At 56.9% G+C, this 139,839-nt stretch overlaps 2 protein-coding genes across 7 annotated transcripts; one reads left to right on the plus strand and one right to left on the minus strand.

Moving 5' to 3' along the window:
• Positions 1–23,457: 23,457 nt before the first annotated feature.
• Positions 23,458–45,330, plus strand: Rap1gap (RAP1 GTPase activating protein). Its single transcript, XM_047549972.1, is given in 26 exon segments — positions 23,458–23,696; positions 25,920–25,955; positions 26,869–26,916; positions 27,640–27,678; positions 28,127–28,312; positions 30,655–30,758; positions 31,025–31,103; positions 31,520–31,573; positions 32,554–32,637; positions 32,786–32,886; positions 33,017–33,146; positions 34,100–34,255; positions 34,653–34,724; positions 35,288–35,374; positions 35,707–35,844; positions 37,448–37,579; positions 39,424–39,501; positions 40,383–40,409; positions 40,411–40,458; positions 40,460–40,494; positions 41,380–41,493; positions 42,704–42,827; positions 43,381–43,483; positions 43,776–43,879; positions 44,063–44,099; positions 44,351–45,330. Coding segments are annotated over 25 exon segments (2,163 nt in total). The 5' UTR covers positions 23,458–23,621; the 3' UTR covers positions 44,072–44,099; positions 44,351–45,330.
• An 11,632-nt stretch (positions 45,331–56,962) lies between these two features.
• Positions 56,963–112,800, minus strand: Alpl (alkaline phosphatase, biomineralization associated). Of its 6 annotated transcripts, none has more exons than XM_047518358.1 (14): positions 112,653–112,741; positions 96,560–96,588; positions 95,598–95,712; positions 73,596–73,761; positions 69,946–70,065; positions 69,606–69,721; positions 68,389–68,563; positions 67,635–67,810; positions 64,828–64,971; positions 63,058–63,127; positions 61,861–61,995; positions 59,904–60,095; positions 58,530–58,649; positions 56,964–57,918 (listed from the first exon to the last, which is right to left on the minus strand). In XM_047518358.1, the coding sequence occupies exons 4-14, from the start codon at positions 73,654–73,656 to the stop codon at positions 57,653–57,655; spliced, it is 1,575 nt and encodes a 524-aa protein (XP_047374314.1). In that variant the 5' UTR covers positions 73,657–73,761; positions 95,598–95,712; positions 96,560–96,588; positions 112,653–112,741; the 3' UTR covers positions 56,964–57,652. The 6 variants fall into 6 exon arrangements, with proteins under 6 accessions (XP_047374347.1, XP_047374314.1, XP_047374309.1 ...); XM_047518353.1 differs by lacking the exon at positions 112,653–112,741 and adding an exon at positions 103,369–103,651; XM_047518374.1 differs by lacking the exons at positions 95,598–95,712; positions 96,560–96,588 and having other exon boundaries at positions 112,653–112,800.
• Positions 112,801–139,839: the final 27,039 nt, after the last annotated feature.

A 139,839-nucleotide genomic window follows, 5' to 3' on the forward strand; every position in this document is an offset into this window, starting at 1 on the left:
CTGCGGCCCACGTCCAAGGGGGTGCAGCAGCCCCTTGGTGCTGGAGGCTGGGCCCCAGGCCCAGCTCTGGCTCGTCTTGCACCCCACCCTGCCCCTCTCTGGAAGCCCCCACAGCTGCCACTTGGGAAGGAGGGAAGGAAGGAAGGAAGGAAGGAAGGAAGGAAGGAAGGAAGGAGGGAAGGAAGGAGGGAAGGAAGGAGGGAGGAAGGAGGGAGGAAGGAAGGGCTTCCTTGTCCTCACGTGAACCTAGTGCTCCCAGAGGCTCTCAGGGTCCCCCTGAAGCCCTGTGCAGAGGGGGTGTCCCACTCTGCCCTGCAGTGTTCTTCCCCCGACAAACCCCAGCCTGCAGCCGCCCAGCCCTGGCTCCCAGCACCCTGACAAGGGGAAGCAGATGGTCCTCCGAAGGCTGAAAGCCAAGGCCGGTAGTTCTAGAGTGAGGAACCCCGGCGGGGCTCTCGAGGGCTCCTCAGCCCACCAGAGTGCACGGAGGGGAGAGGGTCACGGTGGGAGCCGAGGGGGGCTGGGGCACATCCCCAGGAGAGGAGCAATCGGGGCGAGCAGCGTCTGGGTTTCTTCTTATCTGAAAGGGGAACGGGCAGCGCTGCTTACCCCTGGCTGGGCCGGGAAGACCGTGGAGCCCAGCCCCCAGCTGCGTTTCCCAGGGGAAGATGGTCTCGCCAAGCCCAAGCCCTGTTCCTGAAAGTCTCTGGGAGAATCCCTGCCATCTGGGATCCTCCAGCTCTCCCTCCCTCACTGCACTGCCCTGTTCCCTGCAGGTCCTTTAGACAGAAAGCCCCACAGAAACCCTCCAGGACCTGGGGACCTCCCTGTGAGAGCTTTTGCTGACGGGGGTGGCAAGTCCTGAGGGCAGGGCTAGTGCCCCAGTCAGCTGGCATCTCCACTTGGAGGACAGCACCGGCCCCTGGATGCAGAAAGGCACTTGGAGGTTTGTTGAGTGAATGAATGCCCGGCCCCAGGGCTCTCCCAGTTCTACTTCAGAGGTCGGTGTGCAGGTGGGGGTCTCAGCCGCCCCCCTCTGCTCCTGCTCCTCACCAGGGCCTGGGTGGGGGGTTCTTGGGGAGGGGACGAGCGTGGGCAGTAGAAGGGCTAAAGGAGCCCTTTCCCTCCTTGGCTTATTCGCGAACCTGAAGAGCAGTGTCTGACCCGGGTGTGGCACTCGCAGCTGGCACTTATTGGGCACTGGCTGCCTGTCACTGTCCGCGCATTAACTCAGCACCTCATCGCAAGGACCCTAGGAGGTGGGCGGGTCGGGCCCATGTGGCTGATGAGAAACTCGCAGCGTCCTGCCCACGGCCAGACCACTTTCCACCCTGGGTACCAAGTTCTTGCTGGGCCCGCTGTGACTGTCCCTCGGGGTGAGAGGGTCCGGCCCGCCCCAAGAGCACGGTGGCTCTCACGGGGACGGAGGAGGAGGGCCCGCAGGCGGTGGCCCTCGCTCGGCTGGGCGCTGGTCCCGGGTGGGGAGGGTGGCGGCCGCCGCCTCGGAAAGCCCCGCGCTCCCCCGCCGGCGACCGAGGGCGGCGCAAACAAGCGGCCCTTTCTGCGCCCGCGGCCGGACAGCTGGACCGCGGCGGCGGGGGCGCGGACGGCCCGGGCTGCGCGGGGCGGGGCGCCGTTGCCAAGGTGACCGGCGCGGTGGGGCGGCGGCGGCGGCGGCGGCACCATGAACGGCCGCAAGCGCAGCTTCACCTTCGGCGCTTACGGCGGGTAGGTGCGCGGCGCCGCGCGAGGGGACCGCGTGCGCGCGCGCGTGGGTCGGTGCGCTGCGTGCTCGCTGTGCCGGCGGGTTGGGGAGGTTCGTGGCGGTGAATTTGTCCTCGGTGTGGGGTGGCGCTCAGTGCGCGCACGGCATGCTGTGCTGGTGAGTCCGGGCGCGTGTCGGCGCGCGCACGTGGGGACGTGAGCGCAGAGGTGGCACGACTGTGCCTCTGAGCGCAGGATGCTTAAGTGGGACGAGTGTGCGACGCAGGCTGTGTGTGTGCGTGTGCACTCGCACGTCTGGGCGCACCGACAGGTCTGTGGGGTGGCAGCCAGGCAGCGGGCGCCCGCTGGGGCTCCCACTTTGCCTCTGCAGCTGCCGAGCGCCCGCCCTGGGCTCCTGTGCGCCCCATCTCAGTCCCGTGACCCTGGGATCCCCCTTTCCCAGGGCTCCTTGCTGCCCGGGCCTGGAGGCCTGCGGACAGTCAGAGCGGCAGCTGCTCCATCTTGGGGTCCCTGCCCCTCCTAACTCCCGTGCTCTCCTCAGGGGTGCCGAGGTGGGATGGGGGCGTTCTCGCCTCAGGCAGAAATTGGGTAATTGGAAGGAAGATGGGCTATGCAGACTGGGCCCAGAGACCAAGGGGCTGTGGCCCTTCGCCAGGCCCTGCCTCCTGCCGGGAAGCACTTTGGGCTCCTCATGAATGCCACTGGGACACCGTTGGTCCTCGGGCGGTGAGACTGTGTCCCAGGTGCCTCCCCACTCCGTAGCTCAGCCTCCAGGGAGACCCCCACGGAGCCTGCTGTGCTGAAGAGGGGGCTGTCCCCCCTCTCGGGACCCTTGCTCGCTCTCAGGTGGAGAGAGGAGCCTGGGTTGGGCCTCCCACTTCCCAGGTCAGCAGACGCAGAGGGGCAGCCCAGGGGCTGTGAGTGCTGGAGGAGTCCTGGCCTTGGTGACCTCACTTCCCCCCTGCAGAGTCCACTTTCCACCTTAGTTGACCCCCGAGAGCCCCCAGCTGTGCCTCCCCAGGAGACACGCCCTGGCTGGCGGGGTCCAGTTTGGGGCTCCCTTTCCATTCCCTTCTTGCCTCAGGGCAGAAGGCAAGAGTTGTTTGTTGTCCCAACAGCTGCCCAACCCCTGGGCCCCCCCACCTCCCCTGCCCAAGGTGCCCTTAGAGGGAATGGGGACGAGGATCTGGAGGGGGCCCGGCCCACACACTCTCCTGGTGGCTGGACCTACAGGGCTTGAGGGAAACAGAGCCTTAGGGTGCCCTTGAGCTCTTGGGGGACAGGGGTGGGTATTGGAATGCGGGCAGGGGAAGTAGCGCCCCACGCATCTCCTCCCAGGTTCCCGGTGATGGTCCCCTGGGTAGACATGAGGAGTGAGTCACTGAAGGTCAATGTAAGAGCAGAAGGTCATAAAAATCAGTGCAGGGACTGAGGCGCCCGTGGGCCTCGGAGCGGGCACAGCGTCCTCCTGCCTGCTACAGGCCAGCTCGTGCCCAGGCCAGCTCCGGGCTCGCCACCCCTCCCCCACGTCCACCCTGACTCCAGCCTGTCCTTGTCAGGTGTCCTGTCCCAGGACTACCCTCGCTGCCCCCGCTCCACCGCCTCCAGTCCTGCCTCTTTTCCTCACTCCGTCGCCTCCACACCTGCCCACTTCCCCGGACATGAGCACAACCTCCTCCCGCCTGGGCCGCAGGGTGGCGTGGGCTGGGCCTGGTGGGCAGGGCGAGGGTGGGGAGAGGGGACGCCCCTCACAGCTGCCCCACTTGCTGTGTTTCAGGGTGGACAAGTCCTTCTCCTCTTGCCGGAGCGTGTGGTGAGTAGAGTACTGGGGACCTTCAGGAGGGTCTGAGCTGCCTTGACTGACTCCAGGGGAAACCCCAGTTCATTCCTGCCCCTGTAATGCCAGGCCTGATCCACCAGCCCTCCACACGTCCTCTCTGGACATGGGAGTGGGGGACTTTCTCTCCAGTACCCACACATTCTGCCCTGCAGTTCTTTCTGGAGCTCAACCTTGGAGTCAGATAAATCAGGCTCCCATCTCATTTCTGCCACTGCTGTGTGACCTTCAGTGATTCATGAACCTCTCTGAACCTCTGTTTTCTCATCTGTGAAATGGGGGCTAAGATGTTTATGAGAGCATAAGTTTGTGAAAATCAAGCAAACAAACCAGGCCTGGCATGTTGTAGGTCCTCACTACCGGGATCCTTCCTTTATCTCTTCTCTAATCCTTCCCACCTCAGGATGGCTCCTGGCTGGCCTGGAGGTGCCCTTAGCTTTTTTGGGTAACTCCCAAACCCTCTAGTGCCACCCGGTACCCAACCCTCAGACCCCATCCCATACCTGAGGATTCCCCTGTTCTGGAGGAGGGGGTAGGGAGGCAGCTGGGCCTCTAGCTCCTCCAACACCCAGAGGCTGTGGCCGAGGTGCAGCCTCCCTCAGGATTCACTGCAGCCTGGCCTGGTGCCCTGCAGGTGGGCACCTCCTGGGTCCTGGCACCAGTACCACATGGGCCCGGCCTGCTGCTCCTGCTGCCACTTCACCCCAGCAGGAGAGCCCCCCAGTAGCTCCTGCCCTGCTTCCTGCCCCTACTGAGAGTGTCCTGGAGTCTGCAGGCCTGGCTGAAGATTCCTGTTTGGCACCACCGTCCCCTGGGGGGCCACACACAGCAGGCATGTCCAGGCGGAGCTCCCGGGAGGACTTTTCATTTTCCTCTGATGTTCCCTGTGCAACTTGGGGCGGGTTTCTCTCCCTCTCTGGGCTGTATCTCCTGCTGCCATGCCCAGTCAGCGTGAGGCAGTCCTAGTGCGAGCCAGCGTGCTGTGCCCATGCAGGGCGGGGGGAGATCCAGGGGTGAGGAAGGCGCCCCTCCCATTGCAGGACTCCGGCTCCCCTTGTAGTGCTTCCCAGGTGCTGCTGGGAGCCTCCCGCGCCCTCTCACACCATCGCTCTGTGTGTCCGTGGTGCTGGGCACCAAGCCCAGGGCCTGGTACCTGCGGGGTCAGCAGTGTTCCACTGAGCCACACTCCCAGCCCCACACCTAGGAGTGAGGGACCACAGCCCCTGATTAAGGAGGACAACGCTACACGGGAAAAATACTTGCCCGAGGTACCGCGGCAGCAGACATGGGGTTTGAACCTGATCTTTCAAACTCTCTGCAGAGCCCTGAGTCCACTCAGTCTGTCCCAAAGCTTCCAGGCCACAGGAGGATCTGAGCAAGAGATGGACGCAAAGGAAGACTTGGAGATGGGACCAGAAGGTCCACGCTAGGGAGCCCTGAACCGAGTTAGCAGTGAGGGCCCAGGACTGACAGTAACTGACCAGCTGTGTGACTTTGGGCAAGTCCCTTCCCCTCTCTGGGCCTCATCTGTGAAGGAGTTCTGCAATTCCCAGGGCACGCCTGTTACCCACAATGCCATGCCCTGCACCCTCCTCGCCAGAGCTGCTGTCCAAGGTGCTAACCCATGGGCCCTCTTCCCAACCCTCGAGGTCAAGTGCTTCGCCCCACCCGTTTACCCGGCATCTCACTCAGGCTCAGTAAATGGTGGTCATTTTGACCACCAGAGATAGTCCCCTGCTATCCAAGGCCTGCCTCCTCCTTTCTGGTAGGGACTCACTTTTCCTGTCCCCAGAATTTCCCGTCAGTGGGAGCACCATGTTTGTGCTCACCTGCCTCCTCCCCTTGACAGGTGTGTTAGTCAGCTCCCCATCGCTGTGACAAAATACCTGAGAAAAACAAAGGAGGAAGGACTGACTTTGGCTCATGGTTCCAGAGGTTTCAGACCATGGTCATGTGGCTCCATTGCCCTGGGCCTGTGGGGAGGGAGCATGTGGTGCAAGAAGCATATGGCAGGGCCAGGCTGCTCACCTCACGGTAGCCTCCAGGTGGGGAGCAGGGAGGGCCAGGTAGAGGAGGAGCCAGGACACGCCCCCAGTGACCTACTTCCTCCCATTAGGCTCCGCCTCCTCCAGTTCCCAGCCCTCCCAATAGCCCATTCACATTATGAACCCACTGGTGGATTGATCCACCACTGCGGTTAGAGACCTCATGACCCAGTCACTTCCCAAAGCCCCACCTTTGAACACTGCTCCGCTGGGGACAGGCCTTCACCTTACGACCTTTGGAGGATGTTCCAGATTTGAGATAAAACGCACCCTCCACCTCCATCCCTCAGCCCCGGCCCTCCCACTGCCCAGTGCTTCCTCTCTTGGTCCCACATCCCATTTCTCTCCCCTAGCGTGCCTCCCCCGCTATGGGTCACGGTCACGCACATGTTAGCGCTCATCCCTAGAGTGGCGGAAAGAGCGTGGATCTGGGAGTCCGACAGATGTGGGTGGAGTCAGCCTCTGCCACATTCTAGATGTGTGACCTTGGGCAGGTCATTGCCCTCTCTGAGCCCCACCTGATGCTCAGGGAGGTGATTTCAGGGGAGTTGCATGTGTCCCCGTCACTCTGAAGCAGGAAGCAGACTCTGAGCCCCCTGGAGCAGAGATTGCTGAAGTTCCTTTGTGCTTGATCTGCCCCTGCTTCCTGGTGTGTCTCCTGACAGCTGCTCAGGCCGGTGTCCTCCACGTGGTCTCGCCGAGCGACCCCGGTCCAGTAAATGCTTCCTGGGTGTGCAGTGGAACCAGTGCATCCAGAGAACGAACCGTGCCGCTGGCGGGAGGAGGGGATTTCCCGCACCCTCCCCGCATTTTCTAAGGATTAAGGGATGGGGCTGGATCATAAGGCAGTGAGGGCTGGTGGAGGCCAGATGTGCCCGTGGCTCGATCCCCCCCACCCTTATCTGCAGGTCACCTGCGGTGGGGGAGTTCTGAGTAGGTGGGTGATGGAAGGAAGGAGGCCCGGGAGACGGGCGAGGAGCCAGGGAGTGACTCCGCAGTCCCCAGGGACCAGAAGGTAGATTCAGAAGCGGGCACAGGAGGCGGGAGGTGTGCAGGTGGTGGGGCGGCTTGCCTGGGGCAGGGGACTGTGGGAACACCTCTCGGAAGAGGAGCGCTGGCTGACCTGGAAACTGGGAACCTGGGGCCTTGGGAAGGGACTGGGGGAGGCAGAACTTGGCCGGGATTAAGCGTTGGCCGCGTGCTGGGCACTGCATTATGGTGGCCTCGTCAGCTCATGACGTCGGTCCTGCAGGTCGGTTAGTGACCCCGTTTTAGAGGCCATAATCAGGACTGAGGCTGGTGGAGGCTCTGGCCCCGAGTCACACAGCTGGCAAGGGCTGGGCTTGGATCCAGCTGGCCAGGGAAGGGACCTTGCTCAGAGGTGAGGAAGCTGCAGAAATGGAGGACGTCTTGGTTTGGGGACAAGGGAAGAGGGGGAAGTGAAATGGCCCTGAATCTGAATGTCCCCAAAACAGGAGTCGCTGCCCAGCCCAGCGTATCCCACTCAGAGGGCCCCTGAGGCTCTCCCTTGACAGTTTGGGTCCCAGCCGTTCCTGTGCGTGGTCAGCTTCCCGTGTCCCAGGCCCTGGGCCGGTGCTTCTTTCCTTCCTGACCCCAGCCTCACAGAGTCTGTGACTGTGCACCCCCATTTTACAGATGAGGAAACTGAGGCTCAGAGAGGGAAGTGGCTGGCCCCAGGACACGCAGCGGCGCGAGGCCAGCACCTCAGCCTGAGCCCCCGCCTTTGCCCTCGCTCTCCTGGACGCTGCCTGCTGCATGGTGGCCTTGGGTGACCGTCCTCAGGCGGCCCCTCCCTGCAGTGGCACAGCCAGGGCCCCGGGGCCTGTGTGCTGCAGCAGGAAAGCACGAGGCCGGCTCATCAGTGGCTCCGAAATGCCAGGCAGCACGGCCCGCTGGGCGGCCTCATCTATTATGCATCCGATGGGCAGGACCCCAGCGGGCACAGGCCAGGGAGCAGGCTGCTGCCTCCTGAGCCCACACCTGCCACCACCCCTGGGTGGCAGATGCCCGGGCACCTGGTTTGTCACCCTAGCCCAGCCAGAGGGAGGCACCGTCTGGGTACAGAGGCACGGATGCTGGCCCTGAGCTCACCCACCTGCCCCTCCTGGCAGCCCCTCTGAGCGGGGCTGGGGATTCCGTTGAGCTGGGGCTCATTGGGACCAAGGTGGGCCGAGGTGGACCGGGTCTGAGCGCAGTTCCTGACTGTGCGGACCTCTGGGTGGCGGGCCGTGGGCATTGACTGAGCTCCACGTAGCCACTGGGCACTTACCATATGCAGGGGCTGCAGAGCCAGCGGAAAAGGAGCCGGGCCCAGTCCCTCTCCTCCAAGTTTGTCCAGGACTTCTCTGAGCCTCATTTTGCTCACTTGTGAACTGGGGAGGTGGGAGAGAAACTGTCCATAAATAGACAAGAAAACAAATCTGACGCTCTCGCTGACTCCGGAGGCAGCTTTATGTGCCGACAGAGGTGCTCCTTCCTGAGAGTTGACCGCGGCCTGGACTGGGTGCCACGGCCCTTTGCACGTGTTGGTGAATTTAATCAGCGAGGATGTTGTTCCCCCGAGTTCAGGCTGAGGAAACAGAGGCAGAGGGCCCGGGCGCCCGTTCAGGGTCTTTGGCAAAGCCAAGATCTGAGCCCGAGCTGCCCACTTGGCCCATGTGGTTGGAGAAGGGGGGATTCGTGAAGGAACCCAAACTTGAAGAATGAGAGGAGCCAGCCATGAGAAGGACTGGCAGCATGGGGACAGGGGGCCAGACAGGAAGCAGCAGGTGTGAAGGCTGGTGGCGGGACAGTCACAGGACATCCCATGAATGGCGACACCAGAGTGGCTGGAGGGATAACAGAGAGAGGGTTCAGAGGTGGGCCTGGAGCATGGCGAAGGGATCACATTGAGCGGGTCTTGCAGGTAGGGTAGGAGTTTGCTTATGTCAATGACTGGCGTGTCGAACCTCTGAGTCTCAGTCTCCTGGCTTTGTAAAATCTTAGGATCAGAGAATGTGGACCTCCCAGACTCTTTGGAAATGGAAGAGGCTTTTGAGGTACACTTTTATGGCCCCTCACTTAGCACGGAATCCTCTTTGGTTCATACCCTTTTGACCATTAAAAGATGCCTTTAAACCAGATGCAGTGGCCCGCCCCTGTCATCCCAGTGACTCTGGAGGCTGAGGCAGGAGGATTGTGAGTTCAAAGCCAGCCTCAGGAACTTGGTGAGATCCTGTCTCAAAATAAAAAATAACAAGTGTCCCAGCAAAGCAACTTGGGTAAGTGTTTTAAAAGTCGAAGGGTCAGGCATGGCGGTGCAGGCCTATAATCCTAGCAGCGCGGGAGGCTGAGGTAGGAGGATTGTGGGTTCAAAGCCAGCCTCAGCAATTTAGCGAGGCCCTAAGCAACTCAGTGAGACCCTGTCTCTGAATAAAATATAAAAAGGGCTGGGATATGTCTCAGAGGTTAGCGCCCTGGGTTGGATGCCCAGTCTCTCTTCAAAAAAGTCGAAGGAATGGGATTTGTTTGTTTGCTTGTTTTTTAAAGATCTGATGACTGATTGTAAAAGTTAGATTTATTTATTGTGTAAATTTGAGTCCAAGATGATGTTTTTAACCAGCTTATCAACAATTGTTGGTAAGTTGGATAATATAGAAAATACTAATGAATCAACCAACATCACCCTATGTAAATTTATGATTACACAAATAGTACACCTTTACTCTATATACAAACAGAGAAACAACATGTATCCCATTTGTTTACAATAAAAAAAAATAATAAACAAAAAAAAAAAGAAAAGAAAATACTTTTTCCACCAGATAGTTAATTTAGGACAGCAAGTTGGTGATGCCTGTCCATTAACCATTTATGCATTATTAATAAAATTACAAGAATAAAGAAAATTAAAAGGGCTGGGGATGTAGCCCAGTGGTAAAGCGCCCCTGGGTTCAAAGTCCAGGACCACAAAGAAAGGAAGAACTCTAACTTTTACTTCCTTGCTGAGTGGCCTCACCCAATCTGCTTCCCCTCTCTGAGCATCAGAATCTGTAACCATGGAAACAGTGTTGCTCAGAATGAATGCATCCAGTGTGGGTCCTCAGGGAATGTTCTCCCCCTTCATAAGTATTTGCATTTTGAAAGAAAAGATTCATTAATCCAATGAGAGACTCGAGCGGCGAGTGGATGAGGGAGGGGACTTTCCTGACATCTCAGGCCCTTGAGGGACTCTTGGGGGTCTTCCCCAGGAGTGTGTTCATTCACTCAGCAAATCGATCCAAGAAGCATTGCTGTGGGGACCCCCTGGAGGGCCAAGCCCGTGCCAGCAGACAGCGCACGAGGCCACAGGCTCTCCTCTGTTTCGCTGTTTTATTTGGGACTTGTTGGGAATTGAACCTCTGCCACTGAGCCGCAGCCGCAGGTCTTTTTATGTTATTTCCAGACAGTTCTCACTAAGTTACTGAAGCTGGCCTCGAACTTGTGATCCTCCTGCCTCAGCCTCCTGAGTGGCCGGGACTGCAGCCTGGCCCTGGCCCTGGCCCTGGCTCTCGTAGATTCTCAGTCTAGAAAGGGAAATAAAGAATAAGGCTGTGGTGACTGGGGAGACGCGGTGACTGGGGAGACGTGGTGACTGGGGAGACGCGGTGACTGGGGAGACGCGGTGACTGGAGAGACGCGGTGCTGAGAGCTCAGAGACGGGGCGAGGGTCTTCCTGGAGGAGGCGACCATTGTAGAAGTGAGCCTGGTGCATCGCGGTGGAGCGGCAGGGAGGAACTGTGCCTGGTGGAAGGGACTCCAGTGCTAGAGAATGTTCCAGAAGAGGAGGCAGCAGGGCAGCACCCTGGGGGAGAGAGACCCCTGGGTCCCATCCCTGCAGACCCATTGGGACTTCCCGTGGTGTGCTCTGGAGGGCTGAGCCCCCAAGCCGCCGAGGGTCCCTGTCACCTCCTCCTCGCTTACGTCTGGACTTGCCCTGTGGCACGGATTTGCATGGGTCTGCGATTCTGGGGGCCCTGGCCCTGCTCTTGGTGGGGGCCTCTGAGCCCGGAGCCTGGACTCAGCCTGGCTGCGGGTGCTGCCGGGACCCCCGCCGGCCGGGCTCGGGGGTTGGGTGGCTTCCCTGGGCTTCAGCCTCCCTGTCTTTAGAAGGAGGACGGCGCTGGTGCCGCCCGCCCGGAGGGCCGTCACGGGTTGAGATGAGACAGCACGCGCGTGGCCTCAACCAGGACCTGGCTCAGAGCGAGCGCCTACAGGTCCCCGCTGTGTGGCCGTTGCCATTGTCATTGTCCTCGCATGCAGGCAGAGGACGCAGGGCTGCTCAGGGTCTGGACTCTGCCCTCTGGGAGCTCGGTGCCCATGGGTGGTGACTGTGGAGCTCTGTCTTGACACGGCCGGAAGGGGTGGCCGGACACCTGAGGTCTCTGGCACTGGGTCCCGGATGGTGCCGTTCTCGTGGCTCAGGCCGCTGGGCCTGCTCCGCCCGTTTGCTGTGCGCCCTTGGCCTCGAGACTTGACTTCGCTGAATCTCGGTCTCCGTGTCTGCAAATCGGGGTGATGTTCACCTCGTAGGGTTCCTTCAAGGCTTCCGCTGGCCACGTGTTCATTCAGCAAATACTGAGGGAGTCCCCACGTGTGCCAGGGACTCGTCTAAGAATTGGGGACACATGCTAAGGTCCCTCGCTTCACACAGGTTACCTTCCAGTGTGGGAGGCAGACATAAAATGAACCCAGAGGCAAACAAGGTGATTTCAGATGGGTGATGGGTGGTGGGCGACAGGGTGGGCGTCAAGTGGCTGCCTTCGCAGTGGCCCGCAGGGTGGTCCAGGGCCGAGCTGGTGTACAGGAACAGGGCTCCTCCCAGCCCAGCCTGCCAAGCTCCAGGTCACCTCCTGGCAGAAGCTGGAGGCCCACCTTCTCTCAGACCAGGGCTGCACCCACAGGCAGGCCTAAGACCAGACGGGCATTGGGCCTCAGGGAGCAGAGCAGGGCCGGCGGAAGGCAGGGCCCCTGAGGGGGAGCGGGAGGCTGGCCTCCCTGAAGGCAGAGCCCGCCCGCCCCTCCCACTGCCCACAGGGATGGGACGCTGGCACAGACCCCAGGCCTGTTTTAGGAAGGGCTCGGAGTGGGGAAGGGAACTTGCGCCCGCTGCTTCATGGCCCAGTCACCTGGGCACTGGCCCCATGGCGCCTCAGCCTTTCCTGGTTGCCACCTGCCCATCAGGCCAGGGGCCTCGGAGGTGACCTCTTACACGTGCGCCCAGGTTCATTCCCCACTCACTCCCAGGCCGATGCCTGCTGACAGCTTGGTGGTGCACACAGTCACTCGCACACACACGTCGCTCATGCCGCAGACGGCCATGGGCGTTGGCTGTAAACACAGCAGCCCCACCTGGGGAAGCCCGGGTCCTGGTGGGAGAGGCGGATGGTGTCTCCTGATCACACCAGGAAACGTGCCCACTGAACCAGCAGATCCGCCCAGGCCCAGGACAGGCTCCTGGGAAAGCGGGTGGGGGGGGCTTCCCCAGCCTGGGGAGGGGGTGTGGGAGGGAGGGGTGAGGAAGGGCCCGTGCCAGGCTGAGGACAGGAAGTGTGAAGGCCAGGCAGACAGGGGCTGAAAGGAGGCCCCGGAGGGAGGAGAGGCCAGAGAGGAGGTCGGAGCGACAGGGCTGGCGGGGCTGCAGGGCAGCCACGTGGCCGGGGAGGCGCTGGGGAGCCATTAGGCAGGTGGGCGACGAGATCGGATCAGTCGCTGGCGCACAGGCCCACGCACACCCAGACACGCGCTCGCGCCTCCCACACCCGCTTCCCGGTCACGTTCTCACCCACGGAGTCTCAGCAGCCCCGTGTCACACCAGCAGAGCTGCAGGAAACCCAGCGCGGGCTCCAGCAGGTGTCAGACCCCACCTGCCGCCTGCGGGACCCCGGCTCCCTCCCCCTGGGCACAGCCCGGGCACCCACGTGTGGCCTTCACCCTGGCCGCGGGGGGCCGGGAGGCTGCCCCAGGAGCACCTCCTTGCGAGTGCTCCAAAAACCCTCGTGGGTCCTGCAGGCCAGCTGCCGGCACCTCCTTACAGCCAAGGAAACTGAGGCTCAGAGGGCGAAGGGACTCGCGCCGGGCCGCGCAGCTGGAGCTCCACACAGCTGGGGTTTGAGCGCAGGGCTGTCTGTTGCCGGCCGGCCACCTGGGGCGGGCGCACACCCGTGCTCCTCCGCCTCCTTCCCCAGCTCTCTCTGGAAGACCGTGGGCTACCTTCAAGGCCGAGTCCCCCCAGCCATGGTTGATCAGCATAGAGAGCTATCCGGAGCTCCGGCACCACCTGCCCACCTGCCCTCTGCCCTGTGCCCTGCTGGGCGGGGCCGGGCACCTGCCAGCTGGGGCCCAGCCAGAGCTGGGGGCAGGGCCTGTATCTGCATTTACAGATGAGGTGGACAGGCTGTCCCCGGCCAGCCCGGCTGCTCTGGCTCCCCACTCAGGACAGCCCCGTGCCCACTGCCTGGGCCACCTGTCTCTGCCTCACTCCTCCCCAGCCCTCCCGGCAGGTGGCCTCCTGCCTCATGGAGGGAGCTTGGGCTCTGTCCCTCCTGGCTGGAGGACTTGGGTCACGGTGTCAGACCTCCCGGGGTCAGTTCCCCGCCGGGAATAAGAGGTGACCAGTGCAGCCGCCCAGAGGACTGAAACACGGAGTCAGGTGCTCCGTCAGCAGGGTCCCGGGAGGTGCTCCATCTTTGTATCGTTTTTTAAGTCTGCTCCATCCCCCAGGCGGCCCCCAGGGCCTGGCTCCTGCTCCTGCTCCCACACGCCGGGGTCTCCTGATCCCACGCGCAGGGCTCACCCTGCCTCGACTTGGCGGGCAGCACAGAACGAGCATGAACCGTTATTTCTCGTGGCGACCCCCACACAGTGATCATTGTTACCCCTGCTCGTTTGTTGGTTTCTACAGTGCTGGGGATCAAATCCCGGGCTCACGCCTGCTGGGCACACACACAACCGCCCTGCTCCACCCACTCGCCCACTTTATAGATGAGGCAACCGAGACTTGGAGAGATGAAGTAGCTTCCCAGGGCCACATGAAGCTGAATGGCAAAATTAGGAATCCAGCCCAGGCAGTCTGACCCTCCACTGCCTTTCTGGGCAGGGGTCTGTCATTTATTGAGCACATACTATTTGCTCAGTTCCAGGCAAGTCAGATTGTATGTATATCTAATTATTCCCCACGACAATCCCCCAAAGTAGGTATTTACTAGCCCATTTGACAGATGAAGAAATTGAGGTTCAGAGAAGAGAAGCTACTCAGAGGAGGCGAAGGACCCTGTGCATGGTAAAGCCCTTCTCCAGGGTTCTGCTCTCAACCACGCCTTGGTGGGTTCAGTTCCAAGCTCCTTGTCATCCTATTCACCCTCAGTGGGCTGTCAGAGCTGAACCTCAGGGTCATCTAGTCTGAAACCAGTTTGCTTTCCATGAGGGTTTTGCCTTGGTCTCAGTGGCCCCCTACCCAGGCAGTCATGAGAGGCAGCGACTTCTGCTCACCAGCCTTACCTGAAGCCCATGAGGATTCAAAACCCGGCTTTCAGCATCAACTAGGGTGGGTGTGGAACGGGAGGGATGGATTACACAAGGTCGCAGCACTGGAGGATTCAGCACCTGGTAAGGCCAGAGGAGCCCCTAAGAACAGCTGGAGAATAGTCTGGGCGGGTGTCAGTGGGGAGTGCTCTTTGAGGGTGGCAGGCCTGGCTTTCCCCGCTCTGATGCCAACACTGTCTGACCCAGAGCAGGCGCGGAGCCCTACCCTCTGAATGACTGAGCCCAGGAATGAAGGGCAGATGGGCGTGGGCGGCTGGAGGGTGGGTGAGCAGAGGAACGCATGGAGCTCAGAGGGACAGTGAGGTCAGCGGAGGCTGTGGGAGACCGTGGGGGTGGCTGAAATGCTGCGTGTGGGCCGGTGGGTGCCAGAAAGGGCCCCCCGCCAACCCCCTGTGCTGGGTGCTGGGGTGGGGTGGGCTGTGCCCTGCCCGTCGACACACCGGGGTGCCCTGTGCCGGGAGGGCTAGGGGCGGGACAGCTGGGCTGGAGCTTCAGGTGTGACCTCGGGCAAGCCGGCGTGTCTGTTGGGGTTCTGTCTTTGGCCTGGCGCCTGGGGAGGCTGTGAGAGCGGGTTGGTTCTCCCCAGCAGGAGGAGGCCCGTGGCCAGGTGAGGGGAGGAGCCTGTGATTGCAGTTTCCCGGGAGGCGGGAGGGTCAGGCCTCGGGCCCCAGCGCAGCTGGGCTCTGGCCACCTGGCAGGAGAGGCGAGCGCTGGGCAGGCAGCAGGTAGACGGCAGCCTGGTCTCCCACGAGCCTCCCACGACCTCCTCCCGGAGCGGCCAGCTTGTTTGGTCAGGAGGCGGCGGCCTGGCCCGCTCCGGGATCCGGGTGGGCCCCGCCTCCCTTCTTACCTGCTCTGCCCAGCACACAGCCCTAGGCGCCTTCCCCTGCCACAGGGGCCCCTGGCCCACGTCCGAGGCCTGCAGAGCCCCTGCCTGCTCACCTGACGCAGCGGCCGCCCAGGGGTCGCTGTCGTGAAGATTCACCCACATCACAGTGCGGGACTGCCCGACAGGCCTGCTCCTGTCCCCTCCCACCCACTTCCTCAGGCCCCTTCTCCAGACCTGGCAGAGGTCAAAGGTGCCTGAGCCACCTGGGCCCGTGTCCCACTGCTTAGGGCACAGGTGAGCCTGGGGCTGGCCTTCAGACCTGGCTGGGGACCTGCTCACTCAGGCTGCAGCAGCCCCCAGGCCCCAGGTAGGGAGGCGAGGGCGGGAGTGTCCCTTAGGACCAGTGTCCCTTCCTCATGGCCCTCTGCCCCCAGGTGACTCCAGCTAGGCAGTGAAGTGTCTGGGAGCCAGGAAAACCCAAGGGACATGGCCCTGGGCCTCCCAACCTGGCCTCTGCCGAGTGCTGACCGGAAGCCCTCATCCGTTCATTGGCTCCCTGGGCCCCTCCTCTGGGGTGCAGCCCCCCACTCCCAGTCACGGTCTTCCAGCTTGATGGTCACAGGTCACCTGTTTAAGTTAAATGTCAAAGCACGAATGTGTCACCGGGCAGAAGAGAAGGAAAGGGACCCAGCAGAGGGGACAGTGTTTTTGAAAGCTTAGCAGTGCAGACAGCATGGCTCCCTTGGGGCCACCTGCAGCCTAGTGAGGCTGGAACAAGGTGGGTAGCCATGCACAGGAGCAGGGAGGTTGACAGGACAGGCAGGGACGGGAGGGAGGGTCAGCAGGGGCCAGGCCCACCTGGGGACCTCTGCCCAAAGCTATGGCTCCACAGGCCGGCCTAGCATCTTGCAGGTGTCTGGTCTTGCAGGTGGGACGCACCTGGGGCTGCACCCTGTCTCCTGTCCTCGGTGTCCCCAGCTACCTCCCCTTCTGGGCCTGGGCAGGACATTGCTGCTTTGCGGAGTGTGGACCCCTCTGAGCTCCTGCAGATCCTCACGTGGCTTTGGAGCTGTGGGTGGGCGGAAGCCCTGGGCTCTCTTCCCCGATCTGCTCCCCACTTGCTGGGTCACCTTGGGGTGGTGGTTTCACCTCTTCCAGCCTCAGTTTGCCCTCCTGGGATTGGGGATCCTGGACACCGCCTTATCTCCCACTCCAGTTCCGGTGAGAGTCCCAGGAGCAGCAGATAAAGAGAGCTTTTGAAAGGTACAAAGAGCTGTTCTCACGAAGGTGCCATTATTATTGTTACCTTGATGCAGCGATAAGGGAGGGAGGAGGCGCGTGACAGTTGCCAAGATACCCGGGAGCTGTGAGCAGCCGCTTCCGGCCTGGCCCCTCCCCCCACGCCCTGCCTCTCCTGTTCCCAGGGAAGGCAGCCAGGCAGCTGCAGGGCTCAAGGTGACCCCAGAATGTGCCTGGCCTGGACGCAGGTTGGCTCTGGCTTCCCCACCAGCCTTGGTCCAATCATCTCTTCTCTGGCTGCTGCGTTTTCTTGGGTCAGAGGCGGCAGTGGGCAGGCATCCAGGCCAGACTCTGCGGGGTTGCCACTGGGCCTAGGCAAGATGCTTGGTGGTGGTGGCAAGACTCTGGGGCTGTGCTAGGGAGGCCACTGGGGAGCAGAAGGCCAGGTGACAGGGCCTGAGTTGCCAGCAGCTGGGATGGATTGTAGTAGAAGGAATCCTGGACTGGAGTCAAACTTATCTTCCCTCTTCCTCCTGTGTGACCTTGAGTTCATTACTTAACCTCTCTGAGCCGCAGCTTCCCCATCTGGAGAAAAGCTTGGTAAAGTCCAACCTCAAAAGCCTCTGAAGTGATGGAAGAAGACAATACCTGCATGAACTCCTGGGTGCCACTGGGGTCACGGCAGAGGGGAGGTGGAAGGGACAGCTACCATGTCCTGGCGTGCTCTGGGCTCCTCCCAGATGCTGTAGCTGGAAGAATCCAAAGCGTTTCAGGCTGAGCTGGCCATGGAGTCAGAAAGGTTTGGGGAGAAATGGGGAGGGAACTTGTGGGACCCCATGTGAATGGAATGGTGGAGACCAGAAGACAAGGGTGGGTTGGAAGAGAGAGGGGGAGACAGAGAGGTCAAGTTCTGGAAGGGAAGGCGGCGACCATGTTGGAGGTGGTCTGGGGGAGGGCAGAAAGGAGGGGGGCGGCTGGAGAGGAGGCTGCCCTGTGAGCCCTAAGAGGCCTGTAGTACAAAGGCCCAGAATCGATGCCCGGACGGCCAGCCTCCTGCCCTTGGACGTCCACTGCCTGTGTGACTATGACCTTGGGCAGGTTCCTCGACCTCTCTGTGTCTTCGTTCCTCCATTCTACCCGTGAGGAGGAAGAGTTAACAGAGTAAGGTCGTGGGGCGGAGCCTGCCCCAGCAGCAACCCAGGGCACTGTCCCCATGGCTGACGTCACGCTGCTATTGCTTGGCTTATGAGCGGGACCTTGATGGAGGTTGGTAAGCCAGGGTCCGCAGTTGGCCACCTGCATTATGAAGTTCAGCTCTTGACCCTGGAGTTGATAAACCTGGGTCCGGTCGCCTGTTCTGTCTCTCTCATTAGCTTGACCTTGGGCAAGTTGACGCTCCTTCTGAGCCTCAGTTTCCTCATGTGCAAGGCAGGTGGTGTCTGAGCACCTGCCTGGTTGGGGTTGGTGTTGGTTGCTGTCTGTCTGCCCCTTCAGGGCTGGGGGTGGTCCTTACTCCCCTGCCCTTTAGGGCTCAGTACTGGCCTTTTAGGTGGAGTTGCCTGGCAGGGCAGTGGGGGGAGGGGCTGGGTGCCGCCTGGGAGGGGCGGGACCCTGGCCAACAGGAACTAGGGCCGAGAGGCTGGGCACAAGGTCCCAGAAGGACGCTGTAGCCCCAGAGTCTCGAGAGTCTCCTCGGTCCTGTACCAACATGAGCAATCCTGAGGGAAGTGGCCACCTGGAAGCAGGTCGAGATGGTTCTGGAAGGGGAGTGTGTTAGTGGTGCCAGGCTGACCTGCAGCGGCCAGCGTCTGAGGCTGGGCCCACAAGAAGGCGGACTGAAGAGCACCACTTAACTCGGCTGACCTGGGGCAGCAGCCACCACAAGGGCCACGCAGGACAGCAGTCTGCATCATGAAGGGCACCTAGCTTCTCTTAGGCTCCAACCCCAGGACTTCCTGGCCCCTGGGCAGCCTCTGCTGTCCACCCCTGAGCACTGTCCCTCTTCACTCCAGGGCGCATGCTTTAAATTCCAGTCTGTCACCACTGGCTAGGAGAAGGAGCTTCAGTTCTCTGAGCCTCTGCTTATCTGTAAAAATGAGGATAAATAACACCAACCTTCCAGCACCAGAGCGAGGGTGGTATAGGGTTGGCACAGGTCCCGGCCCTTAGTAGGTCTCTTAGAGTCCCCGTGGGAGCCTCAAGGGAGTTTGCCTGGACATCTCTCTGGGCCTCTGTCTGGCCCCGCCCCCTGCCTCCAGCCTGGGCGCACGTGGGTGCGATCCAGGAAGCTGTGTTCCGCAGGCTCCCTTGCTCCCTTGCTCAGTGACAGTGCTCCGTGACACCCTGCTGCCAACTTCACTCATTCCGTCAGTGGTTGGACAAACATTTAATGGGCCCTCCCGGGGCGACCCATTCATTTACTGTGAGTGAGTAAGTCGGAAAGCGTCGAGGAGCGCGGACCGTGCGTTGCCAGGGTCCTGATGGATGGTGTTGGAAACCGAGGCTGAGATGGGTGTGTCTCGCTCAGGCGTCACATGGCCGGTGCCTGAGGCTCTCCCCACAATGATGCCCGCGACTTGAAATGCCACGGCCACAGGTCCATGCTTTGGGGTCAGGCACTGCCCAGCGCCCCTGGGAGGTGGAGCCCTGGCACCAAGCAGAGCTGGTGGTTCTGGGTGAGGGAAGTCGGAGGGGGCTCAGCTGCCTGGGCGTCTTCTTCCTGGCCTGGGTTCCCGTGGGCTGGTCCCTCTTGGGGCGTGGCAGTCCTAGCTCCACCTGACTCAAGTCTGCCACAGGCCACTGAGGAGCATTGGAAGGTGACTCACCCTTGTGGGACCAGCCTTGCTCCCTGGGACCTGGGTGGGGGTGCAGCCACGTCAGGGTGGCCCTAGGCAGTGGCGGAAGCCAGGCCTGCTCTCCTGGCCCCAGGCTCCCTGGATCCTGGGAATCCCTGGGCACTTCCTCCCCTTGACCCCAGAGGTGGCCTCAGCAGGCTTTCTAGGTGACAGGCACTGACCTCACCCTCTCCAGACCTGCTGTTTTCCTGGGTGGGGGGCAGGGGGCTGTGGGTGTGGCTGGAGTCACACAAGTCACAGAGACTCACACAGATGCCAGCTCTGTGCAGACCAGCTGTGTGAACTCTGGGCACATCCGGGTCGTCGTCTGCAAAGTGGGAAGACCAGTGTGGCAAGGAAGCCGTGTCCTCAGGCCTGGAGGGAGGGCCTGGCACAGGGACTGGCATGCACTGGGCCCAGTGAGTGGCGGCTGTTGTCACTGGTATAGCAGGAGCCCTGGGCCTCTTGGCCCTAAGGTGGCTGTCTCCCTGAAGAATGAGGGCAGGTGACTGGAGGCTGGGGTGCCCTTTTTTTCCCAGAAGCCTCAGCCTCTTCAGCAATCCTCACTGCCCCTGCCCCAGTCTGCCTCTTCAGAATGGGCCGTGGACAGCCTTGTGACTGCAGGCCTGGTGGAGAGACTGCCCACACTTCTGATCTCTGGGAAGGAGAGTCTCTTGACAGTCCTGCTCGGGAAGGCCCCCCTCCTTCCTCCTGGGAAGCCCAGGACACTTGCTCCATGACATCTATCCCCCTTCAGCTCCCCCAGCTCTGAGGGTGACTTCCTCCCAGAGTTCCAAACCGCCCATCTTGAGGCCCTCCCTGACCTCAGGTTCTTCTTCTCTTCTAGGAGGAGTGATGGGCAGAACCAGCGCTTCGCACTAGACTTGTCACAAGTGGACTTAGTTCCCTCCCACACTACTTCACTCTACCCGAAGGTAAATGCCCCCTCCGTCCTCCTGCCCCTGGTCTGTCCCCTGCTGACGGGGGCTGGGAAATGACAGAGAACGGCTGTTGGTCGGCTATAAAATGTTTGGGTAGACGCTGCTGGGGTTTAACCCAAAGGGTTACCATTCCTGACCCCCCGAGTGCCTGTACAGTCCCCGAGGTTGAACCCAGGTCTCGAGAAGTGTCCGAGGGAGTGGCTCAGGGTGGATCTAAGCCAAACGGCTGGGAGTGAGCTGGCCGGCCAGCGCTTCTTCTTACCTTTGTTGTGAACTACCCACCCCCATGTCCTCACCTGTGGTCAGGTGAGTGGTAGCACCTGCCTGGCAGTGCATCCTGTGGACCAAACAGCAGGACACAGTGCCCACAAAGCAGCCCAGGCACGCTCCCAGCCTGGAGCAAGAGCCCTATAAATGAGGCTGTTCCTCTTATTGTCATCACTAAGGTTTTCCAGTGTCAAACCTTGGACTCGGCCCCAAAGGGCTGGAAATCAACCTAGCGTGGGCCCTGCCCTCAAGGAACTGGGCTCTGGTAAAGAGATACATGGCCGAGTGCCTTGTGCAGGGTGTCAAGTGCCGGCCGAACCCACTAGCACTCACTGGGGGTTACCCCGCTGGCTGAGAGCCGAGCGTCTTGCCTCATTCCCCAGCCATTAGTGCTGTGCCGCAGCTAGCAGGTCCCTCTCACAGGTGAGAAGATCGAGGGTCAGAAAGGTTAAGTCACTGGCCGGAAGCCCTGCAGGCTGGGTGTGGTGGGGCCAGGACGAGGTGGGCTCCTGCTCTCCAGTGCGGGGCGGGGGCAGGCCCCAGCTCCGCATCCCGCAGCTTCCACAGCAGCCGGCGGACGTTAGGCCTCTTGGTCCCTTCCTCCACAGCTGGCTGGCAGACCGGCATCCTCCAGAGGAGGATCAGATGCTCAGGAAGGTGAAGGGGTGGGTCTTCCCAAGGTCACGTGGCCAGGACAGCAGAAGCAGGATTGACCGGGCTCCCTCCCAATAGCACCTGAAGGCCAGGCACCTCTCCTAGGATGGGAGGGCAGATGGCCAAGGAGCGGTGTCCCTGTGTGGAACCACCTGCATGGGGGTCCCAGGTGAAGGTGCGAGTAGCAGCAGATCGGGCTTCTTAAGACCCTCTCTTGCTTTCTCTGCCTGGGCAGCAGCCCAAGACCGGCCCATGTGGATTCTGGGACTTGGCAGGAAAGGAGGGACTCAATGGCAGCCACTCACAAGAGCAGCTGGTTCATGAATGAGTCTCCCGGCGCCTCTCCAGGAGGAGGCCTGGGTTCTCATCAATGGTCGCATGCCCTGGACCTCAGCTGCCCCCGCAGGGCCTCCGTCGCCCTGACTGAGAAGGCAGATTGGAGCAGCCCATTGCCCGGGTCCCTCCTCGCAGACAGCCTGGGGTTGGGCTTCTCACATTAGTGGGGCACAGCCTCCCCTCAGCAGGCCTCCTGGCCTCTGCCCAGTCAGGTTGGCAGCCTGTTTGTACCAGCACAGCCCAGACAGTGGGCTCCAAGTCACCCCATCCCTACCCCAGAATTAAGCCCAGTCTGGGGATCATCTTCCTTTGACAGGGGAGGGAACCAGTCTCCGAAAGGTGGAATGACTTATCAACAAAGCAGCAGCAGACTAGGGAACACAGGCCTGGGACACATTCTCCATTTCTCCCCTAGTGTCCCTGAATCAGGGCACATTTATAACATGAATGGAACCAGTCTGAGCCCCTCCCTGGGCTTCTTTCCTCATCTGCAGGGTAGACCTGACAGGTCCTTCTTGCTGTGGACAATCTGTGAAAATACTTTGGGAGAAATTAGGAAGCTGAACTGTTGGCAGCCTTCCCAGGGCTGGACAGACACCGAGAAGGGACATTGCCTTCTTTTTGGGAAGTCACACTTGAAGAGACAGTGAACTACCCAGGACCCTCCTGCCCTCCACAGGGTTTCTCCACTCAGGGATTTGGAAATCTGCCTACTTACACCCAGGTACAGGGGCAGAGGGACAGACGAAGCCCAGACAGACACAGGTGTGAATGTATTCAGGGACTGCACGTGTCCAAACACACACACACACACACACACAGGCATTCCTGCACACTCAACGTGCCGCACAGAGTAGCACACTCACATCGGGTAGCCCCTGTGTGCACGCACAGCTGCCCCCCCCCCCTCCCCGTCCACTGGGCACACAGACGTCTCTGGTGATGCCGCAGGCCTCGCCTCCCCCAGGGCCAGTCTGGGAATGGAAGCGCCTCTGGCTGCATTCCGAGGGTGCCCGGAAGTGTGCAGGCCTGGAAGTGGTTGTGTAAATCAATATTTGCTGCTGTTAATTATTAAAACCAAAGCTACTCTGTGCCTGGAACATGCATCTCAGAGTTCCTGCCGGCTTTTGGGCCCAAAGCTGACCCGGGGCCAGGTCTGGGGTGGGGGAAGAGAGAGCACTTTGCCTTCTTTCCAGGAGCTCTTGGCCTGGGGGGTGGAGGGGGTGGGCAGCTTCTGGCGGCTCTTCTGGGAAGCTGCAGAGAGGTCTGGCACTGGGCTGCTGGGTAGCTCTGCCCCTGCAGCACCCAAGCAGCTGGTTTTGACTTGGCCACAACACAGGAAGCATTTGCTACTTTCCCAACATCTGTCTGAGGAGGGGTTTGCAAGGCCAGGATGCTCTACAGTGGCTGTGCCAGGCCAGGACACACCACAGGGTCAGCTGGGAAGGCCTGGAGAGGTTTTATATTTATAGATGGTTGAACTGAGGCCCCGAGAGATGGCAGGGTCTCACACTGCGTAGCAAGTTGCAGCAAGGCCAGAGCTAGAACCCGTATATCCTGAAGTCCACTTGAACCCTTTTCTCCATACCACCCCAGGCACTGTGGCAGTCTCCCCCTGGGTAGGGGACAGCTAGGGCTTTGGGAAGAGTGCATACAGGCCAGTCAGTCACTGTCAGACTGGGGAGAGGTGTGGAGAAGAGGGAAGAGCCCTAAACAGCAGCTCCGGGCCCCTTCTGCGCTGTGTAGTCCTGGGCAAGCTATTTTACCTCTTGGAATCAGTTTCCTCATCTGTATAATGGGAATGGCATTTGAAACTGAGTTATGGCGAGACGCGGAGACAAGCAAAGGGCCCAGCATTAAGTAAGTGCTCACGAAAAGTCCTGTCTCCAAGGTAACCCTCTCCTCCAACTGTCCGGCTTCACAGCCTGTCCAAAGATGCTGGTCATGAGGCCCCGAAGAGGGGTACCCAGACCCTGGGAAGACAGAGAAGGCGGGTGCCCCAGGGAGCCCGACTCGCTGCAAGCTTCCAGCGCGCCACCCAGAGAGCGCAGGCGCAGTGAATGCGGCCCCCGGCCCGGCCGCACCGGGGGCGGGGCCTCTGTGTCCCCGCCCCGGGCCGCCGCAGCCCCGCCCCGGCCCGCGCTGCCGGTACCTGGCGCCCCGCCCCCTCCGGGCCCGGCCCGGGCGAGCCCAGCGCAGGCAGCTCCGCCGCCGCGGGAGCCCGGAGCGCGGAGCTTGGCGCGGCCGGGCCGGGGCGCGCGGGCCGGAGCCGGCCGGGCCAGCCAAAGCGGGGGCGGGCCGGGGGCCGGGCCGGGCCGGGCCGGGCTCGGGATGGCGCAGCCGCGGCCCCCAGCGCCCCAAGGCCGTCCGCGGAGGGGCTCGCTGCCGGTTGGGGCCGGCTGGCAGGTGAGGACCCGGCGGGGCGGCCCGGCCGAGGGGGATCCCGGCCGGTGTCAGCCCGACTTCTCTGGAGCGCGGCAGCTGTGCCCGAGGCGGGGCGGGTGTGTTACTTCTGGGCGGACAGCGGCCACGGCGGCCAAGGGCGCACCCCTGTCCTGGGGTCTGGAGCCCTGGGCTCTTGCTGCCCCCAGAACCAACGTGTGGCACTGTGACTCTGGGGTACAGGGGTGCTGCGTGTGAGTGCTACCATCGGGACAACTTTATGACTGCCCTGCCAGGTTTGGGGATCCTAATGTCACAGTGTAACTTTGTGGTGAGGTGGGGATGCCCGTCTGGGCCACCTCACCCCCAGCCCTCCCTTGCCATGTGTCAGGGCGTCTGCTGCTGCCTGTGCCAGGTAACTGTGGGTGTCACTTGTTGCTGTGTGTACACTCAGGGTGACAGTACCATGTGTCAGTGTTTATGTGAGTGATTCTCGCTCAGTACTGCAAGGCGCTGCATTTCATTGTTCCGGCCTGTTGGGTCACCCTGAGTGTGGCCCCTGGAGGTCATTAAAGTGCCCCCCACTGCTGGGATCGCAGGGGCGTGGGAGGTTGTCTGACTGCCTGGATGCCAGTGTCGCTGTCCCACAGTGTGTGGGGTCGACAGGCATGTCTGGTATCAGCCGTTACTGCCCATGGAATCTTCTCTTCTCCACTCAGAGGTCTTGGGTGTGGCTATCTGTGACCATGAGGTGGGTCTCCTGGGGACTCGTGAGATGGACTTCAGAAGATGTCTTGTTCTGTGGGCAGGCTTCAGAGGATGCACATGGGCTGTCTGTGTCACGACTTCACCAGGGCTGTGTGTGTGTGTGTGTGTGTGTGTGTGTACATGCATGGGGGGAGGGAGGTCGCTTGGGTGGGTGGGTGATGCAGGGCTGTGTCCCCACCATGGGGATTAATGACCCAAAGTTGCCCTGTGCAGCCTTCTTTGCCAGAATTCTCATGTCCATTGTGGGATGGGGTCTGTTGTGTCTGTCGCACAGTGTGTGTGTGTGACCTGATGGGAAATGGGGGCTCTGTGTCTCCAACCACCTGTCCCCCAGAGTGCATCTCAGGCTGTCTTGGTCTCAGACAGGAGGGTGCTTTTGTGGTGTTCGTGTTGTGTCATGTGCAGTTACTGGAGTGCAGACCTGCACACGTGCAGGTTTGCATTTGTCTGTGTATCTCTTGTGGTCCATGGACTTTGTTTGTGTGTGTGTGTAAATGAGTGTGCTGTTGTGTAACTCAGGATGCCATATGTGTATTTGTGTGTTCACATAGGGCTCTGGGTCTAAGCATCACTGTACATAGACACCATGAATATGTACGCGTGTGTATGTGTGCATGTGCGCGCACGCACGTTTCCTGTTCTACAACCCATAGCACATGTGCAAGAGCTCAGGCAGTGCCCCCACTGGGCAGCAGGAACTGTTGAGCCTTGGGAGGGCTGGGGGAGGGGCACCATCCCTGGCCTCTGGGGGCTTCCCAGCCCCGCCCCCGCCCCAGCCCCAGCCCCCACTCAGCATCCTTGCTGCCTTCCAGGAAGGTTCCTGGGAGTTGGCGCAGGGAGGCCCATGCTGCCAAGCAGTGGGCAGACGCTGGATTAACCCTGCGAGTGCCCTGATATCCTCAGGACAGGCTGGCTGAGTCTGCTGGCATGAGAGGGCGCCAGCAGGCTCAGGTGTCAGGCCATTGGGCACCTCAGCATCCTCTCTGGCACAGCCCCTACCCTGTTCTGTTGGGGGGACAGTGGGTTGTCTGAGCATGGCTGTGGCCTGGGTTAACTGGCCCTCTTCCTGGGAGATGGAAGCATGGACCTTCTTTCTCATTCCATCTGGGCTTGTCTCTGGTCTGGGACTAGGGGCTTTTTGCAGGGTTCCATCTGCCTGTCCTGGCACTGCCAACCTTACAGTGGCATGGAGGAGATCTGTCTCTCCCCAAGGGTGACAGCCTCCTCCCCCAGGGAAGAGGACTGAGTGGGGCGGGCCGCCCGGCACCCAGGACCTGGGCTGTGGGCTCGTCTCCCTTGGCCCAGCCTGGGCCGCAGGCCCCCCCCACGTGCCTGCTTCATCCCCTCTTGCTGCCGCGCACCTTGGTGGCGGGTCAGAATTGAGGGGATCTGGAGGGCTGGCGTGGGTAGAGACTCTGCAGGGCTCCCAGGATCCGCTGGGCCACCTCAGACTGACCTGGCTCTCCGTCTCTGTTGCAGAACACAGATCTGTTTGAGATGATTGAGAAGATGCAGGTGAGGATGGCTGCAGACGCCGGCTGGGGCGCCGCAGGGCTGGCGGGCTGGAAGTGGGGCCTTCAGTATTTCCAGGCCTCCGTCTGAGGACAGGCCAGGAGACTTCCACAACCCATGCCAGGAGACGATGGCGGCAGTTTGTCCAGAGCCTCTGTCTGAGGGGCCAGTAGAAGAGGGGACCGTAGTGCCCACCTCTTCTCTTACCGGGTTCCATTCGGACTCCCAGCTCCTGTCCCTGCGTAGGTCCCCAGCAGAGCTGGCTTCAGCTCAGCTCACCCTCACCCCCAAAGAGGCATCACAGGCTCTGCTGCACACCAGGCAGAATGAAGGAGGGGACAGATGCCAGGTGCCCGCCAGCCAGAGTGGGGGCACTGGTGGTGCTCCCGGCAGCCTGGGTGCGGCCCTGCCTCCGCCTCACCCTGGCCACCTTCCCCCCAGTCCTGCTCTTCCAGGCCCTTGTCTGTGTTTTGTGTGGACATGTGCTGGGGGAGGTGGGTGGGAGGGTGGTGGCTTGGGGGTGGCTCACAGAAACCCAGCAGCCTTCCCTGACGTCAGCCCACCCTGTCTTCCCTGCCCTCCTGTCTCTGCTCCCGTAGTCTTCCGTCTCCACCCCCTCCCCGCTCCCCGATCTGCGATGATGAGGAGCCCCCTCCCCGCGCCCACACGCCCGCAGCACGTGCATTCCTGAACAGAGCCCCCGGCCCTCCCTGCCGCTGCTGGCGCTTCACGGCGGCCTAGGCATGAGCTGGCCAGCACCTACCCTGGGAGTACCCGGCCGGCTCCCACTGTCCAGGGCTCTCCTAGGGCTTCCCGTCCACGTGGGCCACAGCACAGGGGCGTGAGCCTTCCCTGGGAAGGGCGCCTGGCAGCAGGCGTGGGGCGGGGCGTAAGGGGGTACTGCCTTTTCTTTCAGGGAAGCAGGATGGACGAACAACGATGCTCCTTCCCGCCACCCCTCAAAGTAGGTGGACCAGCATGGTTCTGGAGCAGACCCCGCGGGTGGGGGACGGGCTCCAAGTGCAGCCACAGCCACCCGGTTGTGAAGGGGTCTTACTGTGTGCTTTGTGCTGGGCCCTGGGTGAGCAGGGTGTCCTGCCCCCCCCCCCCCAAGAGCTCGGAGCCCTGGAGACCTCCCTGCCCACCTGCACTGCCACCTGGCCAGGCTGCCCCACCTCGGCAGCAGCCCGAAATGGTTCTTCCCTGGAACCTGTACCACTGGCAGCCATGGAAGGCCTACACCCGGGAGGGGCTTGTGGCTCTTGGTGATTTGGGATCCATCAACCCTGGAAGACCGCACAGCCCTAGAAGACACAGCTGGACTTGGGGGTGTGGGCCCAGAACTAAGCAGGGCCATGGGCAGTAAGGGCCAGAGCAGCAGCGTCAGGTTACCTGGGAGCTTGGCATGCCAGTCCTTGGGCCCCACCCTGACTGGCTGCACCAAAAACGGGCAAGGTGTCCTGTAGGTCCTCCGGGTGGCCAGAGTTCTCCTCCGGAGAGGCAGAACGAGCCCGGAAGACCCAGCACTCAGCCTGGCCTGACTCTGGTCTGGCTTGTAGGGTCAGCCCAGGGCAAGGTGCTGCCCCGCCCTTAGCCGCGGGGGTGAAGCCATGGTCCCAGGGGGCCTGGGGGGTGAGGAGGGTGGGGATACCACCCATCGGTGCCTCTGGCCGCTTGTCTTTTGCAGACAGAAGAGGACTACATTCCCTACCCAAGCGTCCACGAGGTACCTGGCTGGACCACCCAAGCCACCCTCACCAAGCCCAGGGAGGCCCAAGTGCCGGGTGCTGGGCACCCTGGTCCTCCCTCCCAGGAGCCTGGCCGCAGGCTTTGCTAGGGGTGCTCAGTGTACAGGCCCGAGACTTTGGAGCCTGTTTGAACCCTTCGGCCTTCTGCGCTAACGTTCCTACCTCCCGGGTCAAGGCCGTGTGCCCAGCTCTCCTCCCTGTTCCCCACTCCCCTCCTCTGAGCCTGGGACATAGGGCTTGGTGCTGTCGGGTCTGGGAGGGAAAGGGCTGGAGCAGGTACCTAGAGGGGTGGAGGGGAACCCTGGGGTCTGCAGAGCTCTGGGCTGTGCCATAGCTTCCTCTGCCGTGGCGGGAGTGGCCGGAGTCTGGGTCGGGAGGGTGTCCTGGGGGTGCTGTACGGTGGCTCTCAGCCGGGTCCCTCTGCAGGTCCTGGGGCGAGAAGGGCCCTTCCCCCTCATCCTGCTGCCCCAGTTTGGGGGCTATTGGATCGAGGGCACCAACCATGACATCACCAGCATCCCCGAGACAGAGCCCGTGCCGTCCCCCACCACCAAGGTGAAGCTGGAGTACAACCCCACAGCCCGCGTCTACCGGAAGCACTTTCTCGGCAAGGTGGGCAGCCAGCTGCGGCGTTGGGGTCTGGCTGGGGTTGGCACAGTCGGTCCTCAGGGAGGGAGGGCCTTCGGGCTGGGGCCGGGTGACAGTCTCAGAGCGCATGCGTGTGGATTCGCTCATCCATGCAACAAGCATTTATTGCCAAAGGCAAAGGATGACCTGGCGGTGAGCAGGCGCGGCTGCTGGGGCTGGGCCTGGCTCTGACCTCCCACCTAGGCATGGCCACGCTGCTTCACTGTGCGTGCCTCCGACTCCCTCCGTAAAAACGGGGATAATGACACCCACCTCAGGAGGCGGTTGTGAGGCTTTTAACAGATGATGCTTGTAAGGTGGTTTGAATGGCATCTGGAACGAAGTAAGCACTCATCAGTGAGCAAATAATGAGCTCCAGCTGTGTGCCTGGCGCTGCTCTCGGTACCTTGCAGAAAGCAACAAACAGCAGACTCGGGTCCTGGGGAGGAGCTCTGTAGTAGAGTGCCCTGGGTTCATTCCCCAGTACGGCCAGAAAAAGGAGAGCCATGCCCGTCGAGTCGTAAACATGCAATGAACCTTAGCTGTTATCACCGCTTCCTCATCCCTGTGTGAGATCAAGATTATCCTGTTTTTACAGAAGAGGAAACTGAAACTCAGAGAGGTGAAGTGACTGGGTCAAGGTCGCAGTCACTGAGCCGAGCGCTGAGCCTGCTCTGGCTGACCTCCATTAAGATGCGCTGTCAGAGGATCAGGCTCCTAGGCGTGCGTGTGCGTGCGTGTGCGTGTGTGTGTGGTCCGTCTGTCCCCCCGCTTCACCCCCAGCCCTAGGAGGAGGGGGTAGCTCTTGGGGGTTTGAGAAGCTGTGTGACCTCAGCCTGGGCCCAGGGCACTGGCCTGACCCTGTGAAGCTCTGGGGCTCACTGTCTGGTTTGGAGGTGGGTCCACCCAGCAGGAGGCTCAGGAGCCATCACCTGGGGACAGATGGAGAGGGATTCTGCCTTCCACTGAGCCTGTGGGTGGAGAGAACTGCACCCCAGGTGGCCGCGGCTCTCCGCCTGGCCTGGCAGAGGCAGGATCCCGGGAAGAGCACACAGCTGGCACTCAGTTTGCCAAAGGAGTTGATGTGACACGGCCTTGAGCGCAGCAGGCTGTGAAGAGGTGGGAGGGGCATAAGGACTGGGGTTAGGTCTGCAGGACGCAGGACGGCGCTCCTGGGACTGGCAGGGAGGCAGGGCCCTTTGCCACCGCAGACGGAGTGCCTCAGGAAGCAGCCAGGTGTTTGGGCACTGCCTTCTGGGAGAGGGAGGAGGAGAGGTGACTCTGGCACCGCTGGCCTGGGCCCCTGAGGCCATCTTGTGCTGTACCCTGTGGGCTCCTCTGGGCTTAGGGTTAGGGTTAGGGTCAGGGTCAGGCCTTCCTTGCAGGTGCCTGCCCCTCCCCAGTGGATGGTGCTAAGCAGTTGGGGGCTTCTGCTGTTTGGAGCCCAGGCAGTGCTGGAAGGATCCCCCACCCCAGATCCACTCAGAGTGCCCCTGAACTGCAGCTCCGGGGGGCAAATCCCCTGCCTCCGCTTCTCCGCCAGGCTTCTGAACACCAGAGTTCATGTTCAGACAGGATTTACTTCCAGGTTGATCCCGGGGTGGGCGTGGCTGGGGCTGGCTCCACCCCGGGCTGGGATGGCACCTGGCCACGCTCGCAGCACTTGGTTTCCGGACTTTTCCACCGGGAGCTGCCAGCCAGCTCCCATGTGGGTGTCACCCCTGAAGCAGCCACCCCTCGTGCCCTCTAGGGTGTCTTCCACAGCCTGATCCCTTTCCAGGAGGCAGGAGGGTGGGACCACCTGGTCCGCTGCAGTGTGTGTCGTGAGATGCTTCACTTCCTGTTTCCCGTGGGTCCTGGCTGGGGCAGAGCTACAGGTCGGCAGTCAGCTAGTCAGCTCTTTCCTTTTTTAGTGGTGGGGCTCGAACCCAGGGCCTTGCTGATGCTAACTGGCTTTTCTTATGGAGCACCTACTGTGTGCCTCCCCAAGAAGGGCGAGGGTAGGGAGACAGTACGTGGCCCTGACTTTGATGAGGAGCCAGGGAGCAAAGGTCACCACAGATGCTCACCGAACCCCGCGTCTGTGCAGGTAGTTTTTCAGTCCCTACCACCTGACCAGGTAGGAGGCGTCACTCCCGTTTTATATGTAGGAAGGTGAGGCGTAGAGGTGAGGGACCCAGCTGGTAAGTGACAGATCTGTCTGATGCAGAGTCTGCTGTGGACCACACTTGCTTGGTGAGGACCCCGCCTGGGAGCAGGTTGGCTTTCTGGTTTCCAGAAACCCCCAGCTCAGCCTCACCCACTCCCCTGCCCACCTCCGACCACAGGAGCACTTCAATTACTACTCACTGGACACTGCCCTTGGCCACCTGGTCTTCTCACTCAAGTATGATGTCATTGGGGATCAAGAGCACCTCCGGCTGCTGCTCAGGTGAGGACAATGTAAGGGACCCTGAGACGGCAGGAAGGGTTGGGGTCTACAAAGGCCTTCTCATTTTATCTACTCTTCTAATTGAGGCCCAGAGAGGGCAGGATTTGCTTGAGGTCACACAGCAGGCTAGTGCCCCAGCCGGGCCTGGTGCCGTCCTCACTGTGGTCGTCCCTGAGTCTGTCCTCTCCCGTCTCTCGGCAAGGAGGGCAGAGGGCTCCCCCTCCTTCCCACCGCCCAGCCCTTCTCCACGGGCTTTCTCCTCCCAGGACCAAGTGCCGGACGTACCACGATGTCATTCCCATCTCCTGCCTCACTGAGTTCCCTAATGTGGTCCAGATGGCAAAGGTAAGGACTCTGCTCCCAGGCTTCCCGTGACTGGCCCCCTGCCCCAGGGGACGCAGGGCTGGACCACGCTGGGCCCCAGCCCTCCCTCGGCTCCTGCTTCGAGTGCCGCAGCCTGTCCCCGTGGTCCTGCTTCCCTAGTTCCCGCAGGGTCTGTGTGAGCTGGGTTCTCCTGGGTGCCTGTCCCCCACCCGTGTGCCTGGGCACTCTTTGCAGCTCAGCTATCAGGGGACCCCAGTTCCCTAGTCCAATTCTGAAGAGCCGCGAGCCCCTGGTCCTGCCTCAGCCTTGGTTGTTCCCAGAACAGCCCCTTCTCCTTCCTGCTGTTGTCCGCCCGGACCTGGCCAGCGAGGCCCAGGAGGCCCCTTTCCCGGCTGCCTGGCCCACGCCTCACGCCCCTCCCTTGTTGCCTCCTGCAGCTGGTGTGCGAAGATGTCAACGTGGATCGATTCTACCCCGTGCTGTACCCCAAGGTATGACTGGACCTGGGCCCTGGTCACTGAGGGCAGGTGGGCCACTGGAGCTGAGTGTTTACTGGGGACCTGCAGTGTGCTGGCTCTTTCCCTCAAGTCCTCTCACGATCCTGGTGTCTTCTCTGCAAAGTCCAGTTTGCAGAAGAGGAAGCACAGAGAGGTCTGTGTCTTACCTAAAGATGCACAGCAGATAAGGAAGGCCTCATTTGAATTCCAGAGTTGCTTTAGCGGCAGGTCTCACTCACGTCTGAAAAGTCTCAGTACTGTCTGGGGACTCTCCTAAGGGCAGCTGGTGCTCCAGACTACCCTGAGATGAGTCTTCTTTCCACTGGCCTTGACTTCTGACCCCACTGGGGCAAGAGAGTCACACGGACACCCTCCACGGCAGCTGCTGCTCCCCGCCAGTGCTGCCTGCTAGTCCCAGGTGCTATGGCCATGTGGGGTCAGGGACAGAGGCTTCCGTTTTCAACTAGCCAGGGGGGCTTCCTGGAGGAGGTGGGCCTTGAAGACCTGTGAGCCCTTGTGGAGGAGGATGAGGTCCCTGAGGGGTGTCGTGGTCTAGGAATGGTGTCCTCAGAAGGGGCCCCAGAAGTCAGGTCCCAGCTCTTGGCTGTGGAAGGGGAACTGAGGCCAGGTGAGGAGGAGCCCTGCCTGGGCCCACAGCAAGCCGGGGGGACGACTGTTCTAGAAGGCTGAGGCGGGTTTGCAGGGGACCCAGGGAGCGAGTGGGTGTTCCGGGGCAGAGCGGGGCATCCTGGGCCATGGCAGCGCGGGGCTCCTGGCAAAGCCCAGGAGTGCAGCCGACCTTGTGGGCCGGGCCGAGCCCAGCGGGGGTGTGCTGCCAAAGCCCTCTGAAGCCCAGTGGCCTGAGTGTCCCTGGGCTTGCTGTGGGGGTTACACGCAGTGCCTGGCGTGGCGCTGCGCCCAGGGTGCTTACCTGTAAGTGCGATCTGTCACCACTGTCCCCCTCGCCCCTGCAGGCCTCCCGGCTCATCGTCACCTTTGACGAGCATGTCATCAGCAATAACTTCAAGTTCGGAGTCATTTATCAGAAGCTCGGGCAGGTGCGCGCCTCCCGCCTGCCCCCACCCCACTGCCCTCCGTCCAGCACCCAGACCTTGGAGGGGACCGTCTCCCCCGGGAGTGAATGGGGCTGGGGGAGGGGCAGCTCCGGCGCTCCGGCTCCATGACGGTGGCCCCTTGTGGTCCCAGACCTCAGAGGAAGAGCTCTTCAGTACCAACGAGGAAAGCCCGGCCTTCGTGGAATTCCTGGAGTTTCTGGGCCAGAAGGTCAAACTGCAGGACTTCAAGGGGTGAGTCCTGGGGTGGGACAAGCACAGCTGACCAACCGTGCTCATGGGCAGGGAGGGAGCCCCCGGCCTGGCCCCATGGAGGCCCGTCGGGGACTGAGACTGAGCCGTGGCCTGGGGGGCCCCGGGGCAGGTTCCGAGGAGGCCTGGACGTGACCCACGGGCAGACGGGGACCGAGTCTGTGTACTGCAACTTCCGCAACAAGGAGATCATGTTTCACGTGTCCACCAAGCTGCCCTACACAGAAGGGGACACCCAGCAGGTAGCCTGGGCACCCATCCACCTGCCTTTCACTGTCCAGCCTTGCCCCCCAATGGTCCGTTCAGCATCTACCACACCAGACTCGGTGCTGGGCCCTGGGACACAGGCATGGAAATGATCCAGTCCCCCCAACCGAGGGCCCTGGGAAAGCCTCCACTTCAGTCTGTGAAGTGGGGATAGTAATGGCACCGGCCTCGTAGATGAGGGTGGAGGGTCATGTGGACAGGTTCTGTACCCAGCAGGAACCAGAAAAGGTGACCAGGATTTCTGTGAGGAGTGAAGGGCATTGTGGGCCACTGATATTTGGCAGATACAGGAGTAAGGAAGAACTTTCAAAATAGGCCACAAAGGAGCTGAAAGGAGGCAGAACATTCCAGCACAGCTTCTGCAGAGTCCTGGAGTTGAGGTGCAGGGCATGTTCCAGGAACTGAACTAAAGCATGTGCTGCCTTGACCTGAGCTTCCTTAGGGTCATCTGCCTTACCCATGTCCCCAGCCCAGGGTGCTACAGGGGTACTGTGGGAAAAATGGGAATATTTTTCCTTGTTCTCGTGGCTTTTTCTTTTCTTTTTCATAAGGTCATCCGTTCTTCTTAGTAACATGAACACACACTGAGTAGAACTGGTTTATTTAATGAAGGGTCACACTTGGGGCCATTTAGATAAGAGAAGGGTTGAGAGGTCGGGCCTGGAAACCAGGAGACCTGGATTTGAATCCAGGTCCCAAGCTCACTGCAGGTCCTTACAAATCACTTCTCTCTTGGCCTCGAGTTTCTCATCTGTCACAGGTTTCCAAGGGAACTAAAATAACTCTACGACAAGTTTTCAACACATTTTTTTTGGGGGGGAAGCAAGTCCTGAGATGTGCTCTCTGCCTACCTCAAATCTTCCCACACCCCTCTGGGCACCGCAGCCCACCGTGGCCAGGCTGTGAAGTCCTGTGGCCCTGTGTTCAGTTGCAGCGGAAGCGGCATATTGGGAACGACATCGTGGCCGTGGTCTTCCAGGATGAGAACACACCCTTTGTGCCCGACATGATTGCATCCAACTTCCTGCACGCCTACGTGGTGGTGCAGGCTGAGGGTGGCGGCCCCGATGGCCCCCTCTATAAGGTGGGTGGTCTCAGAGCTCTCCAGGGGCGCTAGCAAGGGCCCCTGCCAAGCTTAGCCCCACTGGGATGCCTGAGTCTGTTCTTGCCACTGTAAGCAGGGGCTAGGGAGGACCCCCACCACGCCCTTCACCCTACCTCCTGGCCTGCTGTCCAGTCCTCTGTCTCCTTTAGCCTCCTCTGCCTCACCATCCCTGATGATCTGAGGTCCCCTGGCCAGCCCTGCCCCTGGAATTCAGAGCAAAGGATGGAGGAGCTGAAATGTAGTGAAAGGGATTTATCCACTCAGCCATCACAGTCTCCCGCACCCAGGGGCAGGGCGGGGAGGGAAGTAGGGACTTCTGCTGGTGTGGGGTAGAACAGGCCCCCACGGCCACAAGGACAACTGCCCTTTCCACCAGGTCTCCGTCACTGCGAGGGATGATGTGCCCTTCTTTGGTCCCCCCCTCCCGGACCCTGCAGTGTTTAGGAAGGTGAGAGAGGAGGATTGAATGGGAGGGTCTTGGGGGACCCAGGTTCTGCCTCATGAGGTCCTGAAGCCAGGGCAGCTGGGGCACCCTTGTCCTGCAGCTGGGACCTGGCGTTTGTCTTGACCTTGATAAGAATTGGGTCTCTTCCCCAAGGTCATGGAGTAAAGTATATGACTGCCATTTCTCACAGCAGACTGGCCTTTCCTCATTCCTGCTTTCTGACAGTTCAATCTTCTTTCCTCTAAAATATCTGGGAAGGGGGTACATGTCTCTGGGACCTTTCGGAAGCCACAATTCAGGCCTTTGGCTTCAGTCCTGGGTTACCCCAGACCCTAAAACTTGTGGAGATTGCTCTCCCCAGGGGGTGGGTGGCCCTCACAGTGCCTGGGCTGGGGACCAAGCCAAGGAGATGCCCTTCTAGCAGTAAGGAGGGTGACCCCAGGTCCCCAGCCATGGCACAGAGCAGGAGCTGGGCCCCTGCGTGGGGGGTGGGGGGCTCAGCCCGCCCCTCGTTCATTTGACACCCCCTCTTCCTTTCCCATCTCCTCCACACTGGGGGCTCCCAGGGGCCTGAGTTCCAGGAATTTTTGCTGACAAAGCTGATCAATGCTGAATATGCGTGCTACAAGGCCGAGAAGTTTGCCAAACTGGAGGTGAGGACGGGCTCTCGGCTGAGCCCCTTTTCTAGTCTAGAATTTCAGACCCTGGTCTTGGGGGCGACCTGGGGGGGACGAGTTTACAGGGCGTGGGTGAGGGAGGGCAAGCGGGAGGGCAGCGTCCAGCCCGGATCTGGCAGAGCGCTGGGTGGAGGAAGAGGGGGCCGGGCCGGGCCAGGCGGGCCCTGGGGCTGCCCGACCTGCGGAGGGAAAGAGGGAGCCAGCCGGCTCCGGGCCCAGGACCTCCCGGCGCCCGCCTCACTCGGAGAAGGTGGCTTGGAACTGTGGGATGGGCTGGTCACTGGGGGCTCCCCGATGCCTGGCCCCAGGAGCGGACCCGCGCCGCCCTGCTAGAGACGCTCTACGAGGAGCTCCACATCCACAGCCAGTCCATGATGGGCCTCGGCGGCGACGAGGACAAGATGGAGAACGGCGGCGGCGGGGGCGGCTTCTTCGAGTCTTTCAAGGTGGAGGGTCCGGGTCGCCTGCGCGGGGAGCGGGCGCAGGGCGTGGCTCGGGCGGGCCGGGGGAGTGGCTCGGAAAGGCCGGGGGCGTGGCTATGGTGTGGGCGGGCCGGGGGCGGGGCTGGAGCCGGCTCCCCCTTGGGGGCGTGGCCCGGACACCTAGCATCTGGGTGAGCATGGACGTGCGTTGTGCCGCGGGTGGTACCAGGCTGGGAGGAGTGTGAGGTGGGACCGTGACCTGGGGAGGAGGTGAGACCTGGGCTTGGGGGCACAGCCCTTTTGGGAATTCTGCTGAAGGTTGGAGGCCCTTGAGTGGCTGCCAGGTCAGCAAGCAGAGAAGAGACTTGTCTTGACCCAGGGAAGGAACTACAGGTCCTAGGAGGGCTTCCTAAACCAAGAACCATCGAAGAGGGACCTGACCTGTGCAACCTACTGTGGCCATCCCTGACGTGGCTCAGTGTTGAGAGCACAGACTTCCTGGGTTCAGATCCCAGCTCTGTCCCTTACCAGCTCGGGCGCTTTCTGAGCCTCGGCTTCTTCATCCGTGGGGTTGGGTGATGGGATAACAACCACCTCATACAGCTGCAGTTATTTGTAAAGTGGTCAGGTTAGCACAACGTAATTTAAAAAGCAAATGCACAATCCTGACCCCTCTGCCTCAGCGTGACTGTCCAAAGTGAGAAGCAGAGGAGGCAGGAGGTTCTCTTTCCCCTTGGAGGGGCCTGGACTCACCCCAGGCAGTGGCCTCTCTGCTTCTGTCTCCTCTACCCACAGAGGACTGTCTATCCTCCAGGTGCCCAGCCAGGGCAGTTTGCCCTTTACCCTCACTCCAAGGCAGGCCAAAAAGTTGGAGCTGTGGGTTTGTATACGGGGATTAGCCCCGTCACCCAGAAGGTGCTGGAGAAAGAGGCTTGGAGAGAGCCCTGCCTCTGTCTGCTATAGACAGGAAATGGTGGGTGAGCAAGGGTGTGGAGTGGTTTCTTTGATAAGTATTCCAGTGGCCAATGGCCTCACATCCGGTAGGTGCCAGACCTAGGTTAGGTCAGGGAATTTCTCAGAGGTCGCAGAGTCCACAGTCAAGGGCACAGGATTTGCAGATGGGTTCTAGGCTCATCTCTTCCTATTTCATTACCTGTGAAATGGGCATGATGATACGTAACACCCTGTAGGGCAAACTGAGTGGCAGGGTGAATGTAAAGCACCTGGTCTCACAGCGAGCACTCAGTGTAGAGTGCTGGAAAAAGGGAGGGAGGTAGGGGAAGGGAGATCAGAGATCCCCCCACCCAAATGCAAGAGACAGGTTTCTAGAGGGTTCCACGCACATTCATTATGACTCAGTATCTTCTGCGGTTCTTCCAACTGCACGAGACCCAGCACACAGGATGTGGCTCAGAGAGGTAGTGTGTGGCTTGCCCAAGGCTGCCCAGCAAGCTGGTGACAGAGCCAGGCCCGAATTACCTTTAGGCACTATGTGTACCTGCCTCTTGGGAAACCCAGAGCTCACAAGAGGATGGGACTTCCAGGGTCACCCAGAGTGGTATTGATAGGGAGGGACTCGAAGCTAGGCCTCCCGTGTGCCACCTCCACCCCACCCTCACCTTCACAGCGGGTCATCCGGAGCCGCAGCCAGTCCATGGATGCCATGGGACTAAGCAACAAGAAGCCCAACACAGTGTCCACCAGCCACAGCGGGAGCTTTGCCCCCAACAACCCCGACCTGGCCAAGGCTGCTGGAATAGTGAGTGTCCCTGCTGTCCCCTGCCCCTCCCAGGGCCCTCAGTGCCCCCTACCTTCTGAAGTCTGGCCCACCTCTCTCCATTGCCCTGCTGTCCATGTGCCCATCCCGGGCTCTGGACTTGGTCTAACGACTGCTTTCCACGGGGTCAAGTGCTCCTGCCAGGACATGGGTGCCAAGAGCGTGCACCCTTCCCCCAGCTCTTTGGCACTTTATTTATTCAGGTGTGACTTTCTGCAGGTCAACTCCTGGGCAGCCTCTGTGTCCCATCCTTATTGAGTCCCTACTGTCTGTGTGTGCTGGGAACTGGGCTGCTGTGTGGGCACCTACTGTCAAGCCTGGGGTTTCTGGGAGCACCTAATGTGTGTCAGGCTGTGGGCACCCACTGTGTGTCAGGACCTCCGCTGCTGTGTGGACATGCACCCTGTGAGCACCTACTGTGGGCCTGGTCCTGAGTTCGTGTGAGCACCTACTGTGTGGCCAGCCCCACCCCGGGCTGGTGTGTGAGCACCTGTTGTGTTAGGACCTGGGCTGTTGTGTGAGCATATGATGTGTACTAAGCCTAGAATACCAGTGAACACCTACTGTGTGTCAGGAAGCCAACTGCCCTGTAGGCATTCCTCTGTGGCACCTCCTACTGTGTGTTGCAGCAGCCTGGGCCTCTGTGGCTGTGGCTACCTATTGTGTGTCAGGAACCGAGCCTCTGTGTGAATTCTCCTGAGTGAGCCCTCCTGTGTAGTAACTGACTGTCCGTCAGGCCCTGCGGGAGCTGGCCCCTCACTCCAGGGAATGCTGGGCGGGCAGGAGAGACAGGCCTGCCTGGAGGCCCAGCTGCTTTGCGCCACCTACTGGCCTCCTGGGACACTGCACTCACTGCTCACCAGCCACACACCCATCCACTCGCCCATCCATCCATCCATCCATCCATCGCCCATCTGTTCATTTATTCACCTGTCTAACCACCCAACCACCCACTTACCCATCCATCCATCCATCCATCTACCCATCCACCTATCTATTCACCCACCCATCCACCCAAGTATTCATCTGTCTACATATCCTTTTACCCACCCACCCATACACCCACTCATCCATCCACCTGAGCATCCATCCATCCACCCGTCCCTCCATTTACCCATCCATTCATTCACTCATCCACCCATCCAACCCCCACCCACCCATCCCGCCATCTGTCCATCCACCCTTCACCTGCTGACTGTCTCCTGCATGCCAAGCCCTGTGCTCAGTGCTTCGAGGCTGTGTCACGTGGCGGGGGCACACCCCACACCTGTCCTGTGGTCTGATCTAGCTGGGGAGCAGGGCAAGGCCTCTGCTGCCCAGGAGTCACCAAGTCCCCCATCATCTGAGGAACTGGCCCGACCTCCCCCAACCCAGGTGCTCCAGCCACTCCCTTCCTCCCTATTGGAGTGGCCCAGCCTCTTGTGGGTGGCCTCCGAGGGACCCTGGGGACAGGGACAGGCCAGCGGCACCCACCATGGCAGTACCAGACCCATTTCTGTTTTGTTTTTGCGCAACTCTCTTCTCTTCATGTTACTTCCTCTTCCTCCACTTTCTCCCCGCCCTGTTTTTCTCCCCTCTCCCCCCTCTTTCCTGCTCCCTCGGTCTCCCTCCCTCGGCCTCCCTGCCTCCCTGCCTCTTCCCTCTCTTGCCCGTTTCCTCCTCTTCCCTCCCCTTCCCGCCCCGCTGTCTCCGCCCCCTCCTGTGCCCCATCTCTGCGTAACTGTCTCTCACGCTTCCTCCTGCCTTCCCTTCTCTGCAATTCCCGCCTCGCTCTCCTCTCTGCTCTGTCCCCACTCTGTCTCTGCCCGCCCTCTGCCGCTTGCCAGTCATTGCTTATTCCTGGGAAAGGCGCGAGTAGATTCGGACGCCGGGGCAGTGCCATAGGCATAGGAACCGTGGAGGAGGTTGTCGTCCGGGGGCCGCCGGCTCTGGAGGCTGCCTGCACGCGCTGCCCGCTGCTCACTCTCGGGACGGAGGCCATATTGGGGACGTTGCCCCCTTCCCTGTGACAGGCCCAAGGGCGTGCAGGACGGGGCGCCAGCAGCCCTGATGGCACTCAACACCTACTTTGGGGCCTGGCACCTGGGTCAGAGCCAGTGGCCCTTGCCAGGGGCTTCTGGCTCTGCCCTGGCCCCTGGGGCCCTGGTCCGGTCCCTGCTAGTGTCTGGTACCCAGAGCCCCTCTGCCCAGATGCACGTCCCCCAATATCTCCCCCAAGATCGCTGGTTCTGCATGGAGCGCGGTCCTCTCTCCGCCCTAACCCCGCTCCCCACCGTGAGCTGCCCTGGGGCTTCTGCCCTCTGTGCCTCCGCCAGCCCCAGTGTGTGTGCAAATGGGGTCTTTCAACTGCTGGGCCAGAGCCTCTCCCAGGCAGTTCCACGGTTCCAGGAAGGCAGGGCTGGCCCGGGGCAGGGCTCGGGCTGCTACCTCATTGTCATCACCTCCCTCAAGCTGCAGGTCCCATGAAGCCCAGGGGGCAGGATGGGTAGCCATTCTCATGACCTGGCCTTCTCTCCTCCCTGCCCAGCATGGCTGCCCCAGCCCCGTAGGTCCTTGCCCTGCTGGACCATGATCCTTGCTGTGTGGCCTCAGAGAGGTCCTGGCCCTCTCTGGGCCTGTTTCCCCACCTGTACACTAGAGGGCTGCCTCTGAACGCACGTCTTCTCCCTTTTTTGCTCATTACCTCTGCTTCAGGGCGGTGGGGTGGGCAGCAGGGCCTAAGGGGGAGCGGGGGGCCCCGGGCTCCCCGGGCAGGTGGGCACTGAATCGAGGCCTCTCCCCACAGTCGCTGATTGTCCCGGGAAGAGCCCCACAAGGAAGAGAAGTCCGGCCCATTCGGCTCCAGCCGCAGCAGCGCCATTGGGGATTGAGAACATCCAGGAGGTGCAGGAGAAGAGGTGGGTGGCGGGCACTGTGTCCATCCCCCCGGCCCGTGCTGACCCCGGCTTGTGGACAGCAGCAGGGTGGGAGGGAGTGGCCACCGCTGCCTCTTGTCCAGCCGGTGACGGCCCCCTGCGCTCGGCAGCTCTGCGGGCTCCCCGGAGGCCCACACCCTGTAGATCAAGAAGCTACAGTCCGAGGCTCCGGGCTTGCCCAGGTCCCACGGCCGGCCCGGGGCCAGGGTTGGAGGCGGGCCTGGGCCAGCACCCTGCTCCCCCACCGCTGACTGGGTGTGAGGGGTTCGTGCCGGTCCCAGGCAGGCTGCAGGTGGGCGGGGGTCTCAGCCACGGAGCTGCCCCAGGAAAGCAGAGAACAGTCTCTGGCACAAACCCTGTTTCCACTACTGGGGCTGTGTGACCTTGGGCGAGTCACTGTACTTCTCTGAGCTTCATTATCCTAATCTGAAAACCTGGGATAAGAAAACAGCCAACAGCATGGGGCTGCTGTGCGGGTTTGGTGCCCGGCGTGTGAGGCAGGGGTTAGGGCAGCAAGCGCGTGCCAGGCGTGGAGCCAACTCTGTCCTCACTGCCACCGAAGTTCAGAATGCGGTGAATCCTGGGTTCAGGCGTTGGCACTGCCGGGTTCTAGCTGGACGTGTCTGGGCGGGTCCCTTTCCATCTCTCGGCCCCAGTTTCCCTATCCGTCTCGGGACGTCGGGCCCCCCCCCTGTAGAGGAGGACTTGGGAGGTGTCCTCGGGCTGCTGGCACGGGGGCTGCCCTGGGGCCTGGAAGGCGGTGGGGGGAGCCAGCAGGTGCTCTTGACCGCCCCCGCGGCCTGGGCCTCATTCTACCCCAATGCCAGGCCTGGCGCTGAGCCCCCTGCTGCCCCCGTGTGCCCGCAGGGAGAGCCCTCCAGCTGGCCAGAAGACTCCAGACAGCGGGCACGCCTCGCAGGAGCCCAAGTCGGAGAACTCCTCCACCCAGAGCTCCCCAGAGATGCCCACCACCAAGAACAGGTGGGGCTCTGGGCACGCCAAGCCGGGCCTGCGAGTGGCAGCTCAGCCTTTTCCTGCCCCGGGCCCAGGCCCGCCCAGCGCCCTGACACTGCCACCAGGCACCAGGGAGGCCGGGGCACCCTGCACACGCCAGGTCCCTGCCCAAGGCTGAAATGCCTGTGAACCACCTGGGAGCTGCTGATCCTCTCACATGATAAGCCATTTCCAGATAGTGGTGACAGGAGACAGTTAAAGCAGAAGGCACATGACAAAGAATGGCTGGGGTTGTAGTGTCCTCAGTGGGTCTTCAGGGAAGACATCTCCAAGGGGTGACTTCCGAATTGACAGAGGGAAGAGGGTTTCAGGCAAGGAACCCAACAAGTACAAAGGCCCTGAGGCATGCTCAATGCCTGGGAGGAAGGGCAGTATGCAGTTAGAGCCAAATAAGTGAGGGGCTGTGCTGGGTGCAGGGAAGAGGCCAGAGAGGCGAACAGGGGCTGAGCTTGTGTAATAGCATTGAGTCGTACCCCGCGTGGGACAAGGAGCCTTTAGAAGATTTTCCTGACGGTGGTTGTGCATGGAGCAGGGAGGCCAGAGGGCTGCTCCATCCTTGTGCTGGCTGAGCCCCTCTGGGCTGGGCTCTGGTGGCTCAAGAGGAGTCGGCAGGAGCCAGCAGGCCAACAGAAAGGGACTGGGCTGGGCATGCCAGACCCAGAGTGGCCGAGTCTGGGAGTCGGGTTCTCTCTGGGGACCTGAGAACAGGCGTGAGACCCCAGCCTGAGCACGAAGACCCTGAGCGTGAAACACGTGGCGAGGGTCGGGGGGGGAGGCCGTGGGTGGCCGGGCCCGGACCCCCGCCCCACCCAAGCCACACGCTCTGAGGGCATCTCAGCTGGACGAGGGGGCTCGTCGTGACCGCTGAGGGAACCCGTGGCTGTGCTCGGCCCAGCGCCTGTGCTGCAGTCTGCTCTGTGTGACCGGTGGCCACTAATCCCGAGCCAGGAGTGGGCTGTGGGGCCGTGGTGAGCCATGAGACCACACGGAGCCGAGGGCCTGGTCAGCGTCACTCACTAGGAAGGACATTTGGGGCTGCACTGGGGTCCCGGGAGGCCAGGGGCCCAGGAGCGCCCCTGGAGGCCACGGAGGTGCCTGGCCTCGCTGGTGGGGAGGGCGAGGGGGCCGGGGGACCAGCCGCCCCGCTGGACGCGGCTAACGGGGAACATCTGTGCAGAGCGGAGGCCACGGCCCAGCGCGCGGAGGCCCTGAAGGACTTCTCCCGCTCCTCGTCCAGCGCCAGCAGCTTTGCCAGCGTGGTGGAGGAGACAGAGGGCGTGGACGGGGAGGACACGGGCCTGGTGAGCGCCCCGGGGTCCTCTGCACCAAGGGAGGGGCAGGAGGGGGCCTGCAGGTGCCGTGGGCAGGAGCACCAGCCCGGCTGTGGCCGAGGCGGGATCCGGGGCCCAGCTCAGCGGGGCGGTGCGGACCCCGGGCTGCCGCCGGCGTGGCTCCTCTGTGCCGTCGGCCTGGTCTCGCTGCCGCTCCTCCTCGTCTCACCTCTCGCGGCTGCGGGCGCCCATCGCCAGGCCTCGGCACCGCCAGTCCTGCCTGGGCCTCGCCCCTGCCCGTGTCAGCACGCAGGTGACCCCGGACTGCCGCCAGCCCTCTCCTGGTTCCTCCCGCTGGCCGTTTGCGGGCACCTGGCAGCGCAGGGTCCCTCTGGGGTCACGTGGCCTGGCCCCCTGAGGGCAGGGCTGCTTCTTGACGGGCGCCAGTGGCGGCCAGCAGAGGAGGATGGCCATAGTGGCCCGGCCCAGCCCGACCTGGCTGTGCCCGCTGTGGTCTCACGGGCCCCTCCCCAGGTCCCTGGCGTTCTTGCCGATGGGCTGACCTCGCTCCCTGTGTCCCCAGGACAGCGTCTCGTCCTCGGGGACGCCTCACAAGCGGGACTCGTTCCTCTACAGCACGTGGCTGGAGGACAGCGTCAGCACTGCCAGCGGGGGCAGCTCCCCAGGTGCCAGGCGGCAGGCGGGCAGGGTGGCTCCGGGCGCGGTGGAGAACTGGTGGGCCGTCTCACGCCCCAGGTGGTGGCCGGTGGTGCGACCACTCGACAGGGGCACAGGGCAGATTGGAGGCCGGTCGCCCGGGAAGGCCTCCGAGGACGGTGGGGGGCGAGTTGGGGTGGGGGTCCCCAAGGGAGGGACTTGGAGTATTGGGCAGCACTGGTGCCGACCGCCCACCCATGCCCGTCTCCCTGGTGCCTCCCCGCGGCCAGTGAGGTGGCTCCCTCCTGCCCCCCTTCCCAGGCCCCTCGCGGTCACCCCACCCAGACGCCGGCAAGTCGGGGGACCCTGCGTGTCCCGAGATCAAGATCCAACTGGAAACATCTGAGCAGCACCTGCCACAGCTGGTAGGAGGGCCACCTGGGGTTGTGCCTGAGAGGGGACTCGCTGGGGAGGGGCTTCAAGGGGACAGGAGGGTGGGCCCATCCGTCCTGGCGCAGCCTGTGACTTCTGCCTCCTGTGTCTCCCGCCCCGTGACGTCTGCGCTGCCACCTGCCTCTCCCTCTCCGCGGTGGCTGTGTCGTGTGCAGGGCTGTTAGCCGCCCCCCGGGAGGTGCAGCTGAGCAGGTCAGCGGGGCTCCCGCCTGGGGGGGGACAGGGGTCTCTGGGTGAGAGCCAGCTCTCAGTGGGGCCTCGGGCTGGCTGGCTCCTCCGCCTCGGTCCCCGTCTCTGCACTAGGCTGGGAGGCCGCTTGCCTCCGGTGGAGCCGGAAGGAACTGGGCACGGCCGGTGGGGGAGGCCTGGGAGTCCCAGGGGAGCGGGAGACCCAGAGCCGGGGACTCTGTGTCATGATGTCTCCGTCCCCCTTTTCCCTGAAGATGAAGCCACAGAAGCACAAGGTGAAGATTCTGTGTCAACCCGGCAGCTGGGACCTCTGCCCTCAAGGCCACCGGGCCCTGGAGCTGCCCCTGCCTCCCGGCCCTCCCCTTGGCCCACCCGCTGGGCTGTCTCTGCAGGGCAGAGCCACCCATACCTGGGCGTGGGGAAGCTGCTGGCATTGCCCGGTCCCCAGGCCGGGGGTCTGGGCTCGGGCAGGATTGGTTGGTGGAGCAGGACTGTAGGTCTGGCTTGTCCCCCTCGGTCTTCAGCACCCCCTGGGTGCCCCTCTGGACTCAGGGGAGCAAGGTGGGAGAGGAAGTTGGGAGACATCAGGGCACCCAGCACCCAGGGAGGCGACAGGATGCCAGGTGTGGAGTGGGCACTGGGCAGAGGTCCTGGCTTCTGTGGGGGTTTGTGTGACGCTGGGCAGGTCACCATCTTCTCTGGGCATCTGCTGCAAATGGACACGATTATCTCGTCACTAAGACGGCTCCACACCCCTGCCCCAGAGGGGGCCTTGGCCCCCGGAGGCCTCCATCACACTACCTGCTTCTCGAGGTCCCTGAGGCCCAGGTGGGCTAACGGCAGGGAGCCGGCCGTGCCCGTTGCCTCTCCTGGACCCTCCGCCTGACCACAGATCTGCCGATGCCCTGTCCACTGCCTACACGTGACGGACGAGGGGCCCCTCTGGCGGGGGCACCTGGTTTCAGCGCCCAGCTTAACCCCACCGCCCTGCGCTCCCGGGCACCTAAGGCCGAGGGGTCTCGGCTGGCCTGGCACCGCCGGCCTCGCCACCCACCCACCGCTACGGAGGGGTCAGCCAGGCACAGCTGCTGTGAGTCCCTGTCCTTGTGTGTCTGTCCACACTTTTAGGTGCCACGCCAAAGGCCAGCCTCCGGCCCGCCACCCACCGTGGAAGCCCCAGTGGCTGTGTGTGTCAGTGACAGTTGTACAAAATAAATTCTATTTATCGCTATTGTACCTGGAGTTGGCCTGGCTTCGTGTGACCCTGCCCAGCTGACAGCAAAGCAGACGCCCAGCGTTTCCGAGGTGGAAGGGGCAGACCTGTCCCCGTCAGAGCTGCTGGCCAGGGTCTGTGGCCACCAGCTTCCTCCCTCGCCCCTCCACCATGGCAGGAGGGACGTTGCTTTGGCCCCAGGTTTGAGTCCTGGTGCCATCTCTGCTTCGATGGGTGGTCTTGAGAAACGTGACTTCTCTGAGCCGTTTTCGCTTCTGGAACAGAGGAGCACCAGGTCCCCCGCCCAGGGCCGGTTCAGGAGCCCACGAGCTGTGCTCACAATCGCCTGGCACACAGCAGGTGCTCAGTTAAAGACTGCCTCCTTTCCCGTCCCAGAAAGCCTAGGGAGCTCCCTTCTGGGGCCACCAGGGGCACCAAGGGACAGCTAACCAGGACAGTCGGGGCGGGAGCGGGTGAGTGGTCAAAGTCCTTGCCACAGGTGCTCACAGGTTGGGACCTAGAAGAAAGGGGGGCGGTGTGGGGAGCGGGTCCCACGGAGGGAACTGAGCGTGTGATATGAGGACAGCATGCACCTGGAACCGGGAAGGGCACAAAGGTGGCAATGGAGGGGACCAGGGCATGGGCAGGGATGAGGCCAGAGGCCAAGTGGCCTTGAATGCCAGGCCAGGGACCAGGGCCTATGCCAAGGGCGACGGGGAGCCATGAAATGCAGCCGTGGGTGCTGCTGGAGTCCGACTGGGCAGGTCAGAGGAGGGGGAGAGGCACAGGGCTGGAGGGGACGGTGGCCGGGAGCACAGTGGGCGGGCTGGAAGGTGCCCGGAGGCACAAGTTCTGGAAAAGAGCCCTGTGTGGAGGAACCAGGGAGGCCTCAGGGGTGCAGCCTGGTGTGGGGCGGCAAAGGGAACTTCCCTGGGGTCCCATGGCAAGCGCAAGAGCAGGTGTCACTGGTGGTTGGCAGGCGCTGGGCTCGGGGTGGGCACTGAGCAGAGCCAGGCGGGGCCACCATGCTGGCCTCCCTGACGTTCAGCGCTCCCCTCCTGCTCCGCCTCCTCCTCCCCAGGATGATGCTGAGGGCACCCGGGGGCTCTCTGGGAGTGCCATCCTTTCCCGATGGGGCCCTTCCATGACTCCAGATGCCTCGGGCCACCCAGAGGCTGTGACTCACATCCAACCCCAACCTCACCCAGCTGGGTTTGGCTCCCGGCTGCTTGGGCTTGGTGGTCCCCTCCTAACCTGCCTGCTCCCAGCTCAGTCCCCTGGGACCCTGGGACCCTGGCGCTGCAGGGCGCTCTGTCTTGGTCTTTTCCCTGCCCCACCCCAGGGGCCAGCAGCCCCAGCGCCCAGTTTAGAGCTCGGCTCTGAGTTTGTTCACCAGATACTTTTAGCTGTCTGGACCTCGGTCTCCTCATCTGTACAGTAGGCTGCTAACAGTTCCTTCACAGTGCTGGGGATGGAACCAGCCCTGGATGCAAAGAGTTCTGACCTCCTCGTGTCGCCACAGCCTTACCATTGTGGGTAACGGCCCTTAACAAGGATCAATCCACAGACACGGTGTCCCTCGGAGCTGTAACTGGGTGGGGCCCAGCACGAATGTCAGACGTGAGGCTTTGGGAATGGACAGCCTCAGGTGCTTCCCTGAGCCTCAGCAGTCAAGGCTGCGCTGGGGCGACGTCCTTCAGAAGCCCTTCACTGAGCTGTGCGCCCTCCCCAAGCTGTGGTGGAGAGCGGGGGCCTGCGGTGGCGGAGCAGGTGGGAGCTCGGAGACAGAACCGCCCTGGCCCCCTCCCTGCCCTGGCAGTGCCAGGCTGTCTATGGAGCGGGAGGGCCTCCAGGCCAGGGGCCAGTCCCCGTCTGCACCCCCAGGGCTCCACGGTGGGCCGGGGGAGGCCGAGGGCGGTCCTGGCCTCTGGGATCAAAGCGTCCAGCAGTGTTGCTCTTGTGCGGTGCCCAGCTCTGCGCCCGCCCTGGGTTCTGAGGTGGGGAGGGCCGGGCCGGCTGGGACTCTGACCCGAGGCTGGAATTAGGGCTTGAGCGGGGGCACCAGGCTCCAGGAAGCTCTGGACTCTACTTAGAAATAACCCTGGTGGTGGGAACGTCCCCCAGACGCAGGAGGGAAGAGGCCTGTCCTGTGGGGGACCATGGGGGCACCTGGTGGGCCTGGCAGGCCCCATCCTGTCGTGCATCCGGGATCTCCCCGCTTCTCCAAGCCTGCCTCTCACCTGTGACACAGGACTAGGCGAACAGGCTGCCTGCTTCTAAGGTTCCTGTGTGGTGCCCGGCACAGAACCCAAGCCCAAAATGAGGGGCTCCCTACCCCTGCAGTTAGTGCACCCTGGGACGTCCACGGCCAACCCCAGGGCACTTTGCCAAAGAGATGGCCACAGGCCCAGGGTGGCCTGGTTGCCAGGGGACTGGGACCTGGACGTTCTCTGCTGCTCAGGCCACAGAGGGTGCTCAGTCAGGGACCCTGGAATGTGGAGGTCCCTCCCTCCCTCCCTCCCTGTGCCTGCCTCATCAAGGGGACAGCCCAGGACGGAGCCTCCTGAAATAACCAGATCTGGTCAGCAAGGCTAATTTTAAAGCCACTCTGGCTGCCCCATGGGTCCTTCTGGGAAGCCATGAATGTCCCTGTGTGTGCCCCTGGGAGGGGCCCAGAATGGCCTGCCACTTCGCCTACCCGTGCCGGAGCCCCCAAGCTGTTGGGGTCCAGGGGCCCAGCTCCCCCTGCCTCAGTCCCCCAGGGTGCACCTGGCGGCTCTCGGGGCCCTACCCTGTGCCTGTCTCGGCCATCTCCCCTCTGCATCTGCTGGCCTCCGTACCCCTTTACTCAGTGTCTCTGCCCCTCTCTGCCTCTGATGCTCATGGTGTCTCCTCTGCCAATGAGACTCTGTCCCCTCCCTGGGCCCATACCCCAGGAGGTTGGACACAGCATTCCTGATGGGCCGTCAGCTGGGCGGCGAGGCCAGGCCAGGTGCAGGAATGGCGTCCATGGGGGGGCAAGGGCTGCAGGTGAGGCCCTGGGGGAGAGTAGCCGTCCTGGGGCGGACAGGAGCTACAACCAGGCAGGCAGGGGCCAAGTCCAGGCACGACTTGGGCCATCTGTCCAGGCCAGGTGCCAGCCAGCAGGAGAAATAGCTGCAGAGGTAGGGTTGCCAGGCTTAGCAAACACAAACACGAGGGACCCAGCTCAATTTGAATGTCAAATAAACAAGGAATCATTTTTAGTTTAAGTATACCTCATGCAATATTTGAGACATACTTATAGTAAAAAATGTTTATTTGACATTCCAGTTGAACTGGGCGTCCTGTATTTTATCTGGCATCCCTGTCCAGGGCGGGCTCGAGGAGTGAGGGCAGGTTCCGCAGGGACAGTGAGTTCTATAGGCCGGTCTGATGGGGGAGGCACAGGGAGCTCTGTGGGGAGGGGTCCTGGGGAACGTGGTGGGGTACATGACGCCCAAACACAGCCGCCATCCCCGTGCAGCCATGGACAGCACGAGGGAAGGTCTGGGTGCTCTGCTGAGCGCTTGTGCACACAGTAGGAGCTTCCTAAGTGTTTGCTGAATGAATACGAATCCTCCCAGCCCGGCCCCCTGGGGCTGGGGGAGGCACGTGGCCAACACGAGGCTCAGAACCCTACTCCCAACTTCCTGGGGGCCAGCGGGTTTCTACAGAGGGGAAGGGAAGGGGACGGGGGGAGGCCCCTGCTTTCTCTGTCCCTCCCCAGTCCCATGTTGGAGTGCTGCCCTGGCCCAGGGTGCATGGTGGGGGACCCAGGGCAGGGTGACCTTGGCTTCTGGAGGGGTGGCTGCGACTAACTGGGAGGGACAGGCCACAGAGGCCTGGTGTGGAGGGCATTGGACAAGCCAGGAGATTCCTGCGGCCCAGAAAGTTGGGGTTCAGTGTCCTGGGGAGGTGAGAGTTGGACCTTAATCCTGGGCCCATTAATCTCAGGGGTGTCCCTAGGTGGGGTGGCCTCTGGGCCTGTGGCCCTCTCACGTCACAGGAGGCAGAGTTCCTTAAATGACTGGTGGCACCTTCTCTGAGATGAATCCCCCTCACCCACTTCCCGGCCTCCTGCAGAAGGGTGTGTCCATTCCCACCAGGAACACCTGTCCCCAGGCCAGCCCTGCCATCGGCTCCCAGCATGACCTGGGGCAAGTCCTGAGCCTCAGTTTCCCCATCCCTGAAGCCGAACTGAGGCTGGTCCCTCCCTCCCAGGGTTCAGCAGGGATCCTGGCCCGGAGGGCCCTGCAGGGAGCTGGGAGGGCAGCTGCCTGGCTCCATGGCCAGTGTTGCCATCGCCATTCCGGTAAGGCCCCCTTCCCCTTGGGGCTGCAGCCGGCTGAGGCCCAGCCTCCTGTGCAGGGCAGTGGCCCCTCTGAGGTCCTTCTGGTCCCTTGAGGTTCTAGGTGCAGCAGTGCGTCCTTCAGCGAGTGTGAGGGGGCCTCGCCTACATCGTGGGCTGGAGCCCCGGCTGTTCGGGCCTCGGTTTCCCCAGTTGGCAGTGAGGGGGCGGGGCTGGACACCCGGCCGTGCCTGGCCAGGCCTGCGTGTCATTCTGTTAGTGACGCTTTAACTCTGAGCCTATAATCACATCTGTCCAGGGAAGAACTAACCCAGCGTTTCTTTAAATTGGGCTCTAATTGTGGCTTTTAGTGGAGTCAGATGCGCCCCCACCCCCCCAGCTGCAGTGAATCAGTGAGGTTGTCCTGGTCTGCCCCGCCAGGCCCAAACCCCCAGGGGCCAGCGATGGGACAGCGGCTCCGGCCTCCTGAGGACCTGCCGTATGCCATGTTCCGGGCTGGGCACTTTCTGTCTAGGGGACTGTGTCACTCACCACACCACAGCTGTGGGAGGCAGGGACTATCGGGGGAAGGGAGGTGACTTTTTTAAATGGAGAACTGAGGCCCAGACAGGCAAAGTCGCTTGCCCAAGGCTGTTGGCAGAGTCTGGATTTGAACTCAGCTCTGTTGGCTCGAGGGCCGTGACTGGGCTGGAGGCTAAGCACTGTCAAGGCCTCCTCCCGAGGGGCTCCGAGGGCGCACAGGCCTAGCCCAGCCCCTCGCAGTCCTTCAACCGTGGCTGGTCCCAGGGGCCTGCCCTTCCCTGCTGATCACGAAGACCCTCTCCCGCGGTCTTTCCTGCTCCAACTCGGGGTGCCTGACGGTCACCTACCAGCCCCCAGAAGCAGGGAGCCAGGCCTGAAGAGTGGGGTGTGGGCAGACTGGCCAGGGGCAGCTCCTCCTCGGCCAGGCCAGGAGCCTGCGGTTCCCTGTTTGTTCTGGAGATCCCAGCCGCTTCCCGAGGAGACAGCCAGTGGTTCCCAGGCCACAGCCCCTCAGGCGGAGCCAGACCACGGCTGGCCAGCCTGGAAGCACTGCCCGCCAGCCCCGCCGGGCTCCGCCAGGGCCTGGCGCTGGGTGGTCTGGGCAGTGGCCAGGGAGGCCTTGGTCCTGGCCACAGGGCAGGAGCCATGACCAGAGCCAGGTTTGAGGCTGTAGAGAGGTCCCAAAGGCCAGGGGACGGCTGGTCATGGGACAGAGATATACATCAGGCAGTCCATGCCCCGGGGGTGCCCAGGAGGGAAGACTGTAGTCCCTGTTCCATCTGGAGGCCTCAGGAAGGACACCCACCTTCACATTGTCACAGTTGGATGGTTTCCGCCCTGCAGTGTTGGCTCAGGCGGGATCCTACCTCAGAGGCCCGGAGTAGTCAGGGGTGTTTGAAAGAAGACTCAGACCCCAGCCCCGCTCCTCTGAACCTCGGTTTCTCCATTGGTGTGACAGGCAGGGAACAGGACGCTGTGTGGGGTGGGCAGCCCATGGATGGGGGCAGGTGGCCATGCTGGAAGGACCTCAGTTGTTCCCAACCTCAGTGTCGGGGGCTTCTCCTTGTCCCTATTCCAGGGATCCTCCACCGCCTCATTGAAGCCTCTCCGTTCCAGCCCAGAGCTGGAAGCCCCTGAGTGGCAGCGCTCCTGACGGGCCCAGCTCAGACTCTGTGGCCTTGGGCACCACCGGGACCCTGTCAGCCTGCCCTGGACGCATCCCGAGCTCCAAACCTCCTCTCTCGACCACCTGTCCGGCCTGTCCCCACCCCAGTCCAGGGCCACCTCTGACTCCTCAGCCAAGCCCAGTGCTCCACAGCTGATGCCCTGTGTTCACAAACAGCACCTCCATCCGGCGGGCGCTTGGGCCACACTCTTGGGGGCGTCCCCAGTCCCTTGTTTCCTCCAGTCCCCACACGACACGCACCAGCAAGACCTGCTGGCCGCAGCTTCCAAACGCATGTGGGATCCAGCTCCTTCCCGCCGCCACCAGCTCCAGCCAGGACGACAGAGGCCTCCAGCCTGCGCCCAGCGCCCTCCCCTGGCACCCCAGAGCATCTGTGGAAGTGCCCCACGCTTCCAGGCTCCGGCCCGGCCTCCCCGCCATGCCCCTGCCTCCGCGCCGGCTTGCCTCTGCCCCTCAAGCGGGGTAAGTTCATGGCCTCACTGGTCCCTGCTGAGAGCAATTTGTCCTTCAGTATTTCCAAAGCCACCATCTCACTCATCGGATCTCAGCTCAAATGTCACTGCTTCAGACAGGCCTCCCCTGACCACCAGCTCCAGCAGCGCCCCCAGTCACTCCCTGGACCTTGCTCTCTTCTTATCTGGAAGAGGGGCCCGTGCCAGTGCCCTCTGGCAGTGACGCAGGAGCGTGGGCGAGGCCGGAGCAGCGAGGGGTGAGGTTGAAGTGCGGGCCACCTGAGGCAGGTGCTGGGGCCCTGCGAGTCTTCCTGCCTCACCACACCGGCTGTTCCAAGGCACAGCTGACAGGAAGCCAGGAGAACCCTGTGCTGGAGGTGGACACTGGACTCTGCCCATTTGGCTGTGTGACCTCAGCTTGCCATCTGAGCCTCTCTGCGCTGCCCTTCTTCCCTGGACTGTTGAAGTCCACGCTAGTCCCCAGCTTTGCCTGGGGTTTTGTGGAAAGAGGCCTGTGTCCCTGTGTCCCAGGAGATGCCCTCGAGGGAGGAGGGAGCTGCCTCAGGGGCACCTACCTCTCCACGAAGGTGGGTGTCAGGTGGCGGCTGCTCATGTCCCCAGGACAGGCGCAGCAGAGGGTGAACAGCCTGAACCTTGCCCCAGGGTCCTGCTCTCACCCCAACCCAGGCGGCCGCCCTCAGTGCCCGGCCTCATGGCTGCCGCCAAGTCCCTGCAGTCAGGTGACCTGCGTGGGTAGGAAGCTGACGACAGGGCCTTAAGCCAAGGTGTGCCGCCCAGGTTGATCCTGGAGGCCCAGAGCCCCGGAGCCACCCGCCTGGCCTGGATAAGCCCGCCACGACAGGGGCCCAGCCCATGCGCCCCACTCCTAGTGTCCAGGCTAGGTGGTCAGGGTCCACACCCGCCGCACCTGGGGCTTGTGCGGCTACACTCCTGACCCCGCCTCGCTGCTCCTCCTAAGCCCTCCCGACCTGGCCCATCCCCCCACACGGAGGTTGTGACTCCAGGTCAAGGAGTCCACAGAGAAGCCATGGGACTCCAGTTACCGGGCGGCAATGACCAGTCAGCTTCTGACCCCAGGACCAAAGGGTGGGCATAGTGACCCTCGCCCACACACTGGGCCCGCCTCCCTCCTGTAAGTCACAGTACAGGAAAACCGGTCTCCAGGAGAAGCGGGGTTGAAGTCCAGCCCTGTCCACCACCGAAGTTATACACTGTGTTTAAAACCCTGCACTCTGGCCTGGCCGTGGCAAACGCCTGTGACCCCAACCACTCCGGAGGCTGAGGCAGGAGGATCTCAAGTTTGAGGTCAACCTCAACCAACTGAGACCCTGTCTCAAAATAAGATTTAGAAAGGGGGATGGGGATGTAGCTCTGTGGTAGAACACCCCTGGGGTCCATCCCCAGGACCACAAATATCCAAAACAAAAACAAAACCCTGCCCTCTGAGCCCGGCCCCTTGGCTTCCTGTTCTGGCTCTGGCCCGGCGACGGTGCGACTCCCTTAAGTGGCCAGATTTCTGCTTCTGTTTGTTCATCTGTGAAATGAGGATAATGACAGTCCCATCCTCCCAGGGTGGTGGGAAGGAAAATGAGGTCATGTGTGTTGTGGGACACGTAGGAGTCGGAGCAGTGCCTGGGACTCAGGCGACCCCAGGAAACGTCCCTGATGGTGACGGCACTAGGTTCCCGCCAGGCGCCTAAACCTGGCTCGGGGGGGGCAGGAGGTCCAAGGAGGCCCTGGCCGGCCAGTCCCAGCCAGCGACTCCAGCCCAGCCTGCCTCCACTGGGTTGGGGGCTCTGTGTGCCACTCCGTCCCAGGGTCACACAGACTGGAGGTGCCAGGGGAGGGCCTGGCGGCAGCCAGGAAGCCCAAAGGAAGCCCTGCGGGAAGCCCAGCCCAGAGCCTCCTGAGAACCGGCTCCCCTGGGCCCCGGGGCTGGGCCTGATCTTGGTGGGAGGTCTCCGGTTCGGCCCCCAGGGGCTAATTATAACCCTGCTTCCCCTTGGGGCACGGCCTGCAGCCCACCCCACGGGGAGCCCAGGGGTCTGTGGCAGATGGGCTGGGGTTGTTTTCCTTGGAGAAACTCAGGGGACGGCATGCATGGGGAGCCAGGCGGGCTGTCACCTGCAAGTCCCGGGGCCTGGGCAGGGTACCGAGCTGCTGAGCACCAGTTTTCTCATTCATAAAGCAAGCTGACCCGGGGCTGGCCACCTCCAGGACCGGGGTTTGTGCAAAGCACTGTGCCCTGTCTGCACGCATAGTAGGGCAGGGGCACATAATAGGTGTCCACTGGCCTCTGCTCAGTCCTAGAGCCTTTAGCTTGCTGATGACCTGGCTGTTCTCTCTCTCTTGACAAGCAGGCAGGGACGCTCAGGGCCATCCTGGGGACTTGCCCTCTTCCTCCCAGTCCATTCCACCGTCCCGGCTGCCACTGCCCAGACTCTTGCAGCCGACTCTGGCTCTGAGCCCCTCCTTCCTCTTCTTTTTTTGTGGGGGTTAGAGGGTTCCGGGGATTGAACTCAGGGGCACTGGACCACTGAGTGACATCCCTGGTCCTATTTCATATTTTATTTAGAGACAGGGTCTCACTGAGTTGCTTAGTGCCTCGCTGTTGCTGAGGCTGGCTTTGAACTCAGGATCCTCCTGCCTCAGCCTCCGAAGCTGCTGGGATTACGGGCTGGTGCCTCTGCACCTGGCTCCTTCCTCTTCTTGAAGTGACTTTAGAACTGTCTGCCAACTGGGCGCAGTGGCACACGCCTGTCATCCCAGTGGCTCGAGAGGCTGAGGCAGGAGGATCACAAGTTCAAAGCCAGCCTCAGCAACTTAGCGAGGCCCTAAGCAAGTTAGCCAGATCCTATCTCAAAAAGATAAAAAAGGGCAGGGGATGTGGCTCAGTGGTTAAGTGCCCCTGGTACAAAAACGAAAAGGAACGCTGCCCGGCTGGTCTTTCACACGGTCTCCAGCTCCAGAGCTCCAGAGCCTTCCACGGCCCCCCAGGGTAGCCCCCGCTCTCGGAAAGCATCTGAGGCCCTCCTGCCCCTCTGCCCACAGAGTTTCCTTCTGAATTCCTCTGTACCGCGCCCGAGTCCCCCTCCCTTGGCCAGCCTCTGCACCCTCCTTGTCTTCTCCGCCCGCCCCGTGGCCTCCCCTCTTGGGTTGGGGACAGTGGCAACCAGAGGAGCTACGCCTGCCTGCCGGGCGGCCATTTCTCGGCTCCGACTGACCCCTGCCCTGCCGGAATGTGGGTCGCTGCCAGCCGGATCTTCCCGTTTCTCCAGTCAGGATTCCAAGTCATCTGTGAAATATCCCGTATTTGAAAACACGATGCCGGCCCCGCGATGTGGGGCGGGGGCTGGTGTCCCCAGCATCCAGAGCTGACCAGGCGAGCTGCCTGTGCCTTTAGAGTGACCATCTGCCCCTGTGCAGGGGCCAACTCTGTGCAAACTCTGTGCCCCAGAAGTCTAGCGGGCAAAGGCCAGGGAGCTGCCCAACGCCCTGCAAAGCACGGGACAGTCCCTGCGGCCGAGACTTCGCTGGAGCTGTCAGCTCGCTGTTCTCCTGAGGCAGCCGCGGAGGGTGGAGGGAGCCCTGTGACATGGGGACTGTCACTGTACCATCTAGCTCCATGGTCGGGGGCGCTGGTGGCTGGAACAGGGACCTCTGCCTGGAGGCCCAGATTAAGACCTAGTCCAGGATAGTCAACATAGTTTGCTGAGTGGGTCTGGGGACAGGAGCCAGGGCCCAGCCTGGGCAAGGGAGGCTGGTAAAGGCTCGGGGGCAGTGGGCACCTGAACCTCAGACGCACCTGGTTCTGGAAGGACTTTATTTTGAGACAGAGTCTGGCCATGTTGCTTAGGGTCTCACTAAGTCGCTGGGTCTGGCCTTGAACTTGTGATCCTCCTGCCTCAGCCACCAGGCCCAGCTTGGAGAACTTTTTAAAAATGACTGCTTACGTATGCAATTAAAGAACTGTTAAGGAAACAAAACTGCGGAGATATGGCAAAAATTGTGAGGACATTACAAGAATAACACCTGAACACACTGCACCGTACCGTCCCAGATGAGGTGGCTGTGTCCTGGCAAGAATGCACACGTCGTTTCATTTTTATCCCAGCATCAGTTTGGCTGCGTGTCTCTTTTTGCCAGGACTACCAGGAGGCTCAGAGAGAGACCTTGGTTTGCCTCTCAGTCCTGAAGAATGGCCACTTCCGGCACAGGGCTGCTCACCTGTCCTAGTTCACGTTAACCAGCGTGTGCTGTGAGTCATTTCTATTGGCTGGGACCTGGCGGGCGGGAGTTTGGAAGTGTGTATCATAAACAAAGAAAGGATGTCATTCAGTACAGGAGCTTTGGAATCTGACACATCTGGGTCCAGATCCCTGCTCCACAACGTGGGGGACCTTGACAATCACATCACCTCCCACACTCCCGGGGTCCCTATTTATAAATGTGGGGGAGTCCATTAAAGCAGCCAAAGCAGCTTCTTCATATTGCAAATGAAGTTTGCAATGATGTTGTGACCAATGGTGTTGTGACCATCATTAGCATTATGGGGACTTTTGTTCAAATGAGGCAAAAGGAGCAAATTTGGGGAGCTCTGTGTACCCCGAAGTTCAGGTGCCACCCTGTCTCCAGGACTGGGTTTGGGAAAGCACATGGCCAGGCTAGGAGGAAGCCCCCGGAGGACTGTGACGTGTCTCTGGGTCACCGGTAAATCCTCAGCCTCACCAGAGCCCGGCATGCGCTGGTCATTTGTGCTGTGACAGGAATGGATGACCGAGCCACCATGGGCCAGGGTGTCGCAGTCCCGGGGTCCCCGGCAGCAGGGGTGCCAGGGGCCACAGAGGGGCCCCCAGCTGGGGGTGGCAGGGCAGGCACCCTCTGTGACCCCCATGGAAGTCCCAAGTGAACCCTCTCCTGTTTCACAGGCAGCAAAACCGAGACCCAGACACACAAAGCCGATGACCAGCGCTACCCAGGCCAGCAGGACGCCCCAGGTCCCTGCCCAGCCCTCCTGCCCCCGAGTCTAGTTCTTCCCAGAGCTTATTTCAGTCTCTGTCTCACTGACCACAAAGACTCAGCACTGTCCTCAGAAGTATTTGGAAAGTTTTATTTAAATGTTTTGTGTTCCCTTTTAACCAACACCGAGAGGAGATTTTTTTTTTTTTTTTTTTTTTTTTTTTTTTACCCTTCCAAACAGGAGAGTCGCTTCAGCAAAGGACCTGGCACCTGTGTGCAGAGCCGGGGACACAGACCCCCGCAGACTGCTCTGCCCAGCTTGGCCACCCTGGGGGCCAGCCAGTCTCGGGGTGGCTTCCTGGGAGCCTGGCAACTTCGGAGTGAGTGACCCCCATCCTGAGGAGAGAGGCCTGGTCCCCAGGCATGGCTGGGCTTGGGGACCAAGACGTGAGCGTGGGGCCTACTGGGTTCCGGAGGAAGGCAAAGGGAAGGAGAGGGTTGGATCTGGAACGTTCCAGTGACGCTTGCAGCCTTGTGGGTCTGGAGAAGTGTATTTGTTAGAAAAATAAGATGCTTTGAGAATTTCTGCAGTCTGTGCTCCGCCTGCCCAAGAGGAACCTACCCTGGTGGCCAAGGGCAGTGGAGAGGTTCAAGAGCAGAGGCCAGGAGTCAGCCTGGCCCCGTGGAGGATTCCAGAAGGGAGCGAGGTGGGCAGCAGGCTCTGGTTCCTGGGTCCCCGTTCTGGCAGCTGCAGAGGCTGCGGAGGCCTTTGCCTCCCTGCCCTGAAGGTGTGGGCTGCTGGGCAGTGGGCAGCTTCGGGAGAGAGAAGCTGGCCATCTGCTTGGGCTTTGTGGGTGCCAGGGCCCTGAGCCCTCAGAACAGAATGCTCAGGGGGAGCAGCACCAGCGGGAGCAGCAGGGGCCCCGGAGGGGGGCTGCCCGCCGAGCTGACCTGGGCGCAGTGGTCCAGGTTGGCCCCGATGCAGGCCGCGTACGCCATCACGTGGGGGATGTAGTTCTGTTCGTGGACTCCGTGCAGCAGATGTGCCATGGGGCCCTTGGCAAAGACGGCCACGTCCTCCCCGCCGTGGGTCTCGTGACGCAGGGGAACGGCTGACTGGGCCTGGTAGTTGTTGTGAGCTGTGGGCCAGGAGAAACTCGGCTGAGAGCCCGCTGGGCCCTGGTGCTGGCCAAGCAGCCTCTCCCGCCCAGCCAGCCAGCTAGAGCACCCAGCTTCAAGAAGAGGAAACTGAGGGCTGGGCGGAGCTCAGCGGCAGAGAACTTACCTCGCACACATGAGAAAATTAAGCTTATGTGGCCTGTTTGGATTAGCAGGGAAGGGTCAACTAAGAAGTCACCAAGGGCTACATCACTGGCCCCTCCAGGGACTACGGAGCTGGATGAGCTAACTGGGAAGACTCATGGGCTGGAATATTATACAGCTAGTAAAAACGACAGTGTGACACACCAAGTACCTACACGTGCCAGGCACATGCTAAGTTCATCAGACACATTTAATCCTCCAGGTTAAACTCAGCCTTTTTAGGGAGGAAACTGAAGCTGAGAAAGATGAAGTGCCATGCCCAAGGTCGCAGAGCTGCTAAACCATGAGAGGGGAATCAAACTGAGGCTGCTCTGACTCAAGTGTGGGCCACTCCAGGACCCCCACCTTGATGACGAGCTACACTGTTCTTCTCGGCCTGTCCTGGGGGCTGCCCTGTGCCCTCCCAGCCGCCCCCTTGGTGTCTCACCATAGTCCACCATGGATACGTTCTCCCGCTCGCCGTCCACCACCTTGTAGCCAGGTCCGTTGCCGTACAGGATGGCGGTGAAGGGCTTCTTGTCTGTGTCGCTCACCATGGGGGCCAGACCTGTGATGGACAGGTGTCCAGAAGCCATGTCGGAGCACCACAGGTAAGCCTCTTGACTGGACTCCTTGCTTCAGTGGCTTGATAACCCCGGGGATCCCCTCAGAGGGGCCCCAAGCCACCTCCACGGAGCCTCCTTCTCACCGTTTCTTATTTCCAACCAACTACCCCCTGATTTTCACTGTGTCACACCACCCACCCACCCATCCATCCATCCACCCACTTATCCGTGTACCCATCTGCCCATCCATTCATCCATCTATCCGCCCACCCAACCACCCACCCATCCATCCACCCACTTATCCATGTACCCATCCGCCCATCCATTCATCTATCCATCCGCTCACCCATCCACTCACCCATCCACCCACCCACCCATCCATCCATCCACCCACTTATCCATGTACCCATCCGCCCATCCATCCATCCATTCATCCACTCACCCATCCACCCACCCATCCACTCACCCATCCACCCACCCACCCACCCACTTATCCATGTACCCATCCACCCATCCATCCATCCATCCATCCACTCACCCATCCACCCACCCAACCACCCACCCATCCATCCACCCACTTATCCATGTACCCATCTGCCCATCCATTCATCTATCCATCCACCCACCCATCCACTCACCCATCCACCCACCCATCCATCCACCCACTTATCCATGTATCCATCTGCCCATCCATCCATCCATCCTCTCACCCACCCATCCATCCACCCACTTATCCATGTACCCATCTGCCCATCCATTCATCTATCCATCCACTCACCCATCCACTCACCCATCCACCCACCCAACCACCCACCCATCCACCCACTTATCCATGTACCCATCCGCCCATCCATCCATCCATCCATCCTCTCACCCATCCACCCACCCAACCACCCACCCATCCATCAGCCACCCATCCACCCACCCATTCACCCACCCATCCATCTATCACCCACCCACCCACCATTCACCCACCCATCCACCCATCCAGCCATCACCCACCCACCCACCCATGCATCTACCCATCCAGCCATCCATCTATCACCCACCCACCCTCCGTCCTCTCCCTTCCTGCCCAGCTCCACTTGCTCTCTCCTAGGTGCCCGCCGTCTAGAGCCCCTCCGCCGGCACACTCAGCCGACTCTGGCCGGCTGCTCCCATCCTTCCTGGGCAGCTCTTCCTCCCTGCTCAGCCACGACTAGCCGTCGCCATGGTGGGGCTTGCTGCTTCTCCCGCCCCAAGGGAGGCCCACTTACCAAAGATGGAGTTGCCGCGGGGGGTGTATCCACCAAAGGTGAAGACGTGGGAGTGATCAGCAGTGACCACGGTCAGTGTGTCTTCCGGGGAGGTCATGGTCCCTGCCTGTCCAATCGCCCGGTCCATCTCCACCGCCTCGTGCAGCGCCTGCTTGGCTTTGCCCTCGTGGTGCCCGTGGTCGATCCTGCCTCCTTGAGACACCAAGGCAAAGGCCTCGAGTGAGGGGTGCGGGGAAGGTCGGCGCCCTCACGCCCGACACCGTCGCCAGAGTAACAGCCTCGTCAGGAAGGGACAGTGACTGTCACCGAGGACCATCACGTGCCAGGCCCGCCTCAGGCATCCCATGAGCCGTCCGGTCTTTCCAGAGGCCAGATGCGAGTCGCAGGACTCGCAAACCCAGGTTCAAAGGCAGGTCTGCCGGTCTGAGTTTCCTGCCATATTTCCACCACCCCCTCGGCTCCTGGCACTGTGTCTTCAGCGGCTTGGAGGAGTGGCTTCAGGACACCCGGGAGGCAGGGGAGGGGCAGCAGCCTGAGTCCCTGCTGCGTGGCAGACACAACAAACTGACGTCGCGTTCCCCTTCACAGCGGCCTGGCCGAGCCGGCACGACAGGCCCTGTTTACAGATGGGACAACTGAGGCCGACAGAGGTAAAGTGGAATCCCCGTGGTGGGACCTGCTGGGCTGAGAGCAGGTGACTCCTACAGCCTCTGGCTGTCCGTCTCCACCTTGAAGACAACTCTCTAAGCAGAAAGCACAGAACTTCTGGCTCTCCAGGGGGCCAAAGTCCACGTGCCACAGAAGGGGGCCTTCCACAAGGGCCTGAGGGGGCCTCGAGCTCATGCCAGCTGCCTCGGCACACACAGGGCCCAGGCTCTGAGCTTGGCCTTGTGGTTGAGGGCTGAGTGGCTTTAGGGGACACCTCCCCTTCCTTGTCCACCAGCAGATGCTGCCTGGGTGGACACTCCCAGTGGAGGGTCCTGCGCCTGGGCGCCTGGGCGCCGGGCCGCCCTCCCGCCACTAGCCTCAGCCTCACTGCTGGCCCGGCAGGCTGGCAGGGCGGGCCCTACCTTTGTTGTGGCTTTGGGAGCAGCTGGCCCGGCGGGCTGGCCTGGCCCTGCTCACAAAGAGGACCATTCCCCGGGGAGCGTGCTCGCCACCACTGGTTCCTGGCTGGTTCCTCAGTATCAGAGGCCCGCTCGGGGCCAGGCCGAGACCGCTGTGCTTGTGGGAACCCCGGGGTTTGGCAAGAGAGCCGCCGCGCTGGGCTGGTGGCCACTGGCCCCTGGAAGGTGGAGGAGCCCGTGTACATGTATGTGCGGAGAGCGTGGCTGTGCAAATAGGTCCACGTGTCTGTGTGGGTGTGTGCGCGCGCACATCTCCAGAGGACAGTGCGAGGAGCCACAGAGGGCAGTGGCTCTCAGAGCTCTGGAAGGTTCCGGACTCCCTATGCTTCCTCTCACTTCTCACTGCGGCTGCCGCGGCTACTGTGTAATCATGATCATGATAGTAACAGGAATACTGAGGACCTGTCCTTTGCTGGGTCCTGTTCCAGTAGTTTACATCTCTGAGCACCCGGAGGCCTGTCGCCCCTCGAGGGCACACAGCCAGCATCTCTGAGCACCCCGAGGCCTGTCACCCCTCAAGGGCACAGCCAGTGGGTGGCAGCAGGACAGGGGCCCCAGTCAGACTCCATAGCCTCTCATGGAGGCCAAGCAAGGAGCCCCATGTGGAACGGCAACCTCTGCAGTGAGGAAGCCTCTCTGGACCCGCCTGTGTGGGTCTCCGGGTGGGGGTTTCTCCAGCATCTCCTCCCCGCAGTCTGCAGTTCCTCATCCCAAAGGGACTTTCTTCACCCCAAAACTGGGAAGTTCACTTTGAGAGCTAGACCATCCCATCCCCTGACTCCAGGGCCACGTTTCTGGAAGCTTCCTCTCAGCAGGCTGCGGGTACCTACCTTCCACCAGCAAGAAGAAGCCTTTGGGGTTCTTCTTCAGGATCTTGATGGCCACCCCCACCATCTCGGAGAGTGACGGGTCAGTCACGTTGTTCCTGTTCAGCTCGTACTGCATGTCCCCAGGCTCGAAGAGACCTGAGAACACAAGGGAGCGGATGCCAGCTCCTGCCCGCCAGGAGGGCCGCGGGGAGCCCCGGTGGCTCGGGAATACAGGTTCCCACAGTTCCTGCCATCTCCGCCACCGCAGGGTCCGGGATCACCAGGCCCATTCTCCAGAGGAGGAGACTAAGGCTCGGGGGCGTCCAGCTCCCTGCTGGCCAGTGGGAAGTGCCAGATCCGAGATCCCCGTCCATCAGTCTATCTCAGCATGGAGGGCCCAGGACACAAGGCTGTGGCCCCAAGGCCACACTCGTGAGGTTTGAAGGGCCCAGTGGTCATGTGTGAAGCGGCAAAAGGGTCATCGTCCCTTTTGTTCACTGAGCCCAGTTTTCTCCTTGTGACCCAGCCTTTGCCCAGGTAGCCCATCTTGGCGTTGCCGGTTCTGGACGCCCTTCTGGGTGCTGCAGCAGGTAGGAGTTGGCTTCCCAGACGGCACCCAGTAATCCCTGTCCCCTCCCACACCAGCAGGGCTGGCCTCTGCATCCGACAGCACCCCTCACTGGCTCCCCATTCCCTGGGGAGGAGGATCAGCCTATCAGGACCGGCAGAGACAACCTAGCTGGCTTCCTGGCCATGCCGTGGAGCTGACTCTGCCCCTCACTCTGCCCACCCTAACCCGGAAGCAGGCCCTGCCTGGGTCACCCAGCTCCCAGCGTGTGGCATGTTGCAGGCCTCTGCCCTCGGAGCTCCGATTTCTCCTCAAGCTGGTGGGGACACTCCCCGTGGGCAGCAGCAGCTTCCGGCCCAACGCCACCAACAAACCCGACCCCCACCAACAAACCCGACCCCCACCAACAAACCTGACCCCCACCAACAAACCCGACCCCCACCAACAAACCCGACCCCCACCAACAAACCCAACTCCCACCAACAAACCCGACCCCCACCAACAAACCTGACCCCCACCAACAAACCCGACCCCTTTCCTTGCGCCTCCCAGGTCCCAGGAACTGATGGCAAAGGCCCTAAGGGGGCAAGCCAGGGTTCCTGGGGCTTCGACTGGCATGGCCCCAGCTGCGGGGCCCGTCTCTGGCTTACCCAAGAGGTAGTCCACAGTGTTGGGGTCCAGGGCCAGGAGTGCCGTGCGGTTCCAGACAAAGAAGGAGTGCTGGGGGAAGGGACGGTGTCAGCGCAGGCGGGAGGGGCGGGGCGGTGTCCCCAGCTGGCCTTACATCTGGGCATTTCATTGTTTCTTTCCATCATTTAACATCCCTCCCTGAGGACCTACCACCCCTGACCTCAAGAAATGACAAATAAATAGGCAATTATAATGCCTAATGCAGGCAGGGGAGAATTCTGGGGAACCGGGAGGGCCGCGAGCCCAGAGGCTGGACCAGAGGGCTTCCTGGTAGAGGTGGTGTCCTGCTGGAGCCCTGGAGCCCAAGCGGAAATGATCAGCCAGAGTCAGGGGGTCATGGGTCAGAGAGGAGGTCGGCGCAGGTCACGAGGGGCCTTGGGTGCCCACTGCGGGGCAGGAGCTGTGTGTCTGGGGTGGTGGCAGGTCAGGGAGGGAGCGAAGCTCTCACTGTCTCGGGTCCCCATCCAGGAGGGGAGATACAGGAGGTGCAGCGTCCCTGGGGCAGTAGACACAGAGGCTGGCCCGGCTCGGCCCGGAGACAGCACTGTTCAGGGCTGGGACCTGGGGACCCAGCACTGCCAAGAACCAGCTGTGTGTCCTCAGGACAGCCCCTTGCCTTCTCTGGGCAGTGGCTCTGGGGTCAGTGGCCTTCAAACCTCGGGGGTGGCTGTGGGGGAGGAGGGCCCTACCACATGGAGGAGCTCAGCTGGGGCCTCACGTCAGTCTAGGAGGACATTCCCATTTGACAGACATGGACATGGAGGCCCGCAGAACCACGCGGCTCCTAAGTGGTCAGGGTGAAATCAATGGCTTTCTAGAATGTGGCCTACACGGGGACAGAGAGAGATGCCTTCTGGCCGGGCTTGGGGCCAGGTGCGGCCCCTCCCCATCTTGGAGATGGAGACGAAGTTCCAAGGAGGACGAAGCTTAGCCCCTGTTCTATAGGGAAACTGAGGCTGGGAGGCGTCTCTGCGTTGGACTGGGAAGGGGCTCTGGCCGGCCTGAGCTGACACAGCAGGCGGGGAAGGGCTCGAGGCCACTCAGTCCCACGCCGCCCCGGGCCCTGGGGCTGTAGCTGGGCCCTGCCCCCACCTAGCTCTTGGCCCAGCTTCACCCCACGAAGCCTCCCTAGGGGCCAGTCCTGGAACCCTGGGAAACCCAACCCCAGAGTGACATCAAAGTGGCTGCCAGGCTGCTCCCCACTGTCTTCAGCCCTGACCACAGTCATTTCCAGACCCCAGCTGCCCCAAGCAGGCCTGCAGCGCAGATTTAAAGGGCCAGAACCTCCTCACAGAGCCAGCGCTTGGGACTCTCTCCAAGCCCCAGCCCGCGCCCTCCCCTGGTCAAAGGGGATGCCTGTCGGGGGCTTCTGGCCCCACTGCTTGGTTCCCACTCTCCTGGGCCTACGGTGCCCCCCTGTCATCTGTCCAGTGCTATGGCCTCCACCCCCTTCTCCCACTGACGGGGGACTTCCTGGCCCTTCCCTTGTGGCCTGTCCCCTGCAGGTCCCAGGCTTCCCACCATCAGAGCATGCGACATTCCCTGTGTCCGACTCATCCCTCAGGCCTCGGGCCTCTGGTGCCTCCTCGGCAGGAGGTGCCGGTTAATCGCCTACTGTGTGCCTTCCACAGACAGTTAGCCCTGGAGGGAGGTAACGCTCCCCATTCACAGGAGAACGCTCGGGCACCGCGGTCCTCGGCCCAGGGCCCCTGCAGCGCCTACCCGGCTACCTTTTGTTTGGGCTTGAAGCTCTTCCAGATGTCCACGAGGTCCAGGCCGTCCAGCCGCGTGCCCCCGGCCTTCTCGTCCATCCGGTACTCCACGTCGCTTTTATTCTTAGGGAACATGTACTTGCGACCACCTCCCATGATCACCTAAAGGGGACAGGAGCCATCAGTAGGCCAGGCTTCCAAGATGCCCAGAAGCCCCAGTGGCCCTGGCTGGACGGCTGGCCTCCTGGGGTCCCTGGGAAGGTGTGGAGACTTTCCCAAGACCCGAGTCCTGAATTCAGCCTCGGAGCCTCCACTTTCCAGCTTGGGGAGGACATCACTAGTCTACCGAACTCTGCTTGGGCGTCTGGGTGAAGGACGGGAGCACCGGCTGACGTAATTACGAGCCCGACACATCAGCTCCACTCACAGAGGAAAAGCACTCAGAGAACTCTCTGCGTGTCAGGCCCTGAGCCCCACAGATGCCCGTCATTCTCCCCATGAAGAAACCAGCACAGAAAAGTGATTTCCTTGTCCTAAGGCCACACAGCCTTGTGGCAGAGCCAGGATTCAAACCCAGGGCTTTTCCGCCTCCAGCATCCCTGCCCCGCTAGGTCTGCCCAGGCAAGGAGGGCCTCCAGGCGCCTCCTCTCCCACGGCGAGGAGCAGAACATGCTCAGGGAGAGGCCCCAGCCAGGGAGGTCTCTGGGGCAGCCCCGCCGGGAGCAGCCCATGCTGCCTGGGCACGGCTGTGTAGTCACCGCTGGGCTAATTTTACCCACCGCAGCTGGCGTGAGCGGGCAGACGGACGCGGGACTGTTTGTTTTCCTTGGGAGTCCATGTTTGAAGTCCTGACTATTTTTAAGACAAGGGCCAAGAGCATAACAGCCGCCGCCCGCAGTGACCACCACGCCGGTGTCCTCCTGTCACCGTGGGTGCCAGCCCAGGCCACTGCCCCAGGCCTGGCACCTCATGGGCCCCTTTTCTATCCTCACTCCATTTCCCAGCTCAGGCTTGGCTGGGTGGAAAGGGAGCCAGATGTCCCAGCCAGCAGCAGACCTGGGGACAGCGCCCCAGGACGACAGGGTCAAGGGACCTGGAAAAGGTTTGGTTTTGCAGTCAGACTCGGGTTTGAATCCTGACTCTCTGGCTTGTCAATCAAGGGCCTCAGTTTCCTTATCTATAAAATGGCACCACCCACCCACCCGGCTATCACAGGAGGACACCAGAGTCCCGGCACCTACGGGAAGCTTCCCAGGAAGGTCTCCCTACTGAATGACAATGAAAGCTATTTCCAGAAGGACAAGTTCCTTTGCGGTAGTGCGGAGCTGTGGGGTAGGATGGCCCAGGAGAAGGGGACCCCAGGTCACGGGTCCCCTTGCCCCCCCATGGTTCCCACAGAACCTGACCCTTGGCATTTTCGGGGTGGAAAATGAAGCCCCCAGTCTTCTTGCCTGGAGCCGCAGGGTTTCCAGCCCCAGCAGAGACTTCACACGGGCTCATTAAACTCCCAAATAACAGGCTTGCTGTTTGGCTTTGGGTTTGGGTTTGTGTCTTTCTTTCTTTCTTTTTTTTTTTTTTTTAAGCAAAAGATATTTATTTTCAGGGCGGACACCAGGATTTTTGTTTCATGTATAGCCTGGGGGCTGGAGGGATTTCGGAGTGGCCGTGACTAAGGGGCAGACGGGGTTGGGAGGAGAGGAGAGCGAGAGGAGGAAAGGGGATGTCCCTTGGGTCCCTTCCTCACTCACTCCCTGGTGCACGTCCTGTAGTCCCTGTGGACACCTCCCCGCCCCCCACCCAAAACATCTTCCCTCTGCTCGGACTGGCCTTAAGCTCCCGCCCCATGGCCAGCTGTTCCTGCCAAGCCTCTGCTAAGAGCAGCTGGCAATTACGCCTGTGCTGGTACAACACAGTTCTCACGTTGTGACCTCATCGTGGCCTCCGAAGGCCCGGAGCCCGCAGGTGGGAGCTGGAGGGTCCGCAGGACTATTGTCCTGTAAGGGGCGTCCCCTCCACTCGGCAAAGGGAAGACATGGCTGCAGAGGGCCAGGTGGTGCACAGAAATTGGGGGGTGTTGCGTGGAGGACCGAGGGGGACAGCAGGTGAGGGGACCTGGGCCTGGGACTTCCGCTGAGCCTCACCCCACCCCCATTCCAGGCTCAGGGGATCCGAGTGCCCCGGACCTGACCCCCGAGGCCCCCGCAGCAGGTAGGAGCAACTGGACACAGCAGAAGTCCTCACCAAGAGCAGGGCCTGCAGGCCCAGCCCAGGCGCTGTCACCGAGGGCTTCCGAGGACCCGCGCACGCGGCCAGCCAATCGCCGCGGCTCAGGGGGCAGGTCCACTTCAGGAGGAGTGTGAAAGGGAGGCTCGAAGAGCATGAGTGGCTGACCGTCGGCCACACCTAGCAACGGCGACGGGCCTCCGGGAAGTCAGGCCTCTGGGAAGTCGGGGCGCGGGCGCCCGCCGGCCTCCCCAGCTCAGCCCTTCTCCGCGCAGGCGAGCGCTGACACCTCCCTGAACCTGCGGTAGGTCTTCAGAGGGTCACGGTGTCACCCTCAACTCCCAGAGCTGGCGAGGGGCACTGCGGCCCCAGGTTCTAGTTCACGGGATGGCCCCTGGGCACCTGGTTCCTGGGGTGTGGCGGCGGCCACCTGAGGGCTCACCCTGCCGCCCGCCACAGAGAAATCCTCCAGTGCCTGCCTGCCCCACCGCAAATCCCCTAATGGCGGGGAGCCCTCCCGGGCGCGTGGGGCGGGGCCCGGCGACTCTCCCGGGCCAGCCTGGGCCTGAGGCCTCCCGCCGCCCCCGGCCTGCCCCACTCACGTCGATGTCCTTGATGTTGTGCACCAGCTGGTAGGCGATGTCCTTGCAGCCCTGGCTCAGGGCCTCCGGGGGCATCTCGTTGTCCGAGTACCAGTCCCTGTCGGCCGAGTGGGCGTAGGCGGCGCTGGGGGTGGCGTGGTTCACCCGCGTGGTGGTCACGATGCCCACGGACTTCCCTGAGGTTCACAGGAGAGGTTGGCTCCCCGCAGCTGGGGACATCCGGCCGCTTGCTCCCTCCCTCTGCCCGCTGACGGCCTGGGCCTGGGTCCCCCTGCCCTATGAAGCAGAGTGCAACTGCCCAAGAGGGTTGCAGGGACCGGGGCTGGGGTCCCCCTCCATCCGGGAGCCATGGGACCCCCACCTGCAGGAAGCCCCGGGCCCTCGAAGGGGTCTCAGGTGGAGTAGGGTCCCTTCACCTGGGTCATTTGGCTTTGTCCCTTGACTCCAAAGTCCCTCTCCCGGAAGGAAGGTGAAGGAGCAGACCACACTGACCCCTGGGGCCGGCCTGGGCTCCGAGCTTCCCCTCCTTCCAAATCTAGCAGAGCTACACTTCCAGGCCTAGTTTATGGTCAAACCAACAGACCCAGGGACTCGAGCTGGGGCCGCGCCAGAGCAGCGGGCCCACTAGCCTTTGCGGTCCCGAAGGGGCTTCGCGGCCTCTCACAGACAGCTGGACCCGCAGAGCTCGCCTCGACCTTCTCGGGTCAGAACGACCGAGGCCCCTGGCCCCCGCCTGCCGCTGCCCGAGGCTCACCAGCGTCCTTGGCCCAGCGCAGGATGGAGGTGACCTCGTTCCCCTGCGTGGTGTTGCAGCGGGTGCGCTCTGTGGCCGCACTCACCCCCACGGTGCCCTCGTTGGCCTTCACCCCGCACAGGTAGGCGGTGGCGGTGCCCGCGCTGTCAGGGACCTGGGCGTTGGTGTTGTAGGTCTGCAGACAGGAGGCAGGGTTGGGGCGGCCGGCCTGGTCCCCCTTCTGCCACCCACCTCCACTCACACCGTGGGCAGGGGGACACCAGAGACCCTTTGCAGCCTTTGCTGGGCCCTACTGCCCACAGAGGTCCCTGCAGAGCCCCAGGGTCATCTAACTGAGCTGCCTGCTGCCCGGACCTTGGTGACAGGCAGCGGCACGGGCGGGAGGCCCAGTCTCCATGCTCTGCAGAACCGCTGGGCAGAGGTGTGGGGGTCAGGCCGGGGCAGCAGAAGCCTCGCTCTGGGTCCCTGGGGCTGCAGGACCAGCCAGGGGCCTGGGAACAGGAGATTCCCGGAGAAGGGAGAGGAAAGGGGATCCTACAAGTGGGGGCCACGGGCAGGGCAGGCAGGGCCGAGACCAGCATGCCCTCTCTGCCACACCCCTGCCAGGCGCCTCCCACCTCATGCCGACCTCCAGCAGAGGCCGCGAATCCACTGCCTGTCCTCTCCCGCCAGCCCAGAGCTCCCGATCCCACCCTTCCCCGCAGAGGCCTGACGGGAATGTCTGGGGTGCTTTCTACGCGCCCCCAAATGGCTGCTCTAGCGCTCAGAGCATCAGGCCGATGACACCAGCGACCTAATGAACCCCATGCCGTCCAGGGGACTCTGCTCAGGACACACCATCGCAGGCGGTGGCGGTCAGGACGGTGGCTACTGTCAGGAGCGGGCGGGCTGCTGGGGCCCGGGGGACCTTGGGCTACTGCCACGTCCAGTTGCTGACCCGGATGCTGGCTGAACAGAGCCGGGCGGCTGGCGGACCATCAGGCCGCAGATCAGGCCGCACCGCGTAGTTTTTCTGTGTGCGCCACGCCTCAGCGTAAAGAATTCTTTTCCTGGTCCACGAGTTAAAAGCCTCAGAATCAGACTTGGGGAGTGGCTGCTGCTCTCCTTGTTTCACAGTGGGGGACCCACAGGAACCCACAGGGACGCCGAGGACCCGTGTCCTCTCTCCTCCCAGTGGCCGAGCTGGGCGCGGGCAGCTTGGGCCAGGCTGGGCTCACCTTGGAGAGGGCCACGAAGGGGAACTTGTCCATCTCCAGCTTGGTCTCCTCCCCAGGTCTGTGGTGGAGCTGACCCTTGAGGATGCGGGCGGCCGTGACCGTGGAGACGCCCATCCCTGTGGAGGGAAGCAGGGCTCAGACTCCCCGGTCCCGGCCTCGGGCAGGGGCACCAGAGGCAGCTCTGCTCTGACCCTCTCCTCCTTCCCTCCCAGGCCCTTGGGAGCTGCCCGGCAGAGCAGACCCCTTAGGTCCACAGCCTGACCCGCTCCCGTGAGCTCCCCTCTCCCCAGAGCCCCGCCTCTTGACACAGCCCCTTCCCCTGCCTGGGGCCCAGCCTCACCATCTCCCAGAAACATGATGACGTTCTTGGCCACATTGGTATTGAGCTTCTGAAGGCCCAGGGCATTTTTCAGGGTCTGCTGGGCTTGGTTTCGCCAGTAGTTGGGGTCTTTCTCTTTCTCTGTGCAGAGAGAGGCAGTTATTGGGTGGAGGTTGGGGGAGAGCTTCCTATCCCCAGATACCCCAGCACCTCACAGGTCAGGGCTGGAAAGTCAGAACTCAGAAGGGAGCCAGTCAAACAAGCCTGTGGACCTGGGCATCTCGGAATGAGGGAAACAAGACTCAGAGACACCAAGCAACTGGCCCAAGGCCACACAGCACTGGCAAGCACTGGCAGAGCAAGGTGTCACTCCAGAGCCCACACCTCCTCTCACCCAGCGGGGGAGTTCTAAGGCAGCAATTACAAGGTAACGTTTAACTGATTCAACAGAACAAACTGCTCCCAACTACGGAGTCCCCAGATGTGCCCAGTCATCAATTATAGGCTCTGCTTGGCTTATTCATTACAGCAGGTTCGGCGGGAGACCGGCCCGCTGAGGGCACTAAGAACAGCACTGGAGAACAAGACTTGCCTTTTGTCAAATGGGTTCAATCTGGAGAGATCACATGATCACAGTCCTTGGGGGACAGACTGGCAAGGAGGGCAGGCTCCGATGGCCCGTCCCTCGCTTGTCACCAATAACTCCCCTTTTGACAGCGCTTTAGGGTTTTGAGATAAACTAGGGAGTGTCTGTCTGTCTCTCTCTCTAGCAATCAGTCCTCAGCCTGAGGACCTGCCACACCTCAGCCTGAACCCCAGCTGTGCCAAGCACCAGTTGTGTGACTGGGCAAGTGACCTCCCTGATCCACGCAGAGGCCTCGGGTCCCATCCACTACTTGGGGCCCTTCGAAGCTGCCCTGGGGACCTAGAAGCCTGGAGGCGGAGTCCCTCAGGGATTCTCTCAATGACCTCCCCCTGCAGAGGGGGAAAGGCTGAGGTCCGGAGGCCGGGCTGGGGATGCAAGCCTCCGCCGTGGCCTCTCGAGGGTGCGCCTCCTCACTGCGTGGCTGGTGGCCCGCGTCCCAAGCTTTACACACAGACGCGTCTACTTTACTCTCCCCAACAGCCTGGGGGAGCCACTCCCTCCACACCAGGAAGGGAAGCCGAGAGGAGAGCAGCCGGGAAGAAGCGGTCACTAGGTGGTCACTCGTGCCTGGGCAGGCAGTGAGCGGGAGGGAGCTCCGCCCCAGCCTGGGCCCTGCGTGCCCACCGCCGCACCAGGAGCGTCCTGTGCGGCCCTCTGCCCACTGTCTTCCCCAAGAGCCCCAGCTCCCCTCTTTTCTGGAAATGGCTACCAAGGTCCCCGATCTCAGATCTCACAGGCCGAGTCCCCAGTAGGGAATCTGGAGGCCTCGGCCTTGCCATCCAGCTGTGGGCTGGCAAGGGCTGTCCTCTAGAGCTTCTGTCTCGGGGAATGGGGCTGGTGGCTGCCCACAGGCAGCTTGGGGATCACTGAGGCTGAACCCTGGCTGGCCGCGTGACCTGGGCCAGGCAGCCTTCTCCCTCGGGATACGTCATGGTGCCTCTGCTCGCGGAGCCACTTTGGGGGGCACTGGGAGGGTGAAGAGCTTCCCCCAGCCGGCTGGCAGACAATGGTCAACGCCAGCCTGCCCTGCACCCATGGGCCTTTCTCAGCCTGGGCTCTGCCACCGGTCTGCCTGGTGCCCACTGTGCCTGCTCCCTGCTGGCCCGAGGGTCCTGTGAGAGCAGAACCCGTCTGTCACCCGAGCTACCCCAGGGCCTGTTCCCCAGAAGGGTTCAGTTGGTGTCAAACTGCCCTCTCCATCCGAGATCTGGCTTCAGCAGCGACGGCCTCAGCCACCTGCATCCCGGAAGGCCGCTGTTTTCAGAGTCCATCAAATGCCACTCGCAACAGCGTAAGATGTGAGGTTACACCAGAGTCCTTATGGCGGAGTATGGTTCTGCTGTGTTAGACGTGAGGTGCCCCCGAAGCTCGCGTGGGAGGCTGCGGGGCAGCTGAGAGGAGATGACTGGCCCGTGGGGCCTGAGCTGACCGCGCGCCACCCCTGGCAGGGATGGACTCCGAAGCCTGAGCCCCAGGTGAACTCTTCCTCCTAAAGGTGAGCTTTCCAGGTCTTTTGGTCCCAGCAGCCAAAAAGCTGACTGAAACGGTTTCCAAGGACGGGAAGGTCAAAACGGGCAGAAGTGCGTGGCGGCAGAAGGCAGCTGTCCTCTGGCTCCCGAGGGGCTTCTGGGGAGGGTCACAGCGCTCCCCCGACGTCCTGTGCCTGGAAACCATCTCCCCACCTGGGTGCTTGGGAGTAAGTGCATGTAAGGGTTTGTCGCTGCGCACACTGAAGGTCTGTCCTCACTGCGAGTCCTACTAAGGGATGGGACGTGGTGCCACCGTCTGGGGACGCCTAGAACGGAACGGGCAACAGGCCGGAGGGCCGGCCGCTGAAGACTTTTCATTTGCTTCTCTTCATCTTTCCCCTTTTCATCCGCTGGCCCAGCGTCCACCGGGGCTGTGGGTGCTGAGAAAGCCTGGACTCATCCCAGGCTGAGCTCGGGTCCCCAGGGTACACGGGAAGGCGTCATGTGAGGTCGGAGGGCGTGCTGGCCTGGGAATCCTGCCGCGGGGGTCTCCTCTCTGTACCCCAGTGTCATTTTCCTAAGGGACCCGTGTTCACCGGGGCCCACTGCCTGCGAGGCAGACTGGGCAGGCAGTCCTGCAGTGGCCGCAGGGAGGGGAACATTATCTCCACCGCACCGACGGAGAGACGAGGTTCAGGGAGCAAGTGGGACTTCGGCCACAGGACGGAGCGCTGAAGAGGGCCCCACTCTGACTCCAGCCACAGAAACGAGAGAGAGAGAGAGAGAGAGAGAGAGAGAGAGAGAGAGAGAGAGAGAGAGAGAACCACACCCGCACGGGCTTCGGAAGGGAAGAAGCCAGGGCAGGGGACCCCAGGAGGCAGAACTGAAGAGGAAGTCCAAAACCAGGGAACCGCAGGGATGTCAGGGGCAGGTCTAGACGGAAGCTGAGGCAAGAACGGACACTCTCGGCCTGGAGACTGGAAGGGATGGGAGAGAGCCCTCCAAGGGAAACGTAAACCCACTCCGGATCCCAGCACGTCTGAGTGGGGATTTGAATTCATGGCGTGAGAACTGGGAACAGAGAAATTAACACAACCACTTGTCCAGAGTTACCGGGAGCCCTTGGGCTCCGAGAGGACCAAACTCAAGACCACACAGCAGGGACACCCCCAGTGCACCCCAGACAGGAAGACAAGACCAAGCAAAAACTCCAGCGGAAGATGAGCTCCCAAGCAGGAACTCAAGACGTGGGGAAATCTGCTGAGCAAGCCAGCAGGAGCCTTCCATGCAGGAGCTGGAGGAGATCACAGAACCCATTGGATTTCAGATGAGTACAGACAAAGGGGGAATGGAAACCCCAAAGAGGAACAGGCTAACCCAAAGGGAAGAGGAGGGACCTCTTCCGCCCTAGTAGCGCAGGGGCGGAGCTGAGATTTCCTGCTCTGGACACTTACTTTACAGTTCTCAGACGCATGGTTCCGTGACCTGGCCTGCCCACATCCTACCCCACCTGCACCAGGACTTGCCCGCCCTCCACCTGAGGCCCCCAGTCCTACCTGGCACTAGGGAGTTGGTAAGGCAGGTGCCAACGACCAGCACTAGTAATGGTGAAATCATGGTGCGCCCCAAGACCTGCTTCCTCTCTGGAGCCCAGAGATCGAAGGACGTGGGTGGGTGTGGAGGAGGACTGGAAGTGATTAACTGTTAGCTGATGTTCCAATCCTAGAAATTAGAAGGAAAAAAGTAGACATGTCGGGCACCACTCTGGAGCTCAGTTCTTCACTCGGGCATTTGTTCCTCCAGTGTTTGCTGAGCACCTACTACAGTCCCGGCATGGAGCTCGCCATTGGGAGCCAAAGCCAGGCGGGCTCTCCCTCTGGAAATGAAATCACAGAGACAGTTGGGTAAGGATAAACGAGTTCTGGGCTGCAAAGTTGTTCCACCCCATTTCCCAGGGGACTCCCACTTTGAACCCGTCCTGGCCGGGATACAGTCTCCGTGTGGTGCTTCGGCCCTTCCGGGGCCTCCAGCCCAGAGCCTCTAGTTCTGAGCTCCCTGTGAGGCGGATGCTGCGGCTCCTGGAGGCGCCCAGAGAGGCCTGTTCTCAAACACCATCCTTCAGCCTTTTGATGCCCTGTCCTTCACAGAGTCACCCTTTCCCATAGGGACCTTTGCCCTCAAAGGACCCCTATGCTTGCGACATTCTCTTCTAGAATGGGTCATTTTTGATAAGAGACACACAGGCAGTTTGGAGGAACACATGGAGAAGGGTTACTGGACAGGGTGGCTATTCCAGTGGCCACATTACAGATAACTTTGGTTACTTTTCATTGTTTTTTTTTTTCTATATTTCTTAAAACTTCTTCAGTGCTGGGATGTCACATTTATTTATTCATTCATTCATTCATTCATTCCTTGGTGCTGGAGATTGAACCTAAGGCCTCATGCATGGTAGGCAAGCCACAAAGCTACACCCCAGTCCAGTTTCAAAAATTTTTAAACAGTGTTATTAATTAAAAAAAAAAAAAAAAAAAAAAGACGGAAGGAAACACACCAAACATTAACTGTGGTTTTTCTCTGGGTGGTAGGGCTACGAATGATCATTTCCTCTTTAATTTTTTTTTTTTTTTTTTTTTTTAATTTTCCAAGTTGCCTGAATGAGCATGAATTAATGGCTCAAGAATGTTTTCAAACTGTGGTCATCCTGTTGGGATCACAAGGGACAACGCCATTGGCAGCTGAGAAACGTACCAACCCTGTTGTGCACGAATGTTACTGGAAGATGTGCGATTTTAAATGGCAAGAGTTTCACTGGGAAATAGTTATTTCAACCCAAACTGAGATTTTAATGATTATTCCATTTGTCGTGGGAAACGGAAAGGATGGAGATGGTATCGTTAGAAAGGTGTTGTGAAAGATAAGAAGCTACTCTTCTCCCCAGAGAAAGAGGTTTTGTTTTGACCTCAAAGACAAGGGTCCTGGGGCACGAGTGTGGGCGAAGGAGGCCAGAACTGAAAGGAAACATCTGACGGTGCTTGACATTGAGTGTGGAATTCCAGATGATTTCTAAATTTTTTATTCTACTTTAGTAGCTAAATGTTCTACAGCAAATCCTAAAATCAGAAAAAAATATTATTAAATTGCTATAAAGTATAAAAAGATATTATTCACCATAGTTCAAAAACCCCAAGGTCCCCCCTTAGGAGGTCTGTAGACTGTCGCCCATCCCAACGTGCGACCTCTGAGCTTCTTGCCACTTCAATCGCTCCGCCACTTCCCTGTTTTCCAAATACTTCTTTCCTGGTCCATCTCGGCCACTGCTCTGGGAACATCTAAGGGCAGGGACCTGGCTTTTGCTTATCTCTGCACTTGGCACAGTTAATAGTGACACCACGGGAAGCCGGGGTGCTAAGGAGGGGAGCTGGGGGGAGGGGAGAAGCATCCCCAAATCTCCCTTTTGCGTGTGCAGAACAGCACGAGTCTCGGTGAGGCTGAGCCACTGGGCTTCCCTTTGCAGTAAGTGGGGTGCGGATGGGTACAACCCTGGGAACCGCAGTCCCCCAGAGCTGAGTGGCATGCACGTGCCCTGCTCCCCACCTCTTCAGGGCGGCTTCACAGCACCCAGGATGTCAGGTTGGATCAACCCTTGGGCGTGCTCACAACCACGGACCCCCGAGGATGGAGACGGAATGAAGGACAGCTCCAGGCAACAGCTGGGTAAGCATGAGCCGGGGACACTCCCAGGGACACCCACGGTGAGACTCCAATGGTCCAAAGCAAGAACTTAACACAGGGCATCAGAGAACAGGACAAAGGCTCCCTTGAGGGTGTAGAGACGACAGGGACGGGAGGGGGCTTCCGAAGGCAGGTGAGTTCTGTTGCTTGGTTGGGGTGCTGGTCATGCCAGCAGGTTCAGTGAGAAAATCCACTGAGCTATTAATTTACAATCCAGACACTTTTCTGTGCAAGTGTTATACTTCAATAAAGTAAAAGTTACTCTTTGGAGTCCGGCGCTGTGGTGCATGCCTGTTATCGTAGCTGCATGGGAGGCTGAGGCAGGAGGACTGCAAGTTCAAAGCCAGCCTCAGCAATTTAGCAAGGCCCTGAGTAATTTATCGAGAGCTTGTCTCAAGATAAAAAATCCTTCAAAACACCTGGGGATGTGGCTGAGTGGTTAAGTACCCCTGTGTTCAATCCCTGGTATCAAAAAAAAAAGTTACTCTTTGGGAGTTTATATAAATGATCTCTAAAGGACTTGGACCATGTGCAAACAGGCCTGTGAGCTGCCCCTCACTCTGACTTCTCCCTCACGGCCTCTGCAGCGGACAGGGAGGAACTGGTGATCTCTTACGGACCAAGACTCTGAGAGAAGAGACTTGATCAGGGTTACAAACGACAAGGTGGCCCCGCAGAACCTGACCACAGGCCTTCTGATTCCAGAATTAGCACTGTGGTGACTACCGGTGATCCTCCCACCCCCGCCACGGGGCTTCCTTTTCCTTAACTGAGAAACGAAGATCGGAGACTATCGCAGGAGTAGATTCACCTTACCACCCCCACGATCCGGATCCAGAGCAGCTGGGCAGCCCCAAAGCCTGTTGCACCCTCTTGGTATCAGCCAACCCCGGTTCCTAGACCTGGCGGTCCCCGATCACCCTTCGGCTGCCAGGGTATTCAACCCAGAGATGAGCTGGGAGCTGGAGGCTCTGCGTCTCCCGCCGTGAACACAGTGCCTCGCCCTCCATTCACAGACTCCAACGTGATCAGCATTCCTGTCTCAGCGGACAGGCCCTGGATCTGTTAACATGGAACCTGTGGCCTTCACTCCAGGGAAGCTATCAGAAAGGGCATTGTTTCTGAAACGGCTCATCACGAGTGCTTAGAGATACCGCTGGTTTTTATGTTTTACCTTGAAACCTACAACCTTGCCAAACTTATTAGTTCTAGGAATTTCATGTGCGTGTGGGGCTTCCTTGACATTTTTATGTAGGTAATCATGTCCGCTACTAAGAATTTTAGTTTTTCCTTTTTAATCTGAATCCTTTTTCCAATCTGGATTTTCTTTTCTTTTTTTTCCTTTTTATTCTATGTTATTTATTTATATATTTTTGTGGTACTGGGAACTGAACCCAGGGGCACTTTGCCACTGAGTTCCATCCCCAGTCTTCTTTTATTTTTCATTTTGAGACAGGGTCTCACTAAGTTGCTGAGGTTGGCCTCAAACTAGTGATCCTCCTGCCTCGACCTCTGCAGTCGCTGGGATTACAGGTGTGCAGCACTGCGACCAGCTTCTAGTTCCTGATCTTCAGGTAAAACGGTCAGCTTTTTAGCAATTAGGGTGGCATGTTGAGACGTGAGGTGGAGATTTTGTGGGGCAAAATCAGGAACTTTGTTTTGGACATATAGAGTATGAGATGTCTTTAAGAGTGGAGACACTGAGCTGGGCGCAGTGGTGCATGCCTCTAATCCCAGCGGCTCAGGAGGCTGAGGCAGGAGGATCTTAAAGTCGAGGTCAGTCTCAGCAACTCAGTGAGACCCTAAGAAATTGAGTGAGACCCTGTCTCCAAATTTAAAAAAAATTTTAAAGGGCTGAGGATGTTGCTCAGTGGTAAAGTATCTCTGGGTTCAATCCCCACTTCCAGAAAAAAAAGAGAGAGAGAGAGAGAGACATTGAATGGGCACTTGGCATTGGGAAGAGAGCTCTTGGCTAGAGGATAATTTGGGAATCATGGGCATGGGTGGCAGTTTCAGCCTGGATGAAACTTGACAGGATCATCTGCAGGGAATGCGGACATGGACATCTATAGGTGACAACAGCCCTCGGGAAAGCGGGCACTGAGAAAGCGTCTTTCTTCCTGTTCTCTTTCTTTCCTTTTCTTTCCCCTCCCTCCTGGTACTGGGGATGGAACCCAGGGCCTCAGGCATGCCAAGCCAGTGCTCAGCCACTGAGCCTCATCCGCAGCCCTGGAAAGAATTTCTTTAGCCTGAAAATGTTTTATGCCAAAAACCTATGGGAACCATCGTGCTTGCCGGAAAAACTGCTGGCAGATTCTCTTGGATGACGGCTTGTGATTATGAGCGCTGCGGTCCAGCTCTCTGTCCACAGCCAGGAAAATGCGCCCGTCAGCTGGCGAAGCCTGCGTGTCCGTGGCAGCAATACCGACCCTGGAGGTCCAGCTGCGCTCGGACGGTGCCGACAGCTGCAGGATCCCGCGAGAAACGAAAAGAATCAAAGGCAGGGCCCATAGGTAAGCAGGGGCACTGTGCTGACGTGGGCAGGACCTCTGGGGAGCAGCAGGGTGAAGAGGGCAAGGACACAAAGCCAGGGCCGAGCAAGCTGGCGACAGCACCTCGAGCCCAGGAGCAGAGCCCACTCCCAGCTCCCTGCACCTAGGGCCCCAGCAAAGCAGCAGACAGGGGAGAAGGGGCGCGGAGGGGCCCTCGGGGCCTGAGTGCCCTGCAGCCCGGTACGGCTGGTCTGTGGCCGCCTGTCTCTGGCCTGCTAGACGGCAGCTCTGGACAGCCAGGACCGCTGTGCCATCTGTGGACCCCAGCGCCCTGCAAATGCTCACCTAACCAAGGCCCATGCCAGGCGGCCAGGCCAGGAGGCCCTGAGTCTGGGCCCCAGGGCTCTCACTGAGAGGGGCTTGGCCCGCAGACAGGTGCCCTCTCCCTCCCTCTGCCCAGGACAGGCGGGGTGGGGATCTGGGAGGTCCTTGGAAGCCGAGCCTCCTGCTGGCTCTGCCTCTGGCCCTCCGCCTCTGGGGCCAGAGCTCCAGTGGCCTCTGTCCGCCCAGGGTGAGGGGCCCAGTCTGGGGCTTCGGGACCCCGCTGTGCACCACCCTCTGCCAATGTTCTACAGCCTGGAATGAGGCCTCGGGTGTGCGCCAGCCCCTTCGCCACCCCACTACCTCCTGGCCAGACCTTCTCTGCCAGGCCCCTGCTACGTGCCCTGGTTATTTATGCCCGGGAGGAGCGGCTATTTTGCGGGACTGTGGAGGCAGCCGAGGGGCCAGGCCTGGGCCCGGAGGACTAATTGCATCTGGGGCCCGGGAGCACCTTGGAGTTGGGTGAAAACCAGCCCTGGGCCGGGTCCCAGCAGACCCAGGACGATCAGCACAGCAGGACTGAGGAAAGTCGCTGCCACCGGTGACCCGCCTCTGGCATGGCAGGCCCCACCTGATTTACAGCTCAGCCTGGCTGACTCCAGGACTGGGCCTCTCCACCACCAAGAGGGAGAGGCCGGCACCCGCCCTTCGTCACCCCACAGAACAGACACTAGAGGCCGGAGCTGCGGCAGGTGCATCCCTACCTGAGCGGCCTGGCCAGGCGGCCGGTGAAGAAGCAGAGCAGGCCCAGGGCCAGCATGAAGCAGAGGAAGCTGAGGACGGCTGTGAGCACCATGTTCAGGGTGGGCCCCAGGAAGGCCATCTCGGGGGAAGACGGCCCTCAGGAGGGACCGCCACGCCCTGCACACTGCCACTAGGTTGGACGCTGGCTCCAGAGCCCTGGTCAGTGGCACCGACCTGGCCTTATCCCCAGGTTAAGCCTTGATTACCGGGGCGGGGGATGACCCAGGGGTGACCTGTGGGCTCCCCTCCCCCACTCAGTTCAGGGCGGGGCGTCTGCAGCGTGTCAGCTCAGTCCCTGCGTCCCTGGTTACTGAGTACCTGCTGGATGCCCGGCACTATTCTGGGTTCTAAGGCAACAGTGGGAACAGGACAGACAGGTCACTGTCTGCTTGGGGATCACTGACCAGGCAGTGTAGATAATGCACCTACTACGTGCCAGGCCCCTAAAACTCAAGAGGAAAGGAAGCCCTGGCCGGGCCGCCTGGCTTTCCCTCACAGCTGTTTCTCCCGCCCGATTTCAAGCCCAGGAAGCGCCATGACCAGAATACAAGCGGCTGTTCTTGTTGAGCACCTACTGCATGCGCGGCTCCGTTCGAGCGAGAAGCTCCGAGGTGCAACTGTGGAGTAGGGGTTCCAACACAGTTGCTGGCCCCAGAACGGGGACAGCACCAGGCCTGCGGGAGCAGGAGGCTCTAGTCAAGCTCTGCCAGGCGTTGGCACGATGCCTGTGGCCACCCAGCGTCAGTGCACGGGTTGGAGTGATGAGCTGCCACCTGCATCGAGTGCCCCTCTGCTTCCCGCCCAGTCTCTCTAGGGTCCCAGGAACATCCGTGAAGTCAGGACAGTGACCACAGTTCCCATGTCCCAGACTCAGAAATAGGCCAGAGCTGAAGCCACTCGACACACACGGCGAGGCCCCCTGAGCCAGGTCAGGGAAACGCTTTGACCCCCCTGGTGCCAAGGCAGGTCCCCTCTTCCCAACTCCAGAAGGGCCACTGAGCTCACCAAGAGAGCAGAGAGCCAAGCTCCCGACCCCGCTGACCCCTGGCCTTCTCCAGTCCCTCAACTCAAACTGAAGCCAACACACTACATCCCAGCCAGGCAGGAGGAGGGCTCAGCAACCCAGGGCCGAAGGGGCGGCGGGGACTGAGCAGTGGCCAGCAGTCCGTCCCAGCCCCAGCCCCATCATTCCGGGGTATGTGACACAGGACCAGCACCTCAGAAGCTGCTTCCTGACCTGACAAACACCTGTCTCCCATTCAAGGGAGCACGAGGCCAAGCGGCCCAGTGGCCATGGTGAGGTGGTCCAGGGTCGCAGGTGCTGAGTCAGGCCCTCCACAGCCCCCACACAGGACCCTCCCAGGGCCACACCTACCTCAGGCTGTCTCTACCTCAGCTCTCCCAGGGACCCTCCCTGTCTCATTCAGTTCCTGGGACACCCTCAAAAGGGTGCCCAGTCTAAAAGGTGATGTGAGACCCATGGAGTATCACCTTGGGCTCCAGCCTGTACCTGGCGGGGCTCAAGGGGACCCTGGCGAGCCCCCATCAAGAGCTGGAGTTTCAGACTACTTGGGTTTGGAGGGGCCATTGGGTAGGCTTCTCAAAAGTACCAGGTTGCAAAAATACTCGGTGTTTGTGGGAAAAGTTCTGTCCCCAGTGGTTCCAGGGAAGGGATGGTGACTGAGAAGTGCATAAGCAAATTTTTGGGGATGGAAGTGTTCTTTGTAATGACCTGGAGGTAGTTAAAAGCGCTTGCATATATAAAGAGCCTCAAAGAGTTAACAACCCCACCCGCCTGCACCTCTAGGTTGTGAGCTTCCACAAGAAGTGAATTAAAGCAAGCGCTGGGACAGACAAAGGCTCAGTGGGTGAGGAGATCCCATCCGAGTTTAAAAGAGAAAACAAAGGACATAGGCCCAAATAAATCTCTATTTCTTGCACCCCAGACTGCATGGCTAGATTCTCCAAGGCAGGGCCTGGGAAGCTGTATTTGTAACAAGTCGTTCCCATCAGCAGATTCGTCTGGGCAACATTCTCTTAGAGGTCATCCCATTGTCCAGATAAAAAAACTGAGGTTCACAGTTCTCCCTGCAGATGCTCCGGGAAATACAGGAGTCAGTGGAGCCAGGTCCCAGGGCTGTCATCTGGGCCTTCCTGGCTCCTCCCAGGGCTGAGGACGGGAGAGGCTGTTCCCAGGGAGGGAGGGGGGGGGGCTAGGGCGGGCAGCTGCTGGAGCGCAGACCTGCCTGGAGACAGTGCCCTCTGAAAACCAGCCCAGCAAAGTCTCAGCTGCAGGGTAACAGACAGCAATGTGGAATCTGCCTCTCAACCAAGCCCAGTGGCTCTGGCACCCTTGCTGGCAGGACTTTATTCATTTACTGGTGGAAGTTATTTATGGCGGCCATGAAGCAGTCTCTGGGTGAAGGGGCGGGAAAGGAATGTGTGCTAGTCAGAGTGGGCTGTAGGTCAGATCCAAGGAGGAACTTCCCCAGAGAATGGGGAGCCAGGTGTGGGGGATAGAGCAAGACTCAAAACTCTAGCCGCTGACAACATCCCATCCCAGCAGGAAACAGGTGTGGGAGGGCCCAGGGGTCTGGGTGTCAAGCCGCTGTGTCTTCAGGGCTCTGGAGAAACACCAGCCGCCCTGAGTCCCCAGCCTCAACCCTACGCGCTGTGCTCCCCAGACTGGAGCGATCCCTGCTAGTCATCTGACGAATCTCTCCCGCCCCCAGTCCAGCCCTGAGCCCCCAGACCCTGGGCCCTAGACCTTGATGGCACTTGTCAGAGCCTCAGACGGCCACTGCTGGCCACCTCCTCACCAGGCCTGAGCTCCAGAGAGCGGGATCACTCTGTTGATGAATCGGGAGTCCCCTGGGCGGCAGGGAATGTGGTAGGTGGCAGGACGACCGGGCAGGGGCAGGTGGCGGAACAGGCAGCTGGGCAGTACTGAGTGGGCGCGGGTCGGGCGCCTGCGCACAGGCTCGCTTGGCCCCTCTCCAGCGGCCCTCGGCGGGCTCGCCCCTCCCCCAGCGCCCGCCACCTGGCAACGGGGGTGGGACTGCTGGAGGGTCGCCAGCCCCACCGGGTTCCACGCAGAACCCGAGACAGGCAGGTGGGCTGAGTGCTGGCCAGTAACTTAGACGTGGGGAGGGGACACAGGGGTGACGATGGGACGGGGGCAGGACATGGGCAGGTGAGGGCTGGGGCAGGAACAGAGGGACCCGGCTGGGCCGCTTGGCCGCCCCTGGCTTCCCACCGCCTGCTGCTCTGGAGGCCCAGAAGGTCTTTGTGGTGTCCGCCTGCGCGCTGCTGAGCCCCGCTGGGGGCCGCGGTTCCCCAAGGGCAGAGGCCCCGTTCCTGCCGGGCTCTGTGTCCTGAGAGGACCAGGCCAGCCCAGGCCCCACCACGCAGGCAGCGGACGGGGTGCAGCGGGGGCTCAGGGGAGGCGGGGCGCCAGCGCAGTACCCAGGATGGAGGCGGCAGAGAGGGCCTCCTGGAGGCCCTGCGCGGAGGCCGAGGGGGGCGCGGCACCCAGCGGGCAGGGAGAAGCGGGCGGGCGGAGACGGCCGCCTGGACCAGCCCGGGGGGCTCCGCTCCTGAGCCCAGCTCACCTGCCCAAGGCCCAGCAGGGCGCAATCGAAGGCCCAAGGGCCTGGGTTCCGGAGCCAGAGCTTGCCCGAGGCTCCCTGGGGCTCGGTGACCCGGTGACCGTCCTGATGCCACAGAGTGGCTCTGTGGGCAGAGGACTGAGCCAGGGAAAGTGGGCTGTGGGAGGAGCCGCAGCAGGACCCAGGCTCGGGGGATGCGGCCAGGGACACCATGCCTGAGGCCGGGGACGGCCTCTGTGGGCACATGGGCTTCCGCCATCCCGCGGACAGGCGTGTTCTGTCCCAGGCACTGTGCTCCGGGCCAAGCCTGGAAGCTGAGCAGGGAAGGGGGTAGGGGACAGGGTGGTGCATGTGCCACGAGTCCCTGAGATGATTGCCAACCCCCTACTCTGGTACTCCACTCAGCACCGCTGCAGTAGGGGCTTCTGTGGAACCAGGAGAAATCACTCTTCCATTTTTGTTCTCACAACACGAAGAAAAGAAAGGCACAGAGAGGGTGCATAACCTCCCTACAGTCACACAGCACATCCAAGGCAGGGATAGGTCTCTCCACTAACCAGCTAAGGATTTGGGAGCTACAAGGCAATCAGTGAGGCACAGTGTAGACGCAAGAGTCTTAAAATTCTATACACCAATGTTTATGTCTACTAAAGAACATTTCAAACTGACACTATTCTAGAAGAATCCGTTTTACATAACCTGTCATCGTGTTGCTTAAAATAACAGCAAACCTCTTCATAGCCCATACTATGTTCCAGGCGTTGTTCAAAATGTTGCACCTACATTAGCTCATTTAATGCCCCAAACAACATGCAAGGCAAACACTTATTATTCCCTTTTTACAGACAGTAAAACAAAAAGCACAGAGAGGTCAAAGAGCTCACTCAAGGTTACCCAGCAAGTAAGTGAACTAACCAGAATTCAGCTTTACTTGTGGACGTTTCTGACTCTCAGGCAAGACCAGGTATGCACACCAATGGCGCTCTGTAACGTGTACACACTGGGTACACATTAGACATTAGACTGCATTACCTACAGCCACTACATGACTCATACCCAGGACACTCTGCCCAGAGTCCCTTGGGGAGGGTTTCCCCATTCCCCTTTTTACGGAGGACAGGCGAGGCGGCTCACCCGAGGTCACAAAGCAAGAGCAGCCGACAGAATTAGTCCTTGGAACTGGCTCCAGGTTCCTGATCGTGCACAGCCCCTGGTGGGTCCCTGAGCTGGGATTCGCCTGGCCCATGGCTAGAGACCTGGCTCCGCCCCTGGCTGGGCGGGGTGATCCTGGACACGCCCACCTCTCCCAGAGTTCCCTGCTCCAGCCCATCCTGGGGCAGGACCCTGGCCACCAGGGCTCTGCGCTCTGCCCTGAGTCTTGCAGCCTCAGGGAAAGGATGTGTCCACTCCCCAGATGGCCCTGGAGAGGAGGCTGCCTGAGGCTCTGGGCTGGGGGAACCCGTCGGGCAGCGGCCAGCACAAGCAGAACCCCGGTTGACAGGTGCCAGCCGGCCGCGGACGTTGTTCGCAGAGATAGTTCCACGCTGCTGGGCGCAGAGTGGCGCCCCGTTCCCACGCAGAGGCCTCTAACAGCGGGTACACATGATACGGTGCCCCTGGGACCCAGAGGGACGGGCCCACAGACAGGAAACCAGGGCCTGTGACCGTGACGTCCCGCCCAGGGCACCCACCTCAGCAGGGCCTCCACGGCTCACTGGCTGCCTGACCTTGAATACGCCATCGCCTCCCCGGCCTCAGTTTGCTCGTTGTTACATGGGGACACTCACAGAAAGTGCCCGTCCCCAGGACAACCCCACACAATAGGTGCTACTGGCTCCCAGTGCAGAGAAGTTAAGTAACTTGGCCAAGGTCACCCAGCACTTAATAGGAAGGGGAGAAACTCTTAACGGGGCACCTAATATGTGCTGGGAGCTTTTCCCTCAGTCTTCCAGGGACCCAGTAAGGTTGGAGTTCGCAGCTCCAGGTCAGAAGAGAAAACCAAGGCCCAGAAAGGGCGGAGGTTCAGGGTCGGGCAGCAGCAGTGTGGGAGGGCTGGATCCAGGCCAGGCCCGTGTGCAGTGTGACTGCCACCCCCGTCCACGCGTCTGCCAGGCCAGCCTCCGCCCCGCGGGAGAACTCGGGCCTCTCTCGGCCTCCCTCGGCCACCCCAGGCCCCGGAAGCCCACACTGGCGGGGCCGGGACCTCACTGACATGTGCGTACCAGGCCGGCTGCTGCCCTGCCACTGTCCCCACACCACGTGACTGCCGCCTCCTGGGATCTCTCCCAACAGGACAGAGGCTCCTCCCCGAGGGGAAGCTGCAGTCCTGGGCTTCCTTCTTCAGGTTCGTGCACAGCGACTCTGAGACCGCGGGGGCTGCCCAGGGCCACGAGCCAGCGTCCCCTGCGAAGTCCACCCGCCAGCAGGGAGGGCCACTGCAGGGGCCTCCACGGCCAGCTTCTCAAAGATGGTCCAGTCACTTTTCACTGCCCTGACCAAAGGCCTGACAAGAACACTTAGAGGAGGAAAAGTTTAGTTGGGGGCTGGCGGTCTCAGAGGTCTCAGTCCATCATCGCAGACTCCCTTCCTGGGCTCGAGGTGAGGCGGGATATCATGGAAGAGGGTGGCGGAGGGAAGCGACACACGTGATGATCAGAAAAGCAGAGAGGGCGACTCCACTTCCCAGACACAGAATCTAAGCCCCACAGCCACGCCCACCTGCCTCCAGCCACCAGTTAATCCCATCAGGGGATTAATCCACTGATTCGGTTAAGGCGCCCACAACCCAGTCGCTTCTCCTCTGAACCTTCCTGCATTGCCTCACGTGAGCTTTGGGGGACACCTCACATCCAAACCGTAACATTCCAACCCTGACCCCCCAAAGCCCATGCCTGTCTCATAATGCAAAATACATTTAGCCCATCCCCAAGAGTCTCCATCGTCTCAACAGATCCAAGATTGCCCAAAAGTTCAAGTCCAAAGCCTCCGCTGTGAGACTCAAGGCCAACTCACACTGTAAGCTCTGTAAAAATCAAAAGCAATTTACAAGCACCCAATCTATAAAGGTACAGGATAAACATTTCCATTCAGAAAAATACAGGCATAGAAAAAGGAATGGGACCAAAGCAAGACCGAAATCCAGCTGGGCAAACAAATCCTATAGTTCCATGTCCGGCATCCGGAGCCCAGGCAGCCCGTGATGTCCTCTCCAAAGGGCTTGTGTAGCTCCGCCCCCGTGGCCTTGCTGGTTGCAGCCCACGTGGCTGCTCTCTGATCCATTCCTGCAGCTTTCCTAGGACGGTGGCCCACAGTACTGGCATTTCTTAGTCCCAGGGGTCTCCCTCTCACATCTCCACACGTCACTCTCAGGGACTCTGACCCTGCTGCACCTTGCCTGGCCTCCCAGGCCTTCCTTTGAAATCTTGGTGGAAGCCTCCGTGACCCCCTAACTCCAGTGTCCTGCATTCCTGCAGAACCAGCCCCACGTGGTTGACACCAAGGTCTGCCACCATCTCAAGCTGTTGCCAAGCCTCCCAAGATCACAGCTACAGCAGCCTCTGAGGGCCTGGGAGGCTGAGATGGTGAAACCACTTCCTAGGCCACCCAGTGCGAGAAGAGTGCCCCGCTGGTCTCTTCTCAAGGGAATTTTTTCCTTTTACACCCTTGAGCCTGAGAAGGGTGTGGTCCCGCCAGTTCCTGAGATGCCCTCAAGTCATCCTTCTTATGGTCGCTGGGCTCAGTCTGCAGCATTTCTTTAGAGGTGACGATGTCTTTAACAGCTGCAACTTTCTTAGCCCCTGTTTTACTCCAGCCTTTCAAGTTCAGGTTTGTCAAATCTTTCTGCTCTGCTTTTTGCTCCTGAATATCACCATAAACTTGGCTAAAAGCCTCCAGTGCTGGTCACAGTGGTGCCTGCCTGCAATCCCAGTGGCTTGGGAGGCTGAGGCAGGAGAATCATGAGTTCAAAGCCAGCCTCAGAAATTAAGTGAGGCCCTAAGCAACTAATTTGAGACCCTGTCTCAAAATAAAATACAAAAAAGGGTTGGGGCCGGGGCTCAGTGGTTAAGGGCCTCTGAGTTTGATCCCCAGTACCAAAAAAAAAAAAAAAAAAAAAAAGATTTCAACAATACCCTTGCCACTGCCTGAATATTATGCCACTTAGAAATTTCTTCCAACAGATTAAGAAGTTCATAACTTTTAAAATCAACTTCACCAAAAAGTCTCAGGACATGGGCAAAACGCAGACAACTTCTCGGCCAGAACATAACATGTAATGGACTCTAGTCTAGTGTAAAACCTCATGAGCCCAGTCTTTACTGTCCTCAGTCCTATTGGCATTCTGGTCTTGTTAGCTTCCACCAGAAACACCCACTAAGGTCCACTTACAACAATCTAAGGCTCTTCTAGCTCACGTCACTCAGCTTTCCAAAGCTCCTCCCACAGATTCCAAAAAGTGCCAAAAATTCTGAACCACACTGTCAGGTTAGTCACAGCAACAACCCTGCTCCTGGTACCAATATGTTTTAGTCAGCTTATTTGCTGCTTTGACTAAAAAACCTGACAAGAACAATTAGAGGAGGAAAAGTCTATTTAGGGGCTCATGGTTTCAGAGGTCTCAGTTCATAGACAGCCAGCTCCATTCCTCAGGGCTCAAAGTGAGGCAGAACAATCATGGTAGAAGAGTGTGGAGGGAAGCAGCTCAGGATGATAGTCATGAAGCAGAGAGAGAGAAAGAGAGAGAGAGAGAGAGAGCTTCCACCTTCCAGATACAAAGCCACACCCCCAATGCTCACCTCCTCCAGACCACCCTACCTGCCTTCAGTTACCATCAGGGGATTAATTCACTGATTGGGTCAAGGTTCTCATAACCCAACCATTTCACCTCTGAACGTTCTCACATTCCCCCCCCCCGCCGAGCTTTGGGGGACGCCTCATGTCTAAACCATAAACAAGGGAAGGAACTCAGCAAACTGAAGTGTGGTGCTCTCCCCTGCTTCCTCTCTGAGGACTGTAGGATATCTGCTGTCATTCTGGGCCACACAGAATCCATTTCCCTTCCTAGCAATACCACAGTTTTCTTGAGAAGCAACCCTTCCCCCTTTTGGCCTGGTTTGGGTGGGATTAGTTCCACCCCTGCGTGCAGGTGGGCCCTGACTGGCACAAGCTGGAAGACACTTCTCCACCAGGATGGTGTGTCACGAGAGTGTGAAGTGGTGGGGAAGGGCACTGTGAGGACCCAGATGAACAATGACTCAGAAGGCAGAATAGAGAGATGCCAAGTTTGTTTTTCATAATACTACTTGGATTCCTGGATGCAGCCATGCCTGAAGCTCACCTCTGAACATCCTGGTTACAATTAATTCCCCTCACTGTTTGCCTTGGCTTTTCCATTACTAGGAACACAGTCTCTGAGCTCAGAACTTGGTTCAGCTAGATTTCTAAGCCCTTTACATCGTAAACCACCACACTAAGTCATTCATATTCAGTCAACTGTTTCTACCAAAGGAAAAATCTGGCAAACAAACTAAAGGTGAATTGAGAAGGTTCAGGTATGTGATAGAAGAGCCCAGCTCAATACAAGTAGTTTTCTACTTGGAATTTATAGAATTATAAGAGAATCCTGGGTGAAATTTGCCGTGATGAGACTCTGGGGTGGGATTTGCTCAGCGGCCCTGCTCCGTGCACAAAACCGTCCTTTCAGAAGGTCCTCATCAGTCTGGTCCAACAACTCTGTGACCAACAGCTCCCTGTGTCTCCCACGTGCCTGGCCCATGCTGGGGGCTGCAGGTGCAGGCTCTGTGTTCTAGGTCTGTGTAGTGACATGGTCCTCATTCACATTTTTACTGAGTCTTAACAGCAGCTCCAGGAGGTCACCATAGGGGGACACCACTGTATACACTTGCTTTCAAGGAAATGGAGCAGCAGGGAGGTAGGTGGCTTGCGGGCAGGGCCAGGCCAGGCGCCAGATCTGCTGGCTCTTCTTCAGTTCTTCTCCTAGCCACTTGGTGGCAGAAGTGGGACTAGACTGTCACCTTTTGAGACAGTTTGTTCCACTGAGGAGCCCCAGAGGGGTGGCCCCCCAAGGTCAAGGAAGTGGGACAGCCGCTGTTCCAATCAGATGTCCCTTCCCGTGACCAAAGGCCCGTCGAGAACAACGCAGAGGAGAGGTTCCCTTGGCCCGCGGTTCCGGAGGCCTGAGTCCCGAGGCAGCAACTCCACTGCTCTGGGCCCGAGTCTGGACTCAGGGCGGAGCGTCTGGCAGAGGAGAGCAGCTCGGGGACTTGGCACCAGGAAGTGGAGAATGGGTCGTGCTCCCCAGGGACAACACCGGAAGGCAGGCCCCCGAGACCCACCTCCGGCAGCCACCTGCCCCCGGAACTGCACAGTAATCCTGGCCGGTAGATTAAGCCACTGATTGGCTTGAGGCGCTCAGACCCACTCACTGCACCTCTGAAAATACCTGCATCGTCACACGCGCGCCCTCGAGGGACACCTCACATCTAACCAGAACAGCCATGTGGCGTGAGCTTCACGCAGGCCCCGGGTCTCACCTCCTTGAGGAACCCCAGCTCTGTCGCCTCTGCTCTCCACAGGAGTGGCCGCAGAGGAAGCCCAGCACACCCCGAGATCAGGGCCCAGTGCCCTCCCGGACAGCCTTTCTCACCAAGCAAGCCACGCCGGCCCCGCACGCCTCTGCCGGGCCTCTCTGAGGTACAGTTGGCACTGAGTCAGCACCCGCTATGCCCGGGGCCTTCCCTAGATGTTATCTGACCAACGGTCTTGGATTGCTGTTTATTGAGCAGCTACTGTATGCCAGGCGCTGTTCTAGGTGCTGAACAAAGCAACCCGAGTCCCAGCTGGCGGGATGAACAAACAAGGAGATGAACCAGATCCAGCGGATGCCAGGCGGTGGCGGGTGCCATGGAGAGAGACGGAGAACAGAGGCGTTTGCAGTTTTATCGAAGTCCGAGAAGGTCTCACCAAAACAATATCTCATTGTTGTCTTCGCAGTAAGTAATCCCAGGCAGCTGAGAACCAGATTCTAAACCCCGGAGAAGGAAACTGAGGTCGGGTCACTCTCAAGTCCACTCGTGCTCACCGAGCCAGCTGGACACCTGGGATCCTCGGCCAGGGCTGCCTGCCCACCACGTGCCCTCTCCCCTCTCTCCCGGGTGGGAGCAGCAGCCCGTTTGCAGATGAGGAAACCGAGGCTCCAAGAGGTGAAGCCCAGGCCCGCACGTGGCAAGGGGCTGCACCCCCCAGCTGCCTGGTGGCCGGCCCACCCTCGAGACCCCAGGCTTAAGCCCTGCGCTTGGGGAGGCTCAGTTCTCTCTGCTGGCTGGTGTCCTCTGGTGTCCTCCTCCCTGTCCCCGAGCCCCTGTGCTCTCCATCCCAAGTCCCCTGCCCCTCCCACCCTTGTTCTGCCTCCTCATTTAACTGTGTCCCTGCTGAAGCCACGTTTGCACGTGGCCTACAAAGCCAGCTTGCAGGAGGCCAGGTCGGCCAGCAGGGGAGTCTCCCCGCGCTCTCCCATCTGCAGCCTCTGGGAGTCCCCACGCCCGCTCTAATCTCCCAACACTGCAGCCTGGTGGAAAGAGGAGGCTTGGAGGAGGGAACCTGGGTGACGTCCTGGCCCTGCAGTTTTGAAAGTGACTTGTCCGGAGCTTCAGGTTCCTTATCTATGAAACAGGGTGAGTCATCCCACCATGCAGATCGGATGCTGGCAGAGGATCGGGACGAGATACAACCAGACAGCGCGCATCTAGAGGGCACTTAGCACCAGAGTTTCTCGGGCTGCGCGACGCGCCCTGGCTGGCTGACTAGTCCTGGCTGCCCTCCTGCAGTACCCAACGGAAGCAAGAGAATTGCAAATTCAAGGTCAGCCTGGGCAATTTAGCGAGGACCTGACTCCAGATGAAAAATAAAAAAGCCTAGCTCAGTGGTACAGCAGCCCTGGTTCCATCCCTAGTGTCAAGGAAAAATAAAGAAATTCATGGCACCAAATGGTCGCGTTCTGCACCAGCGGAGCCCAGCAGTAGTCTCCACTTTAAGGTAGCTACTCTTAGTATCATCCTCATTTAGCAAAGAAGGAAAAAAGCACAGAGAGGTTAAGTAACTTATCTAAGGTCACACAACAGGCATGCAGCAGAGCTGGGATCATGAGTCCAAACTGTCCATGTTCACGTTCTTTTGAACCCAAGGGTGCTTGCTCTACCACTGAGCCCCATCCCCAGCCCTACTTTGTATTTTATTTCGAGACAGGGTCTCACTTAAGTTGTTTAGCACCTCACGGTTGCTGAAGCTGGCTTGGAACTCGAGATCCTCCTGCCTCAGCCTCCCGAGCCGCTGGGATGACAGGTGTGCCCCACCACGCGCAGCTCAAGTCCTTAACCACCCTGCTAGGGTACATCGGTGGAAGCTTTGGACTGAAATGACTGCTCAGTGTCCTGTGGCAGTGGGAGCTAACCCAAGAGGGGTGCAGGGCAGCCCCATGCCGGAACCTGCGCTCACAACCATGGTACCAACTCATCAAGGGGAAGGAAACCCTGGGAATAACCTAGCCCAATATCCTCATTGGCCCCCTGGCCCTGGGAGGAACCTGACGACCAGAGAGGTCACATGACCTGGCCCCAGTCACACAGGACATTAGCGTCTGGGTTTTCTGACTCCAGAGCCCTACACCACCACTGAGTGTCACCTTGGCCTCCGGGTGCCATCAGAGAAGAAGACTTCCGGAAGTGCTGGAAGTTTCTCAACAGAAGTGGAGAGGCAACAGTGAGACCAGCCATGCGAAGACCCAGAAAGTTCTTTTTGGAGAACCCTGAGCTATTTGGAACATGCCGGGGCTGGGGCAGGAGGCTGGCTCTCATACTGCACGGTTCCACGGGCCTCTTTTCTTTTCTTCTCACTCTGCTCTCTGATGCGCGAGTCTTTCCTTATTTCTTTAGCATGCTCCTAATGTTTACTTCACCTTCTAGGTTTGGCCAGAGGTGTCACGGAGTGGTGGGGTTCTTGCCCACCGTGTGCAAGGCCCTGAGTTCAATTCCCAACGCCACAAAATAACCAAGCAATCAGTTACAATACAGGCCCAGGTCCGCCTGTTCTGGGCCTATTGGCTGCCGGGTGCGCCTGATCCAGCTGTGGCTTGTATTCAGAAGTCACTGTGTTCTGGCAGGCGGTGGGGCGGGGCGCCTTGCTCTTAAACCAGTGAGGAAGACTGTGGCTTCCCCGCCCTACCTCCCAAGTCAACGGAGCAACCCTCCAGCAAAACGTCAGGAAACCCAGGCACTGATGAGGACGCAGCCTCCCTGGGAGAGGCAGGGGCTTTCGGACCGTGTGTGGAGGGAGGGAGAAAAGGCAGGGTGTGCTCTTAGGGTGCTGGAGAACATTCCAGAAAGGAAAACAGGGTTTGAGTCTTCCTCTCGTCTCATTTGCCCTCTCCAGGTCCCTGCCACCTCAGTGTCCCAGGAATCCAAGATCAGGGCCCCTCACTTGGAAATCAACAGCCCAGGCAGATGGACAAGGGTCTGCGGGGGTAAAATCAGCAAGGCAGAGCAGGTGACATGGGACACAGGAATCAAGAGGGACCGAGAGGCCTCCACAGTCACCGTTCCCTGCCTGAGGCTGGACCTGAGTGGACAGCTCCATCTCCTCGCTACTGCTCCCTGGGGGATGAAGGGAGGCCCAGTCCTATGGCGTTGGCCACCTGGCGTGGGGACAGTGAGGTCAACCCCATGAGGAGCCCGCGTTCCTGAGGCCAGTGTCACTGGCCTGGCCCTGTCCTCTCCTCGGGCTTGCTGGGCTGGGAGAGAGGGTCAGGCTGGTCCACCGCAAGGCAACACACCAGACAACTGGACCCTGAGGAGCGAGCTCCCAGGTTAAGGAGCAGGACACCAAGGACACAAGAGAAGCCTCTGGAACCAGGCGCCTGAGAACAGACGGACTGAGAATTCTAAATAAGCCTTGGGAACACACGAAGGGAAGAAGAAAGGTATTAGCAACAAGAACTGACCACGAGAACTTAACACAGAGGAAATATTTACATGAACAAGCGATTGAAATAGCCAACACAGTGGGTAGAATAAATTATAGAGCGGATCCAGGTGCTGCCCAAGGACACAGGCAACCTCAACAAGGAAAGTCGGGGCAACTCTTCCCAGAGAGAAGCAGAGAGCCGACAAGGCTTCAGAAACAGAAAAAGAAGGAAGGGTTTAAAAAGCATCAGTTCAAACGCCTGTATTAATTTGAGATGGATCATCAACCTAATTCTAGAAGCCAGGTGCAGGGGCACACGCCTATAATCCCAGCGACTCGGGAGGCTGAAGCAGGAGAATCACAAGTTCAAGGTCAGACTCAGCAACTCAGGGAGACCTTGTCTGAAAATAAATTAAAAAGGACTGGGAATGCTGAGGACATGGCTCAGTGGTAAAGCCCCAACTGGGTTCAATCCCAGTGTTGGGGGGAAAACAACCTTTCATTGAAAGATATCACTAAGAAACTGAACAGAGCCAGATGCGGTGCCACAGGCCTGAAATCCCAGCTGCCTGGGAGGCTGAGGCAGGAGGATCTCAGGTTCAAAGCCGGCCTCAGCAATAGCCAGGCTCTAAGGAACTCAGTGAGACCCTGTCTTTAAACAAAAAAATACAAAATAGGACTGGGGATGTGGTTCAGTGGTTGAGTGTCCCTGCGTCCTACAAAAAAAGAGAAAGAAAGAAAGAAGGAAATTGAATAGAAAGAAGTACAAAAAAAGAAGTACAAAAAAAGAGAAAGAAAGAAAGAAGGAAATTGAATAGAAAAGAAATATAATGGTATAAAAATAGTACCAGTATAGTGCCAGTTCATACAGCTGACAAAGACAGAGAACTTGTATCCAGTAAATAAACAACTCCCTAAAGTTGGCAACGAAATGATTAACAATCCTCTTCCCCAGTGAGCAGACAGAACGCCAAAAAGAAAATATGCAAATGACCAATAAGCTCATGGAAAGGCGCTCAACATCATTACTCACGTGGTAAATAGCAACTGAACCCATTTTTTCTATTTTTTTATTTTTTGTTGTAGATGGACAATACCTTTATTTAATTTATTTATTTTTATGTGGTGTTCAGGATCAAATCCAGTGCCTCACATGGACTAGGCAAGCGCTCTGCCACCAAGCCACAAGCCCAGCCCCAAATGAACCCATTTCACACCCACAGGAATGACGAAGACCAGGTCCGAATGACGGACGAAACCAGACATTTATGAGAATGTAGAAAATTTCAGAAGTACCACGTAGATTGGTCCTGGGAGTGGACAAGAGTATCAACACTTTGGAAGAGAGTCTGGTAGGTTCTCAGGAAGTGGACTCTTAAACACACATCACAATCCACCCAGCACTTCCACTCTTAAGTATTTGCTCAAAAAATGTGTGTGTGTGTGTGTGTGTGTGTGTGTGTGTGTGTGTGTGCGCACAAAAAGATTTATACATAAGTGTTCAAGGGTGTTTTCTTTGTGATACTCCAAACTGGAAAGTTTAAGTGTCCACGGCAGATGAATGGTACCCTGAGATATGAAGCAGGACTTGGCACTGAGGAGGCTGGGCTCGGATGCCGCCATAGAGATAGAGTCAGAACATGAGGAGCTGGGCAGAGGGCAAAGCTCAGTGGTAGAGCGTGTGCGGAGCGTGTGTATGCTGGGCTTGCTCCCGGAACAGATTTTAAAAAAGAGACAGGATAAATGAAAGAATCTGGGCATGAGAGTGTATGCCATGTGATTTCGTTCACATGAAACTCTAGAAAAGATGGGTCTAACCTATGGCAAAGGAGTCAGCGTGATGTGCCTTCAGGAGGCAGGAAAGAGGCGGGAGGCAGCTTGCTGGGTGGTGGAAATGATTTTTAAAAATCTTGCTTGGGAATCAGAGTTATGAGATAATGTACTTTTGTCAAAATGCATTCAATTGAACATGTCAGATCTGTGGATTTTCCTGTGTGGAATCACATCTCCACCAAAACCAGAAAAAGAGGCAAGTATAAGTGCCAACGCTGAGAAAATAGGAGGTCCCGGAAAAGACCAGAAATCAAGAGGGGAGCTATTTGAAGACACAGTGAAGGTGACCTTAGAACTACAGAAAGATGAGACAACAAAATACACCAGGCAGGACAAATAAGGAAAACCCCCACTCAGACATATCCCAGTGACTACCAAAAGATAACCAGACCATTCTGACAGTCTGGACAAAACAGATCACTTACAAAAGGAATACACATCAAACTGAATCGACCCAGGTACCAGAGGGGAAAGAAATGTTGAACTGGGAATTTTATAGCCAGCTAAACTGTCATCCAAACTGTACAGGACAGTAAAAGTCACACCATTCAAGGGCTCAGATTTGCACAAAATAACAACTGTGCTCACAAACACAGCTTTTTTTTTTTTTTTGTAGGCAATATTTAAGTAATAGCAACAAAATCCGCAGCTGGTACTGAAGAATCTACAGACTGAGTAAAGTTTAATTTTTTGTTTTTAAAACAAGCTTTGGGTCTAACTAATAAACACAAGTATGCATTTGTCTAACCCTGTTTCCTGTGCTTCTCCCTAGTCGTGGAGATCTACTCACAGAAAAGAGCGAAAACAGATGCTGCACCTTCCTTTAACACGTCAGGACCAAACATCTGGGTACATGTGCTGTGATATCACGGGGGCTGCAGGGCACGCCGGTGAAGAGCTGGAGGCTAGAGGAGGAGGAGATTTGAGCGTAGAGGAAATATATTTTGACCTTGCAGGAAAAAGTCACAGGGGCTGGGGAGATAGTTCAGTTGCCAGAGTGCTTGCCTTGCAAGCACAAGGCCCTGGGTTCAATCCCCAGCACCACAAAAAAAAAAAAAAAAAAAAAAAAAAAAAAAGTCACAGATAATTTTCTGAAAGTAATAAAACTTCAGAGTGAAACAGAAAAATTGAAATAAAAGCATACACAAACACACCTTCTTTGCAGGAATATTCAAAACATTTTAAAATTTGATCACATACCAGGCCATAAAGGAAGCCTCAGATTTCAAATAACAGGTTTGCATAGAGTCCACATTCTGAGACCAGATTGTTAGAAGTTAGAAGTTAAGTTTTGCAAAGGGCAAGTAATTACTCATATCCTTAGAAATGACAAACATCCTAAGTAATTCATGGATCAAAGCAAAGTCATAGTAGAAATTTTAAATTACTTAGAACTGAATGATAATAAAAACACTACATATCAAATATTGTGTAATACCGCAAAGAAAGGCTCAAGGTTAATGAGGTAAGTGTCAGGCTTAGGAAGTTAGGCGGGGTGGGGTGGGGACCAAAGAAAATAGAGAGATTATAAAGAGCAGAAATCAAAAAGCAGAATGAAAAACGACTCAGTTGAGAAGATCAAAGTCACAAGTTGGTATCTTTAAAAGGTCAATAAACCTGTGGCAAGATTAAAAGAGAGAGAGGAGACACTTTATTGTGGAAAAGAGGAACACAGTGAAAAAATGCTATAAACAACCTTATGCTAATAAATTATAAAGATTAAATGAATATATGCCTAAAAACATAACTTACCAAAACTGACTCAAGAAGACATAAAGAACCTGAATAAAGAAATTGAAACAGTAGTTAAAAATCTTTCCACAAAGAAAACAGGCTAAAGCAATTTTATAAGTAAATTCTATCAGACTTCAAGAAACACATTATCTCAGTTTTACCCAAACATTTTCAAAGGACAGTAAACAAAAAATCACCATCTAAGTCTAAGAGGCCGTTATAAATGCAATACCAAAGCCAGAAGATTATAAATTGATGTAACCATTCTAGATAAGATATTATGAGAACATACCAAATATGTGCATAATTGCAGTTTAGGTTTATCCCAGGAATGCAGAGTGCAAGGTTTAATATTGGAAAGTCTATTATGTAATTAGCCACATTAACAGATTAAAAGAGAAAAACTAAACACCTCAAGATGCTTTTTAAAAGCATTTTAAAAAGCATTTAATATATTTACATACAAATTTTTTTAGAAAGCTCTCATTATGAATAAAAGAGAGCTTCCAGTCTCCCACATCCAAAAGGGGAACATTAGGACATTCCCTGCAAAACGAAATAAGGCAAAAATATTTAGTCCCAGTTGGGTGCAGTGATGCACGCCTGTGATCCCAATGGCTCGGGAGGCTGAGGCAGGAGGATCCTGAGTTCAAAGTCAGCCTCAGCAATTTAGCAAGGCCCTAAACAACTCAGTGAGACCCTGTCTCTAAATAAAATACAAAATAGGGTTAGGGATGTGGCTCAGTGGTCAAGCACCCCTGAGTTCAATCCCAGTACCAAAAACCAAACCAAAACAAAACAAAAAAACCTTAGTCCCACCATTTCATTTAACATTGTACACATGCAAAAAGGTAAAGGTTAAAAGAATAAAGATTTTTTAAAAATGAAAACTAACATTAATTGCAACTGATCACCTAGAGTCTACACCCAAGAATTGGAAATAGTTTAGAAAATTAGTTTGATAAGCTCAAAATTAAGAAGTCAATTGCATTTTTATATATTTATAAAAACAAAAGAAAAAACGGTTGTATACATGGAAAAAATCAAATTGGATCCCTGCCTTATACCATACACAAAATCAACAAGGCATGGCTCAAGGTCTACATGTGAAAAACAAAACATTACAACATTTACTGGGGGGCCGGGCGCTTGCCTGGGTTCAATCCTTACCACTGATTAAAACTAAGAATACAAAACAAAGTCGTGCTATCCATCTACAACTACAAAAAATTTTTTTTTTCTTTTTTGGGTGCTGGGGATCAATCCCAGGGCCTTGTGCTTGCAAGGCAAGTACTCTACCAACTGAGCTATCTCCCCAGCTCCCAAAAAATTTTTTAAAAAGAACATTTATTGGAAACTATGGGTGAACAGCTCCCTGACCTTGAAGTAAGGAAGGCAAACTTCCTTAAAGAAGACTTAGAAAGCACTGATTATTAAACAAAAATGTGCTAAATGAGACTACATTAGATTTTAGACTTTTAGCTTACCCGAAACATAATGACTCAGAACTATAAAGAACTCTTACAAAGCAATAAGCAACAGATTTGGGAAAAGAAAACAAAAAAGAAAACAAAAGGACAAACAGAAAAATGGGCCAAAACGCATTTTAAAAGAGGGCTTGCACACACTCATCCACACTTGTTCACCCTCAGAGGTGACCAGGAGCCACATCTCCTGTCTACAGTGAGAAAGCACTACACTCATTTGACTGGGAAAATGTAAGCAGTCTGACAACGTGTGCTGCAGAAGACACAGAAACAGAATGTCGTGTGCATTCCTGGTAGGAGTGTTCACTGGCAAGATTGTTCTGGAAAATGATTTGGTCTTATCTTGGAACACTGAACAAACTTTCACATATCTTATGACCCAACAGTTCCACTCCCAGGTACATATTACGAGAAAATTCCTATGGTCAAGTATGAGGAAGTATGTGCATGGATGTTTATAAGCACCTTTTTCACACTTCCAAAAAATCTGAAAGCCAATGCCACCAAGAAGATAATAAATAAATGGAGGTGGAACTCAGTGGTAGAGCACTTGCCTAGGATGCATAAAGCACTGGGTTCTATCCCCAGCACTGGAAAAAACAAAAAAGAAGTATAGAATAGTATCCAGTAGAATATTATACAGTGATAAAGAAATGAATTACATAAACCTAACTAAAGAGGCGAAAGGCCTCTACAATGAAAACTGTAAAAGAAAGAAATTGAAGAAGACACTAGAAGATGGAAAGACCTCCCATGTTCATGGATAAGTAGAACTAATATTTAAAATCGTTATATTACCAAAAGCAATGTACAGATTCAATGCAATCCCCACTACAATACCAATGACATTCTTCACAGAACTGAAAATAAAAATCTTAAATTTTATGTGGAGAAACAAAAGACCCAGAATAGTCAAATCAATTCAGAGCAGAGAGCAATGCTGGAGTATCACTAATTTCAAATTATACTACAGAGCTATAGTCACTAAACCTGCATGGCACTGGCATAAAAACAGACACATAAACCAATGGAACAGAATAGAAGACACAGACAACCTGCACAGCTACAGTCATCTGATTCTTGCTTGACAAGGGTGTCAAAAAACAATATACATCAGAGAAAAGACAGCCTGTTCAACAAGTGGAAATTCAACATTACAAAACAAATAACCCCAATCAGTAAGGGAACTGAATGGACACTTCTCAAAAGAAGAAGCACAAAAAGCCAAAAATTATGGGAAAAATCTCAAGGTCTTGAGCCACAGGAGGATGCAAATCAAAGCTACGCCAAGACCCCATTGTATTTCCGTTAGAATGGAAAGCATCAAGAATCCAAATAGCAGTAAGTGCTGGCAAAGACTCGGGAAAAGGGCACTCCTGGATACGTGGGTGGAAATGTAAATTAGCGTCACCCCTATGGAAATCAGCATGGAGCTTCCTCAAAAAGCTAAAAATGGATCTCCTCTCTGCTGCAACTAGACCTCTCTTGCCAAAGAATTGGCCTATTTTAGAGAGACGCACCCCCAGATCTGTTGCAGCACAATTCACGATAGCGAAGCTATGGAATCAGCCGAGGAGACTGTCTACAGACGAAGGCATGAGGAAAACGAGGTGCAGGGACACAGTGGCCCTTCGCTCAGCCATAGAGAGTGAAATTGTCACTTGCGGAGAAATGGATGGAACCGGAGACTGTAATTTTGAGCAAAATAAATCAGACTCAGAAAAAAGTATTGTATATTTCCTCTCATGTGTGGAAGCAAGAAGAAGAAGTAGGTCATTTACAGAAGGGGTTCCGTGACATTAGAAGGGAGACTAGCAGGGTAGAGGAAGTGGCTTGGGGACAGAAGGGGGCAGGCAGGGGAAGTACTGGGGAGTAAAATTGAACAAATTAGATTGTGGGATTTGGAGTTTTGCTTTTTGAGTGCCAGGAGTTGAACCCAGGGGAGCTCCACCACTGAGTTATATCCCCAGCCCCTTTTTATTAATTTTTTTTATTTTGAGGCAGAGCCTCACTAAGTTGCTGAGGTTGGCCTTAAACTAATCCCTGCCTCAGCCTCCAGAGGTGCTGGTATTACAGGCATGTGTCACCATGCCTGGACAAATTATCTTTACATGTATGCACGAACATGCCACAAAGAAACTTCTGCATAACTGCTGTGCACCGATAAAAAAAGAAATTTAAAAATTTAAATATGAATGACAGATCCATGCAATAATATGGATAAATCTCAGAAATAGGAGACTGAGTGAAATAAAAAAAGCAAGTCCAGGAGCTTATGTGGGGCATGATGCCCTTTTATAACACTGGTATATACTTTAAATATATATATAAAATCTTAAATACTAATCAAAAAAGGCAAAGGGAGTGAGAAGCCCCTTATATACAATATCTTTCTATATATTGTATTAATACTAGTAAGGGGCAAAAATTTAAAAGACACTAATCGAAAAAGGCAAGAGAATGAGAAACCCCAAATATATACATACATTGCTCTATATATGACACTAACGCTAATCAGAAATATGAATCAAAAGAGAAGCATACTAAGCCAAACAGCCCCTCTCTACCTGGAGTGGGTGGGAGCGGCAGACCCCGCGGCCCTTCCCGCACAAACTGCTCTTAAGGGGCCATCCGGCAGAGGGGAGGTGCCACCTGCACGGGCAGGTCCTACCCACCTTTCTGACATCACCTGGCCCCGCCCTGCCCTGTGCCTCCTCCTCTGCCCCGGGTTTTGTGCTGGCTGTTCCCCTGCCTGGAACACTCTTCCTGGGACCTTTGCTTGGCTTCCTCCTTCTCTATCTCTGGCTCCAAGGCCACCTCCTCAGAGTCCCTACCCACACCAGGAGAAGGAGCCCCACCGTGCCAGGCCACTGCTGTTCCACAGCCCCTGTCTCCTTCCAGCGTCCATCACGGCCTGAAACAACCCCGCCACCCGTCTTGGTCCTTCCCAGGACAAGAGGCGCCAGGCATCCAGGACCTCGGGTGCTCACGGCTGCCTCCCTGGCACCTGCACTACACCTGCCTCCCCATGAGGCTCAAGAAGGATGTGTTGAGGGGAAACGAGGGAACGTCGCTCCAGGGGACAGCCTTTGGGACCACCGTGCCCAGGGCTGAGGTCGATGGCCTTCCCGCTTTCCTTCTTGCTGTGGGTTTGGGTGGGTCTGTGGGTTGGGCACCCCCTGCCCTGTACCAAAAGCCCTTGAGGGCCTGCTGATGTGAGCTCAGCACCTGACCAGAGATGTGTGTCGAGGGATGAACCAAGGTCCTCCCGTCCCCCTCCTTCCTTCCCTCTCCTGACTGTCCCCCATTGCTCGCCACCCTCATGGGTACCAAGATGCGGGCACCCAGGCAAGCTGCCAAGAGAGGCCACCAGCAGGGATCTCCTGGGACAGGGGTGCCTCCCTCTCCCCCGTCCCTGGGGAGCCACTCCAGGCAGTGACAGGACAAAGCCCAAGGCAAACCTCTGTCATCTGGGGCCGGGTCCCACAAAGCCAAGGAGCCAGGCCTGTTCCCCACAGCCTGCCCTTGGCGGTTGGAGTGTGTCACAGGACCAGGAGGTTGGCAGGCCTCCTCCGAGTCAGAGGCCGCGCACAGCAGAGCTCTGCTTGGCCAGGGGCCACCGGGAAACACTTGATTATTCAAATCATGCAGCTACTAGAGGAAAGGATGCTTCCTCCAAGACGGGAAGTGGGCCGGCGGGCCAGCCGGGAGCTGGTAATGAAGGAGGAAATTTCAGAGCCAAGTTCTCGCTCCAGCCATCACCCGGAGACTCCCCACCCCAGGAAGACTCTGGAAGCCTGCGATAGACACACAGGAGGGTCAGGCGTGAAGCCAGAGCCCTGGACGGAGGCTGGGCCTGATCCCCGGCTAAGGCTTCTGAGTGAGCTGTAGTCTCGGCCAGGCTAATTGCTCTGGCCTCCCCCTGACCCTGGTCCTGGAGACACCAGGACTGCCCCGCTGTGCCCCCACCTCGCTCCCCACCTCGCTCCCCACCCTACCCTTCCCCTGAATCACACGGGGCCAGATAAACTCCGGGCTCCAGTTCAGAGGCCCTGGCCTCCATGATTCCCTGGAGTGTCATGCAGCCCATTCCTGCTATTTGCTGTCCTCCTGCTGTCCCCCACCCCCGACACACACACACCAAGTCTGGATCCGGGAGAAACAACAGGTTCAAGAAGAGTTTATCCATCTGGCCTGCAGAGATGTATCTAATATTTATTAAGTGATTATGAGCCCAGACTCTGGAACCACGCTGCCCAGGTTCAATTCTGGATTAACCACTTGTGAGCTAGCTACATGACCTGGGACGTGTCCCTTCCCTTCCTCAGGGTATCTCTTCACCTGCAAAAGCAGGGAATCTGGTTGGGCATGTCCTGTAATTCCAGCAATTTGAGAGGCTGAAGCAGGAGGATCTCAGTTCGAGGGCCAGCCTCAGCAACTTAACAAGGCTCTAAGCAAATTAGTGAGGCTACTGGGGATGTGACTCAGTGGCTAAATGTCCCTGGCTTCAATTTCTGGTACCAAAAAAGAAAAGGAAAAAACAAATGGGTTCCAGTACCCACCTTCCGGGAGGTTCAAAGGACCACATGAGAATGGACACAGAACACTGATTTAGCTGGCCACACTGTCCATGGGGCTCCAGTAAATGACAATTCTATTACCACTATATTAAGGCTTAAGGAGGAGCCGGGCCTGAACCTCTGGACCAGAGTCCCCCAAGGCAGAGGTGTCCTCTCAACCAGAGCCAACCCGGGAGGCAGGGAAGAAAACGCCAAGGCTCTGATCTCAAATCCCAGAGCCGCCACCACTGACCCTGGGACCCTGGGCAACCCTGCTGACCTTGTCTCTGCCTCTGTACGAGACGGATCACACAGTGTCCCTGGGAGCTGGGCAGACCTTCCCCACCTTGGAGGGGAGGTAGACCCAGTGCTGTGGTCCTTGAATGCCACGGAATTGAGCAGACACATGCCCCAAGCTGGGTAGGCGTCAGGTTGGTTTCCCTTCCTGGAAACTGTCTGAGCCCAGCGTCAAGGGGTCCAAGATACAGGGGAGGCCCTGGAGGAGAGGGAGAGACTCAGCTCCACCCCATGGATGCACGGTGTGCCTGTGCACCCTCACATCAGCCTGCCTGCCAAGGACAGGCCCAGCGAGGTGCCAGGAAACTGCCCAGCAGGGAGGTCCATGGGTCGTTTTGAGAGGTGGCAACATGGCCAGGTGCCATGGTCTGGTGGCCTGGTGCACACCCCAGATCCGCCAGTGACGAACCATTCCCTGGGCAATTGAGCACACTGCCAAGCCCGGTTCCCCGTCGTGAGCAGGAACAATGACAACGGCACCTACCTCCAAGGGCTGATGTGAGGTTCAGGGAGTGACCGCATCTAACACACGTGGGCCGCTCAGGGCCGCCCTCTCTGGAGGCTCCGGCTGGCTCGCTCCAGCAGTTGGGTCGGGTCTCCCCCCTGCTGGCTCCCACGCAGGGCTCAATCACTGCCTGCTCTGCAGATGACGGTCACAAGACCTACCATGCGCTCCAAGCTGGACGGGCATGCTATATTCTCAGAGACGTGTCCCAGTTCCGGCAACATGACCACCTGACTTGCCTCCGAATGTTGCTGTGCGTTCTGCCCCTCAGGTGCAGGGCGGGGCCCCGTGACGGGAATAGGGTGGTGGGGAGTGGCTTCTGATTTGGGCTACTTGAAACATGAGTGTCCTGCGAGGTGTTGAAATATTTGCAACTTGTTACAGACTGTGACCACAAAGGACCTCTCAGAGAGTCAAGTGCAAGGAACCGATGTCTAAGTATGTGTGATATTTAAAACAAATATATATTGACATATCGATATCAATCACTCCTCTTCCTCGTGGAATTATTATTTGACACATGAGGAAACTGAGGCACCCAGGTCAAACAGCTCTGAGTCCCCGTGAGATGTCACTGTGCCAGCGCCATTCAACCAATGTGTTGGACGTGCCTGCTCTGCACCAAGGGACAGGCCTGTGAGGACGTAGCACATGACAGCCATGACTATCATTATTAGGAAATACAGTTGTCTGAGACGGGGGCAGGGGGACCTCTGCAAACAAAATGGACCAAAGGAGGAGCCAGAGATGTGACATGGGAGACCAAAGGCCTGAGCTGCCAGCAGGAACCTGTCGCCCAGCAAGCTGGCTTGTCCTGCCACCAAGCACGAATAGTCATTTAAGAGCTGATGCCTCTGGTGGTGAGGGGAAGACACCAGTGGAGGCTGGGGAGGGTGGCCAGGGCATCAAAGCTGGGGGACAGCTGGGCCTGTTGGTGTCCCAGCAGCTCAGGAGGCTGAGGAGGAGGATCACGAGTTCAAAGCCAGCCTCAGCAACTTAGTGAAGCCCTAAGCCACTGAGTGAGACCCTGTGTCAAGATAAAACATAAAAAGGGCTGGGGCTCAGTGGTTAAGTGCCCCGGGTTCAGTGTGTGCGTGTGTGTGTGTGTGTGAGAGAGAGAGAGATACACATCACCCTGTTACACACTGGAACCCAGGCCTCCAGGAAGCTGAGCTGGACGGCATGTGGATGGTCACATTACACACGGCTCAAGATTTCCCAGCAAGATCTAGGAAAAACAGCCATGATGCCAAGTGGTCACGCAGGCAGGGAGTGGACACCGCAGGGGAGGGAACAGCAGGTACCAAAGCAGAGACACCCTGAGGGGAAGTCCCTGGGCCCGGGCCCTGACCTGGTTCTGCCATCAATTTGCCTCCAGCACGGCCTTGCCTGCTGAGGCTCAGCTTCCCCTCTCGCACGGTGAAGATGACACTCAGGTGACTGAGGATTCGGTGAGCTCACAAACCAGAAATGGCTCTGGAAACTGAAAAGTACCGTCGTAGCCTGGAAACGGAGGTTGGGAGCATGTGAAGTGCCAGTCAGGGTCGCACGGGTCCATCTGGGACACAAACCCTCCTCAGCAGAGTCAGCTCTCCAGGGTTCCCACCCAGCCCGGGCTCCCCTGGCGATCTTCTCAGCAAGGCTCAGGGAACGGGCAGGACAGTTGATCCTCAGGCTGCACCCTCCCTCTCTGAACTCCAATTTTCTAATCTGCAATAACAGAGGTGCCGTTTGCAGTCTGCCCCCGCAGAGATGGGGAAGGCTTCGGCTGGGGTGCTGCTCAGCGGTAGGGCCACGCTTAGCCAAGGTCCTGCCAATGGGAGGGTGCTTTCCACCAGCAAAGGAATGTCCCCATCACGAAAGAGAAATGGTAACGGTGACAAAAGACAGCACACGTGCAGCCTGGCTCTCCTCCGCCCTGGCCCGGGAGGCCAGCAGGGCCTGGCTTGGAGCTGGACAGATGTGGATTCAAACCTCAGCGCCACCACCTACCACCTGGGGGAGCTCAGGCGATAGACTTGAGTCATTTGAAACCCTGGGCTTTCCGGAGGACTGGCGGTGACTGCACCGGCTAGCCAGGCGTCGGGGCCTAAGGACGCTGCTCCACGCGGTACCATTATTATTTCTACCACTGATACTACGAATGGGGGAGGGGCGCTCACACTCTTCTCAGGAGGACCTGCAACCAGCCCCTTCCTGTCTCTCTCCTTAAACCCAGGCAGTGACCAGACCCAGAAACCGGCCTCCACCTGAGTGAGGGCCCAGCTGTGCATACTGCCACCAGAGGCTCCCACGGGGACAGAGGTGGGTTCCAGCAGAGTCCAGCACAGGGTCCCGCTACTCTTCAGGCAAGGGAAAGAAGACTGAGGGGCACCGTGCCACTGAGCTGCTGGCCACCTGGGCCTGTCCCTTCCTCACTCCACACACTCACCACGTCTCATCTGGTGCTGGATGCCCTGCATCCTATGTGCCAGGTCTAATTAGTGGCCAGCGGCTGCCTGGAGGAGCACACCATATTTAAGAGAACTTTGGAGGGAGAGCAATGGTCGGTTAGTGATGTCTGACGTGGGTGTGGGCAGGGAAGTGGCCACTACGTGCGCCAGCTATTTGCCACCCATGAACTAGAAGAGTCCAAAGGCCTTACCTCACAAGAGCAAGGGCTGTCTGGCAGGATACTCCACAGCCAGAGCGGGGCAGGGGACTTGCCCAAGGCCACACAGCTTGAGATGGCGGGACTGGGATTGAAACCGGGCTCTCTGGTACCTAAGGACACTTCCCTGCCTTCTGGACAAGGAGCGGGAGTCCAGGCTGAGACTCAGTGTCAGGGAGAAAAGATGCTGCTGCCCAACCAGGAGCCTATGCTTGATCCTCTTCCTCTGAGGACCCCATCCCCAGGTCAAAAACCACACAGACAGATGGTTCAACGGAAAACAAATGTATGCAGCAGAGTCTCGCCAGGCATTCTAGCCAAAAGTAGAAAGTGGAATTCAGACCCTCATCCACCTGGGCAGGTGGGCATGAGATCTATATGGGTCTGGCCTCCACCTCCCAGCTGCGTGACCTTGAGAAGTTACTCGACTTCTCTGAGCTTCTGTTTTCTCCTTTGTCAAATGGGGAGAACAACAGGTTAAACACAATACCGTCATTCAAAGTAATTAGCTCAGCTTCTGGCACAGGGTAATCCCTTAAATGTTAACTATCAGGACAGATCAAGGGGGAAAACAACAATCAAAGAAAAACAGTGTTTTCACAAAAATTACTCTGAGGAGGTGCCGGCGGGAACAAGCTGTTGTGAGAATCGTTTTCTTGGACACCTTGAGGGGCTCACTGAGAGAAAGCGCGAATCAGTGAAATAAATAGGGAACTGTTTCGAAATAAATAGGGAATTGGCTCTTCTAGGAAGAGAGCCGATGTCACTCACAAGGTGTGGAGGCAGCGGCTCAGTGGGTGGACTGGCCATGGTGGGGGCTCCCACTGCCCGGCTCACGGAGTTGGCGCCTCGGTTTCCTCCTCTGTTAAGGGGCCATTCCAGCCCCGAGGTGCGGGGCAGACTCAGCACCAAGGCCGCGGCTTCAGGCGAGGTCATCAGCCATGCCAGTCGTGCCAACCTCAGAGGTTGGAGACTATGGACTTTTAGTGGGAGGGACAGTTAATGAGGCGGAGAAAACAGCAGCGAGGGCTCAGGAGTGGAGGAGGGGGAGAGGGACTCAGAGGCCGCTGGTGGCTGGTGGCCCAGGAGCATGTGATTAACTCCTGTGTATTAAGAGCAGGTCGGTCACAGGGGGGTCGGGGGAAGGAGGAAGGAGCCAGTGTCAGAAAGACGAAGGCTGGGCGAGCCCTGGACTCCGGGTGCGGCCTGGGAGCCGAGCGTGCCCACCCTGCCGCCGGATGGACAAGGCGAAGGTGCGCAGAGACGCAGGAGCTGGGGCTGGGGGCGTGGCCAGCAGAGGAGCACGTGCCTTAGCACGCAGGCTCCGGGCCCCAGTTCCATCGCCAGCGTGGCAAAAAAGTCACAAGGTCGAGTCTTACAAAGGAAGCGACTGGCCTTGGCTACGTACACAGCTCCGTAAGGCCCGTAAAACGCGGGCTGAGCTCGGTCCAGTACTGTGCGCATCCGGCCAGGTGAAGCGCATTCGCCCAAGTCACGAACTCACAGCCTGAGCAGGAACCATCTCGCAAAGGAGCCACCGTGGAAGGCAAGGGCTGGTGCAGGGGGCTCGGGGCTTGGGCTCCCCCACGGGGCCTCCGAGGTCTTGCTCTCCAGAAATAACCTCCCAGCTCCCCTCTCCTCCCTTCCCGGGGCCAGCGCGGCGGACAGGGGCACCTGGAGAGGAATTGGAACGCAGCGGTCCACCCTGTGAGCCTCCATCCCCTCACCTGCAGAACAGCAGAGGGTGGAGGTCGGTGTCACTCCAGGGACCCAGCATGAATGGAAATGCTACTTGCCACAGAGCAGGCGGGAGGACCAGGAGACCCAGGGTCACTCAGGCTCCCTGGCTCATCTCATGCCCCTCAGCAAAGAGCTTCCCCTCCAGAGCTCCCGAATTTAACCATCAGGCCTCTCCCGCCGTCCTCCAGCTCAGACAAGGCCATCCTGAGCTGCACTGTGACACCAGGTGCCTGCCTGTCCTCACAGACACCGGCAAAGGGGATGGCACAGAGGGCCTGGGACAGAGTGTAAGATCGTGTGTCCCATCTGTGGCCTGTGGGCACACCAATGTGCAGGCTGTGGCCAGGCCTGGGTGGGGTGGCAGAGATGAGGGAGCGCCTTCCCCCAGGGCTGTGCAGTCTTTAGAAACAAGCTCTCAGGACCCCCAGCGTGGTGGACCCAGCTTGTGAGCATGGACTGTCCTGTCCCCTCCTGACCTCTAGAGCCTCAGACTCTTGCCAGCTTCGGAGGCAGGAGCTTTCTCCCCTCCCCCATCAGCCAACGTCTTTCAGAGATGCTGCCAGGCCACAGAAGTGGGACTGGTGTCTCGTGTCCTCCCGTGTCTCTACCCCAAGCCCCCCAATGGGGGATCAGTCCTTATCCGGTCATTCTAAAGCTATTCATGGCCTTACGGCATTCAGCCCAGAGGACGAAGGCTTCCAGTGCTGTTGGGGAGGCAGGAGGGACTGGGGTGCAGCTGGCCGGTGGCGGAGGACAGGCTACTGAACAGCTGCCACTCAGCTCTGGCCATGGTGGTCAGGCAGGGACAGAGCCCAAAATGGCCACATCTTCTGATCTTTCAAGAGAAGCCAGAAACCCATGGTTTTATGTAAAGTGAAACCGCCTGTTTAACAATACCAGGAACTAAATTGAAGTTTTAAAATCACCTAGGAGTCAACAGTCCCCCACCCCTCGTGGCCTGGGGAGGGCAATTTGTGACTGACCTACCATGACCTCGCACACAGTAGGCCACAAGTACCTGAGGCCCGATGGACTCAAATAGACCCATCTCCGCCCTCCTGCTTTCAGATATCTCGGTTTACAGATGAGGAAACTGAGGCCCAGAGAGGGAATGTGACTCACTCATGGTCACACAGCGTGTATCAACAGCTCAAGGATTTAAACTCTGCTCTCCTGAGCTTAAGATCTTCTTCTACCAACCCGTTCAGCTGCGTCCTGCCTTGGGTTGGGAAGGTCATGGAGCATATAGCCAGATGGCTTCTGCTGCACCCTGCTCTCAGCGGCTGGGCGCCCCTGGCCAGGTCCCTCTCCTCTCTGGGCCTCGGTCTCCTTGGTCAGGGATGCCAGCTGATAGCACCAATTTCTGAAGCCAGCGATGAAATGTGAAGCATCTCTGAGGTCTCCTCTCCCGCCAGTTCTCTGCGGCCTCAGATGAATATAAAATAGTAATAATAATAATAAGGGGAGGGCGAGTCCGCCCCAGCCAGGAAAGAACACTACAATTTTTAGTGAAACCTGAGGTTACTGGAATTCAGTAAGCACGGTGGTTACACTCGGGCAGTTCAACCACCGTCCTACAGTTAAACACAAACACATCTGGTTTAACTTCTTCCTCTCCTCCTCCCCCACCCCTGCCCTCATCTCGAATTTTACCCCTTCATCCGAGAAGCCAAATTAAATGCAAACGATTGATTTCATGCCACAGCGAGGCTGAGAATCTAAGCACGGAAAACTTTAAGCACGGAGTTTTTCTGGGAGCGATTACGAAATGTTGGGGAGTGGTATGGGAAGGCAGAGAAATATGGAGAGTATTCTTGAATGCTCCTTGGACATTGAGCATCATAGAATGATGCTGAGGGCCTACTATGAGTCGAAGTTCAGAGAGGCCAAGTGACTTGCCCCAAATCACACAGCAAGAGACTGGAACCCAGGATATTGACCCTTAAACCAGCATTTTCCCTGCCATGTAGGCCTTTGTACCCTAAGCAGGGACTTCACTCTGGTCTTCTGGGTTGGGCAAATGCCCCACAGGGAACATTAACTTCTCAAAAATAACAGCGGGGTGAAGCCCAATGTTGGGAGACCATCTATGATCTCACTGGTCACTCACAAACACCCTGCAGAACACAGATTATTAATCCATATCGCAGATGAGGAAACTGAGGCTCTGAGAGGGAAAGCGACTTGTCGGGGTCACACAGCAGTGCTGGGAACGAGCCTTCCCTCTACCGCCCCCAACTGTACTCTAAACATTAGGACATCTCTGGAAGAAAAGAAAACAGAAAAACAAAAATGTAAAAAGCGTACCACACAGCCCAGCCCTGGTCTGCCAATGAGGACGCCCATGCGTGCTGGGGAGCTGAGTCAGCATTCCTGTGGCCACGTGGAGGTTTTCCAGTGCTGGTTCTCAGCCTCGCTCGCTCGCGCACTCACTGGCTCTCCCTGCAGCCTTCTCTAGGAGCTCTGGGTTTGATATTAATAAGTCCAGTCGGACCAATTTCAAGGTGAGAACCCCAAGCTCTGGCTCTGGAGCCTGTCCCCTGAACAAGAAGCTCCGTGCCTGCAGATGGGTACAACGCACAACGTGGAGATGGCTAGACTTCCTAGACTTGCAATTCCAGATAGCGCCCCCCAACACCAGCTCTGGCTCCAGCTCCCGGGGAGCACCTGTGTGTCCTTGAGCAAGTGGCTTTCCCTCTCCAAGGCATGTCTTCACATGAAACATGAGATCACATCTAGTTTGCAGAGAATGTTGGGGATATAAGTCACAGGACAGAACAGGGCCGAGTTTGGTCCTGAGCCGGGGCACAGTGAGCACAGGAGAGAACAGCTCCGGGGCTGTCCCCAGCCTGGTGCTCCGAGCTCCCAGCCCAGGCTGTGTCTGGGACGGTAGGAGGTGGCCTGTGAGTGTGAACAGGCAGGGCAACAGTCCACACCACTGTGCAGCCCTTCAGGGGATGGCCGGGGCCAGGGCCAGGGCAAAGGCAAGTGACAGGATCCAGGTTCAGAGGCATTGACACAGCCCTGAAGAGTGTCAGAGCATCTGCTGGGATTGGAGCTGATGACAGCCCATATTTTTTTAAGCGCAGGCACCAGCTAAACACTCCGCAAGCTTTAATCACATTGGAGACCTCACTGCCAGTAGCCGCGGCTCAAGGAGACCGAGGCACAGAGAGGGGAGAGCCTGTCTCCAGTCACACAGCTAGGTTGCCCCCTATCAGTGAGGGTCCGATGTTGGCGGATGGATGTTACAAATGGTATTGCAGCTCAGTCTCCTTCCTTGTGAATCGTTCAATTCTACGGTGTCCACGTTGGCGCTTAGTTTTCAAAGCCTGAGAAAAGTCTGGTTATGCCAACATGGACCTCATGAAGGGGCCTTTTTTTATTTTCTGCTTCATTTATTGCAGTACTGCCAGCACCTAGAACAGAGCCTGATATGAAGCCCATGTCCTAATAAATATGTGGGGATGGAAGATATTATTGTCCTTTTCTGGTCTCAGTTTGGCTCATTGCAGTCCTGTAGAGAGCTATGTCACCCTTTTTATAGATGGGGACACAGATAAGGACCAGTCCAGCCCTGTCTCCCTCCACCAGTGGGACTTTGGGAAACCGCGTCCCGGGGTGGCCCCTTCTGCTCGGGGAATTCAGAAACCTTTGGTTCAGGAAGAAACAAGGAGTCAGAGGGGGAAGATGGGCAGGAGGGAGGGAGGACTGCAGATCTGAGGGCAGGTCTGCAGGAGGGAAGCAGGCAGGGCTGAACCCAGGCAGGGCCAGCAGGGAACCCGGCTCAGACCCCACCTTGTGGGTAGCAGGAGAGAGGGGGCGAGGGCTTCAGGGTTTGGAGTGAGAGTTCAAATCCTGACCCCCACTGGCTCGAGTTATCTAAGCCTCAGTTTCCCCAGTTGTTAAAGGAGCCAATGCCTGCCAGCTGTTGGAGCAGATGTTCAATCAACACCTGTCATCTTCGCTGGTGTGGGGAGCCAAGCCCTGTCTCCCTAAGAAGCTGGGCCTATCTGAGGGGTCTCTGAGTTTTCCCCAGGGCCCAAAGGCCCATTCTGGCCTGAGAATCTGAGAACTTCTCTCTCTTCAATCTCAAGGGTCCCCTCGTGCCCCCAGTCCTTTGTAAATACCCCTCCCCCGGCCCCATTATGTGTTGAAAGAGTAAAAGAGTCGTAAGTGACAAGCTGGGGGAAGGATGAGGTTTTTCTCAGCCTCCCGCCTTTCCACGGCGACCACGCTTTTAACTCTTTCTTACAGAGACCAGGGACCGGCAGGGACAGCGCGCCTCACCTGCCAAACTCAGAGCGCAGCGCGGCTCCTTGGGCTTGGCGGGCTCCAGAGCTGTGCCCACGGATGCGGTGCCACCCCATCCCCAGAGACACCAGCGCGCGGGGCTCCCCTGTTCCTCCATCCGGATCCGATCCGAGTGCCTCCCTCCCAGCTCCGGCCCAACTACTTTAGAATTCCCGGGACAGAGCCGTCCCCTCCCCTGGCGGCTGCAGGGGACCCGGAGGTTGCTAGATGAGGGCCTGAGAGGGCACTAGTCGGGGCTAGGGGTGGAGGGGACCCCGGGGACAGGTGCTTGGCTTGAGGTCCTAGCAGCAGCCGGGGAGGCCGGAGACCCCAGGACTGCCCGGCCGTCCCGAGCGCGGTCCCCTTAGCTCGCCGGCTCCGCGGGCGCCACGTCTCCGATGCGCGCGAGGGCGGGAGCGGGACAAGTGGCCTGGGGTCCCGAATGGGCTGCCGCGAGCGGCGCGGGGCGCGGAGGCTCCCGCTCTGCCATTGGTCTTCAGCGTCGCCGCCGCCGGGGGCCGGCGGAGGGTCAGGGAGGGACACGGAGGCGGGAGTCGCGGCAGCGGGGCAGCGTCCTTACCTGCGCACAGCTCGCGGCGGAGGGTCGGTCCCGGCACAGCGGAGTGGGGTCGGCGAGGGGCTCGGGCGCGGAGTGGCGGGAGCGCGTCGCTGCCCGGGCCGCCTCCCCCGCCGGCTTATAAAGGCGACCCGGGGCCCGCGCTCCGAGCCCTCCCCGCCGCCCCGCCCCCCACCCCGCGCCCGCGGGTCGCACGGCGCGGCCAGGGCGCCCCCTGCCGGGCAAGCTCCGCCCGACGCGGGGCTTCGGGGCAGGCGGCGTGTCCCTGCCCGCGGTCTCACGCGGCGCTCCCGGGCTGTCCCGCTGCCTACGGGTGGCTCCGGCCCAGTCCCCGCTCCCCCTCGGCACGCTGGGGGCTCTGGTGGCGCCCGTGCGCGCCGCTCCTGTGTGTCGTTATCTTTGGTCTCTTGGTGGGTGTCTTTGTCTGTCGCCTCTCTGAGTGTCTGACTCTGTCTGCCCATCTGGCTTTCTTCGTCTGTGTCTCCATCTCCGTCCACGTGTGTCTCGGACTCTCCTCTCCCCGCTCCAGACTTCTCGTCTCCTCCTCTCTTGCCCTGCCCTGGGCTATGGCCAGAGGAAGCGAAGCAGGGGCCTGTTCCCTCCCACCCGCTCTTTAGAGAGGGAAGTCAGGTTAGGGCTGCCCAAGTCCCAGTCAGAGCCCCAGGACAAGTTCCTGGTTACCAGAGTAGACGCAGACCACCTCCCAGGTGGTGGAGCCAGAGCGTCAAACTCTGCTCTGGTGACTTTGGCCAATCCCTCGACTTGCGAGGACTAGCCCACCCTACATCAACAGGCGGACACCATCTCCCCTGGCTTCCCTTGCCTCCCGGGGCGTGATGCTAGTTTTATGTTTTGCAAGTACACAGGAAACTAAAATTCTAGGTAAATGGAGCGGGAGGCAGATGCTGGACGCTGGATGAGAAGGGACTCTCCTAAAGGCCACCATGCCTTTCCTCTGAGAACCAGAACAGCTTGAATTCTCCTGACGACTTCCTGCCAAGAAGTCCCCCAGCTCTGCTTGAATGCTCGTCTGTGACAAAGAGCTTACTGACTCCTAACAGGAGGGTCTTCTTCATGGCCCCTGAGGCTGCCTGAAGCAATTTGTACCTCTAACCTCTGGCAGCTAGTCGGAGATTTGAAGGCAGATCAGGAGTCCCTGTGATTCCTGCTTCCCTCAGTATCTAAGGCCTACTCTTCCTGCAGCCACCTCTTCCTGGAAGGTCACAGCAGGGGACCAAGGCCAGAGCAGAGAAGAGCAAGTATTAGTGCCCACTGAATCCATTCTAGCCCAGAATTCTCTCTTAGGTACTACATGTCAGGTGCAGGGATAGGAAACTTGCATCCATTATCTCCCAACAAGTCCATTTTACAGAGAAGAAAATTGAGACCCAAAAAAAGCACATGACTCATCTATAAGACTGAAGGCAAAAGGAGGGCCTGGCACTCAAAAGCAAGAATGTCTGGATTTATTTTCATTTCTTCTTGTATTTTTATAATTGATACTGTTTATTTACAGAAGTGATAAAAAGTTTCCCTTTAGAAGAAAGTTTGCTTTTAAAAAGTAAGTCCAAGTTTTGGGTAAATACTGTTTGTTGATATCTTTTATTGGTTAGGTGACATGCGCCAGAGTCATGCAGATGACAAATGAATGAAGCTCAGGAAATGCCATGCTCACCTAGAAGGTGGGTGAAAGTACCCAGTTCTGAGTCCAGGACGTGGGAGGGGCACAGGACATGGGAGGGGCGCAGGAATTGCTCCCCATTGCCAGGGAAGCATTTTGAGCTTGTCCCAGCTGACTGGTCCCCGAATCCTGGAATCAGGACTGCATTTACACGTTGTCCAATCCAGCTAGCCAGAGGGAATCTGAGAGCCCACAGGGAAAGGGACTTGCTCAGCGCACCAGCAAGCCGGGCAGAGCTGCAGGGCGGATCTGGCCTCCTGGTTTGAGAGTCAGGCCTCCCCCTTGCTGCACTGAAGTCACCAGGATAAGTGGCACCTAGGGAGTAGGGAGGCAGGGCCTGCTGGGTGACCCCAATCTTGACTGAATTTTTTTTTTTTTTTTTTTTTTGGTTGTAGAGCTTGAACCCAAGGGCACTTTACACTTTACCTCTGAGCTACCTCAAAGTCAGTTTTATTTGGAGTCAGGATCTTGTTACATTGTGGAGGGCCTAAGTTGCCCAGGTGGACCTGGCGGGAGATCTGAGACAGCATCAAGGTCTGTGGGCCAGCATGGAGACTCTCAGGGAGAGTCCAGCCTGGACAGGGCCTGGGAGGCCGAACCAGCAGGTCATTGAGGTATCCTATCCACCCATCACAGGCCCCCAACACCTGTCCATGGCTTCTGAGCTCCCAAAGGAGGGGGATGGGCACTTCCAGTTGGACGACATGACCAGCACGGGGCCACTTGTGTCTCAGTGGTTTGTCCCCAAGCACCCTCCACTTTGGGAGTCTAGGAATTGGATATCAGCAAAAGGGACAGCTGCTTGGCCAGCCCGGCCACATTCCTTCCTCACACCCTCTTATCCTGCTCCTGGGTTCGTCCCTCAAGAATCTGGCTGGAGCCAGGGGGAAGGTGCATGCCTGTAATCCCAGGGACTCAGGCTGAGGCAGGAGGATCTGAAGTATGAGGTCCGCCTGGGCAACTTAGGCCCTCCACAACGTAACAAGATCCTGTCTCCAAATAAAACTGACTTTGGAGGTAGCTCAGAGGTAAAGTGCCCTTGGGTTCAAGCTCTACAACCAAAAAAAAAAAAAAATTCAGCTGAGATTGGGGTCACCCAGCAGGCACTGCCTCCCTACTCCCTAGGTGCCACTTCTCCTGGTGCCTTCAGTGCAGCAAGGGGGAGGCCTGACTCTCAAACCAGGAGGCCAGATCCGCCCTGCAGCTCTGCCCGGCTTGCTGGTGCGCTGAGCAAGTCCCTTTTCCCGTGGGCTCTCAGATTCCCTCTGGCTAGCTGGATTGGACAACATGTAAATGCAGTCCGGATTCCAGGATTCGGGGACCAGTCAGCTGGGACAAGCTCATCACATTAGATTCTTGTCATCTGGACAAGAATCCCACATCGTCCCTGGGCATCATTTCTTTCTTTTTTTTTTTTTTTTTTTTTTTTGCGGTGCTGGGGATTGAACCCAGGGCCTTGTGCTTGCAAGGCAGGCACTCTACCAACTGAGCTATCTCCCAGCCCCCTGGGCATCATTTCTTAGTTGAAAAAAAAAGGAACAGGCAACTGGACCACTTGGCCTCCAAGTTCCCTTGGCTCTGAAGAGTCAGATCCCTTTGGTTCCCGCGGCAGATCTGGAAGGTGGGCAAGGCAGGTGTTCCTGATCCCCTCTGGAGCTGGGGAAGCTGAGGCCCAATGTTAGCTGTTTAAAGGTCAGGGTCAGGGCCGAGGATGGACGCCCAGTCCAGAGCCCTCTCCACTCATTCATTTACTCCACTTTTATTACGGACTCCCTGCTCCAATCCAGATCTTCACTGGGCTCCAGGAGTCCAGGAGCGTGAGACGTGTGGAGACAGCCAGAGCCTCGGTGGACATGGGAAAGGGCAAAGAGAGGCAGTGGGATTCTGAAGCCTGTTTACGCGGAGGCGCTGAGGAGGCCACTTTGGCCTGGTCTGGGGGGTGGGAAGAAGGAGCCTGAAATCCAGGTAAGTATTTAAAGAGGAGGGAGGTCTGTTTTAACCTTGAACTTGAGATCTTTTTCTCTCAAACCCAGACCCAACAAAGCTTCAGCCATTTGTCTCTGGCCCTGCCCTCAATGCAACTGGAAAAAAAAAAATGGACCCAAAAGCATGAAATGGAAGAGACCAAGAAAGCGGAGGCTGTTCCAACTGTGTCTACCTAGGGGCTTTTATCCTCACGCTACAGATGAGGAAACTGAGGCACATATTGTCGCGTCCCCTCTGCCCGCAGAGAGAGACACGGCAAATGTCTGAAGCTTTGGAAGTTTATTGTGCACAGGTTCTTTCCTACGCTTCTCTTACCCCTAGCTTCTTCGCACTTTCAGCTTTCCTTTTCCCAGCTCCTTCCACTCCCGCGTACTTCCTCCTTCCAGCTCCGCTCCCGCTGCTGCCGCGGCCGCCGTCGTCGCCGCCGGTTCTTCTGCTTCTTCCGTCCCTTCCTCAGCTTCTCCTTCCTCAGCTTCTCCTTCCTCAGCTTCTCCTTCCTCAGCTTCTCCCCCTACTCTCCCACCCACCAGGCTTATATACACTTCAGTCAATCAGGGGAGAGTACACAAGATAAACGCGGACAGCTGCAGGCACAGGACAGGTGCACGAGGGGGGGCATGCTCTAGTCACATCATTAACTAGCCAATTATTGGAATTCGCTGGTTGTTTACTGTATAGCTGGCCGCCTCCGGCTCAGCGTCAGGCGCCATCTTGACCATGCCCGAGGCTGGGGTTCCCGGAAACCCCCACACATATGAACCATTTCTGGGCACTTCCTTTGTGTCCTCCAGCGGGGGCAAGTCTCTTCACAGTGAGATCTCATTTGCTCCTCGTGGTGACACAGAGGCAGCCTCGGGATTGCCAACCTGGCTTTTCAGTGAGGGACTGCTCGGGACAGGCTTAGCAGCTTCATTCACTCGACCGAGATTTACTTACGGCAGGCCTGTTACGTGCCAGGCATGGTCCTAGGAACTGGAGACGCAAGTGAACAGGAGAAAGATGTCCTTCTGGAGGTGACGTCCTGGCTAGGGAAGACAATGATAAACATCACAAATAAGTAGATTATACGGTAACTTGGAGATGATAAGGGTACAGACAAAGCTGGAACAGATAAGAGACAGGTGGGCCCGAAGGGAACAGACTAGGACATTAAGTAGCCTTCCGGGGAGAGAAAATGAGATTAGGGTGAAGGCTACAGGGGGTGAGGGAGCCCTCCAGAGACCACCCACATAGTCCAGGGAGAAGGAGACTTTGAGCCCAGGTTGCCTGTGTCTGAAGTCTGGGTTTGAGCAGGTGTGATGTTCCTCCCAGGACCAAGCCCCAGGCCTCCCCCCAGGCCTCCCCCCAGGCTTAGGTTCACACTAATCCTGCCCCAGTCCCCCTCCTAACCCCATCTGGAGCTCCAGCCTCTTCTTTATCTTAATTCTCTGTCATAGGAAGAATTAACCCACGGGTCCCTTCACACCTACAGCTGTACCCCCAGACTCCTCCAGCCCTCATCCCCTCTCCCAGCCCCTGGCCCAGGGGGTGTCCTTCAGCCCCTACACCCCTCGAAGGGAGTCCTCCTTACAAAGGCCTGGGGAGCCTGCCCTGTAAGAAAAACCCTATTGTCCAGCAAACAGTGTCCTCATTTTGTCTTTATTCCTCAAGGGACTTGTGAGCATGCTCCGAGCTCTGAGAGGGAGCCTGTCTCTTCCTATTCTCAGCCCTGGAGACGGCTGCAGGCCAAGAGGAAAGGTCAAGGCAGTCTGCTAGAGGCTGGATTCCGGAGGCCAGAGCAGATTCAGGCAGGCCCGGCCTGAGCGCTCCTGCGGCACTTTCCAGAAGGCAGGCAGGAAAGAAGTCATCCCTAATAACAGAACAAGCTCAGCTGTGCACAGGAGAGCAGAGAGGAGTCTCCTCCACCCGCCCGGCTTTCATCGTCTCTGACTCAATCTTACTGAAGATTATCCATCCTCCTTCCTGTCTGTCAGTCCATCTCCCTGCCTTCCCTGCACACAGCTGAGCCAGACCATGGGGAGGTGTCCCTGGAGACTGTAATGTTTAAGTTCTCGCTTCCTGTTAGTGCAGAAGTCTACGTGGGAGACTGATATCGGCCATGTTGGGAATTATTATACACAGCACTGGGGTGGAACTCAGGACCTCCACATCGAAGCAGGATTCCACCACTGAGCTTCCCTGACATAATATTTTTAAAGACTTCAAAGGTGTCTGATCTATTTTTTTCCATTCAAATGCACAGATTAGTAACCCAACCAGGTGGCCTTGCCACAACTTTGTGTCCAGAGCACAACCTGGGACAATCTATCTCCTGATAATTGGCTTTGGTCTCTGTGCATGGCCCCCAGCCCTGTGTTAATAGATGGCAGGTCAAAGCCATGGCAGAGGAAGAGAGGGCCTACTGATCGGCCTCCTGTCTCCCTCCAGCAGGAGCTGAGAAGAGATGGGTCTCTTTGTTGATCAAGGAGCATCGGACAGGATAAGCTTGGGAGGGAGCTGAGGGGTGTGCAGTTGGATCTCCTGCTAATTCTCCTGCTCCTGGCCTCTGCTGATACTAAACAGCATGGAGTAAAGAATTCTGGATTTGCCATCAAAGTGCAGGACTCAGGTGGAAAGGGCCTCTCTCAGCAAAGCCCAGGTCTTTCCTCTCTCCCTTCAGACAAGCACACTTTTGAGGAAGCATGTCCCTTTCTCATAAGAATTTATCAGGACACACAAAGTGGACAACCATTCCAAAATGCTGACATTTCCCCCACGAGTCAGCCTTGGAGGCACAAGTTTGAATCCCAAGATCCAACAGGCTGCGGTGTGACCAACTCCTTCTCGGGCAGCTATTTGAGAATCCCAACTGCCCAGGCAGGAGCCTTGGGTCCACCTGCTGCGGCCCATGTCACCTCTGCAGGTTCTGCCTCTGCAGGTGAGGGCCTGTTACTCCCAACACTCCACTTCTGCTCCCAGCTTATCAGTTAGGAAGTTTAAGGAACAGAAAACCTTACTTTTGAAACTGAAAATCAAGGAATCTGGGGCTGGGGATGTAGCTCAGGGGTAGAGGGCTCATCTAGCATGCCCGAGGCCCCAGCCTCCCTCTCCAGCCCCCCTCCCCAGCCCCATGAAAGGAGGGAAGGGGATGGAAGCGGAAGGGACCCTTGGCTCACCAAATAGAAAAGCCCACTTTCCCAGTGGCTCAGTGACATTATCAGGACATAGTTTATCTCTTCCTCCCTCCTAACCCCATTCTCACCCAGGTAGAGAGGTTCCCAATTTATATGATGGATGCCACCTTTAATATATTAAAATCAAACAAATACAAGTCTTGGAATTGAGTCTCATGGACCTAATGTCCACCATGGGCTCCCTAAACCACTCACCACAAAGACTGACTTAAGCCAACCCAGGCCCAACCACACACATGGGTGGGGTCCAGCCCACCACATCTTCCCCAAAAAGAGAAGAGCGGGGTGGATGCTGGGGACAGAACTCACCAGTGTCTCCCTCCATAGGTAAGTTCTCCCACTCTCTTATGCGTCTGGAGGGTTTTATATTTGTCAAAACCTTTCAAAGTAAATGATAAAAATGTTTTATATGCATAAAGTCCGATATGTTTTAAAATATATAAATCATCTATGTTCAGGCAAGAAAGTTTAAATGCAAAAAGAAAAAAGTAAATTAAAATACCTGACAACCTTACCACACAGAGCTATCCCATTTAACTCCTTGGTATTTCTCTTCCAAATTTTAATTTTAAAAAACAAACAAAAACTTTAAAAGAACAGGACCCGCGGATACATACTGAGGGTCCCTACATTTCTCACATGATACATCAACATTTTCCCAATGCAGTTCAGATTTCCAAGCCTTTGGAAGCATCGGCTCGTGTACAGCTCTGGGCAAGGGTGGTTTTAGTCCCAGTCCCCTTTCTACCTGCCTCCTGGGTGGTCCCTGAGACCTCTGGGCACTCATAATAAGGAAGACCAATGGTTTAATGTTTACCACCCAAGTGCAGAGTCCAGGGACTTTGGATTCCCCCTGCTTCCAGAGAGAGGGACTGGTCAGGGCAGAGGGGACAGAGGGTGGGCATTCCTCCTCAGCCAGCAGCTCCTGCCACTGTGTGTGGGTGCAGGCCTGGAGTGAATGTGTGCTGGGGTGGGCTCAGAAGGGTGGAGCCCCCACCTTCCAGAAGTCTCCATTGAAAGGGCTGTAGGGTCAGGTGCAAGGGCACACACCTGTGCTCCTTCCGGAGGCTGTGGCAGGGGGATGGCAAGGCCAGCCCCAGCAACCTAGGGAGACCCTGTCCCGAAATTTAAAAAATTAAAAGGGGTTGGGGATGTGACTCAGCAGTTAAGCACCCCTATGTTCAATCCCCAGTACCAAAATAAGGGGGGGGGGGCTGTTGTGACGGTCATGGCCCTGACCAGAATGGCTGAGTTCAAATGTGACCCCAATAGCTGTGTGATCCTGAGCAAGTAAGCTTCTCTGTGCCTCAGTTTCTTCATCTGTGAAATAGGAATAATAACACCTCCCACATAGAGTTATTATTGAGAAGTTTACATAAAATAACACCTACATGTCTCTTGGAAGAGTATATGGCACTTAGTACGCATTCAGTAAATATTGGTTATTACTAGTAATATTTTATTAAATATCTACATTAATAAGGGTTTTAGTTTCAGGTAAAGGAAAATCACTCCTGCGGGACTAACAGAAGGGGAAATTTACTAAAAGGGGCTTGCACATGATGGCCAGAGCTCCAGCAAGAAAGCTGGAAGTAGGCATTTGGTCAGTCACAGGCCAGTCCATCTTCTGTCTCCGGGTGCCTTCTCTCGGAACCTACTTTGTTCTTTCCTGAAGCCCTGTTCTTACCTCCTGTCTTTGCAGGCGCTGAACTTGCAGCGCGGGGGAGAGAACTGGATTGGCCCAGTTGTGTCACGTGTCCACTCCTGGACCAATCAACCACGACGGGGGTGGGACCATGCTATGCCAACATGGCAGGCAGCTCCCAGGAAAGAGGGGATTGGCCTGTAAATGAGATCAGACACCCCAGAAAATGAGATCGACCCTCTATTTCCTTCTGCCACAAACGAGTTTTCCTCCTCTGCCTTCCAACTGAGAGGACACACACTCCTTGTCACTCTACCACACAGCAGATTGCATCAGGGTCTGCCAATCCCTAGACTCCCCCCACCAGGCTCAAAAAGGGGAGCTTCCCCAATCAGACTCGCGACCAGAACCTGAACTAAGAAGCAGGCAGGGGATTGCAGTTGTTGACCAGGAGCCATGACAACTCTGGTTCTCCTGGGTGCTGAACCTGCGGGAGCAGACTAGGCCAGCTGAGAGAGGGCGGGGAGAGTCACCCGGAGAGACAGAGGCAAGAGCCGCCACCAACCTGCAGCGGACCCTGAGTGAGAAGTTCCAGCCTCCCGCTTTCCTGTTCCCACTCCCAGTGCTGGAGAAGCCTGGCTGAGCTGACTTTCCTGGAATTTCCAGCGACAGCCTCACAGTCCCCCCAACACTGGACCCTACTCAGAAAAAAATCACTTCCTTATTTCTCCACAAAATGAAACACAAGTAAGTCAACTTCTTTATTTCCCCAGGCACAGAAGACCCAACCAACCCACGCCTGTGTTTCTCCTGCCACAGCCCAGTGGCCACGGGTGTGGACGTGTGTCCCCGTGCGCCACTGGAGCCCACAGAGAATCACATCCATTTAAGGACACTCTGAATTCAAGTTCCCACCATAATACTCTCCTTGTCCCGATATCACCTGTTCCCCGTGGGGAGACAGGGGACGGAGGCAAGCTGCCCGAAGAAGTCTGTGGAAACAACCGTTAAGGCGCCAACTCCTGCGCCGGGCACTGTGCCCCTGGGGGCAGGAGGGAAGGTCCCCAGGAGGGCTCGGAGAAGGGAGGGTTCTCCAGGCCTCAGAGTCGGGCTGGCCTCGACACGTCCAGGTAGAGACAGAGTAGAACTTTCAGGAAAGTATTTCCTCCAAAGCACCAATCGTGGCGACTCTGCACTTGGTTAGACACAGAAGCCCTGGCAGACCAGGTAGACATTCGCCAGGAGGGAGATGGTGCCTCAACTGCCACACAGGCCACCGGGAGGAAGCCCCCACCTCCCACCTCCCACCTCCCCACCAGGCCTAAGGGTGGCCCACTACAACCCAGTTCCAAACCCCTCTCTCCTCCAGCAAATCAACCAAGATTTGTTCTGATGCAATGAAAATTTTTTTGAGCACCACGTGTTAGGACCTGTCCATAATTAAATCCAACACCAGCTCACGCTGTCCCTCCCTCACAGGGCCACGGGGAACACTGAACTCCCGCTTCCTTATTTGTAAAAGGATAAGGTGGGACAAAGCATGCTGTGCCTCCCAGGAAGGTCTCTCACTGCCACCGTGCGTGACGTGACCACAGTGGCTGGGCGACCATCCTATTCCTTATTCACAGGTCACTTTCTACACCTGCAAAGGCAAACACGGTGTTTCCAGATGTCCCTGTCCCCCAGGACAGTGGGTCTGTGCAGAGTAAACTCTCAGAATTGCTTGCTTCCCAATCCAGATGGGGTTGGGGAGAGGGGGCAGGTTCCTGACCAAACAGCTGAAAGGTTGACAGAAGACAGGGCACAGAGTGAGTCTGACAGGTGACGTGTCCACATTCTGAGCCTGGGCACAGTAGCAGCCCCTGGACTGGGCCAGCCACACTCCCACCACACCAACCCTTAGCAACCAGCGGTTACTCTAAAAGATGCGCCCAGTATACCCGGAAAGTGGAGGGGAAATCCAAACAAAACCCAAGAACAAGAGTTCATTATGACAATCTTATCTAGAATTTTGTAATCAGTAAGTTTATCAGAAGTATAAACTAAATTTAATGTTGGCATCCATGTTAGGGATGTGTTTGTGATTTAATTTATTTATATTTCACATTACGTAGGAAGGGGTTAGAAAGAAGCATCCCTGCTCAAGGCATCTGAGGCCTAAAGCCAGTCCTGGCACTGGGTGTCGGGTCCCAACATTAGAACTGGTGGCCCCACGTCACTTCTGTGTCCATCTGTCTGATGCTCTCTCTCTCTCTCTCTCTCTCTGGAAGACCTTGTCTATTTATCACTGTCCCTTGAAATATCTTAAGATCTTAGTTGCGAAACAATGTCCAGCTTACCCAGTGTTAACTGAATCCAAGAGGTTTTGTTTATATCAATTTTTTTCCCAGTGGGTGGAGTGGGAGGGAGGAAAAAATCCCCCTGAAGACAATACCAAAGTTGTTAATTGCTGTCTTATCCCAGGCAGGTCCTTTGCCAGTTGATCCTGGGCCAAAAGGAAAGTCCTCTAATCTTGGGGGTGTTTTGGAAGTAGGTGGGACAAGGATTCCATAGGGCCATTCTGAGTCCATGGCACTGGGCGGGAGACAGTTCATTTCCTCTCTAGAAATTTATCTCAAATTCGAGACAGTTGCTGGCATGCCTGCAGGTCACCCCTGTACTTAATCTCTGTTGCTATGCCCCTTGCTGTGGAGGCACTTTTGGGTTTCGATGTCAGTAAATTTATTTTAGGATGAAATGACTGTCACAAATGGAAAAACCAATCTCATTTGCTATAAGTAGAAAGTAATCATGAGTGTCGATTTCGATGAATACGAAATGTCTCACTAAATTGGAGGTTGAATCTGTTGCCTGCCACGGATTTGGGGCAAGACATAGGAAGCACCGATGGTATACTGGCTCAGAGAGATGGAAATAAAATAAAAAATGAAAGCCTGCTCAGCCTGTGACGGGAGACTGTTTAAGATCACGCCTGGGTGCCTCCCAAAGAGCTTCCCACAAGGAGCCAGCGCGCTCTGGGAGAAGCGGATCCACGTCCTTCATCCCCCCACCGAAGCATCTCACAGAACGTCTCACACATTCTGAGTCCTCAGTAACTATTTCCTGCATGTGGGATGACCAGCAGGGCTGGGGCTGGCCAACCCAGGGCAGCCTCCGGTGGATGGCCAAGTGTTGGGGGCCCAGCTCCCACTGACCAGCTGCCCCAATCCTGGGGTCTCCTAAGCAGGGGCGGGACCAGGGTGAAGTGCCCCCTCACCTCTCCCTCCTCTGACGCAGAGGGCGCTGGGAGGAGGGGGAGACAGCCCTTGAGTAAGGAACAATGCCCCCAGTACAATCCATGCCTGGCGGATATTTGCAGTTTTGAAAGAACAATAATTTGTCGCCACTTCTCCCATGGCCCCAGCCAGCTTCTGCTTTCTCCTGACTTTCAGCATTCGGTGCCAGTTACCCTCTGGGGCAGGTTGCCAAGTGTTTGCGAGAGCTGTGGTTATTTCCCCCAGCTTGGCAATTACACCCCATCCAGGGGATGGATGGAGAAATGGTTTGGAAATTGAAACTCAATTTTACCAATTATATCAGCATCCGTCACTTTTTTTTTTTTTTTTTTTTTTTTTTTTTTTCAGATTTCTGAACCCTGGGGAAATTCAGGTCAACCTTAACCTCCTTGTCACCATTCCTAGTTCCCATCTTACCTCAGGGGAAAGGGCCCAGGCTGAGCAGTTGGACAGGCTGGAGCTGGAACCTAACATAAAGGAGTTGGCTGTGTGTCCTTGAGTAAAAATGCTTCCCTCTCTGAACCTCAGAATCCTTATCTGTAAAATCAGGTATTCATTTGGCTTCAAAGCAATTTAGTATTTAAATCCTCACGGTGGGTACAAGGGCCTAACTGGGTCCCTGGCAAGTATTCAAAAAAAGTCCCAGGAAGTATTTTTTAAAGTTCCTTTTCCCTTTCTGTTCTGTCCCAGCACCACGACTTTGGGGGGACAGACCTTAGTACTCCTAATTTGGCCTGCGGTCCGAGGGAGCTGCGAGTGGGGGCGCAGCACCCCGGGCGCCCAGGTGCCGGGTGCGGGTTGATGCGGCTGCCCGGGATATTTCTGTGTCCTCAGGAAACAGTTTCTTGGCTTCGTTCTTGCCAGCTCTGTCTTCCATATGAGGTGTGAAGTTTTCTTTCCAGAATAGTCGGACACGACACCCCCAGATCTTCAGCACGGGGACATTTCTAACTGCCCCATCGGGTGTTCAGACAGCGTCGTGCACCCGCCCCAGCTCCTGGCCGTCTCCGTCCCTCTTTCTGGCAGAACCTCGGCTTCTGCCATTCAAAATGAGGATGATGGTGCCCAGCTCCTCCCCAGCCCCTCAGTCCTGTCCCCTCTCGGGGTCCCTATGTCACTGGCACCACCTGCCCTCCATGGATCACGCCTGAAACCGGGGCTTCCTCCTGGTCCTCCCCTGCAGGTCCAGGACCATCCCCCAGTCCTGGTGATAGTGACAGTGAGCGCCGAGGTTCTGACCACGCCCCTCCAGCTCCAGCGCCTCCCCTGGAGCAAGGGGGTCAGGATGGACGCTGGTCTCTCCTCTGAGGGCACGTCTGACCATATCATGGCTGGACCCCACTCCTGCTCAAAAACCATTGTTATGCTATGGATCTTCAATGTCCCTCAAAGGCCCAGGTGTTGAAAGTTTGGTCCCCAGTCTGCAGAGCCACTGGGAGGTGGGGCCTAGGAGAAGTGAGGTCACTGGGGGTGTGTCCTGGAAGGTATATTGGCACCGCGGTTCCGCCCTCTCTCTTTCTTTGCTTCCTGCCACGAGGTGAGGAGCTTGCTCTTCCATGGACTCCTGCTGTGATGTGCTGCCTCGCCACAGGCCCAAAAGCAATGGAGCAAGCAACCTTGAACTGAAACCTTTGCTCTTTGTAGGCTGATTGTGTCAGGTTATTTTGTCACAGTGACAGGAAACTCAGCTGTCTATGGCTCCTCCTTGTTCTTCACTGCAAATCTGAGTTCTAAGTATGACTGGGCCCTGCAAGTCCTTTTCCTCACCACCCTCACTCACATCATGCCCCTGGCTGTAGCTACCTGAACCTTCCTACAATTACTTGAAAGCACCCTGCTCTCTCCTGGCACAGGGCATTTGCATATCCTGACTCTCCTGTGAAGCAAGGCCCCACCTCTCTACTTACTAAAAGCTTTGCCTCATTCTGTCCTATTTACACTGTCAGTTCTGGATTCACCTCCTACTGGATGCCCTCCCTGATCAGCAGTCCTGAGAAAGTCAGGCCCCCATTATACTCTCTCAGAGCAGCACAGACCTGTGAAACTTTGCCCTAGCGTGGTTATTTGATTGACACCCACCTTCTGACTTCCCCTCTTGACTGTGATCTTCAGGGACCATGGCTCTTTCACCCTGTTCCCCAGAGCCTAGCATCTGACTCATAGTACATGCTCAGCAAGAATTCGTTGAATGAATGAATGATTGAATGAAGGATGTTTTGAGGATCAAATCAGATGGAAGAAGGCAGAAATGGAGAGAGTTAAGATCTGCTAGGGGCCCACCCCTGCCTGGTGGTTTGGATAAATTGTTCTAACCACTTTTTACCAGTGTCCCAGCTGAGACTTAGAGATGTTAGGCCACCTGCCAGGCCACCCAGCGAGTGAAGGGGAGAGTCAGGTTAAGGGCAGGGTCTACCTGGCTTCGGTGCTCACATCCCACCTTTCCCGTCTGCCTCCACGGTGTCAGTGAAGAGGATGTGTCCTGCGAATCCTAAAGGGGCACCCAAGTACTACTAGCTCTTTATGAGGGTGCCCAGAGCCACCTACCAGAGCAGCAGATGTCAAGTGGACGGGGCCTCCCTGGAGGGAGGGACTTTGAGGAGCCATGGAAACGCTCAGGATCTTGTTTGGGGCAGGGGCAGCACAGGTGAGCCTATTTGTGACGACACGTTGACAGGTTCAGCTAAGAGCGGTGAGCTTCACTAGATGTAAATGTACTTTCACTTCAAAAGCAAAGAGCATTATTGACATGAGTAGGGACATTTAAATATGTCCACGTTAATGATACTACTGTGTTCGATTCTTGGGTGCTGAGGTTGACCACAGCGTGACTGTGTGACAGCGATTCAGTCCTGGGGATGGACCCATGAGAAATGAAACACGCACCCACGTGAGAACTTTACATAAACGCACAGATGCCCAGGCCCGGGCACAAGTGGGTGGATAAAAGAGGGTTAAAAAAAAAATAAGTACCGTCTTTTCAACAAATGAAGCTGAAACACCTGGACCATCTGACCCCCTCCACAAAAATCAGTTTAAAATGGGTCACAGAACTAAAGGAAAATGAAAAACTATAAAATTCCTGGAAGCTAACAGAAGGAAACCTAAATGACCTTGGGTTTGGTCTGACCTTGGGTTCAACTGATTTTAGACATGATCCAGGCATGATCCAGGCAAGAAAAAAATGAATAAACTGACCTTCATTAAAATTTAATGAATAGTTGAGAATGAAAGCACAAGCCACAGACTGAGAAGATATTTATGGGAGATGCACTCGAGAAAAGACTGTTATTCAAAATATACCAAGAGCTCTCAAAACCCAGCAAGAGGAAAACAAACATCCTGAATTCAAAATGAGCCAAAGATCTTAAAAGTCACCTCACTAAAGAAAATTTACAGATGGCAAATAAGTATATGAAAAGATGCTCCTCAGGAAACGCACCAGGGAAATGCAAATTAAAACGAGGAGCCCGGAACGGTGCTGCCCACAGGCCCAGCAGCTCAGGAGGTGAGGCTGGAGCATCCCTTGAGCCCAGGAGTCAGGAACAGCCTGGGCGACACAGCTGGACCCATTCTCCCTCAAAAATAAAATAAGTCTGGGCATGTGGCTCAATAGTAGAGCCTTTGCCTAGTATGTGCAAGGACCTAGGTTCAATTCCAGCACTGCAGTTAATTAATTTATAAAAAATTTAATAAAATCAGATGCCACTATAGATCTATTAGAGTAGCCCAAATCCAAAGCACAGACAACACCAAATGCTGGCAAGGACGTGGAATTAGACAGTTTGGTGGTTTCTTACAAAACTAAGCATAGTCTTACCACAGGATCCATCAATCTTACTCCTTGATATCTACCCAAAGGAACTAAAAACAGGTCCACATATGGACATTTCTAGCAGCTTTATTCATAACTGTCCAAACTTGGAAGTGACCAGGACCTGCTTCACAGGGGAATGGATAGATGAACTGTGGATCACCCAGGCAGTGGACTATCATTCAGGGCTAGAAAGTAATCAGCTATCCAACCACAAAAACCCACCAAGGAAGCTTACATGCCTGTAGCTAAGTGAAAGAAGCCAAGCTGGAAAGTCTGCATGGTACGATGCCAACTATATGACATTCTGAGGAAGGCAACTCTGTGGACACAGTACCAAGATGGCGGGGTGGCAGGCAAGGAGAAAGGAGGGAGGGAGGAGGAGCATGGGGAGCCACAGGGCAGTGGTGGATGATACGTGTCACCAAGCATATGTCCAAACCCACAGATGGGCAGCACCAGGCCGAGCCCCATGTGGACCACAGGCTTTGGGTGGTGACGAGGTGTGACATGGGTCCTTCAGTTGCAACATAAGCACCACCCTGGTCGGGCATCTGTGGAGGAGCCTGTGTGGGGCTGGGGCATATGGGAAATCCTACCTTCCGCTCTTTTTTTGCTATGAACATAATCCTGCTAAAATTTTGTTGTTGTGGTGGTGGTGGTACTGAGGAACAAACCCCGGGCCACTTTACTACTGAACTATGTCTCCAGCCCTTTTTATGTTTTTATTTTGAGACAGTATCTAAATTTCTGAGACTGACCTTGAATTTGTAATCCTCCTATCTCAGCCTCCTGAGTAACTGGGATTACAAGCATGTGCCACCACATCTGGCAAATGCTTCACTTTAAAATAATCTTTATGTCAACTATTGGGAGTCCAATTGGGTCCCACAATCTAAAATCAATAACCTAAACGTCCATATTTTTTAAAAATATTTTTATTAGTTGTCGATGAAAGTTTATTTATTTATTTGAATCGAACCCATGCTAGGCAAGCATCTACCACTGAATCACAATCCCAGGCCCCTACCCTTCCATCTTAACCCAAAAAAGAGCTAAGTTACCTCAAAGGAGCATAAGGAAGGAAATAATAAAGATCAGGGTGGGAGATAGAAAATAGAATAATAAAAGAGACTCAGTGAAACCAAAAATTGTTTCTTTATAAAGATCAACACAATGGACAAACCCGCAACTAGACAGATCAAGAAAGACAGGGAGAAGACCTGAATGACTAAAATCAGAAATAAAAACGGGAACATTGATACCAACCTTGTAGAAATAAGAGGGATTTGGGGATAATACCATGAACAATTGTATTCCAACACATCAGTGAAGATGAAATTAACAAATTCCCAGAAAGACAAAAACTGCCAAAACTGAATCAAAAAGAAAAAGAATTTCTGAATAGACCTATAAAAAGAGATTGACTCAATAGGAAACAACAAAAAACTAAAAAAAAAACCCCAAAAAACTAAAAAACTAACATTCAACAAAGAAGTACCTAGGACTCCAGTGTTGCTGGAAAATTATATCAGCCATTTATGAAAGGATTCACACCAGTCCTTTTTAAACTCTTCCACACACGCTCACACAAAAAAGAATAGAGGACAAAGGAACACTTCCCAGTTCATTCCATGCAGCCAGTATTACCCTAATTGCAAACCAGACAAAGACTTTATAAGAAAAGAAAATTACAGACCAATGTCCCTCATGAATTTACATGCAAAAATCCTCCACAAAATGCTAGCACCCTGAAACCAGCAACATATTAAAAGGATTAAACACCATGACCAAGGGGTATTTATCTAAAGAATGTGAGATCGGGTCAACCATACAAAAATCAATGAATATAATGCACCAAATTAATACAATGAAAGAAAAAAGAAAAAAAAAAAAAAACACCCATGATAAGTTCAGTTGCTGCAGAAAAACACTTCTGAAAAGATCCAACATCCTGACACGATTAAAAACCCTCAATACAGAGCAGGATGTAGCTGATTGGTACAACCCTTGCCTATCATGTGCAAGGTCCTGGCATCAACCCCAGCACTGCAAAAAAGAAAGCCACTCCACAAACGAGAAAGTGAAGGAATTCCACTCAACCTGACAAAAGGCAGCTATGAAACACCCACACCTAGCACATCCTCACTAGTGATTCTCCCCCTTTGATCAGAAACAAGACAAGGATGTCTATCCTCACCCCTTCTGTGAAACACTGTACTAGAGGATCTAGCCAAAGCAATTGGGCAAGAAAAAGAAATAAAAGGTGTTGAAATCTGAAAGGTAAAAGTAAAACTACATCTATTCTCAGATGAGATGAAAATTTACACATAGAACTTACATACAGAAAATTCTACAGAATCTGCTAATCTGCTAATAAAAAAAAAAAAAAAACTAAGAGAATCAAACAATTTCAGCTAGGTTCCAGAATAAAAAATTGATATGCAAAAGTAAATTTCTTGTTCTTTATGGTACTAGGGATTGACTTTAGGAGCACCCTACTACTGAGTCACATTCCCAGACTTTTTTGTTTTGAGGTGAGGTCTCACTAAGTTGCTGAGGCTGGCCTCAAATTTGCTACCCTCTAGACTCAGACTGTCAAGTCACTGGGATTACAGATGTGTGCCACCATACCCTAAAGGGCTGGAGATGCAACTCAGTGGTAGAGCATCCTTGAATTTAATCCCCAGCCCCCTCCCCCAAAAAAAGCAAATCCTTAATAAAAAGAAAAATAACCCATGTTCACAGATTAGAAGACAATATTTACAAGACAGCAAATATTCCACAGATTGCTATACAGATTCAATGCATTCTGTATCAAAATTCCAACCACCATTTTTTCAGAAACAGAAATATTCATTTTAAAATTTGCGTGGAAACTCAAAGGAAACAGAACAGTTGAAACGGACGGGGTGTGGCCCAATGGTAGAGTGCTTGCCTCGCATGCATGAAACCCCAGGTTCAATCTCCAGTCCCCACCCCCAAATCTTCAAAGTCAAACAGTTGAAACAATATTGAAAATAAAATCAGAGGACTCACGATTCCTTATTTTAAAACATACTATAAAGCTACAGTATTCAAGACAGTAGGATAGTGCCATAGGATAGACCCAGAGATCAGTGGAGCAGAATTGAGGCCCCAGAAATACACTCACAAAGCCCCGATAAACGGATTTTCTAAAAGGGTGCCAAGACCATTCAAAGGGGAAAGAACAGACTTTTCAGTAAACAGTGCTGGGACAGTGGATATTCACATCATATATATAAAAGAATGAAGTTAGACCCCTACCTCACACCATATACAAAAGTTAACTGAAAATGGATCAAAGACCTAAATGTAAAAGTTTAAACTATACATTTCCTAGAAAAAAACAGCTAAATCTTCATAACCATGGATCTGACAATGGACTCTTTTTTTTTTTTCTTCTTTCTTTTTTTCAATGCTGAGGATTGAACCCAGGGCTTTGTGCTTGTAAGGCAGGCACTCTACCAACTGAGCTATACCCCCAGCCCAACAATAGATTCTTAAGTATGACATAAAAAGCCAAATCACAAAGGAAAAAAATAGATAAACTGAACTACATTGATGTTAAAAACTTTTGTGTATCCAAGGACACAATCAGAAAGTTAAAAACAAACAAACAAAAAAACACCCACAGAATAGAAGAAAATATTTGTAAACCATATAACTGATAAGGGTCTAGTATCCAGAAAATACAAAGAACTCTTAAAAACTAAGTGAATACCTGTAATCTCAGTGACTCAGGAGACTGAGACAGAAGAATCACAAGTTCACGACCAGCCTTAGCAATTTAGTGAGGACCTGTCTCAAAATAAAAAATAAAAGGGCTGGGAATGTAGCTTAGTGATAAAGCACCCCTGAGTTCAATCCCAAGAACCAAAGGAAAGAAAGAAAAAGAAAAGAAAAAGAAAAAGGAAAGGAGAAAGGAGAAAGGAAAGGAAAGGAAGAGGAAAGAGAAAAGTTTGTATAGCATAACAACAGAAAGACAACACAATTGAAAAATAGGTAAAGGACATGAACAAACATTACTTTGGAGGTGTACAAATGGCCAGTAAGGACATGGAATGATGTTCAGTATTGTTAGTGATGATGGAAAAGTAGATCAAAACCACAATGAAGCCAAGTGTGATGGTACATGCTTGTAATCCCAGCCACTCAGGAGCCTGAGGCAGGAGGACTACAAGTGTGAGGCCAGCCTGGGCAGCTTAACAAGAGTGTCCCAAAATTTAAAAAAAAAAAAAAATATATATATATATATATACATATATATATATATATATATATATATATATATATATATATATATGTGTGTGTGTGTGTGTAACCAAGTGGCAGAGCACCCTGAGTTTTGATCCCCGGTTCTGAAACACACACACACACACACACACACACACACACACACACGAGGCTATAATCAAAGACAGACTACTGCAAGATCCTGGAGACCTTGGATCCCTCACACGCTGCCTGTGGACACAGAAATGGTGTCGCCTGGGAAAGACCCTGGCAGTGCCCCAAAAGTGCAGCATAGAGGTCCCAGGGGACCCAGCGACTCCGCTGCTCGACACACGTCCACGGGGACCCAACACAACTCCCAGGCCGCAGTTCAGAGCAGCTTTCTTCCCAAGAGCCAGAAAAGGAACCCGCTCGTGAGTGGATAAGCCGAGTGAGGTCCCGCAGCCCGATGGAGCATCACCCAGAGCGACTGCGCCGTGCAACGCGGACCACCCGAGCGAGAGAAGCCAGATCTTCGAAGCGCGCGTTGTGGTGCGTTTGGGTGCCATGCCCCACATCGGGACAGGAAATAGATCAGCTTGTCGGGGAGAGGAGGGACTGTGTAATGGGCACAGGGAGCCCTTGGGGTGATGGGAAGATTCTGGAACTAGATATTGGTGCTAGTTGCTACTCTATGGCATGGATTTTGCCCCCCACCCCGTCCCCCACAAATGCAGATGTTGGAGCCCAATACCCAGGGTGATAGTATTCGCAGGTGATAGCCTCTAGGAGGTGATAGATCACAAGGGGGACGCCCTCACTAAAGGGTGAGGTCACACACCAGCTGGCACCTGTGAGAAACAGGCCCCCACCAGACATGCTGCGCCTGGTGGTCTTCCCCAGAGGCCCTGGAACGGGAGCAGCAAAGCTCTGCTCATTAGGAATCACCCAGTCTAAGGTGTCTGGTTACAGCAGCGGAGGGGCCGAGGATAATTGCCCAACATGGAGAATGTCCCGGAAGCCACTGAACTGCACGCTCTAAAATGAACAAAATGGCAAGTTTTATGTTCTATGAGTCTGTTGTTTTTGTGGTACTGGGGATTGGACCCAGGGCGTTGTGCTTAGGAGGTAAGCACTCTACCAACTGAGCTATCTCCCCAGCCCCTGTTCTATGAGTTTTACCTCCATCAAAAAAAGATTGATCCACTCTACAAGATGGCTGGATCTTTAAAACGTATGCAGTGAAAGAAGCCAGACCCAAAGGACCACATATAGTGTGAGGCCAGAGTGGGCAAATCCCTAGAGGCAGCGTGGATTAGCAGCCACCTAGGTCTGGGGCTGGGGCTGCAGAAGAGAGTTGGGGGGATAAATGGGAGTGGCTGCTCGTGTGTTTCTTGGTAGGATGACAAAAAATGTTCTAAAATTGATCGTGGTGGTGGTTTCACACCATAGTTCACTGTGGCCACAGCAAAACCAAAGAATTGTATTCTTTAAATGGGCGAATTGTATGGGATGTTAATTTTATCTCAATACATGTGTTTTTTTTTTTTTTTTTTTTGGGGGGGGGTGGTGCTGGGGATCAAAACCAGGGCCTTGTGCTTGCAAGGCAAGCACTCTACCGACTGAGCTATCTCCCCAGCCCCTACATGTGGTTTTTTAAATACAAGTTCTTTCAGCTGGGCATGGTGGCACACACCAGCAATTCCAGCAATTTGGGAGGCTGAGGCAGGAGGATCAAAAACACGAGGTCAGCTTCAGCAACTTAGTGAGACCTTGTCTCCAAATAAAGAAAATAAAAAGGACTGGGGATGTAGCTCAGTAGTAAAGTGTCTCTAGGTTCAATTCCCGGTACAAAAAAAAAAAAAAAAAGATTCTTTCATCTTTACATCAGTTCCAATATTGAAGGTATACATTGTGTAAAAACTTAGAAAAAAATTCGTGAGCGTGGTAACAGTGCTGTGGTTATACAGGATGTCTCTCTTCTGAAGAAATAGAGACCAAGGTACCTAGGATGATTGATGAGTCGTGATGTCTGCTACTTCTTTTCAAGTAGTTCAGCAAAATCCAAGGATTACATAGAGCTGCATAGTCCAATACCACAGCCACTGGCCATGTGTAGTTATTTATGCATGCATTTAAATTAATCAAAAATAAATACAACCTAAAATCCAGGTTCTCCCCTACAGTAGCCACATGTTAAGTGCTGAGTGGCCACATGTGGTCAGTGGCTCCAGCGCTGGACAGTGCAGGTATGAGACCTTTCCACGGAGGGCTGGGATGCAGCTCAGTGGTTGGGCTCTTGCCTAGCGTGTGCGAGGCCCTGGGTTCCATCTGCAGCACTGAAAAGATTTTTATCCATCATCACAGAAATTTCTAGTTGCTTGTGCTGACACAGAGGAAAAGCAAATGTGTTAAAATGAAAGCAAGTAGTAAATCCTGGCGCTGCCCTGAAAGTGCTCTCTTCCCGGGAAGAGGAGGTAAACACAGGGCAAGAACTCCCTGACGTGATCTAGGTGCAGTGCCGCTGCATGTAGTCCCTGCTACTTAGGAGGCTGAGGCAGGGGAATCACTTGAGCCCAGGAGTTTGAGACCAGCCTAGGTAACCAACAAGACTCCATCTCAAAGGAAAAAGGAAAATCCAAATGTTCCATTTCATTGGAACAAGTACCATGTGCAGCTAAGTTCTTCAGAACAAGTACCACGTGGAGCTAAGTTCTTTGGAAGCTTGCAGACTCTTGTCCCAACAGTTTGTTCTGTTGTCCATCACTGTTTCCTTGGGTTCTCTTCCTACATGAGGTATGTGCAGATTGTGGGGTGCTCTTGGTAGCCCTGTTCATCCACATTACAGGATAGTAAGTTTGGAGCTAAAGATTCAAGTTTAAATTCTTGCCCTATTACTTAATTAGCTTGTGACTTTGGCCACACTATTAACCTGTCTGAGCTACCCACCTATCAAAGGAGACGGAGAAGAGAGGATTGCCTCTTGGGGTATAGAAGGCATTTAGCTCTGGTCCTAGTACAAAGCAGGTGTTCACAACAGACAGCTAGGACTGTTCTAGGGGAGGGGAGGGATCAGAGGGCTGGGACTGCAGGCTAACCTAGTCCTGCTTCTTAGCTTGATGAGTTTCCGGTCTAAAATGGAACCAACCATCTGCGGGGGGACCAGGATGGCCATGCTGTTAATTGGAGGCTTAATTTCTCTGCAAGAAAAAGTGTCCTGACTGTTCAATAAAACTAAGTGTGCCCCATGCTGACGCTAATATGCCCTGGACTTCTGGCTCCACCCTTTAGGGCCCTTCCGTGGCACTGGGACTGCATCTTCTTGAAACTATGTAGGTTCCCCAAGTTTGGGAACCACCGACTCCAACCGTGGAAAGAGTACCGAGAAGGCGACAAGGCCAGGGCCAGGGTATTCTCCTTGGAACCCCAGGGCCTTTGCAGGGCCACACCAGTTGGTGCAGGTGTAGACACAGGACTGTGGGGCGAGTTCCTGGAAAGGAATTTGCATCGTCTTTTGCTCATTCGCCAGAGTGATTGCTTCTCTGGGGCTAGCATTTTCCTCCTTTGCCCCCTGACCCTTGTGTCCCAGTCTTGGGACTGAAAAGGGAAGGGGAAGTTCTGGATAGTAGGAGAGGCAGAGTCTGGGAGGACTGGGCAGGGCAAGACCCCCAAGAGTGCTGGGTTACCCTCTTTTAAAGACAGACTGCACAATGGCTCAGAAATCCTACCCTACTACTTTCTTGCTGTGTGACCAAAGCCAAGTCACTTCACCTCTCTGAGTCTCCCTTTTCTCATTTGTTTAAATAACAATCTTTTCCCAGTGTCAGATGGTTTCTGCTCTCATGACCAAGTTTAAGGATCAATCATGAAATGGGCATAAAAATCACACCTAACCTTATCACGTGGAGGCGAAGATTAACATTGGCAAGGTTCCTGACACACAGTAAGTACTCAATAAGTGCTAGCTAATATTGGCCTTTCATTTTTATTACAGGGTCGTAATCCCATATATTTGCAGTCTGAAATTCCTAAAACTGAACACTGCAAGTGGTTTTGTAAATTCATCCCAAAACTCATTGGACAACAGAACCAGACTAGAATGATATCAAGCTACTTATAGTCTGTGTTAGTCAGCTTCCTGCTGCTATAACAAATACCTGAGATTATCAGCTTATAAAGAAATGAGGTTTACTTCAGCTCACAGTTGTAGAAGATTCCTTCCATCATTTATTGGCCCTATTACTTTGGGAGAAACAGCAAGCATATCATGGCCAGGGTGCAAGGCAAAGCAAAACCATTCAACTCGTGATCAGGCCTTGAAAGAGAGAGAGGAAGAGGCCAGGAAGCTGGGCATGATGGCACACACCCGTCATCCCAGCTGTTTGGGAGGCTGAGGTAAGAGGATCACAAGTTCAAGACCAACCCCAGGCAACTCATCGAAACCCTATCTCAAACTAAAAAGGGCTGGGGATATAACTCAGTGATAGGGCTCTTGCCCCACATGTACTGAGTTCCATCCCAGGTATTGCAAAAAATAAATAAACAACTAGACAGGGACTGGTATTCTCCAATCCTTTGGTGGGCACACCCCCAATGACCTGCAGACCTCCTGGGTCTACCTCTTGAGGTTCTCTCCACCTCTCAATAGCACCACAGTGGGGACCAAGCCTTTAACCCACTGGCTTTGAGAGACATTCCAGATCAAACCATAGCACACGCCTGTCATAACCACCTGTTAGCTGTGAATATATTAATGCAGGCGGTAACTGGGCGTGACCCCTGAATATGCACCAAATCGCCTTTTTAAAATCTGAACTATGCTGCATTCTGAATCACCTCCGGCCCTGGGGTCTTGGAGAGGGAGCTAAGGGTTTGCGGTAAGGAGACGTGCTAAAAGTCACACCTAAGTAGAGAGTCCCTTAGAGAAGACTGAGGACAAAGGACCTATCAGAGAGAATCTTGTTTCAACAGAAACCAGCTCCAGCTGATTTCCACAGCCAGGGAGCGAGTGGGGAGGCTGTCAGGTCAGTTCCAGGGCATCCATAAGACATTCCGGCTCAGAGGCCTCAGGCCGAGAAGTGGCCAAGGTCACCCACAGAACTGGTCAGACAAAGAATTGAGAGCCTAAAGCCACAGCCTGCACCACCAACCTGACCAGCAATGTGCACCGGAAGCCAAGGTCTCTTCCCGCCTAGCTGCTGTCACCCCACCCCCACCCCCTTGGCCAAGGACACTGTCTGTCTCTGTCCCTGGGTCCAGATGCAACATCTGCAGTGGGAATAGCTGATTGGCAGAACCAGGGTCACGTGACCAAGTCCAGGCTGCAAGGGAAGCTGGGAAAGCAAACATCTGGAGGTTTGGCTCCCAATGTGGGAGGCAGTCCTGCTTCCTGCTCCGTGACTCCTGAGGAAGGGGTGCTTCTAGAGTAGGAGAGAGACTGCAGATACCAAGCAGCTGCCGCCAACATGAACAGGTGAAGGCTGGGTACAGCAGCATCCCAGGCCGGGGTCCCACTGGGACAGAGGGTGGGGAGGGTACAGCCTCCAGGTCTAGCTGGAGCTTGCTGACTGGATGAGACACGAGCTAAGCGCTTCATTCCCACTTAATCCCCTCAATGGGAGGCAGCAGGAGCTGTTATTAGCAGCATTTTTCAGGCAAGAAACTCGAAGATCAAGGAGGTTGGGTAAACTTGCCCGAGATCACACGGCTAGAAGGTGGCAGAGCTGGCATCTGATTGCAGGCCAGCAGATGCCGGCCCATGCCCTCTGCACTGGATGGGACGGCAGTTCCACACTGATTACTCTCCTGTGGATGGCTGGTGCTGCTGGGAACCCGGGTTGGGAAGGATTCCGAGGTTGACTCAGAAAGAATGGCAGCTGTTGTTTCTGGGGTCAATTAGTGATATCAATAAATTTGACCTAAGGACCCAAAATTTACATCTCTTCAGGTGAGCACACAGCATTTATCAAAATCAATCATGTACTGGCATTAAAAGAAAAGAAAATAAAAGAAAAAAGATACAACACTGAGGCCCTGAGCAACTCAGAGAGACCCTGTCTCTAAATAAAATATTTAAAAGGCAGGGGATGGGGCTCAGTGGTTAAGCACCCCTGGGTTCAATCCCCAGTACCTAAAATAAAATAAAATACAACATACTTTAGAAAATGGAAATTCTTCAGATGATGTTCTCTGACCACAGGAACTAAACTAGAAATCAAGAGCAAACAAATAGAAACTTCTTAACTGACTGAGAATGAAACGTTGCACTAGTCAAAGAGAAATAAAAATGGAACTCGGCAGACACTGAACTGAATGCTAACGAGAGCTGGACATATCAAAACTTACAGGACGCAGCCAAAGCAGTGTTCAGAGGGAAATGCATGGCCTTCCTGCACCTGTGAGACTAGGAGAAAAGTTTGAGAAGTACTGATTAAAACTTCCATCCCAAGAAGCTGAAAAAGAAGAACAAATCTGGGCTGGGGATATAGCTCAGCTGGTAGAGTGCTTGCCTCGCAAGTGCAAGGCCCTGAGTTCAATCCCCAGTACCGCCAAAAAAAAAAAAAAAGAAATCTAACCCAAGGGAAAAGAAATAAAGAAGAAAATAATTCAAGAGCAGAAATTAAAATCAACACCATCTTTAATCATTGGTCCTTGGAAAGGATTTGTGAAGTTGAATAAGTCCTATCGGTCTTGGGAGGGAGAGCGAACATATGCCAGCCTGTCCCTGGTCTTGCAATGTTCCAGCTTTTACGTGGTAGATGCTCATCGAGGTGGCAGTCACCTTGAATTTGGTCGAGGGCAGAGAGACAATGAATGTTTAAGGGGTGGTGGGTACTTCTGCTCAGTTGGAGCTGAAAATTACTGGAAGGGAGTAGAACTCTGATGAGAGACAGGAGCCCAAATCAAGTTGGGCTTCGAAGGGACTTCAATGACTCACAAAACAGAGAAGTCCATGCAGGATTCGGCAACAGGTACGGCTGGCTCTAGGCGTTGAGTGGCCGTGCGGAAAAGCTCTTGCCTCTCCTCTCCTTTCCATCTGCACCTCAGGGCAGTGGGCCACCAGGTGTTTTCTCATGGTGATGGCAGAAGCCCAACTGTATCAGCCAGTTCCAGGTGGTGTGTGTCACTTGCTAACACACTGTGGGTCAGACAACTCACGGCCACCTCAAAGTCTAAGTTTGGAGAATCTCTGCCCATCACAAGACTATGACAAAGACATGAAATGAAAAATTGGGACCATCATTCAATCTGTACCAATTTTGACTAGGAACTGGACTTTCTAGGGCAGAGGGTACATGTAAGCTTCACTTCTTTTTAAAATTACATTTATTAGCCAGGTGTGGTGGCACACACCTGTAATCCCAGTGACTCAGGAGGCTGAGG

This window comes from Sciurus carolinensis, chromosome 1 (genome assembly GCF_902686445.1).
Source record: "Sciurus carolinensis chromosome 1, mSciCar1.2, whole genome shotgun sequence".
NCBI classification, from domain to species: domain Eukaryota; kingdom Metazoa; phylum Chordata; class Mammalia; order Rodentia; family Sciuridae; genus Sciurus; species Sciurus carolinensis.

Bases quoted from the DNA above. Each gene is read 5' to 3' on its own strand.
- Alpl (XM_047518374.1), bottom strand. From the start codon at position 73,656: ATGATTTCACCATTACTAGTGCTGGTCGTTGGCACCTGCCTTACCAAC. The intron at 69,722-69,945 runs GTGAGGCTGGGC...TTCCCTCCACAG, and splicing joins CATCATGTTTCTGGGAGATG to GGATGGGCGTCTCCACGGTC. The intron at 67,811-68,388 runs GTGAGCCTCGGG...TGTGAACCTCAG, and splicing joins GCGCTGGGCCAAGGACGCTG to GGAAGTCCGTGGGCATCGTG.